Source organism: Elephas maximus, chromosome 3 (assembly GCF_024166365.1).
Source record: "Elephas maximus indicus isolate mEleMax1 chromosome 3, mEleMax1 primary haplotype, whole genome shotgun sequence".
NCBI lineage: Eukaryota > Metazoa > Chordata > Mammalia > Proboscidea > Elephantidae > Elephas > Elephas maximus.
Genome location: NC_064821.1, coordinates 30,010,076 through 30,132,922, shown reverse-complemented (window position 1 = coordinate 30,132,922; position 122,847 = coordinate 30,010,076). Strand labels below are relative to the sequence as shown.

Below are 122,847 nucleotides of genomic sequence, written 5' to 3'. Positions count from 1 at the left end.
GTGTTTTCTGTCCTCCCTCCCTGTTCTGGGACTCCAATCACCCACAGGTTATCCTTCTTGATAGAGTCCCACATGATTCTTAGGGTTTCTTCATTTTTTTTAATTCTTTTATCTGTTTTTTTTTTCCAGCTATGTTGGTGTTAATTCCCTGGTCCTCCAGATTTCCCAGTCTGCATTCTAATTGCTCGAGTCTGCTCCTCTGACTTCCTATTGCGTTGTCTAATTCTGTAATTTTATTGTTAATCTTTTGGATTTCTACATGCTATCTCTCTATGGATTCTTGCAACTTATTAATTTTTCCAGTATGTTCTTGAATAATCTTTTTGAGTTCTTCAACTGTTTTATCAGTGTGTTCCTTGGCTTTTTCTGCAGTTTGCCTTATTTCGTTTGTGATGTCTTGAAGCATTCTGTAAATTAGTTTTTTATATTCTGTATCTGATAATTCCAGAATTGTATCTTCATTTGGGAAAGATTTTGATTCTTTTGTTTGGGGGGTTGTAGAAGCTGTCATGGTCTGCTTCTTTATGTGGTTTGATATCGACTGCTGTCTCTGAGCCATCACTGGGAATCTTGTTTTTCCAGAAATTCCGCTAAAAAAAAATGCAGTCAGATCCCTATCAGAACTGCCTTTGGATTATAACCGCCACCTTGTTCCCTGTAAGGATGAAAGTCTGAGATTTGGATCGTATATGCTTGGCTGTAGCTGGTTCTGTGTTTTTAGTCCAATTAGGGGTGGATTTTTGGTCCCTGGGATTTTTGTGGTTCCTTCTTTCAGGCCGGAAGAGTGGGTTGGGAAAAGACCAAAAGAAAAAAAAAGAGGGGGGAAGCAAAGCCGCTGCGGAACCGAAGCTGTTCTCCCTCTGGCTCAGGAAATTCTAATGTTAATGAAGCCAACTGGGGAGGGTGGGGGAGGGATCAGAGAGATAGGAGAGTAGCACCTCGGAATATAGCCAGAGTTGTTTGTCTTGCTTGGAATGACTATTATATCTGAGATTCCCGAGGGGCGTGTCGCCTATGTGTGTTGGCTGTGTGGAGATTGCCCCCGGGGGTCTGGCCTGCTGAAGTCGCGGTCAGATCCTCCATTGCCAGTCCAAATCCTAGCGTCAAGGTTCCCCCGCTGGGATGCTTTACACCCAGCTCCAAAGTCAGCTGCTGCCTCCCAGGGATTTCTCTTCCTGCCAGCCGCGTCGCTACGCCGCCTCCGCGGACCAGCTGGGCCCCCTGCTGGGGTTAGTTCAGGGGAGTAGGGCTGTGCCCCGTGCTTGCGCCGTGACAGCGCCCAGTCAAATACCCGGCGCCAGGGTTCCCCGGCCGGGACGCAGCACTCCCGGCTCCAAAACCAGTCACTGCCTCCCGGGGAGTTCTCCCACCTGCCGCGTCGCCACGTCGCCTGCGCAGACCGTCTGGGCCCCCTCCCGGGTTCAGATCAGGGGGGTAGGGCTGTGCCCCTTGTTTGCGCCATCACAAGATTTATGAGTTCAGCTCCCCTGGGCCCAGATGCCCGGCGCCAAGGTTACCTGACTGGGACGCTGGCTTCAGGCTCCAAAAACAGTCGCTGCTTCCCTGTATTTGTTCGTTTTCCGTCTCTAAATGTGTGTTTGTTGTTCAGGGTTCGTAGATTGTTATGTATGTGATCAAGTCACTTGTTTTTCCGAGTCTTTGTTGCAAGAGGGATCCGGGGTAGCGTCTACCTAGTCCGCCATCTTGGCCCCGCCTCCTGAATTCATTCTTTTATCATTATGTAGTGTCCTTCATTATCTCTGGTAATCTTCATTCCAGTCTTACTCCCTTGCTAATTATAGTGTCTATTTCTGAGGGTGAGAAGCCTAGCTCCCATTATCTATAAATTCTCCATGTATTTGTTCACTCCTGGTCTTAATAATTATTCAATCTCTATGCTGAGAAAATAATCCAAGAAGCTGGAGTATACGAAGAAGAACTCTGCCTCAAGATTGAAGGAAGACTTATTAACAACCTGTGATATGCAGATGATAGAACCTTGCTTGCTGAATGCAAAGAGGCCTTGAAGCACTTATTGAGGAAAATCAAAGACTTAGCCCTCACTAGGGATTATACTTCACCATAAAGAAAATAAAAATCTTCACAACTGGACCAATAAGCAGCATCATGATCAATGGAGAAAAGACTGAAGTTGTTGAGGGTTTCATTTTACTTGTATTCACAAATCAAAGCCCATGGAAACAGCAGTCAAGAAAGCAGACATATTGCGTTGGACAAATCTGCTGCCAAAGGCCTCTTAAAAGTATTAAAAAGCAAAAATGTTACTTTGAGGACTAAGGCGTGCCTGACCTAAGCAATGGTAGTTCCAGTCACCTCCTATGCATGTGAAAGCTGGACAATGAATAAGGAAGACTGAAGAAGAATTGATGCCTTCGAATTATGGTGTTGGCAAAGAACATTGAATATACCACGGACTGCCAAAAGAATAAACAAATCTGTCTTGGAAAAAGTACAGCCAGAATCTCCTTAGAAGCAAGGATGGTGAGACTTTGGACATGTTATCAGGAGACATCATCATGGAGAAGGACATCATGCTTGGTAAAGTAGAGGGTGAGCAAAAAAGAGGAAGACTCTCAATGAGATGAAGAACACAGTAGCTGCAACAATAGGCTCAAACAGCAGCAATTGTGAAGATGGCGCAAGACTGGGCAGTGTTCTGTTGTACATAGGGTCATTATGAGTAGGAACTGACTCAATGGCACATAACAACAATGTTAATAACTGAATTGTACCTGTCAAAAATGTATGTAGTAAATCCTAACCACTGTACCTTTGGAGAAAACCCTGGTGGCATAGTGGTTAAGAGCTAAGGCTCCTAACCAAGAGGTATGCAGTTCAAATCCACCAGGCACTCCTTGGAAACTCTCAATGGGCAGTTCTACTCTGTCCTATAGGGTCGCTATGAGTCGGAATTGACTCAACAGCAGTGAGTTTATGCCTGTGGATGTAATTCCATTAGAGAATATTGTTTTTTCATCATTATGTTAATGAGCTACCTCCATGTAGGATGTGTTTTAAGCCAATCACTTTTGAGATATAAAAGGAGCAGATTAGGCACAGAAGCAAGGAAGTCCAAATGGAGAAAGACTGATGTCACCTGTAGTTCACCATGGACCCAAAGAAGAGAAGCTGAAAGAGACAAGGATTTTCCCCAAGAGCAGACAGAGATTTCTCCTAGAGCTGGCACTCTGAATTCTGACTTCTATTCTGCTAAACTGTGAGAAAATAATTTCCTGTTCGTTAAAGCCACCCACTATGGTATTTCTGCTATACCAGCATTAGATAACTAAGAAACCCTTCATTTTCCGTGGTTTCCTTTCAGTTTAGGGGCAGCCCATGTAGAGCCAGGACTAGAGTACATCTAGTGAGAACCCCACAGCCAAAATTTAAGGACTGAGCTCTTCCCTGTGCCCTGCGTCCTCACCCTAGTCCAGGCAGTGGTCCCATCCAGATTCAGCTCCCAACAAGCCCTCCTCCAGTGCTGAATCTGGGCCTCACACAACTCCCACGTCCTCTACTATCTTCCATGTGGCAAGCCTTATTCTGTTCCTGCAGGTCACTGGCATTTCTGGAGATAGAGCGTATGCCCTTTCCTCCTGGTTTCTCATGGTCTCCTCTTGGTTCCCTATTGGGTCAATGGCACAGTGGCCTCTGGTGCTTCCTTCCTCCAGTTCAGATGTGCGTAGTGTCCCCTTGGGTTTCGTTTGCTTCCTCTTGGCTCAGTGGTGCTAGAGCACCTCCCATGCCCTCATCACCTACCCCTATGTGCCGTGTACTTTTTATTTGGTTAGTTTTCCTGGGGCCTTGCAGCTCTTCACTTCTTTGTGCCCCAGTCCTCCACTCCCATGGCCTCAACTTATCATTTGCTTATATTGAAGATATTCTAGAGTCTTAACTGATCTCAAAGTAATATGCTATGGGATGGCTGCTTAAAAACTTAGCGGTTATAGGGCTTATAGTAGCCCAAGACTTTGTTGCAGACAAATTATATTCTGCTCTTAATAAACCATGTTTGAAGCATGTATTTCAGTCTCTAGTATAGCAATTTAAGAACAACAGTTTCAAGCTCAAGGCAATTTAAACCCAAAACCAAACCTGTTGCCATCGAGTTGATTCCGATTCATAGCAACCCTATAGTGACAGAGTAGAACTGCCCCATAGAGTTTCCAAGGAGCACCTGGTGGGTTTGAACTGCTGACCTTTTGGTTAGCAGGCATAGCACTTAACCACTATGCCACCAGGGTTTCCCAAGGTAATTTAGGCCTGGCAGATCTACAGTGCAATTGAAAATGAGGCAGGCAAGGAGGTGTAGTTTCCTGAGGAGGAAGGGACATTAACATTTTCCATAAGGATAAATGTTTTGTTAGGAGCTGAGGAGTAGTTTACTATAATGCAATAAGATGGATTCCAGGATGAGTTTACAAGTTTTTAATTCTTGATTCTGTGCAAATCAAGATTTTAAATATTGAGGTGCCAGTAGGTCTAATTGGGGAGATTTCAGAACCAAAATTAAGCACTCTACTCAGAAATTAAACCAAGGATTTTACTTCTACACTCCTGGTAACTACTAGTCTTCTTTAAAGTTGCCGTTTGAAAAACAAAGCTCAGTCTTGTGCTCGTTATTTTGAGAGTGCCCCCAGAGCTGGCCTTAGAGAAAGCTTCATTGAGTTGCTAAAGTAAATTAGAGCCTATAGATAAACATGTTTTAACTACCTTAAAGAAGTTCCCCAGCAAGTGCCTAGGCATTATCTTTTTTCTCCCAGCTCAATAAGCAGAGCTTATTCACACTTTCCTAATGGTCAGTGCTGTATCCAAAGATTCCAATTAAGTTGGCCCAGCTGCCAATACATCATTAACTTCCATATCACTAAACTTTCATGTCAAAATTGTTTATACTTTTCATTTAAAAAATACTGCCTTAGTTAAAAATATATCAAGTAAGAGAGATTTGTGTGAAACTATAAGCTGATGTAAAGAAAGTTTCACAATTAATCGCCATCCTTGTAAATCTCTCCTCCTTTCCTGCCATTGCTTTGTTGTGAAGCTGTTATCTGTACTCACTCTACTCACTTAACTATGTCTTTGCTTTGCCACAAGGCAGAGCAAACCCTTAAAGCCACACTGAACCCATGCTTTCCTGAGGTTCATTCCTTCAATAAACTTTGTTTAAATATCAAATTAGAGTGTTGGCCCAGTGACTTCATGAGGGCAATTCTAAAGAGAAAATCCACACCCTGCATTAATACTCTATGGTGGAAGCAATATTCTCACCAGAAGCCCTTTGCATTGTATCACTTTGGGGAGTTAGGGAGTTCCCTCACCATGAGAACTAACCTCTCTCTAACTCTACCCAGACCCCAGTGCCATCAAGTTGATTCCGACTCATAGCGACCCTATGGGACAGAGTAAAACTGTCCCATAGAGTTTCCAAGGAGCAGGCTAGGTTAAGTCAGCGCAGTTATTTAAACTTGTTCTGGGGAGTGTACTTCTTTTGTCTGAAGACCACTCTTGCCCGCCCTGTCCCAGCATTACAGAGAGAAGGTCCCTGACACAGGGAGTGCACCTGTGTACCTGCGGGGAGCAGTGAGTGAGGGAGGCAGAGGGGTAGAAAGTGGAGATGACTGTGTTGTCTTCATCTCTCATTCAAAGTATCTGAGGAACCCCCCTAAAAAACCGCTGCGTTTCTAGGAATTAAACATCCTTTAACTCTTTATTTGGAAACCCTGGTGGCACAGTGGTTAAGTGCTACAGGTGCTGACCAAAAGACCAGCAGTTCAAATCCACCAGATGCTCCTTGGAAACTCTAGGGGGCAGTTCTAATCTGCCCTGTAGGGTCTCTATGAGTTGGAATCGACTCAACAGCAACGGGTTTTAACTCTTTATTTAGTAGAGGTAATCTTGAAAAGATAAGTTGACATGAATTATAGACAAAGGATTTTTGAGAATTCCATGTTAATATTTGATATGTTGGGGGTTTCCCATTGTATTAGTTTTCTTCTAATGCATAGAAAGTGAGCCCAAAACTTAGCAACTTAAAACTATAATCAACATTTGTTATCCCACATAGTTCCTGTGGGTCAGGAATTTGGAGTGGCTTAGCTGGGTGGCTCTGGTTCAAGATCTCTCCTGAATTTGCTGTCAGAATGCTGGCCTATCCTGCAGTCATCAGAAAGCTTTACTGGGGCTGGAGGGTCTGCTTCTGGTTATTGGTAGGAGGCGTCCGTTCCTTTTATATGGGCCTCTCCGTAGGACATACCATGTGGCCTCATGACATGGCAGCTAGCTTCCCTTCAGAGTGACCAGTGCAAGAGACAGAAGGGGGGATGCTGTAATATCTTTTGTGAACTCTCCTTGGAAGAAACACTGTGACATTTCTGTAATATTTTATTGTTGTCTCAAGTCACCCTTATTCACAGTGAAAGGGTTCTCCACTGGAGCATGAATACCAGGAGGTAAGGATCTTTGGAACCCATCTTGGAGGCTGGCTATGGTGCAGCAGATCTAGTTATGGGAATGACTTCTGTAAAAATGGAAATATATCAAGAACGATTTGAACAACAGGGTGGACCAGAAAGTCCACTAAAATATTTGGGCAGCAATTGATTAAACTATAAATAAGGGAATTGTTTTCAAAACATCCTGTGCACTGAGGATCTGGAGCAGATTTTTCCTGAGCTATCAGAAGTCTGGGACTTCTGGGTTTCAGCTCACTCCACACAACAATTGTAATGGTAACAACAGGAAAAGGGAAGTCATTGGACCATCGCCTGAACTGACTACTATGGGCCCTGTGAACCCTCAGTGGGCCCCCCAACTGGCAGCCTGGGCTGGTGGACCTTTGCTCTGTCCTCTTGACCTGGTCTGGACCCTGTGGTCCTTTCCTGCTGATTCAGCCCCACTTTAGCCCCTTCATATATCTCAGAACATTCCTTACATTGAATCTTCCATCTGTCCATAGCAGACATGTGGTGGCATCACCTTACCTCTCACCCCAGGGGCCTGTTTCCAATCTGTGTACTCTCAGCTCTAACTTCTGAATCCCTCATTGGGCCTCCAGAAACCCAGTGATTCTTCTATGGGACCCATGTTCCAAAGGACTGAGATTGAAGCCCAGTATCCTCTTGGGTTCTTCAGCCTGCACAGAACTTCCATTTTAATCCAGGACAAACTCTGTGACCATATTCCCCAAGATTCCCAAAACAGAACAGGGACATCAGCTCCCTTTTCTTTCGTCACAGCCTTCTGTTCTCTTCCTCTTTTGAAGACACCCTCCTTACACTAATGGTTCTCAACTGGGGGTGATTTTATACTCCAGGGGACATTTGACAATATTTTGGAGACATTTTTAATTGTCACAGCCTGGTTAGGGGGAGGCGTGTGCTACTGACATCTAGTGTTCAGAGGCCAGGGATGCATATAAGTACCATACAATGCACAGGACAGTCCTCCACTGCAAAAGCTGATCTGGCTCGAAATGTTAATGGTCATGAGATTGAGAAATTGTACCCTACATCATACTGTCTTCCTGGGGGTACTGAGCTCATGACTTAACTCTAAAGGAAGGCAAGGCACAAAGAGAGAAACTGGCTTAAAAATATATCCCTCTTACACAACAGGAGCCAACATCTACTTGGTACTTACTTGCCTTGTGATATTCCCTGTGCTGGTGCTTTACCATATTAGCCCATCTGATTCTCACATAAACCTTATGAGACAATGTTGCTGTAGGTTCTATTTCACAGATGAGAAAACTGAGGTGAAGGCAGGATGACCATTTATATGAAGGTAATTATCTATTAAGGGTAGTATAAAATTTTGAGCCCAGGCAGGGAAACCTTTGAGTTCTCACTAGTAACTGCCCCATTCCATCACCCTCAAACACACTTGTCTGGGCACAGGGCATTGGTGCTGTCACTGAGAGGAAGACTCACTGTAGAGTTGCTTCCTCGAGGCTCTTTTCATGTCCCTGTTCCTCAGGCTGTAGATGAAGGAGTTCATCATGGAAGTAATCATAGTGTACGGGACTGAGGCAAATGTCCCTACCCGAGAGGCATGTGTGGATGTGGAACTGAGGTAGATGCTCAGGCAAGTTCTGTAGAACAAGAAGATAGCTGAAAGGTGAGACCCACAAGTGGAAAATACTTTATACTTTCCTCCTTCTGTTGAGATCTTTAGTACAGAAGAAACAATTTGAGAATAAGAGAAAAGGATCCCAACCGGAGGGAAAAATCCCACGACACCTGTCACAATATAACACAATGTTATTAATGAAGTTGTCAGAGCAGACGAGCTTGAGGACAGGAATTCACAGAAATAGCATGGGATTTCAATAGTGGCACAAAAAAAAAAGCCTTAACATGGTCAAACTCTCAGGAAGGGCCTCCAGCATGCTGACGAGCCAGGTCAGGAGAAGTAACCGGGCACAGAGGCAGGGGTTCATGATGACCTTGTAGTGCAGGGGGTAATGGACGGCCATGAAGCAGCCATAGGCCACTGCACTCAGGAGCAAATAGTCCGAAAACTGTTAAAAAGTACATCTGCATAATGCAGCCTACATAGATAATGACTTTGTTCTGCATCTGGATGTTCAGCAGCATCTTTGGGAGGGTGGTGGAGGTGAAATAAATCTCAGAAAAGGACGAGTTGGAGAGTAAGAAGTGTATGGGTGTGTGGAGGTGGAGGTCAGAGCTGGTGGCCAGGATGATGAACAGGTTCCCGGCGAAGGTGAGCAGATACAAGCACAGAAGCAGGAGAATGGACTTGATCTGTGGCTTCTCAGAAAGTTCCAGGAGGAGAAACACTGGAAGCCCTTTTTGGTTTCCTGGTTCCATGTAAAGGAAGTATCTGCCAGGAGAGAGGCAAAAATAACACTAAATTAATAACCAGTAGCTACCTTAGAAATGTGGTTGCTTTTAACTTGAACCTGATGTATTCAAGAGATAACACATGCACTAAATAGCCTGTTCTCTTCTGTCAGTTTGGGGTTTTCAAATACTGCCATCTTCTCCTGTGCTGCCACTACTAGCTGGAAAACCTAGATTCAAAATCTAATTTTGCACACAAAGCAGATACCATCTTTTCAACTTCCTTGTCATCTGGTCAACCAGTCTTCATCATCTTAAGTATATTTGCATTATTTAAAAATTTTCTTTTAAATAGCTATATACTAATAAGAAGGAATGAATCTGTATATAATTTCCATAAAAAAGTCCAAAGTATGTGAGACATAGTTTGGACATGTTATTAGGAGGGAACAGTCCCTGGAGAAGGCTATCATGCTTGGTAAAGTAGAGGGTCAGTGAAAAAGAGGAAGCCCCTCAACGAAATGGATTGACACAGTGGCTGCAACCATGGGCTCAAGCATAACAACGATTATGAGGATGGCTTAGGACTGGGCAGTGTTTCATTCTGTTGTACACAGCGTTGCACACTATGAGTCGGAACTGACTTGACAGCACCTAACAACAATGAGGATGTCAAAAATATTTCCACACACTTGATTAATTAAAATGTATAATTGAACAATCACCATCTTTAACCAAATTTATGTCTCACAGAGAACTTGGTGCCAAATTAGTGATTCCGAAATCTCACAAAACCTATTTGCTTTATTTAAAAACAATTTGAGGTGGAGCCAAGATGGCAGAATAGATAGACGCTTCCATCGAGCCCTCTTTACAACAGACCCAAAAAACAAGTGAAACGAGTATATTCGTGACAAGCTGGGAGCCCTGAGCGTCAAAGGCTAGCTTAGACAACGAACCAAGGGGCAGGGGGAGGAAGAGACCGTTCAGAAGTGGAGAGGAGTTATCGGACCTGAATCGCAGGGAGCCCTCGGGCACCATTCCTGGAGTGGCAGCAGTGGGCTGGTCCTAGCGTTTGGCCGCAGTTTCCTCAGAGAGAAGCAGCAGCCGCACAGCCCACTCAGACCTCTGGAACCCGAGGAGAACAGCGTGCTCTCGGCAAAAGCTAAGTACTTGCATATATTTTACCGTGCCCCCTCCACCCCCAAGCCGGCTTCAGCAGATGAATCCCTGGGCCTGACATAGACCCTGGTGAGCACCTAGAGACATCCTCCTGGCCTTGGGGAAGGAAAAAATTTGCAGTTGGGGGGAAAAGATAATTTGCTAGCTCCATTAACTGGGGGAGCTCAGGACAGAAGCGGCTCCTGTCCAGGCATAAACCTTCCATGGACCTTGAGCACCTATTCCTTCTGCATGGACCTGTGTGGGCCTATTTCAGCAGAATAGGCCCTTGTTGGCAAACTCCAACCATTTCAGCTGTGCGGTGGAGAGGTGGGTATTTGATGTTTGACATTGCTTTGGCTATTAAACAAGGTCCTCACCTACCCACGTCAGGGAACTAAGGACTGGTAGCTCCACTCAGGTCATCCAGCTACCTGTGACAGGGGTCCAAAGTAACTGGTACCTCCCATGGTGCCCATGGTCCCTCTGCGGAACCCACCCACCAGCATGCTCTAGGGAACAGAGACGTGTTTTCCTCAGAGAAACTTGGGGGTCAGTCTCAGCCCCCTGCCTTGTTCAGAGCGTGACCCCCTGCTGCAATCAGATACCGGTATATACACCAATCATCCCTGCCCCTCTAAGACTGTAGGACAGAGCCTATACCACACACTCGATATCAGCTACCTGGACACCTGAGCTGAATTCATACAAGAAAACTGAATGGACTCCTAGACTCATATACCTCATAACAGCTCTAGCCAGCTGGGGACAGGACACCAGAGCTCCAAAGGTGAAAATAATCAAGCTAGCTCACTCAAGCAACCCATAGGGGTATACCAAAACAAAACAAAGCAAGCAGCTATGACACAGTAAGCAAGCATAAACTAATACAATAACTTATAGATGGTTTGGAGACAACAGTCAATATCAAGTCACCTAAAGAAACACATCATGATCACCTCAACAGGCTCTCGAAACAAAGAATCCAGGGATCTTTCAGATGAAAGTGCATTCCCAGAATTACCAGATGCAGAATACAAAAGTTTAATATACAGAACCCTTCAAGACATCAGGAAGGAGGCAATACACAGAACAAGCCAAGGAACACACAGATAAAGCACCTAAAGAAATTAGAAAGATTATTCAGGAACATGATGAAAAGTTTAATAAGCTGGAAAAATCCGTAGACAGACAGCAATCAGAAATTCAGAAGATTAACAATAAAATTACAGAATTAGATAATAGAAAGAGGAGCAGAACTGAGCAAGTAGAAGCTAGAATTTCTGAACTCAAAGATAAATCACTTAGCACTAATATATTCGAAGAAAAATCAGATAAAAGAATTAAAAAAAATGAAGAAACCTTAAGAACCATGTGGGACTCTATCAAGAGAAATAACCTACAAGTGATTGGGGTACCAGAACAGGGAGGGATAACAGAAAATATAGAGAAAATTGTTGAGGATTTGTTGGCAGAAAACTTCCCTGATATTGTGAAAGATGAGAAGATATCTATCCAAGATGCTCATCGAACTCCACATATGGTAGATGTTAAAAGAAAGTCACCAAGACATATTATACTCTAGCTTGTCAAAACCAAAGATAAAGAGAGAATCATAAGAGCAGCGAGGGATAAACAAAAAGTCACCTACAAAGGAGAGCCAATAAGAATAAGCTCGGACTACTCGGCAGTAACCATGCAGGCAAGAAGGCAATGGGATGACATATTTAAAAAATTGAAGGAAAAAAATTGCCTGCCAAGAATCATATCCATCAAAACTGTCTCTTAAATATGAAGGTGAAATTAAGACATTTCCGGATAAACACAAGTTGAGGGAATTCGTAAAAACCAAACCAAAACTACAAGACATACTAAAGGGATTTCTTTGGTTAGAAAATCAATAATATCAGGTATCAACCCAAGACTAGAACACTGAGCAGAGCAACCGAAGTCAACCCAGACAGGGAAATCCAAAAAAACAAAGCAAGATTAAAAACAAACAAACAAAAAAGCCCAACACACGGTAACAGTGATGTTATTATATAAAAGAAAACAACATTGAAATAATAAAGAGGGACTAAGAAATGTGATCATACACCTTCCATATGAAGATATGGTGATACAAAGAAATAAAAGTTAGTTTTCAATTTAGAAAAATAGGGGTAAATAATAAGGTAACCACAAAGAACACAAACTATCCTATACATCAAGATAAAATGAAAGAAAATACAGACTCATCAGAAACAAAATCAACAACAATGAATATGAGGAAAGGACAGTATATAATCTACTCAGCACATAAAATCAAGTGGGAAGAAAACTGTTCAACAACACACAAAAAAAGACATCAAAATGATAGCACTAAAATCACACCTATCCATGATTACCCTGAATGTAAATGGACTAAATGCACCAATAAAGAGACAGAGAGTGGCAGAATGGATTAAAAAACAAGATCCGTCTATATGCTGCCTACAAGAGACACACCTTAGACATAGAGACACAAACAAACTAAAACTCAAAGGATGGAAAAAAATATATCAAGCAAACGACAATCAAAAAAGAGCAGGAGTGGCAATATTAATTTCTGACAAAATAGACTTTAAAGTTAAATACATCAGAAAGGATAAGGAAGGACACTATATGATGATTAAAGGGACAACACACCAAGAAGATAAAACCGTATTAAATATTTATGCACCCAATGACAGGACTGCAAGATACATAAAACAAACTATATCAGCATTGAAAAGTGAGATAGACAGCTCCACAATAATAGTAGGAGACTTCAACGCACCACTTTCGGTGAAGGACAGGACATCCAGAAAGAAGCTCAATAAAGACACGGAAGATCTAAATGCCACAATCATTCAACTTGACCTCGTAGACATATACAGAACACTCCACCCAATAGCAAGCAAATATACTTTCTTTTCCAGTGCACATGGAACATTCTCTAAAATAGACCACATATTAGGTCATAAAGCAAGCCTTAGCAGAATCCAAAACATTGAAATATTACAAAGCATCTTCTCTGACCATAAGGCCATAAAAGTGGAAATCAACAACAGGAAAAGCAGGGTAAAGAAATCAAACACTTGGAAACTGAACAATACCCTGCTGAAAACAATTCGAAGGCACATGAAAAGAAGACATGTCCCAAAGAATGTTCCAAAAGCATTTAAATCCTGATATCAAAAAGCTTCTGTAAAAGACAACAGAGTGCCACAAATACAACAAAACAGAAACCAGTGATTAATGTCATTAATCAGCATATATAGAGAAGGCTAAGACAAACTAGAGAAAAAATATATTCATAAACTTATCAAGCAAAGTGAGTAACACAACCAGGTACCCTTCCATCCAAGAAAGCATTGAACCTTTTATATTGGTAATTCATGTGGTCTAGTAAAGCACATGAGTAGAAAAAAATCACATAAAAATTATAGGATCATCTTAATAGCTGAAAAATGTACTGTATGAAAATAGTTCTTAGGAAAGTGTGACTAGGACACTTCTTAAATATGGACTAAAAAAAAGCCTCTTTGATCATCAGCCAATATCAGGCCTAACATGAAAACATTTGAGGAATACCCATGAATATCTTACAAAAGATACAATTTCACACCAATGCAACCAAAGAAGAATAAAGCAATCATAACTTTGTGTATTAGGTAAAACTAAATTGATCATATGTTCAGAGAATAAAATTGGCTACCTCAAATCAATTGGAAATCTCTTACAACTAAGAAGTTATTTGAGAAGGCCAGATTAAAAAACAAACGTGTCATTATCATCGCTATTTCCAGCAATAAACAGAAACATAATAGGAAAATTATCCTGTTCACAATAGTACAAAAATGTAAAGTACATAGACCAGAGTGTGCCTCATTACGGAGCTTAGTAAATGATATTTACATAGTAGCTCATATTTATTAACAATTACTTTGTGCAGGAACTGTGCTAATCTCTTCTCGTGGGTTGTCTCATTTCCTCTTCCTAGAAACAAGGCACAGAACGCCATCTTTCTGCTCATCGCAGAGACAGCCCACAGTGGCTGTGAATGCTTGCCGAATGCCAGAGTCAATGAGGAGGGAGGTCCCTACGCTGGGCATGTGCCAGTAATGAGAGCAGAAGAAGGCTCAGGCACTGGGTGATACATTAGGGAACCCAAAGTCCACCAGGAAAAAACTAGAAGAGAGACAGATCCTGATGGGGAATGTGAGGGCTGAGGAAATGATATTAGAATGAGTTTGGGCAAGGTACTGAGAAAACAAACAACCCGTTTGAACTGCCCCATAGGGTTTCCAAGGAGCAGCTGGTGGATTCAAACTGCCGACTTTTTGATTAGCAGCCGTAGTTCTTAACCACTGCACCAGCAGGGCTCCATTGAGAAAAATAAAAAAACCCATTGCCATCGAGTCAGACTCATATAGACCCTATAATTCAGAGAAGAACTGCCACATAGAGTTTCCAAGAAGTGCCTGGTGGATTCGAACTGCCGACCTTTTAATTAGCAGCTGTACATCTTAACCACTATACCACCAGGGTTTCCTACTGAGAAAAGAGGCTGCTGTAAATTCTGAAGCTTCCTTCTTTGTTAGACTTTCTGAACTACTTTGAATTCTTTTTTGAAGTGATAGGCTTCCCTTAATCCCTTACCATTGGCCATGCCCTTAGAGTAACTGCTTCTCCTCCCTTCTATTTGATTTCCCCAGAACTTACTGTGTTATTCTTTCTCACTCAGATGGCTTCATAATGTTGTTAGGTGCCCTCAAGCACTCATAGCAATCCTGTGTACAACAGAACGAAAAACTGCCCAGTCCCATGCTTTCCTCACAAGTTATTATACTTAAGCCCATTGTTGCAGCCACTGTCAGTCCATCTCGTTGAGGATCTTCCTCTTCTTTGCTGACCCTCTGTTTTACCAAGCATGTTGTCCTTCTCCGGGAACTGATCCCTCCTGACAATATGTCCAAAGTATGTCAGACGTAATCTTGCCATCTTTGCTTCTAAGGAGCATTCTGGTTGTACTTCTTCCAAGACAGATTCGTTCATTCTTTTGGCAGTCCATGGTATATTCAATATTCTTTGCCAACACCACAATTCAAAGGTGTCAATTCTTCTTCGGTCTTCTTTACTCATCGTTCAGTTTTCACATGCATAGGAGGCAACTGAAAATACCGTGGCTTGAGTCAGGCTCACCTTAGTCTTCAAGGCGACATCTTTGCTTTTCAACACTTTAAAGAGGTCTTTTGCAGCCGATTTGCCCGATGCCATGCGGCTTTTGATTTCCTGACTGCTGCTTCCATGGGTATTGATTTTGGATCCAAGTAAGATGAAATCCTTGACAACTTCATTCTTTTCCCCATTTATCGTGATGTTACTTATTGATCCAGTTGTGAGAATTCTTTGTTTTCTTCATGTTGAGGTGTAATCCATATAGAAAGCTGTAGTGTTTGATCTTCATCAGTAACTGCTTCAAGCCCTCTTCACTTTTAGCAAGCAAGGTTGTGTCATCTGCATAATGCTGGTTGTTAATGAGTCTTCATCTAATCCTGATGCCCCGTTCTTCTTCATATAGTCCAGTTTCTCGGATTATTTGCTTAGCATACAGATTGAATACGTATGTGAAAGAATACAACCCTGAGACACACCTTTCCTGATTTTAAATCATGCAGCATCCCCTTGTTCTGTTCAAACGACTGCCTCTTGATCTGTGTTTAGGCTCCTTATGAGCACAATTAAGTGTTCTGGGATTCCCATTCTTCACAATGTTACCCAAAATTTCTTATCATCCATACAGTCGGATGCCCTTGCATAGTCAATAAAACACAGATAAACATCTTTCTGGTATTCTCTGCTTTCAGCCAGGATCCATCTGACATCAGCAATGATACCCTGGTTCCACATTCTCTTCTGAATCCAGGTTGAACTTCTGGCAGTTCCCTGTCAATATACTGCTGTAGGTGCTTTTGAATGACTTTCAGCAAGATTTTACTTTTGTGTGATATTAATGATATTGTTCGATAATTTCATTCCATTAGATTACCTTTCTTGGGAATAGGCATAAATAAGGATCTCTTCCAGTTGGCTGGCCATGTTGCTCTCTTAGAAATCTCTTGGCATAGACAAGTAAACACTTCCAGTGCTGCATCCGTTTGTTGAAACATCTCAATTGGTATTCTGTCAACCCCTGGAGCCTTGTTTTTTGAAAATGTCTTCAGTGCAACTTGGACCTCTTCCTTCAGTACCATCGGTTCCTGATTATATGCCACCTCCTGAAACGGTTGCATGTCCACCAATTCTTTTTGGTATAGTGACTTTGTATATTCCTTCCATCTGCTGGGTTTTTTTTTTTTTTTTTTCAGGTAGAATTTGTTTATGTAAGTAAACAAATTATGTGAGGGGCAGCTTCTCTACATTGTCTAACTCTCCAAAGGTTCAGAAAGTATGTCACTGGATTCTGAGTTAGTTCCACAGCCAGGAAGCAGCAGTAGGCGGCCCCTTAAGAGACAGAGGCTGGTGGTTAGTACAGCTGGCTCACACTAAGTCCAGTGTTGGCATAACCAAGCACAGAGCTTTGAGGCAACAGAGGGAGAGTGAAGACCAGCTGGCGCTCAGCACTTTGGTCAGAGAAGTACAGTTCAGGAAAGCCAGCAGCAACTCCCCCAGTTGGATGCTAGGAAGGACTGCCCCAGGGTGGCAGAAATATCATCTCAGAGCTGAACCAAGTGCTGGACTCCAGCCCCAGGAGGGTAAGGGAGGAGGTCCAGGGGCCTGGCTCCCACAGCCTGGCTCAGTCGCTCTACCTGGTACACCTTTCTCCCTTGGAGATAATTCTCGCAAAAAAGAAAGGACCCATGTTGTTGTTAGGTGCCGTTGAGTTGGTTCTGACCCATAGCGACCTATGTACAACAGAACGAAGCCTGGCTGGTCCTGCGCCATCCTCACAATCGTTACTGTGTTTGAGCCCATTGTTGTAGCCACTGTGTCAATCCATCTTGTCATGGTTCTTTCTCTTTTTCACTGACCCTCTAGTTTACCGGGAGCCTTAGTGGTGAAGTGGTTAAGAGTGCAGGCTGCTAACCAAAAGGTCAGCAGTTTGAATCCACTAGCCGCTCCTTAGAAACCTTATGGAGCAATTCTACTCTGTTCTATAGCATCACTGTAAATCAGAATTGACTCGATGGCAATGAGTTTAAGTTTTATCTTACCAGGCATGACATCCTTCTCCAGGGACTTGACCCTCCTGATGACATGTCTAAAGTACGTGAGACAAAGTTTCACTATCCTTGTTTCCAAGGAGCATCCTGGCTGAACTTCTTCCAAGACAGACTTTTCGTTCTTCTGGCAGTCCATGGTGCATTCAATGTTCTTCCCCAACACCATAACTCAAATGCATCACTTATTCTTCTTTATGTATTGTCCAGCTTTTGCATGCAGAGCATGCTTGTAGAGAGGAAGCTACACAGACTCAAAATGCTGGTGTCAGCATTTTGACAAAGTATCTGGGGTGCTACAGCATCTGCAGCAAGGTGCTCTCAAGAGGTACCCGGCACATTTCCTCACCCTCAAAGTAACCAGCTGCCATTGAGTAGATTCTGACTCAATGGTGACACTGTGTGTTTTGGAGTAGAACTGTGCTCCGCTTTTGATGCTTCCCTGTCGTTTCATATTTTTCCTGTAGAATCCTTCTATATGGCAATTCAAGGTTTGAATTTTTTCTTCAGTCCTTTCAGCTTGAGAAATGCCAAGTGTACTCTTCCCTTTTGGTTTTCTGACTCCAGGTCTTTGCAAATGTCATTATAATACTTTACTGTATCTTCCCAAGCCACCCTTTGAAATCTTCTGTTTATGACAACAACAGATTTTGGAAGGAGTGCATGGACTCCTGTCTCAAGGAGTTCCAGAAAGGCAATTTCACCTCCTCATCCTTTCACCCACTTGTGTGCATATGGCCTTGAGTCCCCAGCAGAGGACTCAAGTCAAGTACATTAGACTTTCTCAAAGATCCTTATCCTGATTAGATTGTGGACCATTGGCCTGACAGTTGTAGGTCAGATTTCTCATTCTCATTTTTGTCTTGCAGTTTTCTCAATTCCTCCAAATCAGGGTCAACAAAGAAGACATATCTAGGGTCCCTTAATATTGAGTGACTAGCAGTGTCTCCCATCAGTCCACCCAAGTTCTGAGAGTATACCTTCAATTTTTTTTTATCCCATCAATATTTGTTTTAGTCTCCCATTTCTGAAGTACGTTTTGAAGTTTTCTGCCTTGCTGAATAGAATCCTTGACTCTTCCCTTTCTCTTTCCCCTCCGTTGTTCCAATTCTAAACTTCTTTGCTACCTGTTGCTTCAGCCTAAGTTTTCCTTTTGGAAGCAGCTCTGATGCTAGTGGCTGTAGCTTTGTTGCCCAGAATCCAAGCTTGACCCAGTGTCAGGATCCTTTCTGAAACTTTCTTTTACTCTCATTTTAAATTTCCTCTTTAATACGGGTTATGAGGACAGAGGCGGTAGCTAAGACCAGACAGAATCCAAGATTGGCCCAATGTCAGGAACTGCCCCAAAACTTTCTTTCCTTTTTTTATTTTTTGATTAGAAATGTATCCTTTTTTACTGTTGTAAATAATATGCAGAAACGATGCCAGAGATCGGGTGATAGAATTTTGCAAGACCAATGACTTCTTTATTGCAGGTACGTTTTTTTCAACAACATAAATGACAACTATACATGTGGACCTGGCCAGATGGAATATACAGGAATCCAGTCGACTACATCTGTGGAAAGAGATGAAGGAAAAGCTCAATATCATTAGTCAGAACAAGGCTAGCGGCTGACTGCGGAATAGACCATCAATTGCTCATGTGCAAGTTCAAGTTGAAACTAAAGAAAATTAGAACAAGTCCGTGAGAGCCAATGTGCAACCTTGAGTATATCCCACCTGAATTTGAGACCTTCTCAAGAATAGATTTGACAGATTGAACACTAATGACAGAAGACCAGACGAATTCTGGAATGATATCAAGGACATCATACATGAAAAAAGCAAGAGGTTATTTAAAAAAAAAACAAAACAAGGAAGAAATAAAAGATCAAAATGGATGTCAGAAGAGACGCTGAAACTTGCTCTTGAGCATTGAGTAGCTAAAGCAAAAGGAAAAAAAATGATCAAGTCAAAGAGCTGAACAGAAGATTTCAAAGGGCAGCCCGGGAAGACAAAGTAAATTATTATAATGACTTGTGCAAAGACCTGAAGTTAGAACACCAAAAGAGGAGAACACATTTGGCATTTCTCAAACTGAAAGAACTGAAGAAAAAATTCAAACCTCGAGTTACAATACTGAAGAACTCTATAGGGAAAATATTAAATGATTCAGGAATCATCAAAAGTGGATGGAAGGAATACACAAAGTCACTAAACCAGAAAGAGTTGGTGGACGTTCAACCATTTCAGGAGGTAACACGATCAGGAACCAATGGTACTGAAGGAAGAAGTCCAAGTTGCACAGAAGACATTGGCGAAAAACAAGACTCCAGGAATTGACAGAATACCAACTGAGATGTTTCAAAAAATGAATGCAGTGCTGGAAGTGCTCACTTTTCTATGCCATAAAATTTGGAAGACAGCTACCTGCCTAACTGACTGGAAGAGATCCATATTTATGCCTACTCCCAAGAAAGGTAACCCATTGGAATGCAGAAATTACCAACAATGTCATTAACATCACACAAAAGTAAAATTTTGCTGAAGATCATTCAAAAGCAGCCATAGAGGTATATTGACAGAGAACTGCCAGAAGAGAATGTGGAAGCAGGGGTATCATTGCTGATGTCAGATGGATCCTGGCTGAAAGCAGAGACTACCAGAAAGATGTTTACCTGTGTTTTATTGACTATGCAAAGGCGTCCGACTGTATGGATGATAACAAATTACGGATAACATTGTGAAGAATGGGAATCCCAGAACACTAAATTGTGCTCATGAGGAACCTGTACACAGATCAAGAGGCAGTCGTTTGAACAGAACGAGGGGATGCTGCATGATTTAACATCAGGAAAGGTGTGCGTCAGGGTTGTATTCTTTCACACACCTATTCAATCTGTATGTTGAGCAAATAATCTGAGAAACCGGACTATATGTAGAACGGGGCATCAGGATTGGAGGAAGACTCCTTAATAACCTGCACTATGCAGATGACATAACCTTGCTTGCTGAAGGTGAAGAAGACTTGATGAAGATCACAGACCACAGCCTTCAGTATGGACTACACCTCAACGTAAAGAAAACAAAAATTCTCACAACTGGACCAATAAGCAACATCATGGTAAATGGAGTAAAGATTAAAGTTGTCAAGGATTTCATTTTACTTGGATCCACAACCAACACCCATGGAAACAGCAGTCAAGAAATCAAAAGACGAATTGCATTGGGCAAATCTTCTGCAAAAGACCTCTTTAAAGTTTTGAAAATCAAGGATGTCACGGTGAAGACTAAGGTGAGCCTGACCCAAGCCATGGTGTTTTCAGTCATCTCATATGCATGTGAAAGCTGGACAATGAATAAGGAAGATCAAAGAAGAATTGATGCCTTTGAATTATGGTGTTGGCAAAGAATATTGAATATACCATGGACTGCCAAAAGAAGGAACTTATCTGTCTTGGAAGAAATACAGCCAGAATTCTCCTTAGAAGCAAAGATAGTGAGACTACGTCTCACCTACTTTGGACATGTTATCGGTAGTGGTCAGTCCCTGGAAAAGCACATAATGCTTGGTAAACTAGAGGGTCAGTGGAGAAGAGGAAGACCCTCGATGAGATGGATTAACTCAGTGGCTGCAACAACGGACTCAAGCATAACAGCAGTCATGAAGTTGGTGCAGGACTGGGCAGCGTTTCCTTATGTTGTACATAGGTTCACTGTGAGTGGGAGCCGTCATGACCAACCATCTGTTAAAGACACTCTTGTCTCCCCATTGAATGATTTGACACCCTTACTGAAAATGAATTGACCATATAGAAGTAGGTTTATTTGTAGACTTTCAATTTCATTCCACTGGTCTATATGTCAATTCATATGCCAATGCCACATGATTTTAATGACTGCAGCTTTGCAGTGGTATTGAAATTAGGAAATGTGAGTCATCTGACTTTGATCCCTGTGTTTGAAGATTATTTTGGCTATTAAGGGCCCCTAGCAATTCAATGTGAACTTGAGGTTTGGCTTTTCCATTTCTGTAAAAATGGCCTTTGGAATTTTTGTTGAGATTACATCGAATCTGTAGATCAATTTGGTAGAATTGCCATTATGACAATATCAGGACTTCCATTTCATGAACACGGAACGTCTTTCCATTTGCTTAGGTCTTCTTGAATTTCTTTCAGCAATATTTTGTACTGTTCACTGTATATGTTTTTTGCTTCCTAAGATAAATTTATTCCAAAGTATTTTCATCTTTCAGATGCTATTGAAAAAAGAATGGTGTTCTAGATTTCTCTTTCAAATTGATTGTTGTATGTGGCTGAGTTTATTTTCCTTGAGATTTGATTAGCTTCATAGATTTGTAGATTCACATCTTTCATCAAATTTTGAATCTTTTCTGTCATTATTTCTTCAAGTATGGTTTTTGTTTCTTTCTCTCCCTCTTCTCATTCTGGGACTACCATGTTGGTGAGCTTGATTATGTCTAGCAGGTCTCATAGGCTTTGCTTACTTTTCAACTTTTTTGGTTTTTTTTTTTTTTTTTTTTTTTTTGCTCTTGAGACTCAGTCATTTCAATTGCCCTTTTTTCCTTCTTTTCAGCTTTGCAGATTCTTCTGACTGCTGGAATCTTTAACTGAATCCTCTAGTGAGTTATTATTTCAGTGATTGTACTTTTGAGCTCCTAAATTTTTTTTGTTTCTTTTTATACTTTTTATCACTTTATTAATATTCTCATTTTCTTTCATGCATTCTTTTCCTGATTTCCTTTAGTTATTTCTCCATGTTTTCCAATGGCTCCTTAAGCATATCTAAGAGGTTTTTTTTTTTGTTAATCATTGTCTAGTAAATCTGATGTGTGGAGTTCCTTTGGACCATTTTCTGTCAATTTACTTTGTTTCTTTGAATGGAACAAATTTCATTTTTCTTGTATGTGTTGTGATTTTTTCTGTCATTGTTGAAAATTTAACATTTTAATATTATGAAGTGGTAACTCTGGAATTCAGATTATGCCCCTTTCTCTGTTTTTTTTTTTATTATTATTCTTGAAAGCTATAGTAGTGCATTTGTTTAGTGATTTTTCTTATTTTTGCAAAGAATGTATTCTTGTTTTCAGGCAGTCACTGAAATCTCTGTTACTTAGCTTGTGTTTAGCTAGAGGTTTATTTCCACACTCCAGATATATCAGTCCACTCTTCTTGCTTGCATGGTTTCTAAGGAGTTCTGATTAATTCTAATCTTTGTTCCTTTACAGGTGTAGTGTTTTTGGTTCTTAAACTTTTTTTCCCACTTGTTTTATTTGACTATTTTGTTTGTGTAAGTAACTGCAGTTTCAATATGATATGTCTAGGTTTAGATATTTTGGTATTTATCCTGCTTGGTGTACTCTGGGTTCCTAGATCTGTGATTTGCTGTCAGGCAACAATTTTGAAAAATACTAAAACTTCCAATATTTCTCTTGTTTCTTTCCCTCTTTTCCTTCTGGTATTTCCACTATGTGTATGTTAAAACTTTTGCAATTGTCCTACTTTCCTAGATATTCTGTTCCACTCTTTTCCATTTGGCAAGCTTCCGTTGACAAACCTTCAAGCTTACTAATTCTTTTCTTGAACATGTGCAATCTACTAAGGAGCCTGTGAATGCCATTTTTCATTTCTGTTACAGCGTTTTCGATTTCTCACATTTCCTTTTGAGTATTTCTTAGAGCTTCAACCTCTTCATTTTGATTATCCTTCTATTCTTGCATGTCCTCCACTTTTTACATACAGCCCTTATCATATTATCATAGTTATTTTAAATTTCTGGTCTGATAATCTAACATGTGTGCCATATCTGATTCTGATTCTGATATTTACCCAGTCTCTGTAGTGTGTGTGTGTTTCTCTTATTGGTAAGCTATGCTTAATAAGGGCAGGTGTTTGGCAATTCTTCTTCCCTATGTGAAAGGGAACCCTGGAGGCACAGGAGTTAAGAGCTATGGCTGCTAACCAAAAATGTCACTAATTCGAATCCACCAGCTACTCCTCAGAAGCCCTATGGGACAGTTCTGCTCTGTCTTATAGGGTCACTATGAGTCAGAATCAACTTGACCACAACAGTTTTTTTCCCCCCTTTGGTACGTGAAAGGTTAGACAGTGTTTGGTATTTTGCCTCCCTCAAGTCTGTTTCCCCATACATCTGTCATTTTGTCGTACTATGGGGACTTGCGTGTTGCTGTGATGCTGGAAGTTTTGCCACCAGTATTTCAAATACCAGCATGGTCACCCATGGTGGACAAGTTTCAGCTGAGCTTCCAGACTAAGAAAGACTAGGAAGAAGGACTTCGAAGTCTACTTCTGAAAAAAATTAGCTAGTGAAAACCTTATGAATAGGAGTGGAACATTGTCTGACATAGTGCAGGAAGACGAGCCTCTCAGGTTGGAAGGCACTCAGATTATGAGTGAAGAAGAGCTCTACCTTCAAAGTAAAGTCAACCTCAATAATGTGGATGGAGTCAAGCTTTCGAGACCTTCATTTGCCGATGTGGCATGACTCAAAATGAGAAGAAACAGCTGCAAACATCCATTAATAATCAGAAGGTGGAATGTACTAAGTATGAACCCAGGAAAATTGGAAATTGTCAAAAAAGAAATGGAAGGCATAAACATTGATATCCTAGGCATTAGTGAACTGAAATATACTGGTATTGATCATTCATAATTAGAAAATCATAAGGTCTATGATACCGGGAATGACAAATTGAAGAGGAATGACATTGCATTAATATTCAAAAAGGATATTTCAAGATACATTCTGAAGTACGATGCTGTCAGTGATAGGATAATGCCCATACACCTACAAGAAAAGCAGTTAATATGATTATTATTCAAATTTATGCAACAACCAATAAGGCCAAAGATGAAGAAATTGAAGATTTTTACCAACTTCTGCAGCCTGAAATTGATCAAACATGCAGTCAAGATGCATTGATAATTACTGGTGATCAAAATGCAAAAGTTGGAAACAAGGAGGAGGGAACACTGTTTAGAAAGTATGGCCTTCCTGATAGAAACAACGCCTGAGATCCTTCAGCCATTTCAGGAGGAAATGATCAAGATTTGATGGTACTGAAGGAAGAAGTTCAAGCTGCACTGAAGGCATTGGCAAAAAACAAGACTCCAGAAATTGATGGAATATCAATTGAAATGTTTCAACAAACAGATGCAACACTGGAAGTGCTCACTCCCCTATGCCAATAAATTTGGAAGATAGCTAGCTACCTGGCCAACTGACTGTAATACATACATATTTATGCCCATTCCAAAGAAAGGTGATCCAACAGAGTGTGGAAATTATGGAACAATGTCATTAACATCACATGAAAGTAAAATTTTGCTGAAGATCATTCAAAAGTGGTTGCAGCAATACATCAACATGGAACTACCAGAAATTCAACGGACATGGAACAAGGGATATCATTGCTTACGTCAGATGGATCCTGGCTGAAAGCAGATAATATCAGAAGGATGTTTACCTGTGTTTTATCAACTATGCAAAGGCATTCAACTGTGTGGATCACGACAAATTATGGATAACATTGTGAAGAATGGAATCCCAGAACACTTAATTGAGCTCATAAGGAATCTGTACATAGATCAAGAGGCAGACGTTCGAACAGAACAACGGGATTCAGCGTGGCTTAAAATCAGGAAACGAGTGCGTCAGGGTTGTATCCTTTCACCATACCTATTCAATCTGTATGCTGAGCAAATAATCCTAGAAGCTGGACTACATGAAGAACAGGGCATCAGGACTGGAGGAAGACTCATTAACAACCTGCATTATGGAGATGACATGACCTTGCTTGTTGACAGTGAAGAGAACTTGAAGCACTTACTGATGAAGATCAAATACTACAGCCTTTAGTATGGATTATACCTCAACATGAAGAAAACAAAAATCCTCACAACTGGACCAATAAGCAACATTGTGATAAATGGTAAAAAGATTGAAGTTGTCAAGGATTTCATTTTCCTTGGATCCACAATCAACGCCTATGGAAACAGCACTCAAGAAATCAAATGCATTGGGGAAATCTGCAAAATACCTCTTTAAAGTGTTAAAAAGCAAAGATGTCACTTTAAGGATTAAGGTGTGCCTGCCCCAAGCCATGGTGTTTTCAGTTGGGCTCATACGCATGGGAAAGCTGAACAATGAATAAGGAACACCAAAGAGGAATCGATGCCTTTAAATTGTGGTGTTGGCGAAGAATGTTGAATATATCATGGACTGCCAGAAGAACAAGCAAATCTGTCTTGGAAGAAGTACAGCCAGAATGCTGTCCTCAATGAGATGGATTGATACAGTGGCTCCAACAATGGACTCAAGCATAACAACAATTGTGAGAATGGTGCAGGACTGGGCAATATTTTATGCTGTTGTACATAAGATCGCTATGAGTCAGAACTGACTAAATGGCACCTAACAACAACAAGTCTCTTAAGCTCTAAAAACCATAAATTGGTTAGGTTGGTTAGGAGGTTAGTAGAGCCGTTTCCCTTTTGGGCAGACTGTTGTCAAGAACACAGTACTATTTCAAATTGCTTACTTTTTTCTTCCCTGCTGGAAGCATGAGGGATTTTACTTCCAGCTTGACAGTGAAAACCAAGTGGGTTTCTTGGAGGAGAAACTCACCAAAGTATGAAGGTACTGTTCCACAGTCGGCCCCTGGCCTTGTTCTGACTGATGATATTGAGCTTTTCCATCATCTCTTTCCACAGATGTAGTCAATTTGACTTCTGTGTGTTCTATCATCAATTGCTCATATGCAAGTTCAAGCTGAAACTGAAGAAAATCAGAGCAAGTCCATGAGAGCCAAAATATGACCTTGAGCATATCCCACCTGAATTTAGAGACCACCTCAAGAATAGATTTGATGCATTGTACACTAGTGACTAAAGACCAGATGAGTTGTGGAATGAAATCAAGGACATCATCCATGAAGAAAGCAAAAGGTCACTGAAAAGACAGGAAAGAAAGAAAAGACCAAGATGGGTATCAGAGGAGACTCTGAATCTTGCTCTTGAGCATTGAGCAGCTAAAGCAAAAGGAAGAATTGATGAAGTAAAAGAACTGAACAGAAGATTTCAAAGGGCCTCTCAAGAAGACAAAGTAAAGTACTATAATGACATGCGCAAAGAGCTGGAGATGGAAAACCAAAAGGGAAGAACATGCTTGGCGTTTCTCAAGCTGAAAGAACTGAAGAAAAAAATTTAAGCCTCTAGTTGCAATAGTGAAGGATTCCATGGGGAAAATATTAAACGACACAGGAAGCATCAAAAGAAGATGGAAGGAATACACAGAGTCATTTTACTAAAAAGAATTAGTCAATATTCAACCATTTCAAGAGGTGGCATATGATCAGGAACCGATGGTACTGAAGCAAGAAGTCCAAGCTGCTCTGAAGGCCTTGGTGAAAAACAGGGCTCCAGGAATTGATGGAATATCAACCAAGATGTTTCAACAAACAGATGCAGCGCTGGAGGTGATCACTCGTCTATGCCAAGAAATATGGAAGAGAGCTTCCTGGCCAACTGACTGGAAGAGATCCATATTTATGCTTATTCCCAAGAAAAGTGATCCAACCGAATGTGGAAATTGTGGAACAATATCATTAATATCACACGCAAGCAAAATTTTGCTGAAGATCATTCAAAAGCGGCTGCAGCAGTATATCAACAGGGAACTGCCAGAAATTCAGGCTGGATTCAGAAGAGGACGTGGAACCAGGGATGTCATTGCTGATGTCCGATGGATCCTGGCTGAAAGCAGAGAATACCAGAAGGATGCTTACCTGTGTTTAATTGACTATGCAAAGGCAATCGACTGTGTGGATCATAACAAACTATGGATAACACTGTGAAGAATGAGAATTCCAGAACACTTAATTGTGCTCACGAGGAACCTTTACATAGATCAAGAGGCAGTTGTTCGGACAGAACAAGGGGATACTGATAGGCTTAAAGTCAGGAAAGGTGTGCGTCAGGGTTGTATTCTTTCACCATACCTATTTAATCTGTGTGCTGAACAAATAATACGAGAAGCTGGACATATGAAGAAGAACGGGACATCAGGATTGGAGGAAGACTCATTAACAACCTGCGTTACGCAGATGACACAACCTTGCTTGCTGAAAGTGAAGAGGACTCAAAGCACTTCCCAATGAAGATCAAAGACCACAGCCTTCAGTATGGATTACATCTCAACATAAAGAAAACAAAAATCCTCACAACTGGACCAATGAGCAACATCATAATAAACGGAGAAAAGATTGAAGTTGTCAAGGATTTCATTTTACCTGGATGCACAATCAACAGCCATGGAAGCAGGAGTCAAGAAATCAAAAGATGCATTGCATTGGGTAAATCTGCTGCAAAGGACCTCTTCAAAGTGTTGAAGAGCAAAGATGTCACCCTGAAGACTAAGGTGCACCTGACCCAAGCCATGGTATTTTCAATCACATCATATGCGTGTGAAAGCTGGACAATGAATGACAGAGATCGAAGAAGAGTTGACGCCTTTGAATTGTGGTGTTGGCGAAGAATATTGAATATACCATGGACTGCCAAAAGAACGAACAAATCTGTCTTGGAGGAAGTGCAGCCAGAATGCTCCGTAGGGGCAAGGATGGCGAGACTGCGTCTTACATACTTTGGACATGTTGTCAGGAGGGATCAGTCCCTGGAGAAGGACATCATCCTTGGCAAAGTACAGGGTCAGCGGAAAAGAGGAAGACCCTCAACGAAGTGGATTGACACTGTTGCTGCAACAATGAGCTCAAGCATAACAACAATTGTAAGGATGGCTCAGGAGTGGGCAGTGTTTCGTTCTGTTGTGAATAGGGTCACTATGAGTCGGAACCGACTCGACGGCACCTAACAACAACAACAACATGAAGATACTGCAAGGCTGGGCCTCCTGAAGTTTGTATCTCTCAGTTTAGTCCATACTTGGTCTCCAGCCATTAGTCAATTACAGTCACGTGCCCATTAAACATCTGTTAGTGCAACATCCAACCACATAAATGTCCATGGTCCCATGAGGTTATAATAGAGTTCAGAAATCCTGATCAGAGAACTATTACCATGAAGTGCATTATGGCTCCCAAACACAGCAAAACCAGTGCCAGTGATAGCAGCTTCAAGTGGCAAAGGAGAAGTATTGATTTGGAATGAAACGAAAGGTTATTAAACGACATGAAGGCGCAAAATCAGTGAATGCCCTTGCTTGTGATTTAGGCATGTGGCATCCGACAATCACTACGATCCTTGAAAACAAAGAAAAAATTCTCCAAGCTGTTTAAGGATCGGCTCCACTGAAAGCTACAAGGTTATCAAAAATGCGAGAGGGGCCTATATCAGATATGGAGAAATTCCTAATGACATGGATTGAGGACCAAACACAAAAGCGAGTCCCTCTCGGCACAAGACACAAAGCTTGTTCAGATGCTTAAAGAAAAAACAGGATGACTACCATATGGAGTTTAGTTCTAGCTCTGGATGGTTCAAGTGCTTCAAACAACATTTTTCACTGCAGAATAACCAAGTGAGTGCTGATGCGAAGACAGCAGAATAATTTGTTGAAACCTTAGATAAACTAATTGTAGAGGGAGGTTATTTGCCCCAGAAAATTTTTGATATGAACAAAACCTTTTTCTAGAAGTGAATGCCTGAAAGGACATTTACCCATGTAATATGGTGTTCCCACATCATCCAAAGCACATAACGTATTTCTATTTCACAGAATGTGTCATGAATGTTAAGGGACCCCTGACTCTACCTTTAAAGGAAGGAGCGCTGGTGTTGCAATAGTTAAGTGCTTAGCTGCTAACTGGAAAAAGACCTGGGGGTATGCCTTTGTACTGATTACAGCCTAGGAAACTGTATGGGGCAGTTCTACTTTGTCACACAGGGTCTCTGTGGTCAGCACATAACAACATACTGTTAGGTAAGGAGATGATACTAGAGAATGGCAGCAGTATTCTCTGTCTGCAGTAAGTGGTGATTCTTTTTAGTAGTCCATCTGTGCCTCCAGCTTCTGGGGCAGTAGTTTGCTCTGTGACATCAGTTCTCTGATGGATCTACAAAAGGTTGTTGATTTTCAGCTTTTTTCTTGTTGTGAGGGTGGGAGGGATGATATCCAAGCTCCTGCTATAGTAGAATAGAAATATGGAAACAGGAAATTCCCAACTAGTGCTTTTACGGCGATTTTATTAAATGCCAGGAGCTAAAAAAATAGTTACATATGAAAAAAATAAATCAAAACACACAGACACCTCTCCCAGTCTGTGCAGATTGGCTCTGGGCTGGGGCACTCCTTAAGCATTTAAAGAGTGAGGTGAAAGTATAGGTCTTTCTCACGTAGTCTCTGAACCTAACTTTTGCTCTAGGTATGTATGTGTAGCCTGCTAAATTCTCCCAAGCATGTAGTAGCTTTTGAATGTCCTTATTTTCCAAAGAAATGCTTCGCAGTTTTGGCCGTCAGGCCTTAAGTAATCTGTTGTATGTTTTGACCATAATGTTTAGCCCCAGCTGTCTGTGGGTGGTTTCCTCTTGCTGTCTTTTCTTTAACACCTGCTACCCTACCAGCCTGAGTTGTGAGTTAAGTAAGATAGACACAAGCTGCTTCAATCAGTCCTTCAGGTATCCTCCAGAAAGGTTAGAAGAGATCCACAATAATTTGCGAATAAGGTCTGCTCTGATCCAGCTGGAGCCAGGAACCAATGTCATACCCTGGGATCACAGGCAACTTCTGCTGCCATAAGACCACTGCTAAGCCAGAGAATGCGGGGGACAAGGACAAGAAAAGACACCACAAAGATTCCTTACTGTTTTGAAGTCACCTTCTTCTTGATTGAGCATTTGCTGTGCTGATGTAAGCATTTGACCCTTTTCCCAGATTCTGACCATGTTGGTAGTGACAGTTTTTAGGTGTTTTTTGATGTTTTGTTGTAGGTCAAGAGCTTGAAATAGCCTATCTCACCATCTTGCTGAAGTTTCCCATTTGATTCATTTTAACTTTGCTCTTCGATAGGGCTCTGAGTTAGAGGCTAGAACTCAGCAGACCAGAATCCAAAGGTGGCTCACCTTCACAGCCAGGATCATTAACACGACCCAGCAGAGCTCATCCAACCTACACAAACTATACCCCCAAATTTTTTGTTACTTTTTCATTTTATTTTTCTTCACTCTTTTTTCTTGTTTATTTTTCTCCTTTTTCATTTGTACTTGCTTGTTGCTAGTTGCTGTCAAGTAAACTACGACTTGTGGAAACTCCAAGTGTGCAGAGTAGAACTGTTTCTTAGGATTTGCACGGTTGTGAGCTTTCAGAAGCAGTTACTAGGCCTTATTTCTGAGATGCAGCTGGTTGGGTTTGAACTACTAACCTTCTGGCTAGTAGTACAGGGCTTAACGATTTGTGCCACCCAGGGACCCAGTTTTAGTCATCAGGTTTTACCACTTTGAATCCTATCTTGGGACCCATTGGCCTGAAGCTCAGCAAGACGTGACTCCAGGTCCAAGGTTATGCAGGGCCTCTCAAACCATCTTTGCTGAGAAGGACACCCATGTGGGAGACTACCAGATCCTCTAAACCCTCAGCAAGGGTAGCTTCACCAAGGTGATGTTGGCTTGGTACATCCTCACCAGGAAAAATACAGTGGCGAAGATCATTAGGAAGACCCAGCAAACATCTCTGGCATCCACAGACTATCCCGAGAAGTAAAAATTATGAAGGCTGTCACTCATCCAAACATTGTAAAGCTGTTTGAAGTCATTGAGAATGAGAATACCCTCTACATAGTGATGGAGTATGAGAGAGAAGGGAGGTATTTTATCACCTAGAGGCTCATGGCAGCATGAAGAAAAATGAGGCCCAAGCCACCAAATTCTGCTAGACAATGTCAGCAGAGCAGTACTGTCATAATAAGGGTATGGTTCAGAGGGATCTGAAAACAGAAAACTACTATTGGACAAAGAAATGAATTCACAACAGGCAACAAGCTGGATACCTTCTGTGGCAGTCTCCCTTATTCTGCCCCAGAACTCTTCCAGGGAGAAAAGTATGATGGACCCCTGGAGGTTGTATAGAGCCTGGGAGTCATCTTGTATTTAGCTGCTGGAGCAGGTACTGAAGAGACCATTCCTTTCCATATGTCTATACAACGTGAACACCTGCTGAACAAAATTTTTATTCATGACTCCAGCAAGAGAGGCACATTAAAGAAAATCCTGGAACATCCATATATGAAGGGGGGACCATGAAAATGAAGAACAAAAGCCATATGTAGAGCCACTCCCAGATTGCTCTGATGCCTGGTGGATTGAGATGATGGTAAGCATGGGTTACATACAGGAAGAGATTCAGGACTCACCCTTAATCCCAAAGTAGAATGCTATGATGGCCACCTATCTGCTCCTGCATCACAAAACATCTGTGACAGAGGACATACCAGCACCCTGGGACCCCAGCTTTCAGTTGGTTGAACCAATAGCAACACCCCTTCATAATCCCATGAGGTACATCTTACTCTCTGTGCTAAACCAAGCAGCAGAGTTACAGTGAGCCGCCACTCCCACCTATGAGTCCTCCTGCAAGTAAGCCAAAAATAAGTGGTCTGAGGAGGACCAGGAGTCAGAGTAAGAGACCAGTAGTACAGCAACATACCTGTTAGCTCTTTACCCATCTTGGAGAAGATCACCCCTGTGCCCTCTGTGAACAGCAACCTCTTCATCAGCAAAAATGAAAGTGGGAATTCCTCACTTTTGATGAAGGCCAGCCTTGGCCACAGCAACATCCATGGTGCTTTCAACAGTCTACCTGATCCAGGGTCTGAGGCTTCGTGACATCTGCTTCTATCTCAGTCTCCCCAGTTCTGTCCCACATGCACCATGAATTGAGGACAACCTCATGTAGCACAACTAGGCCTCTGGAGTTTGCTCCAAGGTGAGTAACAGTGACACGCTGCAGTTTGGAACATCTCCCCAGTGCGTCTCTGTGGCTTCCTCCTCAGCTGACATCATCAGCAGCAGTGGCAGAGCCCGGAGGGATCCAGTTTCCCAAAGAGAGTGATAGAATTAAGTTCCTTCCATGCTGAGCAGCTGCAAGAGATGCTGACCAGCCGAGTTTGCCCCTGACTGTTAGCCCAGCCCCTCCCTCTGGCAGGAGCTAGTGTCTACTAGGGGCCACTGTACGTAGACCAAGAGGCAGTCATTCGAATCAAGCAAGAGGATTCTGCATGGTTTAAAATCAGGCATGTGTCATGGTTGTATCCTTTCACCATATTTATTTAATCCGTATGCTGAGCAAATAATCTGAGAAGCTAGACTATATGAAGAAGAATGTGGCATCAGGATTGGTGGAAGACTGTGATATGCAGATGACACAATCTTTCTTGTTGAAAGCGAAGAGGACTTGAAGCACTTACTGATGAAGATCAAATACTACAGCCTTCAGTATGGATTACATCTCAACGTAAAGAAAACAAAAATCCTCACAACTGGACCAATAAGCAACATCATGATAAACGGTGAAAAGACCGAAGTTGTCGAGGATTTCATTTTACTTGGAACCACGATCAACATCCACAGAAGCAGCAGTCAAGAAATCAGACAATGTATTGCATTGGGCAAGTCTGCATCAAAAGACCTCTTTAAAGTGTTGAAAAGCAAAGATGTCCCTTTGAGGGCTAAGGTGTGCCTGACTGAAGCCATGGTGCTTTCAATCACCTCATATGTGTGGGCAAGCTGGACAATGAATAAAGAAGACTGAAGAAGAATTGATGCTTTGAATTATGACGTTGGCAAAGAATATTGAATATGCCATGGGCTTCCAGAAGAATGAACAAATCTGTCTTGTAAGAAGTAGAACCAGAATGCTCCTGAAAAGTGAGGGTGGTAAGACTTCATCTCACGTACTCTGGATATGTTATTAGGAGGGCCCAGTCCCTGGAGAAGGACATCATGCAGGGTAATGTACAGGGTCAGTGAAAAAGAAGACCCTCAACAAGATGGATTGACACAGTGGCTGCAACAAGGGGCTGAAACATGGCAATGATTGTGAGGATGGCGCAGGACCGGGCAGTGTTCCGTTCTGTTGTACATAGGTTCGCTATAAGTCAGAACCAACTCGGTGGCATCTAAAAACAATGCAAAATGCAGGGAGGTTTGGAGAAGGATAGTGCATTATTTCTACTTCATTAAGGTGTTCCTCTAACTCAGCTGTGGTTTTCACTGTTGGAGCAAATCAGCACGTTCCCTGGCACCTGGAGGGTAGCTTTTTATTTGGTAAAAGATTTTGTCCTCTTGTAGGTAGTAAAGACCAACAGAAGTTGTTTGCTTTCAGCTGGCAGGACCAGAAATACACCTTCCCTGTCTTAACTGAGACGTATAAACTCTCCAGGACTCTCACTATTTCCTCTGCACAAGCATTTTCCCATTTCACAGGACATCAGGCTGCTCCACTGTGATACTGATGGCATCATGCTGATTTGAACAGAGTAATCAAGAAGTAGGAACAATTTTAGACACCTTGGTAAGACACAGTGGGTGGGAAATAAACCCCATAGAAATTTATGGGCCTGCCACCTTAGTGAAATCTCTAGGAGTCCAGGGTCTGGAGCATGGTGAAATGTTGCATCTGTTCCCTCCTACCACTAAGAAAAAGGCACTAAGCCTAGTGGGCCTGTTTGGGTTTTGGAGACCACATGCATGTCATGTGGGCCTGAAACACTGACCCATTTTCTGAGTAACCCTAACGACCAGCTTTGAGTGGAGCCCAAAAAAAAGGGAAGGTTCAGCAACAGATCTCAGTTGCAGACAATCTGCTCCACAACTTGTGCCATAGGATCCAGCAGATATGATGGTGCTTGATGTGTCTGTGACACATAGGGGTACTTGATGGAGCCTTTGGCAGGTGTCTCACACAACAGACCTTTAGGATCAAGGAGCAAGGCTAGCCATCCTCTTCAGATAACTGACTATTCTCCTTTTGAGAAACAGTGCCTGGCTTGCTCTGGGACCTTAGCAGAGACTTAATGCTTGATCATGGTCCACCAAGTTATATAACCTTAGCTACCCATCAAGAATTGGGTGTTCTCTGACCCATCAAACATTAAAGTTTGGTGTGCACAGCAGAAGTGGTCTATTTGAAATTGGGCTCAAGTAGGTCCTGAAGGCACAAGTCAAAATGCCAAGATTCTTACTTCTACTACATTGCCTCTTCTCTCTCAATCTGCAACTGTGTCCTCATGGAGAGTTCCATAGGATTAGTTTTCCTTTTGCATTTATCACAGGATATGGGAACACTAAGAAGCACTCCGCTAGACCTCCAGCAGTCCATGCATACTTTGCCTTACCCCTATTGTGTAGAAGCAAACAAATATCTCCTTGACAACCAGTATCAATCACTTCCACCAGTACAATAATCACCTTTGCTACTTGGTTCACTGGCATGAGGAACCCCAAGTGGCCTAGTAGCAGGAAGAGGACATTTGGGCCAATTTATAGATGCAGCACTACAGCTCCATTAGAATGGTTCTGAAGGACAGTGGTAAGAGAAACTCTCCCAGGGTGGACTTTGAACTGTTCACCTGGATGTTCCTTTGTCCTGGAAGGAGAGGTATCCAGAGTTATACTTCTACATTGATTTGTAGCTTCATTAACTTGGAAGGTGAAACTTTCACCTGGCCACTTACTACTCTCTTATAATCTTTTTTTCCCTATATCTGTAATGTCAGTAGCAATGTCACCACAAATATTTCTGATATTACTTATTTATGTCTTTGCAGCTACAGGCTGGCCAGTCTTCCCTGAGAAGGGCAGAGAGAAGTGCCCGAGGGGAATTCATCAATCCAGTATCAGCACTTTCATCCAGGTGGGGATGGGGCCTGTCTGCAGCCAGGGCCAGCTGACCCAACCTCCTGTCTCCCAGGCATCTCCTAGCAGCTTTTTCAATTTTAAGGTCCTTGGTAATTTTAAAAAATATATATGAATTAATATTTCAATTCAAGAAGAAAAGAAAGCACTCGAAATAGAAGAAATCACAATCATTAACATAGTTAAACGCTCTGCCGTTGAGTCGATTCCGACTCATAGTGACCCTATAGGACAGAGTAGAACTGCCTCGTAGAGTTTCCAAGGAGCGCCTGGAGGATTTGAACTGCCGACCTCTTGATTTGCAGCCATAGCACTTAACCACTACGCCACCAGGGTTTCCCCCCTTATCTAACTTAACATAGTTAGAACTACAAAAATAAACAAATGACAAAACACAGAATTGACCAACAAATTCAAAATTTCTTTTTTGGCAAGAATAACAAAACAGAGAAAATTCTGTCAAGTATCATTTTGTTATTTTTTTAATACTAGTTTTTGTTGTACTTTAAGTGAAAATTTACGAATCAAGTCAGTCTCTCACTTATAAACTTATATACACCTTATTTTACATACTCCCAGTTACTCTCCCCCTAATGAGACAGCCCACTCCCTCCTTCCAGTCTCTCTTTTTGTGACCATTTTTCTAGCTTCTAACCCCCTCTACCCTCCCATCTACCCTCCAGACAGGAGATGCCAACATAGTCTCAAGTGTCCACCTGATGCAAGTAGCTCACTCCTCATCAGCATCTCTCTCCAACCCATTGTCCAGTCCGATCCATGTCTGACGAGTTCGCTTCAGGAATGGTTCCTATCCTGGGCCTACAGAAGATTTGAGGACTATGACCGCTGGGGTCCCCTTGGTAATTTTTGACACAATGTTTTTGAAGGCCACAGAGGTGCTAGATATTCTCTTTAGGCTCAATCTTATTGAGAGACCACCAAGGCAGTTTGCACACCTCCATTCTCCATTGTACAAGTCCTCCTGGCCCGATGTTCCATGTGTGCATGCTAACATGTATTTCTGGGTGTTATTGGCATCTACATCATTTCATCAGGCTCCATGTTGCTGATGATCTTCATTCTCTGTGCAAACTTTAGTGAGCATGGCTTGGCCTCTGGAGGCTTGAGCTTCTCCATGCCACCTTTGACTTCAGGTTCCTTTGGGTTTCTTCTGTCACATGTGAATGAAAGATTTCTTCCTGTAAACTGGAAGAACCTCTCAGTGGCCGACCGTTGGCCCTTGTTGTTGACAGACGGAGTCTGGGATCACATTGCGGGGCAAGTTTTCTTAGTCAGGCAGCTGTTGCATCTGCTCAGCATGGAAGGAGATTACTCTTGGTGCTCCCTGGGGGAAAATGGCTCCCTTTAGGACTCCACCACTGCTGCTGGTGGTGTGGGCTGAAGAGGAAGCCACAGAGGCATGTTAGGGGGTGGCTGTGCTGGGCTGTGGCAGCTCACAGTTACTATGGGACGCAATCCAGAAACCAAGGTCATCTTGGATTCTTGGTGCAGGTGTGACAGGGCTGGGGAGACTGAGGGAGAAGAAGATTCGATCAAGGCCCCAGGACCTGGATTGGATAGCCTGTCTACACTATTCTAGATGTTGACCTGGCTAAGACACCCTCTCCAAAAGTGGGGAATTCCTGCTTTCATTTGTGATGATGAAGAAAGAGGTCACTTTTCAAGGAGGGCACAGGAGTGCTCTTCTTCCTCTCCAGGACGGGTAGGGTGCTAGCATTTATGGTGGCTGCTGGCTTCTACCCTGACTCCTGGTCCACTTATTTTTTTAGTTTCTTAAAGTAGGAATGAAAAATGGGAGTGGTAAATTCTCTGTAACTCGACCCTTGGGTAGAGCAGAGACACTATGTTGTACCTTGTAGAATGGGGAAGGAGTGCTGCTATCAGTCTGATCAGTGGAAAGCTAGGATTTCAGGGTGCTGATTTGTCTCTCTAATTCAGATCTCTTGGTTCCAGGAGAAGCTAGGTGACCACCACATCATTGTACCTCTGGCCCATCAGTGAGTCCTTGATCTCCTGTGTGTAAGCCATGGATACCTTCAACTCAATCCACTGGGGGTTGTTATTGTCGGGGGTGACTCCATGTATGGCTTTAATTCTTCATGTTCATGGCCCGCACTCATTCATGAATGTCTCAGGATTTCCTCTCAAGGGCCTCTCTTGCTGGAGTCAAGAATGAGAATTTTCTTCAGCAGGTTTGCACACCCCACAAACATGTTGGAGAGAATACTGTACTCGCCTTTCAGTATTTGCTCCCAAAGCTCCGTGAAGTTCTTTCCAACAAAAGGCAGGAATGTGCTCACCAGTGTATATAGAATGATTACCAGGCTCTACACATCCAAAGTTGGTCCACTGTACTTTTCTCCCCAGAAGAGTTCCAGGGAAGTATAAAGGGGACTGGCACGGAAGATATCCAGCTTGTTGCTGATACTAAATTCATTGCTGAAGCCAAATTGTGCAAGTTTTGTGTTCATATCCATATCCAAGAGCAAGTTTCCTGCCTTTAGGTCTCTATGAACAATACCTTGTGGTAACAGTACTGCTCAGCAGACACTATCTGTAGGAATATTGCTTGGGCCTCTTTTTTCTCCATACTTCCTTGGGCTACTAGCTGATGAAGCACCTGTGCTTCAGTAGCATACTCCACGACTATGTAGAGTGTGTTCTCTTTTCAGTCACTTCATACAACTTCACAATGTTGGGGTTATTGAGAGCCTTCATGATTTTTACCTCCCAGCATAGTCCGTGGAGGCTGGAGGAGGTCTGCCAATGAGGATGTGCCATTCCAACCTTGGTGAAGGTCCGTTGCCTCTTGCCAAGAGTTCTGAGGAGGCAATAGTCTGCCACCATGAGTCTCCTCAGCACATAGGGCTGAGAGGCCTGTAACATGTTGGACTTGATGTTAAGTCCTGCTGGGCCTGGGATTGAGGGGTCCCAAGAAAAGATGAGAAATGGAAAAAGCTGGTGACTAAATACCTAATAAAAACAACATGAAGATAAAAAGTATAAAAATTAAAAAAAATCGAAATAACATGAGAAAAAATATAAATAAAATATGAAAATAAATACAATGGAATAAGTAAAAGTGGAAAAAAATGAGGAAAAGAACGAAAAAATAAGAACAAGAATAAAATGAGAAAAAGAAAGTACAGAAAGAAGTTAAAATAAAAAAATTAAAATGTGAATAAAAGTAAGTTAAGTGAGGCAGGGAAAATGGGGGAAGAAAAAAGAATAAAACAAAAATTAATAAAAAAGATACATTGAAAAATAAAAATTAAAGTGAGAAAATGTAAAAAAGTAAATAAAGGAATGAAGGCAGAAAAAAAGAGAAAAGAAGATAATTAAGAAAGTAGTTGAAGAACCCAAACTGCCAATAGAAAAGAAACTAAGTTCAGTCACAGTCTCTCAGGTAACTGAAAACCAGCTTCCTGAGTTAGAAGGACCACCAAACCTAGGTAGCAAGGGACTTATACAATGGCTTGGAGCAATGAAACAATGTCAGGTAGCAAGGGACTTATACGATGGCTTGGAATGATGAAACAATGTCCACTTATGAGATCACGGCAGAGATGGGCCAATCAAGACTGGAGATAATTCACAGTGGTTTTCTCATTTTTTGGTCTCAAGAGCCTTTTACTCATTAAATAAAAATTATTGAAGACCCCAAAGAGCTTTTTATCTACGTGTGTTATAGCTCTTGATATTTATCCTACTACAAATTGGAACCTATAGGAAGCTTCAGTGGCCTTTTCATTTCCAGTTTGAGAAGTTGTGATAATGTTAGGCTGTTAAGGGGCTCATAATGGGTACACTTAAAATACTCAATTCCTTTTTCTTTAACCTATGAATGATTGGTCTCAAAATGATACCACAATGTAACTGGCATCATGATATTATACAAAAGTGTTCAGTTGCATAAAAATTGCATATAAAGCTGAGCAAAAGATAGCTCTCATCCTATTTTCACTTTGTACTGACATTTTGGTCCAGTTCTTTTTGGACAGATTCCTTCTTTCTAGGAAGCAGAGAACTCTCTATGTCTGTTTCAGTATCTTTCAACGTAGTTTGCAGCTGTGAGTTCAGAAAGCGAGTCTTTTACTCTTTCACTCTTTCTTGAGGTAACAGTCCATCATGGTTCCTGTCCTCCTTATTGATCATGGGGGGACCAGGAGGACAAGACACAGGAACCTCAGGAGAGGGAACTGAGATGCCCCTTGTTTTGGACTGAATTGTGTGCCCCATGGGAAGGGGCTAAGAGACATGGGGAGAAAGGCTAGGGCCATGATGTGGTATCCCAGGGATATGGGATTGGTCCCAGAAGTTTGAGGAGGAAGCAAAGGGACATGGGTAGGAAGATCAGGGACATGGGGAGGGAACCCAGGGACATGGGGAGGGGGCATGGGGACATGGGAAGAGTCCATGGTGAGGGGGCCCATGGAAATGGGGAGGGGCCACCAGGATTAGGGGAGGGATCCCAGGGAAATGAGATTGGCCTTAGGAAGATGGGGAAGGAGCATGGGGACATGGTGATGGTGTCCAGGGACATGGGGAGGAAGCATGGGGACAAGGGGATGGGACTCATAGACAAGGTAAGGAGACACAGGGATATGTAATGGGGTCTCAGGGACATGAGGATGGGGACAAGGAACACGTGGAGGGCTTTCAAGGATATGAGCAGGAGCCCCAGGGATATGGGGAAGGGATCCAGAAATGTGGGGAGGGGGCTTAGGATTATGGGTAAAGGACATAGGGATATGGAGAGGGGACAACGGGCGTGGGGAGGGCTTCCAGGGACATGGGCTAGGGACCCAGAGATATGCGGAGGGGACCAAGGGACAAGGGAGTGGGGCCTAGGTCCATTGGGAGAGTGATCAGGAACATGGGGATGGTGTTGAGGGATGTGGAGATGAGCCAAGGAACGTGATGTGGAAGCCCAGGAACATGGTGAGTGGTCCCAGGTACATGGAGAAGGGACCCAAGGACATGAGGAGGGGGCCCAGGTACATAGGAAGGGTCCCCTGGGATATGGGGAGGGGCCCAAGAAAATGGGGGTGGTGATGGGTCTGTGGAGAGGAGGCCTGGGGACATGAAGATGGGGTTCAGAAACTGGGAAAGATGTTCTAGGGACCTGGGATTAGGCCCAGGAAGATAGGGAAGGGGATTGGAGACATGGAGAGTGGACCCAGGGACATGGAGAGGAATCCTAGGGACATGGAGAGGGGGCCCAGGGACATGGGAAGGAAGCCTAGTGATAATGGGTAGGTGTCTCTGGGACATGAGATTGCTCCTATGTACATGATGAGGGGTCCTAGGGACATGGGCAGTGGATCCAGAGACATGGAGAAGGAGCCCAGGGACATGGAGAGTGGACCCAGAGACATGGGGAGGGGATCCAGGTAAATGTGGAGATGGTATGCAGATATGGGGAATGAACCCAGGGACACAGGGAGTGGGCCCAGTGACGTGGGAGGGTCCTCTGGGAACTGTGGAGGTGGCCCAGGTAAATGGTGAGGAGTCCCAGGGATGTGGGCAGGGGATCCAGGAAAATAGGGTGGGGGCCTGGAGACATGGAAAGTGGCCCCAGGGACATGTGGAGGCTGCCCTGGGGACATAAGAAGGAGCCCCAGGGATGTGGAATGGGGACCTAGGGATATGGGGAAGGGGCCCTGGCTCATGTGGAAGAATCCTAGGGATATAGGTTTACTTCCAGGGACATGGACAGTGGGCCCAGAGATATGTGGAGGGGACTCATGCATATGGGGGGGGGGCCCATGGTTATGTAGAGGGGCCCCAGGGACATGGGGAGGTGGCCTGGGGATATGGTGAGGGGGCTCTGGGAGATGAGAGGGCATTGGGATACAGGGATGGGACCCAGGGACATTGGGAGAGGGCATGGGGACATGGGCAGTGGGCTCATATACATGGGAGGGGACCCAGGGTCGTGGGGGGAGGCCAAGGGACTTGGGGAGGAAACCCATGGACACAGTAGGGGTCCCAGGGACATGGGAATAGGTGATGGGGACATGGGGTAGGGGCCCTTGGGAGGCAGGTCTGCACCCCTCCACTATCCCCTTCTGGAACTTTCACATTCGCCTGGACCTGGTTTCTCTTCAGTAAGTTAGAGAGCTCTTTTTGGGAGTCTATTGAATTTACCTTGTGTGCATTGCAGGGACTTGTAGCTGCTTGGCCTTGGGCATATCACTGAACCCCTCTGATCCTCTGTTTCCTCATCTATAAAAGGGGAGAGTAACTGTGAGCACAACTACACTATCCTTGGGGTTTCCTAACAGATTCAAAAAAATCAAGGCTGCATGACCCATGGCAGGGAAGCAGTCAATGCCGGAATTCATTATCATCATTCATTAATTACACTACTCATTCAACAGATGTTTATTGAGCTTGTTGTACCCTTTAAAGCATTGGAACAAACTAGAATACTTAGAAATTGATACGTTAATATAAATTAAAACTGAATTCCAGGAAGCGACTGAATTTTCCCAGCTCACTGCCATTAACACCACCACCAGGAAGTCTGCCAGGCCTTTGCAGATGGGGCTGGGTGCCACTCACCTGTGCTTGTCTAGGACACCTGCAGGCCCTGAGCCTGGGAAGGTGAGGACCTGGTTTGTCCTGCTCCATCCCTAGGCCTGGCTGGAGTGAATACTCAGCTCTTTTGCTGAGAGAAGGAATGAGGCCAGAGGCAGCAGGTCTGGAGTGAGGAGTCACTGTGGTGGGGATCTTAGACCCTGGCAGCGGACCAGGGCCTCCTGAGGCTGGGGACCTGGTGTGTTGCTGCTGCTGCTGCTGCTACCACACTCTTGGCCAAGAGGGGGGATCCACAGGGTGCTGGGTTGCCCCAGACCATACTGGTCCCCTTAATCCAAAGGTCCCACAAGGGAGTGTGTCTGTGTTTTCTGTCCCAGTCTGGTGTTGAGGACTCCTTTCCTTCCAGGAGTCCCTGAACTGGTAATTCTCATTGTTTGGCCTCCTGGCACTTTGGGATGTCAGCTCACCTGCTGCCTTTACTAAGGGACAGGATGGAGCACACGTGGAGGGGTCCTTGCCAAGGGCTGGGGTCTTGGCTGAGGGAGATCTTCTGTTCCATGGGGGCTGCAGTGCAGTCAATGTGATTGGAGCCCTCTGTGCCTGCTTTACCCCTTGGGCTGCCTGCAGTCTTTCCCCACCCCAGTGTGCACAGGAAGTACCTGGACAACACTCAAGAGAACACCATGAGGAGGTACCTGTGTCTTTGTGGCTGGGAGCCAGATTCTTACCCTCAGAAAAAGACATGATTAGCAGGGGAGGAAGGCTATAATAAAGATTACCAGAGATAATGAGGGACACTACATAAGGATAGAAGGGGAATTCATCAAGACATAACAATTCAAAATGTGTATACACCTAAACAGTGCTTCAACATATATGACAGAAAAACTGATAGAGCTGAAAGATGAAATAGAAAAAAAAAAAAACCACAAGGATATGGAAGTCAGGAAACATACCGAAGACCTGAACAACATCAACCAACTTGACCTAATTGATGTTCACTGACATTCCATCCAATGAGCAGCAGAAGACATATTATTTTAAAGTGGTCTTTAAGTATTCATAAATATGTATATAAACCTAAATTGTAATACAAACCTTAATAACAGGTGATTATTCTTTAAAATATTGTGACATATTCATACTATATGATACTATATAGCAGCAAACCAGGAGCAAATTACTGTTACCTGTAACAACATCGATAAAATCTCACAGGCTTTATGTTGAGTAGATCAAGTCAGACGCAACAGAGTCCATACAATATGATTCCAATTAACTGAAGACCAAGGACATGCGAAACCTCTCTCTGGAGATAAGAGAACACTGATTACTCCCAGGGACAATATCAGTTGGGGAAGGGAGTAAGTATCAGTTGGGGAAGGGAGTAAGTATCAGTTGAGAATCTCAGAGGCGGTTTTGTGAGTGTATATACACATGCAAAAATTCATCACATTAGTTCACATTGTGCAATGTACTGTGTGTTAAGCTTGATGAAAAAGTAAAAGCTGTTTATAATTGTCCTTTTCAAAAGTAACGTCAGTCTCTACATAGTGTTCCTCATAAGAACTGCTGTCTCCTGCCTCTCACCTGGAGAACTACTCTGTCCATGTTCCTCAGCTCTTGGAGAGATCGGGTTGGGTTTGTTCCTGGGAGGCAAGAGGTAATAAACCACAGAATACAAGCTAACACTTCAGACTTCCAGGATTCTAAAGATGGACAAATATCTATGAGGAGGAAACAAATTGTTTCTCTACATAACGTGGTAAATTTTTTTCAAATGGCCAAATACGCAAATACCAATTTTTTCCGCTCCCCAAAGACATTAGAAATCTTTGACTACAGAAATCTGCGTTTACGTTTATATACGCATTTAAGAAAACTTAGGCTTTTCTCTACTGATGAACTAAAGACAGCAGCGGGCAGACCCCAATGCCCTGCAAAAGCCACTAAACGCCAATGCCACTGGATGGAGCCCTTTGGGCTCACTCCGGAACCCCTCCACTTCGGCACCAAGAGGCCCACAAACCGGAAGCGGAAGTGTGCTTACATAGGCCGGCGGCCATGTTTGGTCGCGCTCGGGATCTGGTGTGAGATAGGTTTTGCGTCTGTCAGGGTCGGTCCTGGTTCAGTAGCGTGAGCAGCCCTCGGGGCTATGGGCGCTACTCTAGATCTCCTACCGCTCCAGGCCTCTCCGCCCTCCCTGGGCTGTACCAGCCGCGCGACTTTCTGTAGCAGCGTTGTGCTGTGGGCCTCCCGCCGCCGCCGCCACCGCTTTGCTATAGCCGCCGCCGCGTCCTCCGAGAGCCCGGCCCACCCTCCGGGTTGCACCTGGTCCGGGGCCGGTTTCCGCCACCCGGGGTCGGGAGGGCTGGGTAGGTGAACTGGACCTGGGTTTCGGAGCAATAACAGGTAAAACCGTGTAAATTCTTGCTAAGCAAAAGCGTGGTTTCCACACCAGCAGCGTCAGCTTTACCTGGGAGTTTGTGAGAAATGCAGAGTCGGACCCTCATCAAAACTCGAGGTAGTTAGCCTGAGTCTAAGTGACTTGCTCCCACCTACTCCAGACTGCCTCTGACCATACTCTTCTTGGTTTTCAGTGGTTCATCAAGGCAGAACTTTTGTTGAGTATTGCTGGTCATACGTACAGTAGGATTGTGGTGAGGATGTATCCCCCCACTCCCTACATGAATGGTTAGAAGTCTTTAAGACAGATGAAGAATTAAAAACTATGAGTTGGAACTAGTACGTGCATTTAGGGCCATATTTATCCCAATTTTGGGAGGAAAATAGTAAGAGGCACATCTCAAGGAATTTTTTTTTTTTTTTTGGCTGTAAGGCAGAAATTCTCGTCATGATTGTGTGAGAAACAGTATAGCCAACCCTAGTTGGTGCGATGTAAAATGTGTTGTGGCTGAACACATTTAATGTAGACCAGGAGTGATTTGTAGAGATCACACACCGAGTGTTTTGCTAAGATTTTAAGGCTTGGCGGAAACAGGATCTGTGCAGGATTGGATGGTGGTGATTCAAGCACAAGTTTTCTTACCAAAGAGCACATTTCTTAATAGGTGTAAGGCTTCTGGGAGCAAATGTCCTGCATATTCCCAATGTCAGAGCAGTGAATGTTAGGAATGAGAGTAAAATATGAGGCATGTGTAATGAAACTAATCAAAATCCTTAAACAGATTCCAGAGGGTCCGCCACACTACACTGTTTCAGAAAGTACCTCATCCTTTGTAGTAATTATTTTTTGAAGTACTCTTGCTTAAATAAACATGAAACATGCAGCTGTTAGAAAGTAATGATTTACAGTAAGTGATGTTGAATGTGGAGTAAGGCTTAAATTGATGAGTAAATAACATTTTCGACATTTGTAAAATAATGAGAAAAAAAACTTTTTTAAAGATAGCTAGATTTCCTTTGCCATTTTTTCCTTTGCACCAGATTATTTTCTCTGATAAGAGCTTTTTACCACAGGAATCCCGTAATCCTCATTTCACATGTCACCTCACAGAGTGACAGTCTAGCATGGAAGATAAGTTTAAATAAATAATGAAAAACCAGGGACATTTGACAGCCTGGAGTACAAGAACCTAACTTGAGACTCAGGTTAGATGGTAGATGGGGAAAATTATTTAAGTGGTATTTAGCTACATACATGGTTGAGCAGGGTTTATTGCAGGTGAGATGGGTGAGGGTGGAGAGGATATTTCAATTGGGAAAAATGAGTGTGTAAATCCCTGAGGTAGCAGAGAAGTCATCCTTACCTTAATGAAAGTTAGCGGAGGTTGAAGCAGAAAAAACAAAGTGGGTGGGTGGGGGGCAGAGATGTGAGTTGGACCGCAGGAGGCAACGGCAGCGTGTTGTTTAGAACCATGCTGATTGGTCTGGGCTTTTTTGTAGGCTAGTGGACAGCCACTGACAAGCATTACACAGGGATGCATGTGAGTATATTTGTGATTTACAGCAGAACACTCTAGTTCCTGTCCTGCAAATAGATTTTGGAAATGACAACCATGAATGACGTTAAGTAGGAGCTTGTTGTGAACAGTTCAAGATGACTGAGGTGCTTAGACATTGAGGGTGGTTGTGTATTGCAAGACAGTCGAATGATACGCTGTAGATGTAGATAGTTCAAAGGGCATCAGTTGATAGAATGTTCATTCCTTTAGTTACAGGCTCTAGAGCAGTGACTGCTGCTCAAACTTGAATGTAGATGCGGATAACCTGGGGATCTTGTTAAAGTGTGGATTTTGACATATCAGGTCTGAAGTGGGGCTTTAGAGTCTACATATTGACAAGCTTCCAGTTTATGCAGAAAACAGAAAGTATAGAAATAAGGATGTGAATTAAAATTAGAGAGTGCTATTACAGAAAATCATAAAAGCAAGGACAATGCCCAAAGGGAGACACTGGCATAAAGATTACGTGAGAGAGAGAGAACATTTATACTGAGTCCAAGAAATAAAAGAGTAGGAGTCAGCTGAGTGGAAAGGCAGGGTGAAAAGTAGGAGAACAGAGACAGGAGACTACTCCTTAAAGAAAACTTAATTGTTTTCTGATTTATTGGTTGATTGATTTGTTATAATATTGAAAAAGGAAGTGTCAGGAATACTCCCAGATATCTGGAAAGCTTGGGGACTAGTGGAGTCGTGGCCAGAGAGCCAATGGGAAAAAAATGGGGCAGGGGAAGAAATATTACTTGCAAAATCAACAAGAAAAGTACTGATCACATATTACAATGCTAGAAATGAAATGAAAATTAAAAAGAAAATGCAGAGCACAGCAGAAGTGTTTTAACTGCACATAATAGAAAAAAAAAAAGCATGATGAGGTCCTTGGCCAAACTTGAAAAACATGTTCTTGAAAAGCACCCATGTTGATATCAAAGTGTGCACTTTGATCTACAAGGGGCTAAGTTATGTAGGTGAACCCACAACCTCAACTTTGGACCCTTGAATCCCTGGAGGACATCGAGTTCAGATTTTCTAGCCTGGCCAAGCCTTGGTGCCTCTGATGCTCTGGTGTGAGTAAATTCCTCCACCTGTGATCTCGTTGCCAGCAGGAAGAGTCCTGTGAAGCTGCATGAAGAATGCAGGTATATGCTCTGGAAGGCAGAAGTCTGTTCCGCCTTAAATGCAAATGCCTCCTGGGTGGCTAGGAGGAATCCCTGCCCAGGGAAAGAGCTGAAAGTCAAGAACCTGTTACTCAGTACTGTTTCCTCCCCATCGTTCTCTCATTTCAGATCCCAGATGTGGCAAAGGGAGAACTAGTCCAATCTAAGCAGCTGGAGACCTTGGGCGACCATCTTGCACATCCTATGCAATCACAAATAAGGATTTCAACTGCTCTGATTGGTATGTGGACCAAACATTATTCATCTGCCTCCAGAGTGCCTAGTGGCCCTGCTTCCAGCTCCATCCCTCTTACTTAGAATTCCTCTAAGTGGCTTCTTGGGCTTAGAACGAACATTCACGTAGACTTCCAGAAGCTGGAGCAAGGAAATGGTGAGTACTACAGAGAACTGGGTTATTCTTACCATAAGGCATTAAGGCTAGGTATGAATTGTTTGGGGAACAGCTTTGCCCACCTGGTCCTGCAGTTGTTCAGTGAGGTAAAAAGTTGGCAGATGACCCCAAGGGACTGAGCCCTAGGAGGCATCCTGAGGCCCTGCTCCACTGTCACTGGGCCCTTCCCCTACACATAATGTGGGTTTTCAAGCCTTAGATGACTGGGGTCACTTTTCATATGTGACTCTCAGAGCTGGTACATGGGATGTTAACATTCCTACCCTGGGCCTTGGTGCTATGTGTTGAATAACAGAGTTTCCTGACCACAGCCTGAAGGTGGAGCAGCTCTGGCTGCAGAGGTTGACCCCCAGGCCCTTCAGGGCAATCCTTGTCCCATCACTGCAAACACTTTTCTTGGCACCTTCCAGGCACTGGAGCCACTTCTGTGCAGTTCTAAAATTATAACTCCATTTCTCACACTGTGTGATGGGATAAAGAAGTGGGGAGAGAGTTAGTAGGTGAAGGCTCTGACTCTGTTTATGGAATCCTGGGTGGTATTTTTGCTCTCCTGATGTCACTAAAGGAATGAGGTAGGGGAGAATGAGTCCAGGTGGGTCATGTGTGGGGTCTCCAGACCCATCTTTTTTTCCAGTGGGGAATGCTTTTGCCTTGAGGCTTTCAAGTGTGTGAGAAGCATGATTCACCAATCGAGGTCCTTGTCCTCTCAACTATCTGTGTGTATCCCATTACCATGGAGTTAGTTCCCACTCATAGCGTATCCTATAGGACAGAGTAGAACTGCCTCCAAAGGGTTTCCAAGGAGTGGCTGGTGTATTTGAACTGCCAACCTTTTGGTTAGCAGCTGCACTCTTAACCACTGAGCCTACAGCTTCTACTAAATCCCTACAATTTTGGGCTACTCTCTTCAGTCTTGAATTAGAATCTAAAACTAAAGTGTTCTTTTTTGCTGGAGAAGCTCATTATGTGAGATGAATGTATCTAAGTTCTTGGATTTACAGTTCCCACAGCAAGAAAATTTCTACATGAATTTGGGTGTCTCTACTGAGAATTTCTTAATTTAATGGAGATAAAACTAGTGAAAAACAGAGAAATGTCTATTTTAACTAATGTAAAAGTTAACCCTAAAGTTTACCTAAATCTTGAAAAGGATCTTAAAACACTCTTATTATATTTAACAAATGCCAAAACCTCTAATGTGTTAAATATTTTAGCCATTTCAGAAACATTCTCCTGGCTGAGATAAAATGGCATTTGTTGTTGTTATTGTTACGTGCCATCGAGTCAGTTTTTGACTCACGGTGACCCCATGTGACAGAGTAGAAGTGCCCTCATAGGGTTTTCTGGGCTGTAATCTTTGCGGAAGCAGATCGCCAGGTCTTCCTCCTACAGAATCGCTGGGTGGGTTTGAACCACCATTCTTTCCGTTAGCAGTTGAGTGCTTAAGAACACTTAACAGTTGCTCTACCAAGCGCCTTAATTTCGTTACTACATCCTTAATTTTTTTTTTCTGATGGCATGTGTTTTCACTATTGGAGTACATGCTTACTAATTGAGTGTGTTTAAATTTTTGGTTGGTAATACAGATTTTGAGAAATATGATCTGGTTATACAAGGCACCAATGAGGTGAGTGGCACTGTGGTGCCACCATCTGTGGTGTGAAAGTACACCAATGAATACTAGATGTATAATTTATCGCAGATGCCTTTCCATTAGGTTATATAGGGAACCTCTGGTTTTCCAGATCTGACACACAAAAACCAAAACCTACCCAGCAGGGCTCCCTAACTATCCCGCAGAAAAGCCATAATTATGCATACAAGCCTTATCTCACAGAAATAAAGGGAAAAAAGGCAAAAGTTTATAAAACTAACACATCCAGGAAGCCTCACCTCATAGAATGCCCAACCTACACAACAGTGAGGCTCCAGCTCCTGTCTGCTGAGCTTCATGCATTTCAAAAGGGACCCACCTTGACACTAAATGCATTAAAACTGGAGTAACACACTACCTATGAGGTCCAGAGGCATAAAAAGTGGCTGGTATACTGTTAATCCAATGGTAACTAAAGAGTTAAAATGGAAGTACAGACTCTAGTATCCCTGGTCAGTGGGTTTAGAAAGTGAGCTCTAATTTACATTTTTATGATTTACAAAAATGTGTTAGACCGTGTAATAACCATTAGGCCCTGTTGTTAGGTGCCATCGAGTTGATTCTGACTCAGTAGCAACCCTGTGTACAACAGAACAAAACACTGCCCAGTCCTGTGCCATCCCAACACTCCTTGCTCTGCTTGAGCCCATTGTTGCATCACTGTGTCAATCCCTCTCATTGAGGGTCTTCCTCTTTTTCACTGACCCTCTACTTTACCAAGCATGATATCTTTCTCCAGGGACTGATTCCTCCTGATAACGTGTCCAAAGTATATGAAATGTAGGTAGTCTCACCATCCTTGCTTCTAAGGATCATTCTGGCCGTACTTCTTCCAAAACAGATTTGTTTGTTCTTTTGGCACTCCGTGGAATGTTCAGTATTCTTTGCCAATATCATATTTCAAAGGTGTCAGTTCTTTAGTCTTCTTTATTCATTGTCCAGCTTTTGCATGAACATGAGGTGATTGAAAACACCATACTTATTCGATCAGTATCCTGAGCAGATAATTCAAGAAGCTAGGCTACTTGACGAAGAAAGGGGCATCAGGATTGAAGGAAGACTCATCAATAGCCTGTGATACGCAGATGACACAACCGTGCTTGCTGAAAATGAAGAGGACTTGAAGCACTTATTGATGAAGATCATAGACCACAGCCTTCATTATGGATTACACCCCAACATAAAGCAAAAATCCTCACAACCAGACTGATAAGCAACATCCTGATAAACAGAAAAGATTGAAGTTGTCAGGGATTTCATTTTGCTTGCATCCACAATCAATGCCCATGGAAGCAGCAGTCAAGAAATCAGACTACTGGAAGGGCTGTCTCATTAGGGGGAGAGCAAGTGGGAGTACGGAGTAAGATGTATGTAACCTTATATGTGACAGACTGACTGGATTTGTAAACGTTCACTTGAAGCTCAATAAAAGTTAATAATAAAAAAAAAAAAAAGAAATCAGACTATGCATTGCTTTGGGCAAATCTGCTACAAGAGACCCCTTTAAAGTGTTAAAAACCAAAGATGTTACTCTAAGGACTCAGGTGCACCTGACCCAAGCCATGGTGTATTCAGTTTCCTTATATGCCTGTGAAAGCTGGACAATGAATAAGGAAGACCAAAGAAGAATTGATGCCTTTGAATAATGGTGTTGGTGAAGAATATTGCATATACCATGGACTGCCTAAGAACAAACAAATCTATCTTGGAAGAAGTACAACCAGAATGCTCCTTGGAAACAAGAATGGCAAGACTTCATCTCACATACTTTGGACATGTTATCAGGACTCCTGGAGAAGGACATCATGCTTGGTAAAACAGAGGGTCAGGGAAAAAGAGGAAAACCCTCCACAAGATGGATTGACACAGTGGCTGTAACAGTGGACTCTAGCATAGCATTGTTAGGATGGTGCAGGACTGGGCAGTGTTTTGTTCTGTTGGACATAAGGTTGCTGTGAGTCTGGATCGACTCCACGGCACCTAACGTCAACAACACCAACATGGTGATACTGTACTGTCTAGAATAAAATCAAAGAACCAAACCTGTTGCTATTAAGTGGGTTCTTACTTATAGTGACCCAGTAGGACAGAGTAGAACTGCCCCGTAGGGTTTTCAAGGCTGTAATCTTTACAGAAGCAGACTGCTACATCTTTCTTCCAGAGAATGTCTGGTGGATTCAAACCACCGACCTTTCGGTTAGCAGCCAAGCACTTACAGCTTTATTTACAAAATAAATATATAAAAATACGAGGTTATATATGATAAGAATTGGCTGATGTTCAACATTTCAGGAGGTCGCATATGATCAGGAACCAATAGTACTGAAGGAAGAAATCCACAATTCACTGAAGGCAGTGGCAAAAAACAAGGCTTCCGGAATTGATGGAATAACAGCTGAGATGTTTTAAAAAATAAATGCAGTGCTGGAAGTACTCACTCATCTGTGCTAAGAAATTTGGAAGACAGTTACCTGGCCAACCAACTGGGAAAGATCCATATTTGTGCCCATTCCAAAGAAAAGTGATCCAACAGAATGTGGAAATTATCAAACAATACCGGTATCACAGGCAAGTAAAATTTTACTGAAGATAATTAAAAAATGGTTGCAGCAGTACGTCGACAGGGAACTGCCAGAAGTTCAAGCCAGATTCAAGAGAGGACGTGAAACAAGCAGCATCATTGCAGATAATGAGATGGACCTTGGCTGAAAGCAGAGAATACTGGAAAGATGTTTACCTGTGTTTTAATGACTATGCAAAGGCATTCGACCATGTGGATCTTAACAGATCATGGATAACAATGCAGTGCATGGGAATTCCAGAACAATTAATTGTACTTATGAGGAACCTGTACGTAGGCTAAGAGGTAGTCATTGGAACAGATCAAGGGGATAACGTGTGGTTTAAAATCAGGAAAGGTGTGTGTCAGGGTTGTATCCTTTCACCATATTTATTTAATCTGTGTGCTCGGCAGGTAATCCAAGAAGCTGGATTATGTGAAGAACTTGGTATCAGGATTGGAGAAAGAGTCATTAACCTGTGATATATAGATAAGACAGCCTTGTTGAAAGCAAAGAGGACTTGAAGCACTTACTGATGAAAATCAAAGACCACAGCCTTCAGTATGGATTACACCTCAACATAAAGAAAACAAGAATCCTCACAACTGGACCAGTGAGCAACATCCTGATAAATGGAGAGAAGTTGTGAAGGATTTCATTTTACCTGGATCTACGATAAGTGCCCATGGAAACAGCAGTGAAGAAATCAGGGTTTTCCCTTGGCTAAATCTGCTACGAAAGACCTCTTCAAAGTGTTGAAAAGCAAAGACGTCACTTTGAGGACTAAGGTGCGCCTGACCCCAAACCATGGTATTTTCCGTCATGTCATGTGCATCTGAATGCTGCACAATGAATAAGGAAGACCAAAGAACATTCATGTATTTGAAATGTGGTGTTGGTGAAGAGTATTCAGTATTCCATAGACTGCCAGCAGAATGTACAAATCTGTCTTCGAAGAAGCACAGAATGCTCATTAGAAGCAAGGATTGCAAGACTTCATCTCACGTACTGTGGACGTGTTATCAGGAGGGACCAGTCCCTGGAGAACAACATCGTGCTTCGTAAAGCAGAGGAGTTGGCAGAAAACTGGAAGACCCTCAACAGGGTGGATTGACACAGTGGCTGCAGCAGTGGGCTCAAACATAGCATTGATTATGGGGATGGTGCAGGACTGGGCAGTGTTATACATGGGGTCATTCTGTTATACATAGGATCGTTATGATTTGGAACTTACTCGTGGTCACCTAACAACCACCACAACGTATATGATATTTTTGACTAAGCCCGCATGCCTTATTCCTTTGACAGCCTTGGCTCTTTGGGGACATTTGGGGTGGTGTTTTCTTTTTGTTGTTGTTATTGATTTACCTGTTTAAAATTTTTATATTTTTACCTTTTTTCTTTTTTTTTGCTTCTCTTTTTTGGTATGTACAGGCTACAGCATCTAGGATAACATTGAATAGGAATGGAGTAAATGGGTGGTCTTGTTTTTTACCTGCTTTTACTGGGAAACTGTTGAACTTTTCAGTATGTATGTTCTTTGATATACATTTTTTTGTATACACTCATTTTCAGATTTGTACGTGTTTTCATTTCTAAATTTGATAACTGTTTTGACATACTTGCAGGAAAATTTATAATAGATGTATAGTTGAGTGAAATATAAAATGAATATCCATCTAATGGAAATACCCTCCCTCTTGACTCACCCCCTCATGAGTTGATGTTCAGTCATAATCACCACTCTGTGCTCTTGATGTAATCAGTATGTCATTTATGATTATTTCTTTGTTTTTAAATATTTTTATCACCTGTGTATGCATCCCTGAGTCAATATATTTTTTTATTTTTTTTTTTTGTAAAAATAGAATAATAATGTATTACTTTTTATGTAAATCCCTTTAGTTTAAATTTACATTAAGAAGACTCTTCCATGGGTCATTCATTCACTTTATTTGTTCAAGTAGTGGTCTCTTGTAAGAATATACTGTCATAACAAGTCTATTTCTTGAAGATATTTGGGAAGCTTCTATTTTGGGGGCATTACAATACTTTTAAGGTTTTACCTCTTATATTTAGGCCGTTGATCCGTTTTGAAGTAATTTTTGTATATGGTGTGAAGAAGAGATCCCACTTCTTTCTTTTGCCTGTGGAAATCAGTTGCCACAGCACCATCTGTTGAAGAGACTCTTCTTTCCCCTTATAAACAAACTTTTAAAGGACTTTCTTTTTTATATACCTTACCCTCTTTTACTTAACGGTTTTCATGTAATGTTCTCCCGTGTCTTTTTGAGACTCGATAGCTCATTTCTTTTTATTGGTGAATAATATTCCAGTGTATGAATTCACCACTGTCATCCAGTGGTAGAATTCTTGCCTTCTATGTCAGACCCAGGTTTGATTTCCTGGCCAGTGCACCTCAAGCACAGCCACCATCTGTCAGTGGAGGCTTGAGTGTTGCTATGATGATGAAGAACAGATTTCAGTGGAAAGTCCATACTAAGACAGAGTACAAAGGCCTGGTGATCCACTTACAAAAAAACAGCCTATGAATCACAGCAGTCCAATCCCCTTGCATGTGGGGTTGCCATGAGTTGGTGACCAATTGGTGACCAACTCTATGGCAACTAGTAACATGAACAACATGGACGTACCACAGTTTGCTTATCCATTCACCTATTGAAGGGCGTCTTGGCTGCTTCCAATTTTTGACAGTTATGAACAGAGCTGCTATAAACGTTTGTGTGCAGGTTTCTATGCGGTAGTGATGTTTTCAGCTCATTTGGATAGATACCAAGGAGTGCAACTGCTGGGTCATATGCTAAGAGTATGTTTAATTTTGTAAGGAATTGCCAAACTGTTTTCCAAAGTGGCTGTTCCATTTTGCATTCTCACCAGCAGTAAATCAGAGTTCCTGTTGCTGTACATCCCCTTGGTGGTGTCAGTGGTTTGGATTTTAGCCATTTTAATACATGGGTGATGATATCTTATTGTTTTAATTCGCAGTTCGCTCATGACACATGATGTTGAACATCTTTTCAAATTATTTTCAACCTGTATGTCTTTGGTGAGGTGTCTGCTTTGCCCATGTTGTAATTGGGGTTTTGTTTTCTTATTTTTGAGTTTTAAGAAAGAGTTCTTTGTATACTTTCAATACCAGTTATCAGATATGTTTTGCAAAGATTTTCTCCCAGATTGTGGTCTGTCTTTTCATTTCTTGACAATGTCTTTGCAAAACAGATTTTTTTTTTTTATCTTAATGAAGCCCAGTTAATTAAAAAAAATTGGGGCAGTGTCATTGATCATACTTTTATTGTTGTATCTAAAAACTTATCACCAAAATCAGGATCACCTAGGTTTTCTCCTCTGATACCTTCTTGGAGTTTTATGGTTGTCATTGAGATTTAGGTTTTTGAACCATTTTGAGTTAATGTTCATGAAAAGTGTGTAAGGTCTGTGTCTAGATTTTTTTTTTTGAGAACAGTTGTTTTAGCACCATTTATTGAAAAGGCTGTCCTTTCTCCATTGAATTGCTTTGGCCCTCCTTTCTTAAAGATCAGATAATTATGTTTGTTGTGTTTCTGTTTCTGAGCTCTTTCTTCTGTGCTGTTTATCTGTTTATTATTTTGGAAATACCACACTGTCTTGATTAGTGTAGCTTCAGATTAAGTCTCGAAGTGGTGTAGTGTCAGTCTTCCAACTTTGTTCTTCTCAATATCATGTTGGTTCTTCTGAGACTTTCGTCTTTTCATGTAAGTGTTAGAAAAAGTTTGTACATATCCACGAAATAACTTGGTGGGGCTTTGACTGGAATTGCATTAAATCTGTAGATTAAAATGGGAAGAACTGACTTCTTAACAATATTGGGTTTTCCTGTCTATGAACATGAAATATCTCTTCATTCATTTAGATCTTCTTTGATTTATTTCATCAGCATTTTACAGTTTTTCTCATAGGTCTTTTACATAGTTTCTTAGCTTTATACTATTTCTTATTTTTGTTGTTGCTGATGGTGTAAATGCCATTGTGTTTTTAATTTCAAATTGCAATTGTTTTTTTTACTATTTTATAGGAAAGTAATTGACTTTTGTGTATTAACCTTTATCCTGCAATTTTGTTATGTTGGATTATTGGTTTCAGGAGTTTTTTGCTGATTGTTTGGAATTTTCTACATAGATAATCATTTCATCTGCAAACAGAGACAGTTTTATAGCCTCCTTACCAGTCTGTATATTTTCTTTCCTTTTCTTGTCTTATTCCATTACCTAGGACTTCTAGTAAATAGGAGTGGTTAGCAAGGACATCTTTGTGTTGTTACTGATCTTAGTAGGAAAGCGTCTAGTTCCTTGCCAATAATTATAATGTTTGTTGTAGGTTTTTAGTAGATGTTCTTTAGCAAGCTCAGGACATTTCTTTCTTCTCCTAGTTTGCTGAGAATTTTTATCCTGAATGGGCGTTGGATTTTGTCATATACTTTTTTTTTACATTTGTTGATAGGTTCATGTGATTTTTCTTCTATAATCTGTTGATGTGAATGACTATATTAATTGATTTTCTAATGTTGAACCAGCCTTTTATGCCTGAAATAAATTCCATTTGGTCATGGTGTGTAATTGTTATGTGTTGGTAGATTTAATTTCCTAGTATTTTCTTGAGTTTTGGATCCATGTTCATGAGAGACACTGGTCTGTATTTTTCTCTTTTAGTGTCTTTGGTTTTGGTCATAAAATTAGTTTGGAAGAATTTCCTCTGCTTCTGTTTCGTAGAAGAGGTAGCAGAGAATTGGTATACTTTTTTCATGAAATGGTTCCTAGAATTCATTAGTGAACCCACGTGAGCCGGGTGCTTTCCCTTATGTGGTCTTTTGCCTTTGGCTTTTAGGAAATCAACCTTAGGGAATTTCCCAAGTAATTGACTATGCTCCAGGAGTTGGTACCTTTGCCCGTCATTTCTGGAAAAGCAATTTATGGGATTTCTTGTGTACCCCTGGGGCACTGGTCTGGCTAGAGTGCCCCGCCTTGTAACATGGACTAGTTTATAAAAGCCCTGGAGCAGGAAGGTTTGGGGGCTTCATGGTTGACGAGAGCCAGGAGAGATTATGCATCCTTTGGAATATGGAAGTCTTGTACTGAAAACCCCCTGCAAAAACCTGGTTGAGAATAATACTGGCTGTGAAGCAGCACCTGGAAAGAGAAGCTATACCTACCAAGAGAAGTGGCAGTGACTGAGAGAAGCAACACCAGTTGATCACTAGCCAAGAGAAGCAGCACCAGCCGATCACAGCTGAAAGCAGTAGCGCTAGACAAGAGTGATCCGAGACCTGTTTCAACCAGGAAGCTATCTTCTCTGAGAACTGTCTAGAGCTTTTTCAGCAGGGAGCATGTCTGTTCCAAGAGCTGTCTGAGACCTGTTCCAGTGTGGAGCTTGTCAGCTCTGAGAACTGTTCCACTGGGGAGTTTAACTGTTACAGGATCTGCCTGGAGTTTTTCCGGCGGGGTGCTTGTCTGCTCTGAGAGCTTTTTGCTCCGATAGCTGCCTTGGTTCATTAGGAAAGGGTTATACTCTCCACTTTGGAGACCCATCTAGACTCTCTCCATGTACCACTTCCTGACATTGATCCTGAGTTGTATCCTATTATTTCTGGGTTGTTTCCTGTTACTCCTGAGTTGTATCCATTTACCCTAATACACCATACAACCGTATGTATAGTCTGTGTGTTCTGTGAGATATTGCAGCAAGTTATCAAACCCAGAAGAGAAAGAGAATGCCGTAAGGATAGCAGCTGGTGTCAGAAATGATAGAGAAGTTGGAAAGGGAGGGAGGGTTATACTTGAACTCCACCTCGTAGGAACCAACTTTATCCTGATCCCTATGTTCTAAGTAACCAGTTTAGCACCTCTTTAGAAAGGTGTTTTCTTCACCTTAGGCTTCTTTTAGTATTTTCTCTTTAATTTTCTGTAGTTTGAATATGATATACCTAGGTGTAGATTTTTTGGTATTTATCCTGCTTGGTGTTCTCTGAACTTCCTGAATCTGTGGTTTGGTGTCTGTCATTAATTTTGTAAAATTCTCATCTATTATTACCTCAAATATTTCATTTTTTTGTTTCTACTTTCTTTCCTGTCTGGTATTGTTACAAGGCAGGCCTTTCCAGCTTGGAACTAAGCCCTGCTTCTTCCATCAAGAATGACCAAGAGAGACTCAGAGGTTCCACATGAGTAAAGATTTATTAGGGACAGAGTAAAACGCTCGCGAGGGAGAGAGGGAGAGGGGTTTCCACCTATGCTAGCCTCCAGTCTCTGACTGGACAAAGGATTCCCTAGGGCTTGTAAAAGTTTTTAGGAGGGAAAAAGGTATTCTTTATTTATTAGATGGGTGGAGATTTCCAGGAGAAGGGGAGGGATTATGAAATTCTAACTGCACACGCAGTTAGAATTCAAGACGGACTTCCTCGAAGAGATTGCTGGAACCAAGATGGAGTCCGTCACAGAGGCTGCCGGGATGTTGAACAGGACTTACTCTTGGATGTCATGCGTGCGTGATGCCTCTGGATCTTGGTTCAAGCCCCGGCAAGAGGTCCCTGCTCATGTTTGTCTCATGTGGAAGGTCATTCATAGTCCACATTGATCTTTAGTGTGCATGCTCTGCACCTGGTGAGGCCTTGAAAAACAACTCAGAAGGCTTATCAGTAATTTAAGTAATTTATCAAGTAATTTATCAAGCACACAGAGCTTTGAAATGTAGCCCCTTACCTTGTCTAAGCACCTAGTTTGTTAATCACAAGTAGTTCTCGGGTGCCAGCAGTAAAAGTTATATGGTGGTCTGCACTTAGGTTTAGATTTAATTATAGCTGGTCGAGCACACAGGGCCTTGAAATGTAGCCCTTATTTAGTTCAGCCAACCCGGTCTCTTCCCTGTCTCAGTAATCCCAATACATGTATGGTCTACCTTTTCTAATTTTCCCACAGTTTTTGGATATTCTTTTCCATCTTTTTCTCTTTTCATTTCAGTTTTGGAAATTTCTATTGACATACCTTCAGGCTCACTAGTTCTTTCCTTGGCTTTGTCTAGGCATTTGATGAACTTGTTAAAAGCATTCTTCATTTCTGTTGCAGTATTTTTGATTTCTAGCATTTCCTCTGAATTCTTTGTTCTACTTCCCATTCATGTGGTTACATTAACCATCTGTTATTACATGTTATGTATTTTATTTGTAAAACTTTTATGTATAGCCCCTAGTATGTTAATCATAGTTACATTGAATTTCCAGTCTAGTAATTCCAAAACCTCTGCTCTATCAGTGCTATATGCTTTTTCTTTGTCTCTTCAAGCTATGTTTTTGGTTTTTTAGTGTACCTTGTAATTTATTTTGAAAGCCAGAGATGAGGTACTAAGCTAAAGGAACTGGGGTCAATAGGCCTTTAATGTGAGGCTTTTTCTTTATCTGGCTAGAAGTTAGGCTGTTTACTGTTTGTTGTAGGTGCTAGAGGCCAAAATGTTCTCTGATTTTCTTGTTTTTGTCTTTCATGTTGTGCATGGGTTTCCTGGAGACTTCTTAAATAAGGCCTGAGACTTGGGTTCTTTCAGTTTTAATCTCCTGTTATTCTATACGAGCTGTACTGATGTGTTGAGGTGTGGGGGCAGGGAAGCATTCTATAGTCCAATTATTAGGTCTCAGTCTTTTAGTGAGCCTATGCTCCTGGGCAGTGCCCTCACAAGTGGTTCCCTGCTTCTCCTCTACCCCATTTTGGTGAGACAGAAAACCTGGATGGGGCTGCTGTTGGATATTTCCTTACTCCCTGTAAGTTCCGAAAAAGTAAGACTCTGGTAAAATAGTTTGCCTTGAAGCCAGGCCTTATTAAAGGGGAACAGAATAATTTGGGTGAGTTTCAAAATGATAACATTTCCTCTTCCCCCGTTTATTTTCATATTATTTTATACTGTTTACTTATGGTGCTTTATTTTTCCAGTGTCCTGAGTTCATATGTTTAGGCTATTGCTAATGACCTTGTCTTTTCTGGGAATAAGCAACGAGTCTTCCCTTTCCTGGGTATTGATTTAGGAGATAAAATTGAAGCCATTATTCCCTGACCTTGAGCATAAAAAATGTGACTTAGCTGGAGCGGGACTCAGAAGGACACATCAACTGGGCCCTGAAGTATAAAGACAGTAGCAAAGACAGTCTTGGCAAACATCTTTTAGGGAACCTTTCACATAAAGAAATCATAAACAGCACTAAAGACCCACATATTTTCCACTCTTATCTTTTTCTGTTAGCATTAAGTAAATTTGTTGGACCAATGAAGACCCTCCTGACTGTCATTACTGAAACCTTTACCAGTGATTATTAAGAAATTCAAAATGTAGAATTACAGTGATTTGGCAGTTTTTAGCCCATCTGTGAAAGGTAAAACTTTCAATGACTTTACCCAGCTGTAATGTTAATATATACTGATGGTTCTGTAACATTCTTTGGACTCGGATAGACATGGCTCTGGCAGCATGCTTGTCTGTTTCCTACTTTTGCCTCTTTGAACATATGTCAAATAAAACGTTTCTTTTTGCTTTATTATAACTTTGTGATGATTTTACACTAGAACAGTATAAAAGTCAGTGGAGTCCTTTGGCTTCTATGTCTCTTAGGTGGGACTTGTTGAAGTTGACAAGCATGCGAAATCTGTCAGAGTTTGCAAAATCATCAGTCTGCTTCCAAGTTTTTAGAATTGAAAATGTGATGTCTTTTTCCTTATCAAGCCAGGTTTCTGAATCTGTGATTTGGTGTCTCATTAATTTTGTAAAATTCTCAGCCATTGTTACCTCAAATATTTCATCTGTTTCTACTTTCTTTCCTTTCTGGTATTCCCAATACACGTATGGTCCACCTTTTGTAATTGTCCCACAGTTCTTAGAAATAGCTACTGTTTTCTAAAATAATTATTTTGCATGTCCCTGCACAGACTCACTAAAGATAAATATGCTCGTGTTACTCGCTGCTTATCCCCTTAGTGTGTTGCATTTTCCATAGAACTTATCACCGCTTGACGTTATGTTTTATTTGGTTATTTACGGTCTGCTTCCAAAGAATTTATGATCCATGTGCATCTGGATATTTGTTTTGTTCACTGCTTTGCCCACATGAAATAGGCTCTTTGTCAGTATTAAGTCAGTTTTAATAAATGAAGGAGCTAGAGGTAAGGGTCTGAAGGGAAGTAGCCTTGCCTGAGACACAGGGATTTGCTGGGAGAAGGAGCGTCATGTTGTTTGAATTGAGTAGGATGTTTCTTTTGTGTCCTTTCCTTGGTACCTTGCAGGGCCCTAGGTCATCCATGGTGGTGTTGGAGAACAACAAGCAGAATAACAACAAAACTGTGCACATATGAACAGAAATGTACTTGTCAGGAATTTAGGCTTCAAAGTCAAATTGACCTGCATTCTGAACCTGGCTCAGTAATATTCACCTGTGCAACATTTAGCAGGTGATTGATTGATTATAACTTTCCTCAGCTGTAACTGTTTGAAATAATATGTTGATGAGAGTCATAAGCTGTTGTGTCAAGAGCTTTTTGCAAAAACTTTCATGTTTCATAGATGCTCAACAAATGGAACATGTTGTCTCTAATATATTGTAGTAATGAATGCTAGGGTGTTTGATGGCTTAAATATATGTTATCTGGCCCACTGCAGTGGTGGTGACTTTTGAATTTTGGTTCTTGATCTAGACAGCTCACTTCACTCCCTGCCCTGACAAGAGGAGTCTTCTTATTCTACAGCTGGTCTGCTACTCAGTCTAATTTTAGCATCAGAAGTACAGTGTGGCATCCTTTTCTCTCCTCACTACCTGTGGAAGCCAGTGGGTTGAAGCAGTTTTTTAGAGGCCAGTCCCAAGGCCAGGGGATACTAGTAGTGAGAGTAGGGAAGTGTTTCTTGTGTGCTTCCAGAAAAAAATAACCAAACCGATTGCCGTTGAGTCAATTCCAACTCATAGCAACCCTATAGGACAGAGTAGAACTACCCCATAGGGTTTCCAAGGAGCACCTGGTGGATTTGAACTGCCAGCCTTTTGGTTAGCAGCTGAACACTTAACCACTGGCACCATCAGGGCCTTCCAGGGGCTGCAAATGTGAGAAAATTTTGTAGTGGAACCTCTGGAGAGATGGTGAATAAGTCTTTATTTCCTAGGATTCATGGGCAGTTTAACAGCTTAACCCTCTGTACGTCAATTAACTTAAAATAGGAATTTTTGGGTGTGGTGAAAACATACATATATAACAAAGTATTTGCCAATTCAGCAATTTCGACATATATAGTCCAGTGATACTGATACGTTCATCATGTTGTGCGTCCATTAAAAATGAGAATCTTAACCTCTCTTCACAGTCAGTAAATGCAGTGGCATGCATTCTGGTTCTTGCAGAGATAGGGCTTTTTGCCATGACATTAGAGTGTGTTTGCATAGATGTCTGGTTTTACGTTTGTTGAGAGGTGCTGTCACTAATAACTGGTGTATCGTACCATTGGGTCTCAAAATGTGAGAATTCTGGGGCTATCTGGATTCTCATGTTTTCTGTGTCTCATCTCAGCTCTGTTTAACTTTTCAGTACCTTTCCATGACTTCATAAAAGGAACAGAGAGGATGACAGTGTAACTGCTGAGTTGATGCAAAATAGGTGACAGACGTGTAAGAATTTATAATTGTCAAAAAGAATATTTTCTTTTTGGCAGGTAGTCCTGTCACCTCCTGATCACCTGGAGTTCTTCGAGAATATACTGCTACCCGAGGCCCTTGGGTTGCCGGTTTGTCTGGACCCCTGAGCCTACCATGGCTAGTAAGGTGCAAACTGCCAGTCTTGCAGTGTTTCTCAGTTGTTAATATTTCATCCTACTTTCACCCTCATTTTCACATTGTGTTCAGTGTTGTGGTGGGTTTTATCAAAGAAGGTGAAATTGTTTTTTTCACAAGGAAGTGATGGTATGAATGTGAAAGTAAGACTTTTATATGCGTTTCTCTAGTTTCTGCTGTGTACTTTGACTTTTTTTTTTCCTTACTCTGACTGCCCTAGTCCACGAAGATAGAAAAGAATAAGACTGTAATTAGGCAAAGTGTGGAAAGACCAGTTTAGTGTGCAGGGCAGCATTAAACCTAGGAAACAGGATACAGTCCGTCAGGAAGTGAATGCAGACAACGAAGGGAAGAGGCTGATGACTAAACCCTAGAGTCGGTCTTTTGAGAACACAGAACCTTGTGTCCAATCTCTGAATTATCAGTTTTCCAGAACTGTCAGCCTCACCCTTCCTTTTGCACACATTGGATTACATGGTACTTTGCTGATCCAGAATATATGGAATGTTTTAGGACTCAGTGGTCATTGAGGATGTGGCCGTGGACTTTACCCAGGAAGAGTGGGCTTTGTTGGATCTTGCTCAGAGGAAACTCTACAGAGATGTGATGATGGAAACCTTCAGAAACCTGGCATCAGTAGGTAAGGATGGCATCATTTTTTATTTACTCCTTTAGTTAACAAATATATGCATAGACTTTGCTACAGTATTTGGGTTGGAGAATGGGAATACCTGTTAAATAAAATAGGCTTATTCACTCCTTCTATGGAGCTTCCATATTCTGGCTCCCCCATGAACACAGAGCTCTGTGTATTTAACTAATTTCTTATTTATCTTGTGTTTGAACGTATTGAGACTCTTTAAGTGTTACAAGTGTGAGCATTGGCTTCAGGGGTCAATTTGGGGCACAAAGAGAAGATTTATGGTTTGGTACCTTGTGAACAGTTTTACTACGTTTGTTACAAGTTTGATGTGATTATTTTGCTGCAAATAAACTCAGACCTGTCCATCTCCCAAGACTCTTGATACGAAAGTATTGGCTCAGTGACAGGGAAATGTTCATGGCTCATTACTCTCTTCCCTCATTGTTATTGATTGAATTGTGTCCCCCAGTATGTGTATTGTAAATCCTAACCGCTGTACTTTGGAGGAAGGAGCCATGTTGGCACAGTGGTTAAAATGCTAGGCTGCTAACCAAAAGATTGGCATTTTGAACCCACCAGCCATTCCACAGGAGAAAGATGGGGCAGTCTTCTTCCATAAAGATTTATTGCCTTGGAAACTCTATGGGACAATTCTGCTCTGTCCTACAGGGTTGCTATGAATTGGAATCAACTCTACAGCAATGGGATACTTTGGACCTAATCCTATTTGGGAATAGGGTTTTCTGTGGTATGTTAATGAGGTCATGTAAGTGTAGGGTGTGCCTTAAACCAATCACTTTTGAAATACAAAAAGATTAGGTAGGCATAGAAGCAAGGAAGCACAAATGGAGAAAGATTGATGCCACGTAGAGATCACTAAGGAACAGAAGAAGAGAAGCGTAAAGAAACAGGGATTTTCCCTCAGAGAGAGCTGTCCGCTAGAGCTGGCTCCCTGAATTTGGACTTCTAGCCTCCTAAACTGTTAGAAAATGAATTTCTGCTTGTTAAAGCCACCCATTTGTGGTAGTTCTGTTATAGCACCAATAAGAAACTAAGACACTCATCACATGCCTTTCTCCATGGGCCCCATGTCCGCTACACACATTTATTCTCCCAAAGATACAAGAGAAAGATCTAAGGAGTGTGAAGGTAGACCTCATCCAGGGCCATTGTGTCAAGAGCACAAGGAAGGGAAGAATCCTTTGAAGGACCAGACCTGATTAGATTTGAATAAATAAATGGGATTGAGGAGACTGAACTACACAGATACCTGATCTTCCTTTTCTGACTTTCGTCAATCCTGTCACACCTGTGTTCCTGGAGAAATACCTTCCCCTTTTCCTTTTGTAACATTACATGTGCATTGTGTCCAATATCTTCCTACTTCATTCTCTTAGTTACACCCTACTCATGTCACTTTGCGTCTTAATCTTCATGAAAGTATTTCCTAGTAAATTGCTATTAGACTATTTCTTAAGTCCTGAAACAGCCAGATGCCCCAAGGTTTTTCTTTGTTCACAGCTGCCTTTTTCTTCCTGATAATTCCTTTCCTTTTTATTTCATATTGTGAACCTGTACTAAAATCATTTTGGTCAGTGTCTCAAAACCTTAATGATGGAGAAAAGTTATCCAGTGAACAGATAATAGTACAATTAATGAAGAATGGCACCTGGCCCTCTGTGGTAAGAGAAATCTTTGAATTCCATGGCATTGAAGACAAGCATAACAACCAGGAGAGACATATGAGGTGAGTGAGTGTCAGTCACACAATAAACAATAGTGCCTCAGGAGAGAGACTTGACTTGTCATGACATTAAAATATACAGATAAGTACCTCTAAAATTGTGTGTTCACAGAATTTTTAAACTATAGTATTTTCATAATATTGAATCTGATATTGAATATTTGAAATATATTTCACTTGTGCACAATTATTAGTAAGCTCTGTATTTTTGAAACACTGAGAGTAATAATGGAAGTGACTCTGCCAGATGATTTAAAATTTGAAATATGAGACAACTTGGCAAAAACATACATGTTCATTTTGTTTAATAATGATGAAATGGTAAAAAATTTATTTCAAACAGCATATTGTCTATTTTTTAACAGGAGGCATACGTTAGAAAAGCTTCATGAAAGTAAGGAAGGTATTCAGTATGGAAAAACCTTCAGCTGGATTCCAAATATTACTGTGCTTAACAGAACTCTTCCTAAAGTAAATTTTTCTGAACGCTGTAAGTGTGGAAAATTCATGGATCGTTCATCACTTAAGCATCATATCAAATCTCACAATGGATGCAATATATGTCAGTGTAAGGAATGTGGAAATCTCTGCAGTTGTCCCTCTCATCCAAGCGTTCCTATGAGAACTCTTATTGTAGAGAAACCCTGTAAATTTAAGGTGTGTGGGAAAGACTTCATTGGTATCTCAACTGTTAAGAATCATGTGACAACGCTGACTGGAAAGAAACCCTGTGAATGTAACAAATCTGGTAGCTTCTCATTCTTTGGAGCACATATGAGAGGTTATAAGTGTGAATGTAAAAAATGGAAAATCTGTACTCGTACCTCATCCCTCACTTTACATAAAAAAATTCATAGTAGAGTTAAGCCTGCTGAGTGTATGGAATGTGAGAAAGCCTCATTCATCGTTAAACACATAAGAAAACACAATGAAGAGAGGCCTTATGAATGCAAGGAATGTGGGAAGGCTTTTAGTCGTTCCTCATCCCTCATTACGCATGTAAGAATTCACAGTGGAGAGAGGCCTTATGAATGTGAGGAATGTGGCAAAGCTTTTAGCCATTCCTCATCCCTTACTGAGCACATAAGAACTCACAGTGGAGAGAGGCCTTATGAATGTAAGGAATGTGGAAAAACTTTTAGTCGGTCCTCACACCTCATTAACCATGTAAGAACACACAATGGAGAGCGGCCTTATAAATGTAAGGAATGCGGGAAAGCCTTTAGTCATTTCTCAATCCTCACTAGGCATATAAGAATTCACAGTGGAGAGAGGCCTTATGAATGTAAGGAATGTGGAAAAGCCTTTAGTCATTCCTCAACCCTCACTAAACATGTAAGAATTCATAGTGGAGAAAGGCCTTATGTATGTAAGGAATGTGGGAAAGCCTTTAGTTGGGCCTCATCCCTCACTATACATAGAAGAACTCACAGTGGAGAGAAGCCTTATGAATGTAAGGAGTGTAGGAAAGTCTTTAGTAGTTCCTCGTCCCTCACTGAACACATAAGAACTCACAGTGGAGAGAGGCCTTATGAATGTAAAGAATGCGGGAAAGCCTTTAGCCAGTCCTCATCCCTCACTAAACATATAAGAACGCACAGTGGAGGGAGGCCTTATGAATGTAAGGAATGTGGAAAAGTCTTTAGTAATTCCTCATACCTCGCTTTTCACTTAAAAATTCACACAGGACAAAAACCTTTGTAATGTGAGGAATAGGGGAAAGCCTTTAGTCAGTTCTCATGCCTCAGTACACACAGAAGAACTCACAATGGAGAGTGACCTTATGAATGTGGGAAAGCCATTTGTTGTTCCTTATTCTTCAGTAAGCATAAGAGCTCACAGTGGACAGAGGGCTTATGGATGGAGGGACTGTGGAAGAGTCTCTAGTTATTCCTCCTCTCTCTATAAACATACTAACTCAGAGTGGAGAGGTTTGTTTAGAATGTGAGGAATATGGGAATGTCTTCTGATGTCTCTCATCCTTTGGAACACATTTGAGCAGGCATTCTGGAGAAAAACGATATATGTGTAAGTAGTTTTGGCTAGCTGTCATTCCTTATTTTTTCACAAACCTGAAAGAAGATACATGGCAGAGAAGCCATGTAAGTTTAAGGAATGTGGGTAATTTTTTTTCCTCCATTCTTTGAAAAACATTTGAATTCATGCACATGGAAAAGCTTTTCCTGCCTAACCCTGCTGAACATGTGAGGAGTGACCATGGGGAGACATCGTTTAATGTAAGGTACCTGGAAACATCTACGTATCTTTTTCCATTCTTAGACAACATGTGAAACATTACACTGTGCATTGAGCCTGTGAACGTAAAAGATAATGAAAGCTTTCTCAGGATGCTGTGAGGTGATAAATTACCTTGCAGTAAACAATTTGGCCTTTTTCTGTCTTCCTGAGATAAATGGGTATGGGACCGCCAAGCCGGAGGGGAGTAAGACCGCCACAAGGTGAGGCCAATAAAAAAAAAAAAATTTTTTTTTTTTTTTAATGCAGAGGCTCGGTGAGCTTCCTGGTTGATGCAAGACATCCATGCACGTGGGAAGGTAGTACCTCTCTGGGGACTTTCCCAGATCTCACCCTAAACATCTCTTCATTTGTGTCTTTTGCACTGTGTTAAAGCTGTTACTGCAGGCATGGTACTCTCCATGAGGTGTGTCAGTTGTTCTAGCACATAATGAAACCCAAAGGAATTAGTGGGGCCAACCTGTCCGAAGTGGAAGGACAGGTTGGACTCCCGAGCTTGAGGCTGGCTTTGGCCTTTTTGGCAGTCTGAGTGCTGACCTATCCCCAGGTGGCTAGGGTCAGTGAGAAATTGTGTGCCACATAGGCAGCTGGGTTCAGAATTGAACAGGAAAGGGAAGTCTGAGATTTTCCCAGGATGCAATTGGCATGTAGAGTAGGATTTATAGTCCACCACAAGTTGGCATCAGAGGTGAGATATGTCATTCTACCCAGAATGTAAATATGTATGAGAGCTCACGCACTGGAGAGATGCTGCGATTGTAAGCATTGTGAGAATGCGTTCAATCATATCATTTTCCTTTTTGTGCACGAGGAAATCTCAACCAGAAGAATCTTATCAAAGTTACAAATGTAGAGTGTACAGTGCCTTATCCCCGTGTGCGTTCATTTCCACTTTGTATTTTCTGATGTAAACATTAAGATGATAAATATCATTCTAAGTACTCTTGTGATTCTGTGACATGGAATTTGGTAAGTAGTGTTTGTATTTTGCCTCATTTACATAAAAGTTAATTAGAACATCTCATCAACACATGGGTGTGTTGAAGTGTGTTATCTTTTTTCAGGGTGTATACCACTAAGTTCTCATGTTAGAAAATTTGATTTTAATTGAAAACTGTATGGAAAAGCAAATATTACTAAAATCTCACCACTCTTGGTATTTTAGAACTTCATTTCGGCCTTCCTTGTATGCAGAGCAATGTTTTTGACAGAATCAGGGTTGTACTGTATGTTCATTCTTGTAGTGGATATGTTTTGTGTTGGATCTCATTTATTCTTCCCAGCTACTGTCATGATCCCTGATTTACTGATGAGGAAACTGCAAAGAAAGTTTTAAGCCAAAATCATCTCACAGAAGTGTCTCTCTCTCAGATAGGGTTGTGAGAAGCAGGACTTGCATGGAAGAACAGCTCCTTCTTGGGCTAAAGGTGATGGTGGGCCCATATTCAGCCCCAACCTGACCTAGCTGCAGTGGAGCTGTCCTCACAGGCCCAGAGCCTGTGCTCACTGACTGAGCCCTGGTTTTATGATTCTGTCCATCCAAGGGTGTGTCCCAGGCAGGGAGCTACAGCTGCAGTTTCTGGATTCCACTTGGTATGCACACCCACTGCAGGGCCTAGAGAAGATGGGAGCCCAGCGAGGGTTCCTGTATTAGTGGGGACAATGCAGAGGGGCTTTTGAGCCTGCAGTTTATCCAGCGCCACTCTGCCCCATGGTGAATTGGAAGCTGCCTCACTGACTCTTCATGTAAGAGGCCTGGGAAATGGTGGCCACAGTTAGTAGAAGCCTTCAAATTAGACCTTCCTTTGACCTAGCAGTTCACCTTTTAGAATCATCCTATGGAAACTCCTGGACGTGACGGTATGTGTTTATAGTAGTGATAGTGGAAACTCTGAGAGTTAGTGGCCGCCAGGAAGAGAGTTGTAAGATTAACACCTGGCCACACACCAATATACTGAGCTGCCACTAAATGACTTTTTTCAGAAAAGTTTGCATCACAAAAGAGGCAGTTGTAGCATAATGTTGTGTGAAAGGCAGGATATAAAACTGTGTGTACGTGATGATGGCAGTTTGTCAAACATTTACATATAGATGTTGTACATTTTATAAAGGCGGACAGACCAGTCTGTGGAGACGCTCCATCCTAGAGCGTTAACAGGGATTGTCCCCTAAAGGTGAGATGATAAGTGATTCCTCATTTTGCTTCTCTGTAATTTCCGATTTTCTTAGTCATTGTTCATTGCTTGTAAAATCTTTAAATTTTTTTTTTAAATGTAAAAATACTAATTGTCTTTTGGAATGCATAGTTATATGACTTGACAAGCGCATTAAGTGTTACAATCAGCAGCCCAGTGAAAGTACAGAATAGTGCTCCTCTTCCCTCTAAAACCCTCCCTCATGCTGCCCCTTTTTAGTCAGGCTATCTCCAGACTCTGAATCCCTGGCAACTGTCTGTACATTCTGGCACTGTGTGGGCTGTTGATTCTGGCTCCTTTCACTTAGCTTAATTCATTTGGGAGTCATCCATGTTGATGGATGCGGCAGGTGTTCCTCTTTATTCTGGGTCGTATTCTGTGATACAGACATACCACGGTTGGTGTATTCACCATTTGGAGGATGTGGACTTCTGGTTGTTATGAATAAAGCTCATATAAACCGTCCTACAGAGACTTTGGAGCCCTGGTGGCATAGTGGTTAAAAGCTGGGCTGCTAAACAAAAAGGTGGCAGTTCGAATCCACCAGCCTCTCCTTAAAAATCCTATGGGGCAGTTCTGCCCTATCCTTTCGGGTCACTAGGAGTTGGAGTTGACTCGACGGCAGTGGGCTTGGGGGGTACAGGCTTTCTGTGCACAGAGACAGGGACTCTTGTGGCTCTGCATCTCCAGGGCCGGCAGGACTGCTGGCAGTAACATCTGAAGGCAGAACCTGCCATGTCTGGGGAAGAAGTGGAGGGTGCAGTGGGTATGAGAGGTGGCTGGATGGGCCGTGGCCACTGCATGGGAGTTTGCTCCCGGTCTTGTATCTGTCCTGCTCTTGCCTAGGGCCTGCTGGACCATCTTGAGCCCAGGAGTCCCTTCCCTCTGCCCAGAGCTGTTGTTCCATCATTGCATCAGAAGTCAGCCGCTCCAGTCCCTGATGTACTGAGGCCTGGACAGGGGCAGGGTCTGCCAGTCTTGAACCAGGCCTATGCATCATCCTTCCTCTGGGCATTCTGCAAAAAAACTCACTCCTTACTCCCTGCCCTGATGTGGCTCCTGCTCACTTCCCTCTCCTCTTTTGGATTTCAGCTCAGAGGCCAGGCTTGAATGAGCCACAGGCTTCTTCTAGAGTCTTTGCTGTGCCTGCCCTTATGGGCCACTTACCTCAGGGCCTGGAGGGTGAGGCTGTGAGGGACAAAGACCTAGAGTCTGGGCTCTGCAGCGAGGCTGCCTGGTTCGGGTCTGGCTCCTGCACCTACCAGCTTGGGCCTGCCTAACCTGTTTCCCCATATGTTCAGAAGGAGTGATAACAGAACCTTTTACAGACTGCTGATATGAGGATGACGTCAGCCCACACCCACCAGGGACCTAGATCAGGTCAGATCCAGCAGAGATGGGTCAGTGAGGGCTGGGCCAGTGTCCTGTGACTGTCTTCTGGCCCCTGGATGATGTGTTCCGTGATCCCAGTGCCAGGGTGACCCCTTAGGGCACTGACAACTCAGGAAGCTGGCAGGTTGGCACTGCTTCCTTTGCAGTGGTGCCTGGTGCACATAGTCTGGGTTCCCAGTCTGTTATCAGGTCCCATGCCCGGGTGTGGATGATTCTGGCCTTGGCCTTTCCTCCTCCCTGAGTCCTGCTGGGAGAGGGAGAAGGTCCGAGCACAAGTCCAAATCCAGAGCCTGGCATCTGAGGCTCTTTGGCCCCAAAGTTGCTTATTAGGCCCCTTGTCTCCCTCAGCCTTGTCCACAGCCATTCCTTTGCCCATACTATTCCCTCCACCCAAATGCCAATCCTCCTCTTCTCTGGGTTCTTAACGTTTTACCCTCCTTTCAAGGCCCTGCTCCCTCTCACCTCCTCTGAGCAGGAGGCATATTCCCTGTACCCTGCCACAGAGGGGCAGATGGGTGTGTACTGCACAGAACTCTGAGTTCGGTAACTCAGAATGTTTAGAAATAACATTAAGTTAAAATGGAATTCCCTGAAGTAACAGTGAATTTCCTGCTCACTGTAGCCACCACCAGGAAGCCTGCTGGGCTTTAGTGGGCCAGATGGGTCCCATCACCTGTGCTTGACTTTCACTGGCAGACCTTGAGCCTTGGTGGGTGAGGGCCTGGTTTGTCCTGCCCCATCCTGAGGCCTCGCCAGAGGAAGCTCTTAGCTTTTTTGCTAAGAGTAGGAATGAAGCAGGAAGCAGGAGGTTTGGAGTGAGGGGGCCAGAGGAAGGGCCACTATAGTGGGGTTGTTAGACCTTGGCAGTACCACTGAGGCCCCGGAGCCCCGGTGTGTGCCTGCTGCTGCTGCTGCTACTGTGCTCTTGGCCCAGAAGTGGGCTCCCCGAGCACTGGGCCACCCCAAACCACACTGGGCCCCTTAGCCCAAAAGTCCCCCAAAGGGGGATGAGTCTGGTTTCTGCCCTGGCCTCATGTTGAGGACCCCTTTCTTTCCTGGAGCACCTGCGCTAGCTATTCCTCTTCATGGGCTCATCTCCCAGCATGTTGGGACTTCTGTGCTCAGGGACAGACTGGGTGCAATTGGAAAGGTCCTTCACCTAGGGCTAGGGTCATGGCTGAAGGAGACTCTCTTTCCCCGGGGCTGCAGTGTGGGAGATGAGATTGTGCCCTTCGTGCTTGTTGTACCCTTTGCCCGCACTCTGTCCTCACCAAGGGTGTGTGCAGGCAGCACTGGGAGGACCCTTGCAGGGACGCCCTGAGGAGATTGCTGCATGGAGGTCCCTGCGTGTGTGTGGCTGGAACAGAAGGACCTTTAATGCCCGCTCTGCCCCAAGCCTGAGGCGTGGCCCTGTGTCTCATCCACACTGTCACCACGCAGCTCTGGCTCTGGATCGTGGTCTTAGGACTCCAGACTGTCAGAGCTTGACTGAGGCCCTCCTTAAAGGCCCCTCCTCAAAAACTCTGGTGGCAGTTTTTCTCCATCTCTTTCCCTTCCTGACTACCTTTCTTCTTTCTTTTGGACTCCCAGGATCGTGCCTGCCTCCCTTCCTGTTGTCCCTACTAACTGGAGGTCCGAACATGGGAAATTGGCATGACCCTTCATCCTGTGGGGGCTGCTGCCCAGTGCGGCCTTGTTATCCAGACTTGATTTGGAGAGGAACTGGAGCCAGAGGCTGCACTGTGGGTGCACAAAGGGGGCGGCTCAGGCTAACATGGGGGTTAGAAATGTGGGTGACACCGGAGCCGGGCTCCTGCAATGACAGGCTGGAAACAGTGTTTGGAGGGTGGGATGATGACGGTGACCAGAGGGTTCCAGCAAGGTCTGCCCGAGGTGGCTGCAGGATCAGGTCTCTGGCGCGGGCTTTGTGGCTGTTTGCACACTTCTGCACATCGATTTGCCCTTTGGCAGATGGAGGAATTGAGGTTCAGACAAGATGGTCAGGGGCGTGTCCAAGGTAATCCACATGCACACACCAAGAGCTCTTTGAGGACAAGGACTTTATCTTTTTCATCTCTAGGTACCTATCATCTATCTCTGACACTCGCTGATTCCCCCCACCCCCACCCCCCTGATCGTTCCACACACATGCCCATAGAACCCACCAGATTTCCTCCATCCCCCTCTCCATGTCTGCTTCCCAAGCCAGAGAAGACATGGAGACCCTGAAAAGTCCACCCTAATCTTGCAGTCACCCTGTGCCACCTTGCTGCTTTTCACCAGGAAATCACTCAGACTGGCTGAACATGTGTTGACAAGCAGTGAGTGTGCAGATCTGCTTGAATAAACAGACCACGGTGCTTCATTTCCCATCAGTGTGTCTACTGGGGGCTGCTAAAGGCCCCAACTCTACTTGTATAATCTGCTCACACAATTAATTTGCTCAGCAGGTCCTTTCATCACAATGTAAAGGCCCATTTCAGCCTGTCCTTTTCCAGGTTATTGTGAGTCTGGGATGCATGTGTTATCGTCTTCACTTACACGGCCAGAGCATCCCAGAGTTACGAGCAGAAATCAGGGGTCCAATTGGAGCCCTCCAGCCTCACCCCCACACCATCCAGAAGCCCCATTTAAAAGCAGAGCGATGCATCCTCAGAGCATCCTGGTGTGGGGCAGCCTGAATACTGGGGTGTTGTGGGTGTTGCTGGCTGAGGCCAAAGTCATTTTCATCAGTGCCAAAAGGTAACTCTATAACCATTAAGTTACTTTCCATTCCACCCACACTCCATCCTGCCATCAAATCAGCTCCAATTCAATATAACAGAACACTGCCCAGTCAGTCCTTCGCTGTCCTCACAATTGTTGCTGTTTGAGCCACTGTTGCAGCCACTGTGTCAATCCATTTCATTGAGGGTCTTTTTTTGTGTGTGTATCCTCTACCTTACCAAGTATTATGTCCTTTTTCATGGACTGAATCCTCCTGATAACATGTCCTACGTACATGAGAAGTCTTGCCATTCTTGCTTTCAAGGAGTACTTTAGTCCACAAAATGTCGTCTTTGTTTTTGCAACACTTTAAAGAGGTCTTTTGCAGCCGATTTGTCTAATGCATATATCATTTGATTTTCCGACTCTACTCCCATGGGTGTTTATTGTGGATCCACGTAAAATGAAATCCTTGACAACTTCAGTATTTTCTGTGATTATCATGATGGCCCAGTTGTGAGGATTTTTGTTTTATGTTGAGGTGTGATCCATAATGAAGGCTGTAGTCTTTGATTTTCTTCAGTAAGTGCTTCAAGTCCTCTTCTCTTTGTTCAGGCAAGGTTGTGTCATCTCCATATGGCAGGTTGTTAATCTTGATGCCTTGTTTTTCTTCATATACTCCAGCTTCTCAGATTATTTGCTTAGCATACAGATTAAGTATAGTGAAAGGATACAAACCTGATGCATATTCGTGTCCAATGCATCAAATCTATTCTTGAGATGGTCTTCAAATTCAGGTGGGATAGATTCAAGGTGTATTTTGGTTTTCATGGACCACTAATCTGCTTCCTCTATGAATTTGTCTATTTTGCATATTCCAAATAAATGGAATCATACACTACGTGATCATTTATGTCTGACTTCTTCACTTAGCATAAGGATTTTGAGGTTTATCCACGTTGTGCTCCTTTGCCCATTTTTAAATTGCATGGTTGAATTGTTGAGTTGTTAGCCTTTTTTTTTTTCCCCTGTATTTTGGATATTAGATCTTTATCACATATATAATTTGCAAATATTTTCTCCCATTCTGGAGGTTTTCGTCACTTGATAATGTCTGTAATGGTTGTCAACTTGACTGGGCCATGAATCTCAGTGTTTTGGCAGTTATGTAAAGATGTAATCACCTCCATGATGAGATATGATATAATCACTTTCATGATGAGATTTGCTGTGAGCAGCCAATCAGTTGAAAGCTGGTTTCCTTTGATGTGGTCTGCATCCAATATATATGGTCTTTCTGGCAAAGCTCACTGGCTTTTGCTTGTTCTGGATGATGCATCCCACTTGTCAACATCCTACCTTTGATTCTTGGGACTTGAGCCCATGGTTTGCCATATTGCCTGCCAATGATGGGATTTGTTGGCCTCCACAGCCTGTGAGCCAGCAGCCTGCCATGTTACCTGCTGATCTTGGATCTGTCAGCCTCTGAAGCCCATGATCCAGCAGCCTGTTGTCTGACTGCTGATCTTGGGTTCATCAGCCCATGACGCTATGTGAGTCAGGAGAAGCCTCCAGCCTGACACCTGATCCATGGACTTGGGACTTGTCAGCCTTTACCATCGTATTAGTCATTTCCTTGTAATAAATCTCTATCTATGTATACGTACACACACACACACACACACACACACACACACACACATACACATGAGCTTCACTGGTTTTCTTTAGAGAACCCAGCCTAAGACATTTGGTACCTAGCATGGTTCTACAGAAACAAAATTTTAAGGATGAGCTTTCTAAATTGGTTCTCAAGCCTGGTTAGTCTTAAAGATGTTGATTACTCTGCTTCCAGTAGTAAAGAAAAAAAAAAAGAAGGCAATATTAGTCTGTGACATGAGGTGGCAATAGAAATACGCAACATATCACCACCAATAGATCAAGTATTGGTGAGAGGTGAGGCTCTGGGTGATCACATTTGATACTTTTCTACAATCTTGTCAGAATGAGAAAGGTAAGGAAGCTGGTTAGTTGGTCCTTTCAACTAGACAAAATGGTGAGAAAAGAGATGAGCTCAGGGCTTCAGAGTCAAAGCTCAAGCACCACATAAATGACCTCAAAGTTGCCATTTGTGCCCTAAAAGAAAGCCTATTTCTTGTAGTAACAGAGCTGATATTGCCGAAAACCAAACGCAGAGTAGTATCCTGAGAGTGGCTGAATTACACTACTTGAATTCCCACACTCAAATGGTGTCTGAAGTTAAAGCAAGGGCATTGATTGGGAGGAAATGGGATCCTGAAACTTGGGATAGGGACATATGGGCAGATAATCAGGAAACTTGAGACACAGAGCCCATAAATTCCATTGAATTGCTCCTGCCAACAAAACCATTAGCCCCTCCACCCCCATCTGATGACATTTACCCAGCTGTGTCTGAAAAGCCTTTGAGATAGCACCTGGAGCAGTGTCTGAGTCATTGCCTGGTGCATCATCTGAGGCAAGTGTCTTACAAGACATTGATGAATGTTTTCAGTACTTATCCCCGCCAGTCATTTTTGCTTCTAGACCTATAACTACAATTAAGTTCCAGTGAGCCCCACAAGGTGAAATACAAAGTGACTCAGGAGGAGGTACTTTACACTCCAAAAGAACTGCTTCACTGACAGCGTTGTACTTCAGTATAGATCTTGAAATGTGCCTTTTGATGATGATGAATATAACACCATTCCTCTTCAAGTTATCGTTCCTGGCATAGTAGACCGTATGATTGTTCCATTAGAAATAGCCAATACCAGTCCATTTCAGCTCACTAATGCTGATACTAATGCTAACACTAGTCCATTTCATCTTTGACAATTTCCAGTTTTCCTAGAGTCTTATTTTGTATATTCCACGTTCTGATTATTTATGAATCTTTGTAGCTGTTTCTTCTCATTTTGAGTTGTGCCACATCACCAAATGAAGGTCCCGAAAACTTGACTCCATACACGTCATTAAGGTTGATTCTACTTTGAGGAGACAGCTCTTCTCCAGTCGTGTTTGAGTGCCTTGCAAGTGGGGGGCTCATCTTCTGGCACTGTATCAATGTTCTGCTGCTATTTATAAGGTTTTCACTGGTAATTCTTTTCAGAAGTAGATCACCGGGTCCCTCTTCCTAGTCTTTGTTAATCTGGAAGCTCAGGTGAGGACTGTCTGCCATGGGTGACCCTGCTAATATTTCAATAACGGTGGCATAGCTTCCAGCATCACAGCAACACACAAGCCCCCACAGTATGACAAACTGAGAGACGTGTTGGGGCTTCAACAGTGCTGGGAAAATTGGATTTCCACATGCAGAAAAATGAAACAGAATCCATTCCTCACACCAAACACAAAAAACAATTTAAAATCAGTCAAGGACCCAAACGCTAAATCTAAAATTATAAAATTCTCAGAAGAAAATATGGGAACAAAGCTATGGGACCTAGATTTGTTTTTTTTTAATAACAATATATATAACAAAAGCATGAGCAGCAGATGGCAAAATATATCATTGGGACCTCATGAAAATTAAAATACTTTTCATCAAATAGTAGAAAACAATCTACTGGCTGGTAAAAAGTTTCAGGAACCACATACCCAATAAGGGTCTAATATACAAAATTTATGTATAAAACATATACAACTTAAGATGACGAAAAATAATGGAATCGAAGAATGGATAAAGGACTTGAATAGAAACTTCACCAAAGAGGTTATTCAAGCACCCAACAAGCACAGTAAAAGATGCTCATTATCATTAGCCTTATATAGATGTAAATCAAGACTACAGTGAGATACCACCACACCCCTACTAGAATGGCAATGATTAAAAAAAAAACAAAAATGTTGGAGAGGATGTGGTGACATCAGAACCATTATCCATCTCTGGTGGGAATGTAAAATGGTACAACTGTTGTGAAAATCAGTATGATGATTCCAAAAAAAAAAAAAAATAGAACTACCATGTGGGTCAGCAATTGCAGTCCCAGGTATATACTTAAGAAAAAAAAAAAAACCCATTGCCATTGAGTTGGTTCCGACTCATAGCAACCCGATAAGACAAAATAGAACAGCCCGATAGAGTTTCCAAGGAGTGCCTGGTGGATTCAAACTGCCAACCTTTTGGTTAGCAGCCATAGCACTTAACCACCACACCACCTAGGGACCTAAAAGTAGTGATATGCACAGACATATGTATACCTATGTTCACTGCAGCACTATTCGCAATAGCAAAAAGTTGTCGTTACATGTCGTTGGGCCGGTTCTGACTCATAGCGACCCTCTGTACAACAAAATGAAATACTTCCAGTTCTGCTCCATGCTCACAATCGTTGGTATGCTTAAGTGCACTGTTTCAGCCACTGTGTCAATATATCTTATTGAAGGTCTTCCTCTTTTTCGCTGACCCTCTACCAAGCATGATGTCCTCTAGGGACTGGTCCCTCCTGATAACATGTCCAAAATACATGAGTTTTCTTGGTGGTATGGGGTCCCCATGTCTCTCTGCTCACTTCTCTTATATCTCAAAAGAGATTGACTTAAGACACAACCTAATCTTGTAGAATTAGTCCTGCCTCATTAACACCATAGAGGTAGGATTTACAACACATAGGAAAATCACATCAGATGACAAAAATGGTGGATAACCACACAATATTGGGAATCATGGCCTAGCCAAGTTGACACATTTTGGGGGGGACACAATGCAATCCATAACAAGAAGTTTCTAATAAAGGTAGACATACACCCACAATATGACACAGCAATTCCACTCATAGATATACACAAGAAAAAGGAAACATGCATATTCACACATACAAAATGTCTATGCTTGAGTGCTTATAGCTGTTTTATTAATGAAAACAAGAAAAAACTCACATCCTTCCACTGGCAAATACACAACTGGGAAATGTGTATACAATGAACTACAAAACAATAAAAATCTTGATACATTTATCAACACAGATGAATTTCTTCATTATGCTAAATAACAGATACCAGAATCTAAAAGCTACATAGTGAATGACATGTATAGGGACAGATGCCAAGGATTCAGATTGAGGGGAAATTTGATTAAAAAGGGGTAGCACTAGGAATATTTATAGAGAGAAGAATGCTCTTCTGTACTCTCGTGGTACTGGTTATACTACTTGATATATTTGTCACAACTCTTTACTACTGTATATTGGAAAAGTGAATTACTATTTTTAAGTTAATATATATACATACACAAACAGTAGACTGAAGAAAAACTGCAAATCAGGAAGAAGCAAAGTGACTACAGAAATCAATTTCACCTGTGCAAGAGATTCCCTGTTAATGTTCTAGGCTGTTCTACAGTTTGGTTTTTCTGCATATGTATTTTATAAAACTGCCATCATCATGTATAATGCTGTTTTATACCCTGCTTTTCAAATAAGAATAAGCTATGACTGCCTCTCCTATTGTGGACTAAACTTTTTCTTAAGAAATTCATTTACTGATAGCACAATACTGTGACATTCAGCCAGGGTTTTACTGAAAACTCCACTGCTGTTGTACACTGAGAGTTTCTAGACTTTCAGTATTTCCACTATCACTAGGATCAATGGAAGGAGGCCTGGTGGCACAGTGGATAGGCATTTGGCTGCTAACTGAATAGTCGGCAGTTTGAACCCACCAGCTGAATCCATGGTGTAATATTTCACATATTTTCTAGGAATTCCAGAAGATTTGTAGATGTTTCCATGTTCCTTACATGGACATAGTTTTTCAGAAGTATCACTTCTCATGTATTTAATAGAGGTTATTAGTAAAGGCTTTCCCATATGCATGAAACTTCACATCTTTGAAAGTACAGGGAGAAAAGCAAAAACTTTCCCATGTGACATTCCTTACACTACAACATGGTTTCTCTCCCATGTGTTTTCTTTCAGGTTTTTAAAAGACGAAGGATTACCAAAAGCCTTCCAACATTACTTACGCATGTGTTGTTTCTTTCCAGTGTACCTTCTCACATCTTCAAAAGGCTGAGAGAACTGAAGTTTCCTTCATTCCTTACATATATAAGGCCCCTTCCACTGTGAGTTCTTATGTTTATTACAGAATAATAACTAAAGGCTCTCCCACATCCTTACATTCCTAAGCCTTCTCTCCACTGGGAATTCCTTTATGGTTACTGAGGTACGGGCTTTCTGACATTTATTATGCTCAAGACCTCTCTACACTGTAAACTGTTCTATGGTTAGTGAGGGATAAGGACCAACTAAAGGCTATCCCACATTCCTTACCATTCATAAAGCTTCTGTAAATATGGTATGGTGTCAGAAGCCATCTTCTGACTTCAGCGGGGGCAGAGAGAATTACCGTCATCATTAGCCCAAAGACCAAACCTGGTTCCTATGAGGTGGAACTCAAACATACCTCCACCCTCGAATTTTTTTTTTTACCAATTCTGACACTAGCCTGCATCCCACAGCACTCTTTACTTCTCTGCTAGGTTTGATAATTTCCTGCAATAGCCACAGAGAACTCAGACCATATTCACAATTAATGAGGTTTATTAGATTAACAAGTTACAATTTACGATCACAATCAATATGGAAGTAACAGAAACAAGTCAAGATACAGTTCTTCAATCAGGACAGTTTCTTACCCTCTGCCACTGGGCCCTGGTCAGGTCCTTGCTGTTGGTGAGCCTTGTTCGGACCTGGCCTCTACTGCCAGCCTCTGCCCTGTTCAGGCAAGTGTTACAGCTTCTTACCCATGCTGGTAAGTGCCTGGAGGAAATCTACTCTGCCAGGAAACCTCTTGTCCAAAGGGATTCAGCTCTCTTACTCTGTGGGTAAGCCCACTGTACCTCCCTTGCTCTGTGGGCTGGGAAGCACACTGCACGATCTTGCACTGGTCTCCTGGTTCTATTGCCACCCATCCCTCAGCTATGCTTGCAACCACTTCTGTTTGTGTTGCTCCTCTTATAGCATTAAGCTCTGTCTCCTGGGTTAAGGAGTGTCTAAGCGCAGGGACCTTGGTCCAGTCTTCCTGATGGTAGTGGTGTCCTCCATTCCTCTCTGGGATTGGCTTTTTTTTAAACCTTTAAGATAGCAAAACTGACCAATCCCCTACAAGGGTTCCATGCACCTATTTGCATAGTCCCACCCAATCATTGTGTGGGAGTTAGAAGACCACAGCTAGGAGGCCCATTTGATACCAATTCACTGCACTGCCGTTTCTCTCCATTCTATTATATGGTCAGTGACGTGTGAGAACTGACTAAAGACTTTCTCACATTCCTATCATGAGGCCTAACTCCATGGAAGGTTCTAACATGTTTACGGAAAGATGAGAAACAACTAAAGGCTTTCACGCATTCCTTACATTCATAAGGCTTCTCTCCAGTGTGAGATCTTACGTGGTTAGTGAGGTGTGAGGACTGAAAAAAGGCTTTCCCACATTCTTTACATTTATATGGCCTTTCTCCACTGTGCGTTCTTATATGTTCAGTTAGGTGTGAGGACCGAATGAAGGCTTTCCCACATTCTTTACATTGATAAGGCCTGTATCCATTGTGAGCTCTTATATGGCCAGTGAGGTATGAAAACTGACTAAAGGATTTTCCACATTCCTTACATTCAAAAGGCTTCTCTCCACTGTGAACTCTAACATGTCTAGTGAGTCGTGAAAACTGACTAAAGGCTTTCCCACATTCCTTACATTCATAAGGCTTCTCTCCACTGTGAACTCTTACATGTTTAGTGAGTTCAGAAAAATGCTTAAAGGCTTTTCCACATTCTTTACATTCATAAGGTCTCTCTTCACTGTGTGTTCTTATATGGGTAGTGAGGTGTGAGGACCGCGTAAAGGCTTTCCCACATTCCTCACATTCATAAGGCCTCTCTCCACTGTGAGATCTTATATGTATAGTGAGAGATGAGGAACAACTAAAGGCTTTCCCACATTCCTTACATTCATAAGGATTTTCTTCACTGTGAACTCTAACATGTCTAGTGAGTTCTGCAAAATGCTTAAAAGCTTTTCCACATTCTTTACATTCATAAGGCCTCTCTTCACTGTGTGTTCTTATATGGGTAGTGAGGTGTGACGACCGAGTAAAGGCTTTCCCACATTCCTGACATTCGTAAGGCCTCTCTCCACTGTGAGATCTTACATGTATAGTGAGAGATGAGGAACAAATAAAGGCTTTCCCACATTCCTTACATTCATAAGGCCTCTCTCCACTATGAGTTCTTACATGTCTAGTGAGATCTGAGAAATAACGAAAGGCTTTCCCACATTCCTTACATTCATAAGGCTTCTCTTCACTGTGAGTTTTTATATGTTTAGCCAGGGATGAGGAACGACTAAAGGCTTTCCCACATTCCTTACATTCAAATAGCCTCTCTCCACTGTGAGTTCTTATATGTCTAGTGAGGCTTGAGAGATAAATAAAGGCTTTCCCACATTCTTTACATTCATAAGGCCTCTCTCCACTGTGTGTTTTTATATGTTTAGTGAGATCTGAGAAATAACGGAAGGTTTTTCCACATTCTTTACATTCATAGGGCCTCTCCACACTGTGAGTTCTTATATGCACAGCAAGGGATGAGGAACAACTGAAGGTTTTCTCACATTTCTTACATTCAAAAAGCCTCTCTCCACTGTGAGTTCTTATGTGTCTAGTGAGGCTTGAGAGATAACTGAAGGCTTTCCCACACTCCTTACACCCATAAGGCCTCTCTCCAATGTGAACTCTTATACGCTTAGTGAGAGGTAAGAAACAATTACAAGGTTTCCCATAATCCTTACATTTACAAAGTTTCTCTCTCACACGAGGTTTCAGGTAAGAAGGACAACTGCAGTCTTCTCCACATTCCTTACAATAAGGTTTGTATCCAGTGTGAGATCTGATGTGATACTTAAATGATAAATGACTGATGAAGGTTTTTCCACATTCAAAGCACTGAAAAGGATTTACTCCAGGAGACATCCTTTTGAGACTAGTAAGATTTCCAATCCAGCTGAAATTTTTTCCACACTGATTACCTTCTTCACCTGTATTTACTTTACCATCTTTACTTTCGTAGAGGCTCTCTACTGTAGACATTCTGTTAAAAACAGGAAGCAGGCTGTTAGAATTTGTTACCATTTCACAATTACCATACAAAATGAATATGTATACTTTCTGCCCTGAGTTGTCTCGTACTGCGTAACTTGAATCATCTAGCAGTGGGCACTACCGTTACTGTCACCCAAAACCAAACCCACTGCTGTCGAGTAGGTTCTGACTCATAGCGACCCTGTAGGACAGAGAACTGCCGCAGAGTTTCCAAGAAGCAGGTGATGGATTTGAACTGCCAACCTTTCTGTTAGCAGCCAAGTTCTTAACCACTGTGACAACAGTTTTTCGAAAAAATGAGCCTTTCTGATAACTGGATACAAATTAAATGTTTTAAATAATATCTGATACACATTTGTGGAAATACTGAGTTGAGAAAATTATGAACTCACCATTTAGTAGTTAAACACACATTTTAGAGCCAGTTATACACACATACACACACACAAATGTCATGACACTTTAAGACTATCCCGAAGGATTGCTTATTGTCATGCAAAAGATACTAACCTCATGTGCCTCCCCTGGTTGTTGTACTGATGTTCACGGCCATAGTATTCACAGATTTCTCCTAACGTGGATAACCAGGAGTCACTCTTCATGGACAATGCTTGTTCATTATTATCCTGTTTAAAAACTGACCCAATAATTTTAAGGGGAGTTTTACAAGATAAAACAGGAAATTTTATGAGGAACAAGGCACATGTGAAGACAGACAGACTTTGAGGTATTTGGCTGTTACAGGACTTTGGCAATGGTCAAAAGGGTAAGAAATTTACTAAGAAATAATTCCATAACAATTGAGAGTGATGGTGTTATAAATAGGATATATTTAAGGAAGTAAAATAAAAAGATACTGCAAACAATGTATGTGTGTTAATGTTAAAAGAGAAAATGGTGTTTAAGTCTTTTCCCGCAAACACAGAAGGCACTAGAGGATTAATGAAAACTAAAAAAACTCAGCTCAGGTATGTCTGTAAGTCCTACCTCCTCAAAGCCAAAGACTATTTTGAGTTGTTTCTTCAAATGTAATTCCATCCTTTCAGGGCTGGTCCCTGAAAGGATTCTTGCCTTCCTACTTCCTGATACTGCACCACTGGGTAAGTCTCATCTCCACTCTCCTAAGATCTTTCCCTTAGAGAGGAAAATTAGGGTAGTTGACATGGTACTAATGGAGAGAGGCAAATAATAGGAGATAGAGGAGCACATTTCCCTGACGCTCAACTAATAGTCAATTAATACATAAATTTTTGCTTTCATGGGGAAGCCAATGAGTCTAAGCCCCATGAAGGCAGTGACAGTGCCTGTTATGTTTGCCAATGTATTCCAATTCGTCAACCCAAATCCTATAAGGTTGATGAAAAATCCTGTTGTCGTTGAGTCGATTCTGACTGTATAGGACAGAGGAGAACTACTCCATAGGGTTTCCAAGGAGCAGCGGGTGGATTTGAACTGCTGGCCTTTTGGTTAGCTGCTGTAGCTCTTTAACCACTGTGCCGTAAATACATTTATTCAACAAATAAGTAAATAAGAAACATGAAGCTATGCTTACCTGAGTCCAGGTTACTGAAGGTTTCCATCATCACATCTCTGTAGAGTTTTCTCTGAGAAAAATCCAACAAAGCCCACTCTTCCTGGGTAAATTCCACAGCCACATCCTCAAACACCACTGAGTCCTAAAACATCACACATATTTTGGATCAGCAACGTACCTTTTTCCCCAATATATGCAAAAGGATGGGTGAGGCTGACAGTCCTGATGAACTGAGAATTCATTGTTCTTGTTGTCACATGCCATCAAGTTGGTTCCAAAAGATTATTAATAACTTAGAAAGACTGAGGAACTGACAATTTTTCCTATTGATTAAACAAAGCAAGCATCAGAACTAGACTCAGATATGGCAGAGATTTTGGGATTAACAGACTGGGAATTTAATAAAACTATGTCCTATGGGGCAATTCTGCTCTGTCCAATAGGGTTGCTATGAGTCAGAATCTACTCGATGTCAACAGGTGTGGTGGTGATGATTCATATAAAAAGTCCTCCAAATGAAAAAGTAGATCACATGCAAAAAAAGATGAGTAATGTGAACAGAGAGATGGAAACTCTAAGAAAAATCAATAGGAAATCCTAGAAATCAAGAAACACTGTAATAGAAATAAAGAATGCCTTTAATGGAATCAGCAATAGACTGGACACAGCCAAGGAAAAACCAATGAGTTTGAAAATAGGTCAATACCAATAGGCCACTGAGTTGATTCTGATGTAACATGCAAAACTGAAATACAAAGAAAAAGGAACAAAAAAGGGGGACAGAATATCCAAGACCTGTGAGCCAAAAGGTGTAACATATGCTTAATGAGAATAACAGAAGAAAAGAAATTAAATATTTGAAGAATGACTGAAATTTTTACAAAATTAATGATAGAACCCAAACCACAGATCTGGAAGTTCAGAGAACACCAAAAAAGATGTTGTTGTTGTTGTTAGGTGCCATCGAGTCTGTTCTGACTCATAATGACTCCACATACAACAGAACAAAACACTGCCAGGTCCTGCACCATCCTCACAATGGTTATGCTTAAGCCATTGCTGCAGCCACTGTAAATCCATCTCATTGAGGGGCTTCCTCTTTTTCGCCGACTCCCTACTTTACCAAGCATGATGTCCTTCTCCAGGAACTGATGCCTCCTGACAACATGTCCAAAGTATGTAAGGCACAGTCTTGCCATCCTTGCTTCTAAGGAGCATTCTGATTATACTACTTCCAAGGCAGATTTGTTTGTTCTTTTGGCAGTCCCTGGTATATTCAGTATTCTCAATTACCACAATTCAAAGGCATCAACTCTTCTTTGGTCTTCTTCATTCATCATCCAGCTTTCACAATTCATAGAAGGTGACTGAAAACACCATGGCTTGGGTCAGGTGCACCTTAGTCTTCAAGGTGACATCTTTGCTTTTCAACACTTTAAAGAGGTCTTTTGCACCAGATCTGCACAATGCAACGCATCTTTTGATTTCCTGACTGTTGTTTCCATGGTTGTTGATTGTGAATCCAAATAAAATGAAATCCTTGACAACTTCAGTCTTTTCTCCGTCTATCCTGATGTTGCTCACTAGTCCGGTTGTGAGGATTTTTTATTTATACTGAGCTGTAACCCATACTGAAGGCTGTGTGGTCTTTGATCTTCATCAGTAAGTGCTTCGAGTCCTCTTCACTTTCAGCAAGCTTGGTTGTGTCATCTGCATAATACAGGTTGTTAATGAGTCTTCTTCTAATCCTGATGCCCTGTTTTTCTTCATGTAGTCCAGCCTCTTGGATTATGTGCTCAGCATACAGAATGAGTAAGTATGGTGAGAGGAAACAACTCTGACACACCGTTCCTGACTTTAAAACACAGTATCCCCTTGTTCTGCTTGAATGACTGCCCCTTAATCCATGTACAGGTTCCTCATGAGCACAATTAGGTGTTCTGGAATTCCCATTCTTTCCAATGTTATCTGTAATTTGTTAGGAGCCACACAGTCGAATGCCTTTTCATAGTCAATAAAACACAGGCAAACATGTCTCTGGTATACTCTGCTTTCAGCCATGATCCATCTGACATGAGCAATGATATCCCTGGTTCCATGTCCTCTTACGAATCCAGCCTGAATTTCTGGCAGTTCCTGTCTATATACTGCAGCAGCCACTTTTGAATGATCTTTAGCAAAATTTTACCTGCATGTGATATTAATGATTATGTGATATTAATGATATTGTTCAGTAACTTCTGCATTTGGTGGGATCATCTTTCTTGGGAATAGGCATAAATATAGGTCTCTTCCAGTTGGTTGGCCAGGTAGCTTCTTCCAAATTTCTTGGCATAGATGAAACTGCATCTGTTTGTTGAAACATCTCAGTTGGTATTCTGCTGATTCCTACAGCCTTGTTTTTCACCAATGCCTTCAGTACAGCTTAGACTTCTCCCTTCAGTACCATTGGTTCCTGCTCATCTGGTATGTCCTGTTGACTGATTCTTTTTGGTATAGTGACTCTGTGTATTCCTTCCATCTTCTTTTGATGCTTCCCTCGTTGTTTAATATTCTACCCATAGAATCCTTCAATATTGCAACTCAAGGCTTGAATTTTTTTCTTCAGTTCTCTCAGCTTGAGAAACGCAGAACATATTCTTCCCTTCTGGTTTTCCATCTCCAGGTCTTTGCACATGTCTATAATACTTTGTCTTCTCTAGCTGCCCACTGAAGTTTTTCGTGCAAATTTTTTGAAATCTTTTACTTCATCATTTCTTCCTTTCACTTTAGCTATTCAACATTCAAAAGCAACGTTCAGAGTCTCTTCTGATGTCCATTTGGACTTTTCTCTTTCCTGTCTTTTTAATGACCTTTTGCTTTCTTCAGGTACGATGCCCTTGATGTCATTCCACAACTTGTCTGGTCTTTGGTCATCAGTGTTCAATGTGTCAAATCTATTCTTGAGATGGTCTCTAAATTCAGGTGGGATATACTTAAGGTTGTATTTCGGCTCTCATTGACTTGTTCTGATTTTCTTCAATGTCAACTTAACTTGCATATGAGCTACTGATGATCTGTTCTGTAGTCAGCCCCTGGCCTTGTTCTGACTGCTGATATTAAGCCTTTTCATTGTCTTTTCCCACAGGTGTAGTCGATTTAATTCCTGCGTATGCCATCTGGTGAGGTCCACGTGTATACTTGCTGTTTATATACAATATATGAGATATATACAATAAAAGTTAAACCTAGGTATATCATACTTCAACTGCAGAAAAATTGAACAGAAAGAAAATAAAAAAGAAGCCATGGGAAAAAACACATCTATAGAAAAGTAAGTATAGCTTACTTGTATTCAGAAGCCATGCAAGCAAGAAAACAGTAGAATATTAAAGGACTGAAAGATGAAAACTACCAACCTAAAATTTTGCATCTAGTAAATTATCTTTTAAAAATGAAGGAGAAATATATGCATTCTCAGACAAATATAGAGGGAGTCTGTTGCCAGTATACCTGTCTTGCAAGGAGTGTTAAAGGAAGGTCTTCATAGAAGAGAAGGAAAATGATATAGGTCAGAAACTCGAATGTGTAAAAAAGGATAGGAGAGCATTAGAAAAAAGAAATGAAGGTAAAATATTTTACCTTTCTTATTCTTAATTCGTTTAACAGACAACAGTTTGTTAAATATAACAGCCACAGTAGATTCCAGAACAATTACCTGTACTCATGCAGAACCTGCACACAGACCAAGAGGCAGTTGTTTGAACAGAGTAAGAGGATACTAAAAAAGACCCCCAGTGCCTGCACGTTTCAAAATCAAGAAAGGTGTGCATCAGGGCTGTATCCTTTCACCATATTTATTTGCTGTGTATGCTAAGCAAATAATCAGAGAAACTGGACTATATGAAGAAGAACACGACATCAGGACTGGAGCAAGACTCATTAACAACCTGCATTATGTAGATGACACAATCTTGCTGAAAGTGAAGAGGACTTGAAGCACATACTGATGAAGACCAAACACCACAGCCTTCGATATGGGTTACGCCTCAACATTAAGAAAACAAAAATCCTCACAACTGGACCAATAAGTAATGTCATGACAAATGGAGAAAACACCGAAGTTGTCAAGGATTTCATTTTACTTAGATTCACATTCTACACCCAGGGAAGCAGCAGTCAAGAAATCAAATGCATTGGGCAAATATGGAAAAGACCTTTTTAAAGTGTCAAGAAGCAAAGACGTCACTTTAAGGACTAAGGTGTGCCTGACTCGAGCAGCTTTCAACTGCCTCATATGCATGCAAAAGATGGACAGTGGAAGGGAAGACGGGAGAACTGATGCCTTTGAATTACGGTATTGGAGAAGAATACTGAATATATCATGGACTGCGAGAAGAACAAATCTGTCTTAGCAGAAGTACAACCAGAATGCTCCTTAGAAGCAAGGATGGTGACACTTTGTCTCACATACTTTGGACATGTTATCAGGAGGGACAAGTCCCTGGAGAAGGACATCATGCTTGGTAAAGTAGAGGGTCAGTGAAAAAGAGGAAGCTCCTCAATAAGATGCATTGACACAATAGTTGCAATGATGGGCTCAAGCATAACGACTGTGAGGACGGTGCAGGACCAGGCAGTGTGTTGTTCTGTTGTACAGAGGGCTGGTAGAAATTGGAACTGACTCGAGGGCACCTAAGAACAACACAATAGATTCGGTGATTATAACTTATTGACTCGTGAAACGAAGAATAGCAATTTATAAGGGACAGGAAGAAGAAACTGGGAAAACTGTTTTAGGATACTTATACTACTAATGAAGAGGTATTATGTAATTTTAAAGTGTAATCGATTACTTATATAATGCAAACTCTAGAGTAATCACTGAAAAAGTAAAAAAAAAAAAATTTACATGCTAAGTCTGAAGAGAAAAATGGAACCATAAAATGCTAAAATAAAACACAAGAGAGAAAAGGTGGACAAAAAAAGGAAACAAAGGGCAAGAAACAGAAAATGGTAGCAAATGAGGTAGATGTTTATAAATCCAGAATGCTTATAAAGACACAAATATAAAAAAGTAAAGGGATGGAGAGAGATGGGACACAGGGCAGCAAGAAGGTAACATAAGTAATTCCATGCTCTGTCCACCAGGAAACACAGAAACACACAAAACAAGCAGAAAATGTTCAACTTTGTAAGAACTTCAGAACCAGTCAAAGGTTTACAGAACTAAGCAATCACAGAACCAAGAAAAAGGTGATTTCAAAATAGTAGGAAAGCTTTGTGGAATTTTCTGCTTGCTCAAGCCTCAACTGCTCCCTGGTTAGGTGGCAGTCTTATAGTGGTGGCAGCCTGCAGTCCCAGAGTGGGGTGGAGTGAAAGAGCTATGGGAAAACGTGGACAAAAAACTAAATGAAAACAATATACTAACAAAATAAGAGGAGTCCCTGGGTGGTGCAAAAGGTTAAGTGCTCAATAGTAGCTGGAAGTTTGGTGGTTTGAACCCATCCAGAGGCTCCTCAGAAGACAGGCCTGGCAATCTTCTTCCAAAAGGTCACAGCCTTGAAAACCCTATGGAGAAATTTTACCACACTCAGGGGGTTGGCAACTAACAATAATAAAAACAGTAAGAATATCAATAAGGAGATGTGAATTATACAAAGGAACCAAACAAATTTTGAAACTGAAGAGTACAACAACCAAAATGAAAAATTCACTAGAGAAGCTGAACCGCGTATCTCACTGGGCAGAAGAAAGAATCAGTGAAATTGGTATAGGACAACTGAAATTATTGTCTGACAAAAAGAAACATAAAAGAATGAAGAAAGGTAAACAGAGCCAGATATGTTTGCAGAACATCATCAAGTAGGCCAACACATGCATACTCAAAAAAGAAGAAAGGGGCAAAAAGAATATTTGTAGAAACAATGGCTGAAATTGTCCCAAATTTTATGAAACACATGAATCTGCATACCCAAAAAGCTCAATGAACTTTAAGAAATAACTCAGAGATCTACACTTAGAGAAATTATAATTAAACTGTCGAAAGTGAAAGCAAAGAGAGAATATTGAAAAAAGCAAAAGAAGTAGCATATGAGGGATCCTCAAAAGAAGTAGCATATGAGGGATCCTCAAAAGAAGTAGCATATGAGGGATCCTCAAAAAATTAAGAGATATCAGGGAAACAAGAATGTAGTGGGATGACATACAGGCAGTTCCTGAGTTACTAACGTCCAACTTATGGATAACTCATACTTGCCTTTTAATGTTATGTAAATTTGCCCTCACTTTGAAATGACTGAACCAACCCGACTCAACCAAACCCTACGTGTAATAAATTCTTCATCACAATCTTCTTCACTTGCTTAATGCAGCTTCTAAGTCAATGAAAAGCTTTAAAACTTTTCCTGCACTAAAGTAAGGCTTAATAAGAATTGTATGCACCTGCTCTAACTTATCTGCAAATTTGACTTAAAGACAGAGTTAGGAACAGATCTCTTTGGTAACCTGGGGACTACCTGTACTTACAAGGCTGAAAGGAAAAAAAAAAAAAACCACCTGTAAACCAAGACTTCTATACCTGCCAAAACAGTCCTTTAGAAATGAGGGTGAAATTAAAATATGCCCAGACAAACAACAGCTTAGGGAGCTGGTTTCCACTAGACTTTTTTTACAAGAATTGCTAAAGAGAATCCTTCAGGCTGAAAAGAAAAAAACCCACTAGATAGTAATGGGAAGCTATATAAACAAAGAGCTCTAGTAAAAACATTTATATATGAAAATATAAAAGCCAGTATTATTGTATTTTAGGTTTGTACCTCTATTTTTTTTTTTTTAATGTCATAACCCACTGTCATTGAGGTGAATCCAACTCATAGTGACCCTGTAGGACAGAGTAAAACTGCCCCATAGGGTTTCCAAGGCTGTAAATCTTTATGGAAGAAGACTGCCACATCTTTCTCCTGTAAAGCAGCTGCTGGGTTTAAATGCTGACCTTTCAGTCAGCAGCTGAGTGCTTAACCACTGTACCACCAGGGCTCCTCTCTTATGTCATACGTGATTAAAATAACAAATGTATAAAAAAATACTTATAAATTTGTTACTTGGGACAAAATGGATAAAGATGTAATTTGTGAGAACAAAACGTAAGGCGGGGAAATGGAGCTATGTAGAACCAAAGCTTTTGTATACTATTAAAGTTAAGACACTGATAATTTAATTTCCACTGTTATAAATCTAAGATGGTAAATGTAATCTCCATGGTAACCACAAAGAAAACATCTAAAAACCACATCCAAAAGAAAATGAGAAGGTGAACAAAACAAACAATAACCAAACTGAATGGAGAAATAAGATAGTTCTACATTCAGAGCGGCAGTCTTCAATATACCACTTTCTATAATGGACAGACTAGACAAAATATCAATAAGAAAATAACAGGATCTGAGTTAACAGTATAAAACAACTAGACTTCAAAGACATATACAACACTCCACCCAAAAGCAGCATACACATTTTTCACCAGTGCAAATGGATCATCTTCCAAAATAGACCATGTGTTAGGTCAAAAAACAAGTCTCAATACAATTCAAAAAGATTGAAATCATAAACTGTACCTTCTCTGACCATAATGCAGTGAAACTAAAAACCAGGAACAGAAGAAATATCACAAATATGTGGAAACTAAACAACAAATTATTAAATAAACAAACAGTAAGGGATTAAAAAATCACAAGGGAAATTAGAAAATACTTAGACACAGATAAAAATAAAAGCAAAATTTCCACAACTTCGAGGATGGAGGGAAGACAGTGCTCAGAGCAAAATTTATAACACTAAATGCCAACATTACAAAAGAGATCTCTCAAATCAATAATATTATACTTTGAAGAAACAGAAAAAGAGAAGTAAAATAAGCCCAAAGATACTAGAAAAACAGAAACAATGAAGACTACAGTGTGGATAAATGAAATGCAGAATAGAGAAACTGACAATCAACAAAACAAGAACTTGGATTTTTGAAAAAGATCAATAAAATTGACAAACATTTAGCTAGACTGACCAAAGACAGAAGAGGCAAATAACCAAAATCTGAAATGAATATGAAGACATTACTATTGATCGGACAGAAATAAAAAAGATTACAAGAGAACACAATGAAGGGCAAATTCCTAGAAACACAAATTACCTAAATTGACTCAAAAAGAAATAGAAAAATTCAACAAAACTATAACAAGTAGAGAGACTGAATCAGTAAACAACATTATCCCAACAGTGGAAGGACCAGGCCCAGATAGCTTCACTGCTGAATGCTACCAAACATTTAAAGAAGAATTTACATCAATCTTTCTTAAAAATGCCTCCAAAAATAGAAGAGGGAACACTTCCTAACACACTATGAGGTGAGCATTACTCAGATACCAAAGCCAGATACAGGCTGACCAGAAAAGGAAATAAAAAAAAGACAGACCCATTTCCCTCATGAATATAGATGTAAAAATACTCAACAAAATACTAGAAACCAAACCAAACAGCATATTAGAATCATTATGCATCATGACCAAGAGGAGTTTATCCCAGAATGCAAGGATAGCTAAACATTACAAAATTAATGTAACACGACATCAATAATAAAAAAAATACGAAGGAAAAAAACCACATGATCATTTCAACTGATAAGAGAAAGTATCTCACAAAATCTAACATCCCTTGATGATAAAAATACTCAATTAACTAGCAATCAAAGGGAAATTCCTTAATATGATAATAAGCATTCATGAAAAACCCACAATTAGCACCACGGAGCCCTGGAAGTGCAGTGGTAAAGGGCTTGGCTGATAACCAAAAGGTCAGTGGTTTGAGCCCGCCAGTTGCTCCGTGGGAAAAAGATGTGGCAGTCTGCTTCCATAAAGATTTACAGCCTTGGAAACTCCTACAGGGTCGCTGAGTCGGAATCGATTCGATTGCAGCTGGTGGCATAATATTCCGGTATGAAAGAATTAAAACTTCACCCCTAAGATCAAGAACAGGACAAGAATGCCTGCTTTCACACCAATATTCAACATTGTTCTAAGGAGACAGAATGCTCCTTAAAAGTGAGGATGGCAAGACTTTGCCTCACTTAATTTGGACATGTTATCGGGAAGGACCAATCCCTGGAGAAGGACATCATGGTTGGTAGAGGGTCAGCAAAAGAGAGGAAGATCCTCAACAAGATGGACTGACACAGTGGCTCCAACAATGGCTCAAGCACAGAAACAACTGTGATGATGGTGCAGGCTGGGCAGTGTTTTGTTCTGTTATACATGGGGTCACTATAAGTCAGAACTGACTTGACAGCACCTAACAACTTTCAACATGGTAAAGGATGTCATAGCCAGAGAAGTTAGGAAGATAAAGGGATCCAATTCTGATAGGAAATAGAAGTATCTCTATTTAAATATGACACAATCACATAGAAAAATTGCTAAAAATCCACAAGAAAGCTACTAGACCTAAAAAAAGATTTCAATGAATTTGCAGATTACAATGTTGACAGTAAACATCAGTTGTGTTTCTGTACACCATTAATCAACAAGCTGAAAAGAAAATTATGGAAACAATTCTATTTACAATAACATCTAAAAGAATAAGGTACCCACGAATAAATTCAGTCGAGAAAGTAAAAGACTTGTACACTGAACACTAGAAAACATTGTAAAAAAAAAAAATAAAATAAAGACCTAAATAAATTAAAAGACATTCCATCTTCATAGATTGGAAAACTTGTTAAGATGTCAGTACTACTCAAAGTGGTATACAGATTCAACACAATCACTATCAAAATGCCAATAGCCCTTTTTGCAGTAAATGGTCTAGAAAATCCTCAAGGTTCTATTGGATTGCAAAGAATCCTGAACAGACAAAACAGTCCTGAAAAAGAAGAACAAAATAGGAGGGCTCACATTTTCTGAACTCAAAACTTAGAAAGCTATACTAATCAAGACAGTGTCACACTGGTATAAGCCTACACACACAAACCAATGCAACAGAACTGTCAGTTCCTAAATAAATCCAATCTAGAGTCAATTAGGAACCAGGGCTATCATTGCGGATGTCAGATGGATCCTGGCTGAAAGCAGAGAATACCAGAAAGATGTTTACCTGTGTTTGACTATGCAAATGCATTTGACTGTGTGTATCATAACAAATTATGGATAACATTGCGAAGAATGGGAATGCCAAAACACTTAATTGTGATCATGAGGAATCTGTACATGGATCAAGAGGCCGTCATTCGAACAGAACAGGAGGATACTGCATGGTTTAAAGTCAGGGAAGGTGTGCATCAGGGTTGTATTCTTTCACCATACCTAGTCAATCTGTACACTAAGAAAATAATCCAAGAAGCTGGACTATATGAAGAAGAATGGGGCATGAGGATTGGAGGAAGGCTCATCAAGGACCTGCGTTATGCAGATGACACAACCTTGCTTGCTGAAGGTGAAGAGGACTTAAAACACTTACTGATGAAGATCAAAGACTACGCCCATACATATGGATTACGCCTCAACATAAAGAAAACAAAAATCCTCACAACTGGACCAATAAGCAACATCATGATAAACGGAGATCAGCTTGAGGTTGTCAAGGATTTCATTTTACTTGGATCCACAATTGACACCCACAGAAGCAACAGTCAAGAAATCAAAAGATGTACTGCATTGGGCAAACTGGCTGCAAAAGATCTCATTAACATGTTGAAAAGCAAAGATGTCACCTTGAAGACTAAGGTGTGCCTGACGCAAGCCATGGTGTTTTCAATCGCCTCATATACATGCAAAAGATGGACAATGAATAAGGAAGCCTGAAGAAGAACTGACGCCTTTGAATTGTGCTGTTCGAGAAGAATATTGAATATACCATGAACTGCCAAAAGAACGAACAAATCTGTCCTGGAAGAAGTACAACCAGAATGCTCCTTAGAAGCAAGGATGGCGAGACTATGTCTCACATACTTTGGACATGTTATCAGGAGGGATCAGTCCTAGGAGAAGGACATCACTGGTAAAGTAGAGGGTCAGCTAAAAAGAGGAAGGCCCTCAACAAGATGGACTGACACAGTGGCTGCAATAACGGACTTAAGCATAGCAACAATTGTGAGGCTGGTGCAGGACCAGGCACTGTTTCATTCTGTTGTGCATAGGGTCGCTATGAGTCAGAACTGACTCAACAGCACCTAACAACAACACAGTCAATTAATTTTCATTAAGGGTAATAACATCATTCAATAGGGAAAGAATGGTCTCCTCAACAAAAGTGCTGAGACAACTGGATTTCCACATGCAAAAGAATGAAGCTGGACCCTACCTAACACCATATGAAAAGAAACCAAAAACCAAAGCCACTGCTGTCGAGTGGATTCCGACTCATGGTGACCCTAATGGACAGAGTAGAACTGCCCCCATAGAGTTTCCAAGGAGTGCCTGGTGGAATTGAACTGCAGACCCTTTGATTAGCAGCCATAGCACTTAACCACTACGCCACCAGGGTTTCCATGAAAAGAAAACAAAAAACCACCAGTTGCACTCAAGCTGATTCCAAATCATGGTGACTACATGTGTGTCAGAGTAGAACTGTGCCCCACAGGGTTTTCAGTGGCTGGATCTTTTGGAAGCAGACTGACAGGTTCTTCTTCTGAGGTGCTCCTGGGTGGATTCAAACCACCACCATTTTGATTAGTAGCTGGGCAGTTAACAAGCTGTGCCACCCAAGGACTCCACCATATACAAAAACTACCTCAAGATGGATTATTCATCTAAACGTAAGAATTAAAACCATAAAACTCAGAAGGAAACTTGTGGGTAAAGCTTCATGATCTTGAATTTGGCAATGGATTGTTAGATATGACATCAAAAGGACAAGCAACCAAATAAAAAATGAATAAACTGTACTTCACCAAAATTAAATATTTTGCACACCAACAGACATTATCAAGACAGTGAAAAGAAAACCTCCAGAATGGAATATTTGCAAATTGTATCTGAAGAGGGTTAACTATCCAGAGATATAAAGAACTCCTACAACTTAACAACAAAAAAATAAACATTCCATTTTAATAATGGGCAAATAGACATCCTCCCAGAGAACTATAGAAAAAGCATGAGAAAAGATGCTCGACCACATTAGTCATTAGGAAAACAGAAGTCAAAACCACAATGAGATACCACTTCATATCCACTAACCCAAAAGCCATTGCCGTCGAATTGATTCCAACTCATAGGACCCTAAAGGACGGAGTAGAACTGCCCATAGGGTTTCCAAGGAGTGCCTGGTGGATCCGAACTGCCAACCTTTTGGTTAGCAGCTGTGACTCTTAACCACTATGCCACCAGGGTTTCCTCACATCCACTAAGATGGCTATAATTAAAAAACGAAAAACAGAAAATTAGAACTACTGCTGAGAATGTGGAGGAAATAAAAGCCTCATCCATTGCTAGTGGGAATGTAAAATGCTGCACCCACTGGGGAAAGCAATTTGGTGGTTCCTCAAAAAGTTAAGTACTGACCTAGAGACGTGAAGGCGAATGCCTGGGTGGCGCAAACTATTAAGTGCTCAGAGACTGATCAAAAGGTTGGCAGTTTGAATCCATCTAGAGGAGCTTTGGAAAAAGGACTGGCAATCTACTCCCAGAAGGTAACTGCCATTGAAAAACCTCATGGAGTGTAGTTCTCTCTGAACCCACATGGGGTCATCATAAGTTGGAATCAACTCGACAGCAACTGGTTAGAAATGTGAAGGAGTTATCCAAGGGGATATCTGGCAAAAGATTGTTCCAGAAAGAAGAAAAAGGCCAGAGGGGCCTTGTATGTTGTACTTTGAGCCAAATACCACCGTGAATGGAGCAGAGTGAGATGTGGACAAGAAACAGTAGAGGAAGTTGGAAGGTGACCGGGGTAGGTGGACATATTATGTTTGTTCTTGGGCATTTGCTGGCCGCTGTGAAGTCTCTGGCTTTTGAGTGAAAAAAAGAGCAGTTTCAGGCTTTTGAGCAAAGGATAATATTAATCTGACAGCTCTTAAAAGACCTTTGTGTAAGGGCAACTGTAGAAGCTGGCAGATCTGTTAGATGATTATGGCCATAATCATGTAAGAAATGCTGAGACTGGAGTGGTGGCAATACAAATGAGTGTGCAAGGGGTGGTCCCTAGATATCTGAAAGGTAGACCCAACAGAAGTTCCTGGTAGACTGAAGGATGGGGTGTGAGAGAAAGAGGTGGCAAGGATGAGTCCAACATTTTTACCCATGAAGATTGAAAAGATGATGTGCCATCAGCACAGATGTGGAAACCTTCAAGGGGAGCAGATTTTCTGGAAAAGCACGCAGAGGATATTCGGGGCTTATAGAGACTCAAATAAGGATAACACATCCAAGTGGGGAAAATACAGAAAAATGAAGATGTTTTTAAAAAATGGTTTGTAATGAGGAAAGAATACTCTCCATCTACAACATATGGTGCTGGGACACCTGGATTTGCACATCAAAAGAATGAAGTTGATCCCCTATATGTTATATCACGTACAAAAATTAATTCAAAATGCATTGATAACCTAAATATAAGAACTAAAACCATAAAACCAATGTTTATAATAGTACCAAAATGAAACTTCCCAAATATTTTCAGGAAGTTGAATTGTTAAAATATTACAGCATATTCCATCAAAAGAACAATATACTGCATTTAAAATGAACAAACCCACGGTATCCTCCCAATGTAAATGTGAACTAAAGGAAATGGTATTAAAAGTACACTTAGTGTTTTTCTATCTTATTACAACATAAAAACCATCAAAATTCAAATGTATATTAAAAAAACCCATTGCTGTTGAGTCAATTCTGACTCACAGCAACCCTATATAGGACAGAATAGAACTGTCCCAACAGGGTTTCCAAGGCTGTGAACTTTATGGAAGCAGAATGCCACGTCTTTCTCCCAAGAAGCGGCTGGAGAGTTCGAACAACCACTATTTCTGTTAGCAGCCGAGAGTTTATCTACTGCATCATCCGGGCTCCTTTCAAATGTATCTATTTAAGGTTATATACATTAGTGAAAAAATATCAACAAAAGCAAATATATGATCCTTACACATATCAAAATATTTGTTATATCAAGAGGGCAGAAGGGGACTGTGGTTAAAAATCAACTCATGGAGGTAGTCAAGAGCAAGGGTGTACCCATTACATGGATGTTCATTTTATATTTTACTCAACTGTATATTTAGTATAAATTTAGCTGTGTGTATGTAAAAAATTCTAACCAAATCTGGAAAAAGAAAGAAACAAACAAAAACCCAATCCTGTTGCCGTCGAGTTGATTCCAACTGATAGCAACCTTACAGGACAGAGTAGAACTGCCCCCCATAGGGTTTCCAAGGAGTGGCTGGTGGATTTGAACTGTCGACATTTTGGTTAGCAGCCAAGCATGGGCATATATAAAAAAAATGTTCATCAAAGAACATAGATAGTAAAAGTTCACTTTCCAAAAAAAGCAGATGAAAAACAAGGATATCCATTATTCCATTCCTATTAAACATTATCCCAGAGAATTTAAAAAGTATATTCCCCTCAAAAAAAAAAAAAGGGAAAAGGTTAAACATTTTAAAGGGAAAAAAAAACCACAGCCCATTCTATTTTATAGCTATAAAACTATGTATGTACAGCCCCAAAAGATTATACAGATTTTTATAGGACTGAGAGATTAGCCCTGGTGGCACAATAGTTAAGCACTCAGCTGCCAACTGAAAGGTCAGCAGTTTGAACCCACCGGTGACTGCGCTGGAAAAAAGACCAGACGATCTAGTCCCATAAAGGTTATAGCCTAGGAAGCCGTATGGGGCAGTTCAACTCTGTCCTACAGGGTCACTGTGATTTGGAATTGACTTCACAGCACACAACATATACACTAGTACCAAACAGCTGAAAATTTAACTTTAAAAAAGGATAACACATTTTGCTGAAAATAAAAAGGATCAAGGAGTGTAGTTAAGTAAATAAAAAGTCCTAATAAAAAATTATAAAACATTATTAAATGTTATCTAAGCTGATAAAAATAAATAAAAACCTAAAGTATGCTTTTAGAATGCTGTTTTACCAAATAAATCTTGATTAAGATTTATTAAAATCTTATTAGGAACTTCCAAAAACCTCCAACATATATTATTTTTCTTAGAACTTCACCAGAACATACTTCAAAAATTTATGTGGAATTACAAACATCCACAAACAGCCAAGATGTTCTAAAGAATACTGCATGGTGACTTGCCCAAACAAACACACACACACACACACACATACACTTACATATATGCATACATATGTATGTATACACCTACACCCATATATATAACTGTGATGGTGTATATATGTGTATAGCTATAATAAATTAGACAGTACAGTATCAAAATAAGAATACACAAATAGATCAATGGAAAAAAGTAAATAGTCCAGGAACATGCCCAAAACCAATATGGAAAGTTGAGACATGACAGAGAAAGCACTGCACGGCGCTGCCAGAAACTATACACACTTTATTTAATATGTGGTCTCAAGTCAACAAATTATCTAATTGGAATAATTAACGCATTTCTACATAGTCCATATGTAAAAATCAATTCCAAATAAATTTTAAATGTGAAAATGTAAAACTGACAAACTCAACTATATTAAAATTCAGAACTATTAATCAAAAGGCAGCAAAAAGTGAGTGACTGCATAAGCTACTATTAGGGAAAAAAAGTCAACATACATAAATGAAAAATGTATTTCCAAATCCTATAAACAAGCCCTGTGGTGCGATGGATCATATTTGTGAGGCCTTTCTAGCCACGGTCTTGTAACTCCTACCCAAGTCACTGGGCGGGACTGTGCATAGGGTAATTGTGGTCCACCAAAGGGATTGGTCAGTTTTGCCATCCTGCTGGGTTTGAAGTTAGCCACCCCAGAAGTGGGAGAGAGGGGATCCCACCACCACCAAGGAAGAACCGCCAGGATCCTTGTGTTGAGAAGCTGGAACCAGAAGTGAGAAAGAGAGAGCTATAACGCTGAAGATGGTGAGAAACAGTGGAAGGAGAGACTGGCAGGAGATGGCGCAGTGGGCTTCCCAGCCCATGGAGCAAGAAACCTGGGGCCTTTGGGCAGAGGCAGAGGGCCAGGGAGAGGCGTGTCTATGAGTACAGATCGGAAGAGACTGTCCTGATGGAAGAACTGTATCCCAAGGATTCTTGAAGCTGAATAGTAACCTCTTACTTCCCTAATAAACCCCATAATCATATTGTCTGTGCGTTCTGTGTGGCCACTGCAGTGAATTATCCAACCCAGCAGAGAAGTAGCGAGTGCCATGGGAGGGATGAAAAACTCATAGCCATGGGTGGTGTCAAAATTGGTAAAGATGACAGAGACTGGGGCATGTCTGACTCTGATTCATGGGAATGGGCCTTGGACTGTTGATTTTGATTCTCCTTCCCCCTTGTAAAGTTAGAGGTGGTCAGACACTGCCCCCAAGCCATTTTTACAAACTCTAAAAAGTCAGAGAAAGATGAATAGTGGGAAAATATGCACAGCCTTTCAATACTGGCATAATAACTGCAGAATAAAATTAAAGTAAGATATCATTTCATACCCCTCTACAAAGCAAAATTTATTCGACAATCCCCATGTTGCCAAGCAAATGAAACAAATAAAATACATATGCATACTATATGGGAGGGAAAACTGGTAAACTACATCAGCATTTCCTAATAAATTTAAACCTGGCTATGATCTGCAGCCCAGACTGCCCTCATTAGAGTTATGGGGCAAGAGCACTTGGACTCTAGAAAGAGAATGAACTAGGAAAAACTAAACTTGAAACAAATTTTGTAAGCTGTACAATGATGGGTAAATTGTGACCCACTGAAAAAATGGAATACATACACACATAGGAACATGGGTAGAGCTACAGACATCAACATGTATGAAACTCAAAAATACCATGAGGGAAATAATTCACTAAAGAACCCAAAAGAGTAATTGCATTTATAGAAAGTTCAAAAAAATGAATCCAAAGCTCAACGACACCTAGAATACATAGTTTAAAAATTAAGACTTGGTGGTAAAGCTATAATAATGGCAATAACAATAATAACAATTTCTAAAATACAGATAGCAGTTACAATGTTGGTGAAGAACACTGAATATACCATGGACTGCCAGAAGAACAAATCCATCTTGGAAGTACAGCCAGAATGCTCCTTAGAAGCAAGGATGGCCAGACTTCGACTCACATACTTTGGACATGTTATCAGGAGGGACCAGTCCATGGAGAAGGACATCACGCTTGGTAAAGTGAAGGATCATCAAAACGGAGGAAGACCCTCAGTGACATGGACTGACATAGTGGCTGCAACAATGGGGTCAAACGTAACAATGATTGTGAGGATGACATAGAACCAGTGTTTCATTCTGTTGTACACAGGGTGGCTGTGAGTTGGAACTAACTCGACGGCACCTAACAACAGTGGTTACCTCCAGGTTAATGAGATTAGGACAGGACAGAATAAGAGGCTCTAGGAACTCCTCAAGACCTATTTATAATCAGGTGTTTAGAATTGTGTTATTAAAACTTTACATGACAATAACAATAGCAAAAAGATGGAAGCAACCAAGGTGCCCATCAACGGATGAATGGATAAATTATGGTATATTCACACAATGGAATACTACGCATCAATAAAGAACAGTGATGAATCTGTGAAACATTTCATAACATGGAGGAACCTGGAAGGCATTATGCTGAGTAAAATTAGTTGCAAAAGGACAAATACTGTATAAGACCACTATTATAAGATCTTGAGAAATAGTTTAAACTGAGAAGAAAACATTCCTTTGTGGTTACGAGAGGGGGGAGGGAGGGAGGGTGGGAGAGGGGTATTCACTAATTAGATAGTAGATAAGAACTACTTTAGGTGAAGGCAAAGACAACACACAATACAGGGGAGGTCAGCACAAGTGGACTAAACCAAAAGCAAAGAAGTCTTCCGAATAAACTAAATGCTTCGAAGGCCAGCGTAGCAGGGGCAGGGGTTTGGGAACCATGGTTTCAGGGGACATCTAAGTCAACTGGCATAATAAAATCCATTAAGAAAATATTCTGCATCCCACTTTGGAGAGTGGCGTCCAGGGTCTTAAATGCTAGCAAGCACCCATCTAAGATACATCAATGAGTCTCAACCCACCTGGATCAAAGGAGAGTGAAGAACACCAAGGACACAAAGTAATTACGAGCCCAAGAGACGGAAACTGCCACATGAACCACAGACTACATCATCTTGAGACCAGAAGAACTAGATGGTACCCGGCTACAACCAATGACTGCCCTGACAAGGAACACAGCAGAGAACCCCTGAGGGAGCAGGAGAGCAGTGGGATGCAGACCCCAAATTCTCATAAAAAGACCAGACTTAATGGTCTGACTGAGACTGGAAGGACCCTGGTGGTCATGGCCCCCAGACCTTCTGTTGGCCCAGGATGAGAACTTCCTGAAGCCAACTCTTCAGACATGGATTAGAGTGGACAATGGGTTGGAGAGGGATGCTGGTGAGGAGTTAGCTTCTTGGATCAGGTGGACACTTGAGACTATGTTGGTATCTCCTGCCTGGAGGGGAGATGAGAGGGTAGAGGGGGTTAGAAGCTGGCATAAATGGATAGGAAAAGAGAGACTGGAAGGAGGGAGCAGGCTGTCCCATTAGGGGGAGAGTAATTGGGAGTATGTAGCAAGGCGTATATAAGTTTTTGTGTGAGAGACTGACTAGATTTGTAAACTTTCACTTAAAGCACAATAAAAATTATAAAGAAAAAACTTCACTTGAAAACTTCCATGCATTCTTTTATACTTATTTTACAGTAAAAAGTTTAAAATGTAATTTAAAACGAGAAAAGAAAACTAATTTTCATGTATTAATTTCCCCAAGTAATCTGACAGCCCCTTCATTTTGGTTTAACTAGTCTTAGGTCAAGAGGGCTTTTAGCTTTTATGCCCCAACTTTTTATACCTGGATCTTATAAATTTACATTTATGTTCACTAGAGTAAACTTTGTAAAAGGAAAATGCTGGAAACATTCCGAGTGTCCATTCAAAGTGGTGAGGTAAAAAAACAGAAAATACTAAGAGAGATTCATCAAATTCTATACTAAGAAATTTTGTACAACTTCACACTCAAGTTGTCTATATATTGTTATGAAAAGATCTCCAGGGTAATGTATTAACTGAAAAAGGCAAGTATAAATGCCAAGCTATCTTTTGTATAACAAAGTAGAGAAGATAAAAATTTCTATTTGCTTGCACTTATATAAAGAAATACTGGCAATATGCTTAAGAAATCTTATAATAAAGCTGCTTATCTAAAGGAAGCTGGAGGAAGAAGTATGGGGTTGATGAGGACAAAGTTAGAGACAATTCTTCATAATGACTGCTTGTTAAGTTGATATTGATACTTGAGCTTTAAAGGTTATTATCTATTGGGAAAACACAATAATTTTACTTTTAAACATAATATAAATCAAACAGTATTTGATGTGTTTCCTAGGAATTTCATGCATAAGTATAAAAGCACTCAAGATTTAATCACTTAAGGACTAAGCGTTAAAAAATAGTCTAATATATTTGTGCAAATCAAAAACTTCAGTCAGAGCTCTGTATTTAAACCCAGCAACCAGGGATAGGTCTATATGTTTATTTCCATCAGAACGTTTCTAAAATGGCTAGAAGAGTTAAAACATTAGTCGTTCTGGCTAAATACGGTAAATGTAACGGGAGTCCTTCAGATCCTTCTCGAGATTTAGTCAGTTTTAGAGTAACTTTTACCTCAGTTAAAATAGGCATTTCCCTGTGTTTCAGAAGATTGGTATCGACTTAATTAAAAAATTATCAGTAGAAACACAACAAACTAATCCTGAAATTTGCTTCCAGTGGAAACTGTGACCCTGAGAATTCAAGCACACCCACCTGTGGGGTTCTAGACATATCCAATAAGGATCTTCCCTACAAACGACAGTGAGATTGAGGAAGACTGACTGACAGGACAGTAACCTCATCCATAGTTAGACAAGGACATTAACCAGACTCCTCTCTCTTTCTCCCTCTAGGAAGGTATTCGGTATCCCCTAAGAGAATCAAAGTATAATTTTGCTGAAGATCATTCAAATGCGGCTACAGCAGTACATTGACAGGGAACTGCCAGAAATTCAAGCTGGATTCAGAAGAGGGCATGGAATGAGGGATATCATTGCTAATGTCAGATGAACACTGGCTGAAAGCAGAGGATACCAGAAAGATATTTCCCTGTGTTTTATTGATTGCAAAGGCATTTAACTTTGTGCATCATAACAAATTATGGAAAACACTGTGAAGAATGGAAATTCCAGAACACTTAATTGTGCTCATAAGGAACCCGTACATAGGTCAAGAGACAGTCATTTGAACAGAACAAGGGGATACTGATTGGTTTAAAGTCAGGAAAGGTGTGCATCAGGGTTGTATCCTTTCACCATACTTATTTAATCTGTACGCTGAGCAAATAATCCGAGAAGCTGGACTACATGAAGAAGAACATGGCATAAGGAACAGAGAAAGACTCATTAACGACCTGCGTTATGTAGATGAAACAATCTTGTTTGCTGAAAGTGAAGAGCTCTTAAGTGCTTATCGATGAAGATCAAAGACCACAGCCTTCAGTATGGATTACAACTCAACATAAAGTAAACAAAAATCCTTACCACTGGACCAATAAGCAACATAATGTAAATGGAGAAAAGACTGAAGTTCTCAAGAATTTCAGTTTTACTTGGATCCACAATCAACATTCATGGAAGCAGCAGTCAAAAAAATAAAACAAGAGGTGGGGCCAAGATGGTCTAGTAGTCAGATACTTCCTGTGGTCGTTCTTACAACAACCCAAAAACCCACTACCTACAACAAAGACCTGAAAAAACAAGTGAATCGATTATACATGACAAGCTAGGAGCCCTGAACATCAAAGGGGGAGTTGAGGAATCAGACTCAACGAGTTGCCAGACCTCACCTGGAGGAAACCGGAACCCCGCAGGCCAATTCCTCTGCCACAAGCACAGTGAGGCAAGCAGAGGCATTTGGTACATGTTTTCCACATCAGGAGAGGCCAAACAGCGGCAAGTCTGCTCAACCCTCCAGAACAAACAAGAAGTGGACCTCAATCAGCAAATAAGTACCTGCATCTAACCTACCGCGATCCAAAAATATCTCTTAGGGAAAAACCTCTCTCCCACTTACCTGCTCCCTTCCCGCTCTGCGCTGGGTCCCAGTCGGCTGTACCCACTGGGCCAGAAGAAGGACCCTGTGCTTGCCCTAAGTCATTCTCCCAGCCTTGGAAAGGGAACAAATTAACAACCAGGGAAAAAATAATCTGCCGGCTCCCCTAAACTGGGAATTCAGGGCAGAAACAGCTCCTTTGCCTAGGCACAGGCATAAGGGGGCTACAGACTCTGAATACCTTTCACTCCTGCATAGATCTGTGTGGGCCCATTTCAGCAGCATAGGCCCTCATTAGCATAGTACAGCAGGGTATATACATGAAGTCCAACTGTTTCAACTACATGGTGAAGTCTCAGGTTCCTGTCATTTGACAACACTCTGCCTATTAAGTAGGCTCCTCACCTACCCACATCAGGGGCCTGAAGACTGATGGCTCCACCCATAACACCTAGCCACCCACAACAGGGGTCCAAGAATAAGCAGTGCCTCCCAGTCCTTACAGCCAACAGCACTGGGTGCCCATAGTCTGGATGTAAAACCCATCCACCTACGTACTCTAGGGAACAGGGACACGCTTTCCTCACAGACACTTGGGTGGTTGTCAGTCCCCTGCCTTGCTCAGCATATGACCCCCTACTGCAGCCAGATACCTGTGCCTACACCAATCACCCCTGCTCATCTAGGACTGTAAGTGAGACCTTCCTCAAACACTTGGTGACTATGTGGATACCTGAGCTGAATCCATACAAGAAAAGTGAATGGACTCCTGGGCTCACATACCTAGTAAGAGCTCTAACCACCTGGTGACAGGACATTAGAGCTTCAAACATGCTGAAAATCAAACTAAGCTCGCTCGAGCACCCTATTTGGGGATATCAAAACAAAACAGGAAGCTTGGGCACTGTAAGCAAAATTAAATAAATACAATTTAACTTACTGATGGCTCGGAGACAACAGTCAATGCCACATCAAATAAAGAGGCAGATCATGATGGCTTTAGCCAGCTCCAGAATTACCAGAGGCAGAATACAAAAGGTTCATATACAGAACTCTTCAAGAGGTCAGGAAGGAGATCAGGGAAAATGCAGAACATGCCAAACAGCACAAAGACAATGCATTAGAGGAACTTAAGCATATTTGACAAGAGCATAATGACAAATTTAATAAGCTGTAGGAATCCACAGAAAGACAGCAAACAGAAACTGAGAAGATTAACAATGAAATTTCAGAGACAATTCAATAGAGAGCAGAATTGAAGTAATGGAAGTCAGAATTAGTGAGACTGAAGACAAAGCCCTTGACACCAACATATTTGGGGAAAAATAAAAAAAAAAAAAAAAAGAATTAAAAAAAATGAAGAAAACCTAAGAATTATGTGGGACTCTATCAAGAGGAATAATTTACGTAAGATTGGATACCAGAAAGGGGCGGGGGATAACAGAAAACAGAGAGAGAACTGTTGAAGATTTGTTGGCAGAAAACTTCCCTGATATGATGAAAGATGAGAAGATATCTATCAAAGATGCTAATCGAACCCCACACAAGGGAGATCCCAAAAGAAATTCACCAAGACATATTATAATCAAACTTGCCAAAACCAAAGATAAAGAGAGAATTTTAAGAGTGGCTAGGGATAAATGAAAAGTCACCTGCAAAGGAGAGTCAAAGACTAAGCTCGGACTACTCAGCAGATACCACATAGCCAAGAAAGCAATGGGATGACATATATAGAGCCTTGAAGGAAAAAAAATTGGCAGCCAAGAATTATACATCCAGCAGAACTGTCTCTCATATGTGATGGTGAAATTAGGACATTTCCAGACAAACATTTAGTTTCGGGAATCTGCAAAAACCAAACCAAATTACAAGAAATACTGAAGGGAGTCCTCTGGTTAGAAAGTCAGTAACATCAGGTAATAATCCAAAACTAGAATACAAAAGAGAGCAACCAGGTATCAACCCAGATAGCAAAATCACAAACATAAATCAAAGCTAAAATGCTCAGAACAGGGTAATAGATGTCATTATGTAAAAGATGACAACATAAAAATAAAAAGGCACTAAAAAATGTAGTCATAGATCTTTCATATGCAGAGGAAGTCAAGGTGATATAAGGAAATAAGAGATTGGTTTAAACTTAGAATAGTGGTAATATTAAGGTAGCCATGAAGGAAACTAACGATCCTACATATCCAACTAAAAAAAAGGAAAAACGTAAAGACTCAGCAAATACAAAATCAACAACAGTGAAAAAGAGGAAAAGAAAATACATAAAAATGACTCAGCTCAGAAAATTAAGTGGAACAAAGAAACCCAACAACACACAAAAAAAGACATAAAAATGACAGCGTTAAACTCATACCCATCAATAATTACACTGAATATAAATGGACTAAATGGGCAAATAAAGAGAGTGGCAGAATGGATTAAAAAAAAAACACGATTCATATATATGGTGCCTACAAGAGACACATCTTAGACTTAAAGACACACAACAAACTGAAACTCAAAGGACAGAAAAAAATATTTCAAGCAAACAACAATCAAAAAAGAGCAGGAGTGGCCATATTAATTTCCACAAAATAGACTTTAAAGTAAAATCCACCTCAAAGGATAAGGCAGGATGCTGTATAATGATTAAAGGGTCAATACACCAGGAGGACAGAACCACAATAAATATTGACACACCCAAGACCAGGGCTCCAAAATACATAAAACTCTAACAGCACTGAAAAGAGAGATAGACAGCTCCATGATAATAGTACAAGACTTCAACACACCACTTTTGGTGGACAGAACATCCAAAAAGAAGATCAATAAAGACATGAGAGATCTAAATGCCACAATCAACCAACTTGACCTCATAGACATATAAAGAACACTCCACCGAAGAGCAGCCAAGTATACTTTCTTTTCCAACGCACATGGAACATTCTCCAGAATACACCACATATTAGGCCATAAAGCAAGCCTTAACAGGATCCAAAACATCAAAATATCACAAAGCATCTTTTCTGACCATAAAGCCGTTGTTGTTAGGTTCCGTTGAGTCAGTTCCGACTCATAGCGACCCTATATACCACAGAATGAAATACAGCCCAGTCCTGCGCCATCCTTACAATTCTTGTTATGCTTGAGCCCATTGTTGCAACCACTGTGTCAATCCATCTCATTGAGGGTCTTCCTCTTTTTTGATGACCCTCTACTTTGCCAAGCATGATGTCCTTCTCCAGGGACTGATCCCTCCTGACAACATGTCCAAAGTATGTAAGATGCAGTCTCACCATCCTTGCTTCTAAGGAGCATTTTCGTTATACTTCTTCCAAGACAGGTTTCTTTGTTCTTTTGGCAGTCCATGGTATATTCAATATTCTTCGCCAACACCACAATTCAGAGCTGTCAGTTCTTCTTCCGTCTTCCTTATTCACTGTCCAGCTTTCACGTGCATATGATAAAACCCACTGCAGCGACTGAAAATACCATGGGTTCGGTCATGTGCACCTTAGTCTTCAAGGTGACATCTTTGCTTTTCGACACTTTAAAGAGGTCCTTTGCAGCAGATTTACCCAATGTAATGTGTCTTTTGATTTCTTGATTGCTGCTTCCATGGGGGTTGATTGTAGATCCAAGTAAAATGAAATCCTTGACAACTTCAATCTTTTCCCCATTTGTCATGATGTGGCTTATTGGTCCAGTGGTGAGGATTTTTGTTTTATGTTGACGCGTAATCCCTACTGAAGGCTGTGGTCTTTGATCTTCATTATTAAGTGCTCATGTCCTCTTCACTTTCAGCAAGCAAGGTTGTGTCATCTGCGTAATACAGGCTGTTAATGAGTCTTCCGCCAATCCTGATGCCCCATTCCTCTTCATATAGTCCAGCTTTTTGGATTATTTGCTCAGCATACAGACTGAACATGTATGGTGAAAGGATACAACCCAACACACACCTTTCCTAACTTTAAACCACTCAGTATCCCCTTGTTCTGTCCGAACAACTGCCTTTTGATCTGTGTACAGGTTTCTCACGAGCACAATTAAGTGTTCTGGAATTCCCATTCTTCACATAATGATCCATAATTTCTTATGATTCACACAGTCAAATGCCTTTGCATAGTGAATAAATCAAAGGTAAACGTCCTTCTGATATTCTCTGTTTTCAGCCAGGATCCATCTGACATCAGCAATGATATCCCTGGTTCCATGTCCTCTTCTGAAACCAGCCTAAATTTCTGGCAGTTCCCTGTTAATATACTGCTGCAGTTGCTTTTGAATGATCTTCAGCAAAGTTTTGCTTGCATGTGATATTGATATTGCTTGATAATGTCCACATTCGGTTTGATCACCTTTCTTGGGAATAGGCATAAATATGGATCTCTTCCAGTCGGTTGGCCAGGTAGCTGTCTTCCAAATTTCTTGGCATAGACGAGTGAGCACATCCAATTCTGCATCCATTTGTTGAAACATCTCAGTTGATATTTCATCAATTCTTAGAGTCTTGTTTTTTTTTTTTTTACCAATGACTTCAGTGCAGCTTGGACTTCTTTCAGTACCATTGGTTCTGGATCATATGATACCTCTTGAAATGGTAAAAAGCCAAAAGAGACCCACGTAAGTGGAAAAACATACCTTACTCATGTATAGGAAGATTCAACGTTGTGAAAATGTCTATTCCACCCCAAGCGGTCTATCAAAAAAAAACAAACCCACTGCCGACGAGTCGATTCCGACTCATGGTGACCCTATAGGACAGAGTAGAACTGCCCCATAGAGTTTCCGAGGAGCGCCTGGCGGATCGGAACTGCCGACCTCTAGGTTGGCAGCTGTAGCACTTAACCACTACCCCACCAGGGTTTCCTAAAGCAATCTACAGATACAACGTAATCCTGACCCAAATTCCAATGGCATTTTTTAATCAGATGCGGAACAAATCACCAACTTCATACGACAAGGGAAGAGGCTCTGGATAAGTAAAGCGTTACTGAAAAAAGAAGAACAAATTGGGAGGTCTCACACCACCTGATTTTAGAGCCTATTATACTACCACAGTAGACAAAACAGCCTGGTACTGGTACAACAACAGACAAATAGACTGGTGGAACACAATTGAGAATCCAAACATAAATTCATCCACTGCTCATAGGCAGCTGATATTTGACAGAGGCCCAAAGTCCATTAAATGGGGAAAAGACAGTCTCTTTAACCAATGGTGCTGGCATAACTGGATATCCATCAGCAAAACAATGAAACAAGACCCGTACCTCACACTGTGCACAAAAACTAAAAATGGATCAAAGACCTAAATATGAAATCTAAAATGATAAAGATCATGGAAGAAAAAACAGGGACAATGCTAGGAGCCCTAATACATGGCATAAACAGTATATAAAACATTACTAACAATGCACAAACACCAGAAGAGAAACTAAACTGGGAACTCCTAAAAATCACACACTTACGCTCATCCAAAGATTTCACCAAAAGAGTAAAAAGACAACCTACAAACTGGGAAAAAATTTTTGGCTACAATATATCTGATCAGGGTCTAATCTCTAAAATCTACAAGAAAATCTAATACCTCTACAACAAAAAGACAACCCAACTAACAAATGGGCAAAGGATATGAACGGGCACTTCACCAAAAAAGACATTCAGGCAGCTAACAGATACATGAAGAAATGCTCACAGTCATTAGCCATGAGAGAAATGCAAATCAAAACTACAATGAGATACCATCTCACCTCAAAAAAAGCTGGCAATAATCCAAAAAACACAAAATAATAAATGTTGGAGAGGTTGTGGACAGACTAGAACACTTACACACTGCTGATGGGAATGTCAAATGGTACAAACACTTCGGAAATCGATTTGTCACTTCCTTAAAAAGCTAGAAATAGAACTATCATATGACCCAGCAATTCCACTTCTTGGAATACATCCTAGACAAATAAGAGCCTTCCCATGAACAGATAGATACATGCACACACATGTTCACTACAGCACTGTTCACAATAGCAAAAATATGGAAACAACCAAGGTGCCCATCAATGGATGAATGTATGAACAAATTATGGTATATTCACACAATGGAATACTAAGCAACCATAAAGAACAACGATAAATCTGTGAAACTTCACAAAACATGGAGGAATCTGGAACGCATTATGCTGAAATTAATCAATTGCAAAAGGACAAATGTTGTATGAGACCACTATTATAAAAACTCAAGAAAAGGTTTAAACACAGAACAAAACATTCTTTGATGGTTATGAGGGTAGGGAGGGAGGGAGAGGGGTATTCACCAATTAGATAGAAGACAAGAATTATTTTAGATGAAAGGGAAGGACAACACACAATACAGGGTAACTCAGTACAACTGGACTGACCCAAAAGCTAAGAAGTTTCCTGAATACAACCAAAGACTTTGAGGGACAGAGTAGCAGGGGCAGGCGTCCGGGGACCATGGTTTCAGGGGACATCTAGGTCAAATGGCATAATAAAATCTATTAAGAAAACATTCTGCATCCCACTTTGGTAAGTGGCATCTGGGGTCTTAGAAGCTAGCAAGTGGCCATCTAAGATGCTTCTATTGGTCACAACCGAACTGGAGCAAAGGAGAATGAAGAACAGCAAAGACACAAGGAAAATATGAGCCCAAGAGAAAGAAAGGGCCACATAAACCAGAGACTCCATCAGCCTGAGACCGGAAGAACTAGATGGTCCCCAGTTATCACTAATGACTGCTCTGACAGTGAACATAACAGAGAATCCTTGATGGAGCAGGAGAAAAGTAGGATGCAAACCTGAAATTCAAGTAAAAAGACCAGACTTAATGGTCTCACTGAGACTAGAAGGACCCCAGAGGTCACTGCCCCTGGAATCTCTGTTAGCCTAAAACTAAAACCATTCTCAAAGCTAACTCTTCAAAGATTAGACTGGAGTATAAGACATAAAATGATACTGGTGAGGAGTGTGCTTTTTCACGCAAGTAGACACATAAGCCTATGTGGGCAGCCCCTATCTGAGATGGGGACAGGAGCTGGCTGAATGGCCACAAGAAATACAGCATGGAGAGAAATGTGCCATCACCTTGTAGGGAGAGCAACTAGGGTTACATAAAAATGTGTGTGTAAGTTTTTGTATGAGAAACTGACTTGAATTATAAACTTTCACTTAAAGCACAATAAAAAAAAAAGCAAATGACACACTTCATTGGGCAAATCTGCTAAAAAAAAAAAAACACCTCTTTAAAGTGTTAAAAAGCAAAGATGTCACCTTGAATACTAAGGCAGGCCTGACCCAAGCCATGCCATGGTGTTTTCTATTGGTTCATATGCATGCTTGCGCATACATATGTACATGTGTATGTATATACATACCACGTCACCAATATGTTATAATCAAAATTAAGATGCTACAAAAGTTCATCACCACTCCGCTAAATGACACTGAACACAGGCTTGCTGCTCTCAATGAAGAAATGCTGTCTTCAGAAAGGTGTACTCCAGAACAGAATAGCTTTGAACATGATAATGACAGCCCAAGAAGACACCTGTACGTTATTAACAATTGAATGCTGTGTATATATTCTGATAATGCAGCCCTGTAAGCCACTCGCTTGTTCACTTACAAACCCAACTTGATTGCACAGAACATACGGGGGATGACACCTGGAGGATGGAGATCAAGGGGTGGTTGCTGGGTGGGAAACATGGTGAAACAAATTACTATTCAAACTTCTTCCATCATAATAGGTAGAATTATTTTTTGAACTTCCTTATATTGCTGGTGTGGCGTATGTTTGCAATGCTTTAACAAAGTAGAGACGGGAGCCCTACACTCATTTCCCCCACGTCCCTGCAGGCTCAGGGAAGTTCAAGGGGAGAGCTATGCACGTGAAATTGTAAGACCCAGGCAGGAAAGGGGTGGATTGTGGGGTGTTAGACATATTCCATATGGATCCTGCCCATGATGGACTCAGACTGAACGAGAGCGGCTGACCGGACAGTAACCCTGTCAGTAGTTACACAAGGACGTTAACCAAACTCTTCCCCTCAGGGCCACTCCCTTCACCCCACACCTGGTTTTCAGGCTTTACTTCCCTTCCCTTTCTCCTGTGGTGGTCCTCCTGTAGTGCTGGTGTCACATTCCTTTTCCCCACTCTAATTCACCCACTCTTTGAGTATGTAACTAGTAGACCAAAGGCCCCAGATGCAGGCCAGTATCATGCCCTAAGTTAAAGACCAGCACTCTCCGGCTTCACTCATGGGAATGTGCGCAGCCCTTCTGTATCTAAGTTTGACCTAATTAAAAACCTTTAGTCCAATCAACCTGGCTTCTGCTGCCTATTTTTTTGGAATTCAAACCAAGCCTTTTCAAGAGACTTTAGGAGCTATTTTACCCCCGTGACTCCGGATTACACCTGTGATGCTGGCCCTGACTGCCGGCCAGGCAGGACGGTATCACCATTTCATATCCTGAGCTGCTTTAGCAAAAAAAGAACACTTTAACTTTAGATTTTAATCCAAGACTGTGCTGAGGAGTCAAAATTTTTAGAAATGTGATACTAGCTATAGGCACAGACAGCCTGGGAGGACGGGGACCTGGATTGGGTATCATGCTTCTCATACACCTGAAAGGCTCAAGCAAAACCATTCCCACTGGAAAAATGATGGTCTTGGAGACTCCAGACATGATCCAGCTGGACTCATTCTCCTGCCTCATTTCTTTGGTGAGGTCACAAGAGTGCCAAGCCCCACACAGGACCCACAAAGAGTCAACATTCTTCCTTGAATAACTCTCTCTCCCTTTCTTTACCCCATGTAAGAGGTGGAGCTATAGCTTCAGAACTGCAATGAAAAGCCTTCAGTGCCTGGGGGAAGCCAAGAACACTGTTTGCAGTGATGGCACAAGGATGGCTCTGGAAGGCCTAGGGCTCAGTCTCCTCAGCCAGAGCTGCACCATCTTCAGGCTCTGCTCATGAGATTCTGTTATCCAACACAGAGCACTGAGGCCCAGGGTGGGGACATTAAGGCCCCATGGTGCCAGCTCTGAGAGTTACATGTGGAAGGTAACCGCAGGCATCCAAGGCTTGAAAAACCACATATATATACAGGAAGGGCCCAGTGGAGGTGGAGCAGGACCTTAGGTTGCCACTTAGGATTGAGTCTCTTGGCCTCCTCTGCGACCTTTTACCTCACGGAAGAAACACAGAGTGCAGAGCACATAGCAGGTCCCCCACCAAATCATATTTAGCCTCACCCCCTTATACTAAGAATTACCCAGTATTCTGTGGTACTTACCATTTCCTGGCACAACTTCTGGAAGTTAAGTAAATGTTCTCTGTGAGCCCAAGAAGCCACGTAGGTAAGAGCGGTGGGAGTGGAAGCAGCCAGTCAGAGCAGTAGATACCCTTACTTGTGATAGCAAGGATATAGAAGATGGTCGTTGTAGGTACCCAACTGCCTAAACTGGTCTAGTTCTGTGTCACACCTGTGACCTGAAATGGAAGAAGATGGGGAGGAGACAGTGTTGAGTAAGGAGAGAGTGACAGGGTCTTGACCTTCCACTCTTTCCTTGGCAGGACTTCCTCCTAGTCTCAAGGCAGTGCTCTACCCTAGGTCCATTTGCATTTAAGGCAGAACAGGCTCCAGCCTTCCAGGGGACACACCTACATTATTCACGCAGCTACAGAGCCTCTTCCTTTTGGCAACAAGATCACAGGTGGAGGGATTAACTCATATATATGCGTATACAGGCTTAGAGCATGAGAACCATCCATGGCAAGGCTGGAAAACTTGAACCTGATTTTCTCCAGGGACTCAGGAGACCAAGCATGAGTTAGTGTGTTTGCCTACATAATTCGGCCCCTTGTGGATCAACACACACACTGTTATTTGAGATCAACATGGGAGCATGTTTTATTGATTTTTAATTATTTGCAGCTAAACCAGTTCCCACTTCCCCCCATCCCCATGCAGCTGACTCTTACTCCTTTATTTCTTGATCTTAATATAAATGTTCTCTCTCTTGCATGACCATTATACCAGGGTCTTCCCTTTCAGTATGATCTTTCTTTTTACTGTTTTCTCTAAAAGCACTAATTTTAATTCACACCTTTATTTGTACACTATTTTCAGCATAAACTGGGAGCTTGTTAGAGATATGTAGACTCTCAAACTACATGAATAACCAAAATGTAGTATATCCACACAATAGAACATCATCCAGTAATAAAAACAATGAAGTTCTGATAAATGCTACGACCTGGGTAAGCTTTGAAAACACTATGCTAAGTGAAATAAACCAGATACAAAAAGACAAATATTGTACAATCCCACTTAAATGTCTAGAATAGGCAAATATATAGACCAAATGGTTGGTTACCAGCAGCAGTTTAGAGGGAAGAGTGGAGTTAATGCTTAAGAAGCACCAAGTTTCTGCTAAGAGTGATGGAAAAACCTAGATACTGATAGTGGTGATGGTCACACACATGGTCAAAGAAATTAATGTTACTGAATCTTACTTGTAAAAATGGTTGAAATAGCAAGTTTTGTTGTATATTTTTTACCACACACACAAAACAGATAGCATGAAATGACACCATTAAAACAAACAAAAAAAGAAACAGTCTCTTGGTCTAAGTGTGTACGTAAAAGGAGAGAAATGTAGTTACTATGGGGAGATAGGGAGGTACGTGGGTATCTCCAAATTTAATGCCAACCTGTTGTTGTCATCATTGTGTTCTGTGGAGTCGATTCCGACTCACCGTGAACCTTAGGCCTAGACAAATAAAATTGCATTTGAGCAACTACAATGTGGAAAGAATGGACTTTTCAAGGTAATTGGATCCGGATCACTATGTTATTAACATACAAAAAAGAAAAGGGCGATTGCATAACAAAAATTCTGGTAAATTATAATTCTATATAGTAAAAATAATGAGATTTGCTAATGACACTGAAGGAAGTAATGATTTTTCAAACAGGACACTTTAAAATTTAGACGCTTTAAATTTTTGAGATATTTGCAGCTGCTGCTTGACTCTAGCATCTATACATTTTCACCTCTTTTGTCGTATATAAAATTATACTCTTTTATTCCTCTTACATGCGTTAGGTTTGATATACACATACTATTATCTTCATTCTACATTATTACGTTTGGCTTAAAAAGAAACATTCTCCAGTCATGTTATGGATGCCACACGTTACTCATCAATTTAAGCTTTACCTTATGTTCAAAATTACTTACTATAAATCATGACTTTCTAACAGTTGCACGTTCACATTAATCTAAACAAGAATACCTCCTAACATAATTATTACACAAAGGATGAAGTACATTTTGCAACACTGTAGCCTGGCTGACTCTCTAGGATCTGTTTAAGGCTTAGATTAGTTTCATTATACATGCCTCCATTTTGCCCTCATTCCTAATATTTGAAGTTCTAACATTGGGAATATTGGGAATATACATTACTTTTACTCCAAGAAGCTTTCAACCTATTAAGAAGGGTGGCTCTTTGGCAGCAAAAATTGTGGCTGGCTCACCAGCATCCAATGCTGCACAGATGTTCTTTCAGCCAGGCATTAAGATCTTGGAGAAAGACTGGGTGTGTGACCTGTATAAATTGGTCACGGCCTATATTAAGCTTTTTCAGCCACATTACATTTTACAGCAGACCGACTAGGGTTGGCCATACTGTTTCCCACACAATCATGACGAAAATGTCCTACAGCCAAAGAAATTCCTCGACATGCGCCTATTAAATATTTTCCTCCTGAAATAGGGATAAATATACTCCTTAAAAAAAATTTTTTTAAATGCACGTACTTGTTCCAGCTCATGATTCTTAATTCCTTATCTACTTTAAATACCTATAACCATTAAAGTAGCGGGAGGATATATGCCTCATCATAAACTTAACTTTTTGTCTGCTCCGCAATACTTAACAAAAGTCCGGCTTTATGAAACACAGAAAACAAACGGAAGCAAGGTGAGCATCGGACTGGAGCGGGGAGCAGGGCATGCAGACTCAGACCAACTACCCTGGGCCTCTATCAGGCTCATGACTCTGTATTTCTCACAAACGCCCAGTGAAGCTGACACTGCTGGTCTGGGAACCATACTATAGCTTAGCGAGGATTGACACGATTTTACCTGTTAACGCACCGAGAGAAAAGTACAGCCCAGGCCGTGCAGAAAACAGCTGCGGTCCAGGAGGGCGCGGGCAAGGTGGCAGGGTTTTTGACCAGGCGGTGGGCGCAGGAAAGCGGCAGCGGAGGCGGAGACTGCAGGAAAGACGGGGCGGGCGGGGGGAACGGCGGCGGCCGTAGCAGAAAAGAGGCGGCTGCGGGGGGAGGCCCCGGGCACAGCACGGCCACAGGAAGTCGCGCGGCTCTAGAGCAGCCCAGGGAGGGCGGCGAGGCCAGCACTGCGCAGTTCACCTGGACCAGCGCCCGTAGACCCCGAGACAGGAGAGCCGGACCAGGAAAGAGACCGACAGACACACCACCACTCCAAGCCCGAGCAGGACTGCGACCAAACGGGGAGGCCAGCAGAGGACGCACATTTCCGCTTCCGGGTCTGCGCCGCTCGGTGTTGAAGGGGAGGGATTCCGTGCGCCACCCAGAGGGCTCCATCTAGTGACCGTGGGGTTTCGTGGCTTCCCCTCGGACTTGGGAACCGCCCACTGATGTCCTCATTTGCTCTGTAGAGAAAAGCATAGATTTTTCTGAAATGCGTATATAGGCTTCAAGGGGGATTTCAGTAGGCAAAGCTTTCTAATATAATTGGGGATCAGAGAAAGTTGGTATTTGTATATTTGGCCATTTGAAAAAAATTTGCGATGTTCTTTGGAGAAATAATTTGTTTAGTTCTCATAAATACTTGCCCATTTTTATTTAGAATCCTGAAAGTCTGAAGTACTGACTTCCGTTCACAGTTTGTCTTCTCTCGCATATCACACATCTTCACCCTGGAACAGGGCACTGACTGTGCAAACCCAATCTGATCACTCCAAGAGCTGAGGAACATAGAGAGGTGTTCCAGAGGAAAAGGCAGTCCTTGTGAGGAGAGGTATGTAAACGGTGAAGTACTTTCAAGAATGACTATTATAAACAGCTTTTTTTTTTTTTTTAACCAGGCATAACACACATATACTAAATTGCATAAAGTAATCCTAAGTGTACAATGTGATGAATTTTTACTAGTGTTCTGTTATTCCCAGAGACAGGTTTTGCACACTCTTGGCCTTCATATAATTGGAATCAAACTGCATGAACTCTGTAGTGTCTGACTTCATCAACTCAACATAATGTCTGTGAGATTTTATCAGTGTTGTTACATATGACAGTAATTTGCTCCTTGCTTGCTGCTAATATAGTACTGCATTGTATAAACATACCACTATATTTTAAAAATTAATGTTTGTATTGTAATCTATTATATATGTTGTTGTCACGTGCCATCGAGTTCGTTCTGACTCGTAGCGACCCTACATACAACAGAAGGAAACACTGCCTTGTCCTGCACCATCCTCACAATCCTTGTTATGCTTGAGCCCATTGTTGCAGCCACTGTGTCAAACCATCTCATTGAGGGTCTTCCTGTTTTTCGATGACCTTCTACTTTACCAAGCATGATGTCCTTCCCCAGTGACTGATGCTTCCTGATAAAATGTCCAAAGTATGTGAGATGAAGTCTTGCCATCCTTGCTTCAAAGGAGCATTCTGGCTGTACCTCTTCCAAGACAGATTTGTTCGTTCTTTTGGCGTTCCATGGTATAGTCTTCAATATTCCTCACCAACACCATCATTCAAAAGCATCAATTATTCTTTGGTTTTCCTTATCCATGGTACAGCTTTTGCATGTAAATGAGGAGATGAAAAACATCATGGCTTTGGTGAGTCACACATTAGTCCTCAAGGTGACATCTTTGCTTTCTAACATTTTTAAAGAGGTCTTTTGCAGCAGATTTGCTCAGTGCGGTGCATCCTATGATTTCTTGATTGCTGCTTCCACGGTGTTGATTGTAGATATAAGTAAAATGAAATTTTTGGCAACCTCAATCTTTTTTCCGTTTATCATATTGCTTATTGATCCAGTTGTGAAGGTTTTTATTTTCTTTATGTTGAGGTGTAATCCATACTGAAGGCTATGCTCTTTGATCTTTACCAGTAAGTGCTTCAAGTGTTTTCACTTTCAGCAAGCAAGGTAGTGTCATCTGCATAACATTGGTTGTTAATGAGTCTTCCTCCAGTCCTGATGCCCCATTCTTCATATAATCCAGCTTCTCAAATTATTGCACAGGATACAGACTGAATAAGTATGATGAAAGAATACAACCGTGATGCACAACTTTCCTGATCTTAAACCACACAGTATCCCATTGTTCTGTTTGCACGACTGCCTTTTGGTCTATGTACAAGGTCCTCATGAGCATAATTAAGTGTTCCGGAATTCCCATTCTTTGCAATGTTATCCATAATTTGTTACTGCAGGCATTGGTGAAAAACAAGGCTTAAGGAATTGATGGAATACCAATTGAGATGTTTTAACAAAGGGATACAGAGCTGGAGGTGCTCACTCGTCTGCAGCAAGAAATTTGGAAGACAGCTACCTGGACAACTGACCGGAAGACATCCATAGTTGTACCCATTTCAAAGAAAGGTGCTCCAACAGACTGTGGAAAGTACCGAACAATATCATTAATATCACACACAAGTAAAATTTTGCTGAACATCATTCAAAAGTGGTTGCAGCAGTACATCGACAGGGAACTGCCAGAAATTCAAGCAGGATTCAGAAGGTGATGTGGAACTGGGGATATCATTGCTGATGTCAGATGGATCCTGGCTGAAAGCAGAGAACACCAGAAAGATGGTTACCTGTGTTTTATTCACTATGCTAAGGCATTCATCTGTGTGGATCATAACGAATTATGGATAACATTGCAAAGAATAGGAATTCCAGAACACTTAATTGTGCTCATGAGGAACCTGTACATAGGTCAAGAGGCAGTCTTTCGGACAAAACAAGAAGATACTGCATGGTTGAAAACCAGGAAAGGTGTGCCTCAGGGATGTAGCCTTTCACCATACTTATTCAATCTATACGTTGAGCAAATAATCCGAGAAGTTGGACTATAAGAAGAAGAATGTAGCATCAGAATTGGAAGAAGACGCATCAACAATCTGTGTTGTGCAGATGACACAGCATTTCTTGCTGAAAGTGAAGAGAACACAGCATTTACTGGTGAGGATCAAAGACTTTAGTATAGATTACAAAAATTCTCACAATTGGACCAATAAGCAACATCATGATAAAAGGAGAAAAGATTGACCTTGTTGTGGATTTCATTTTACTTGGATCCACAGTCAACACCATGGAAGAAGCAGTCAAGAAATCAAAGGACACATTGCATTGGGCAAATCTGTTGCAAAAGACCTCTTTAAAGTGTTGAAAAGCAAAGATGTCGCTTTAAAAACTAAGGTGCCCCTGACAGGAGTCATGGTGTTTTCAATCGCCTCATATGCATGCGAAAGCTTGGCAATGAATGAGGAGGACCAAAGAAGAATTCATGCTTTTGAGTTCTGGTGTTGGGGGAGAATGTTGAATATACCATAGACTGCCAAAAGACCAAACAAATCTGTCTTGAAAGAAGTACAAGCAGAATGCCCATTAGAAGTGAGGATCACGAGACTTCCTTTCACGTACATTGCACATGTTATCAGGAAGGACCAGTCCCTGGAGAAGGACATCATGCTTGGTAAAGTAGAGGGTCAGCAAAAAAGAGGATGCCTCTCAATGAGAAGAATTGACACAGTGTCTTCAACAATGATTAAAGCATAGCAATGATCATGAGGATGGCGCAACCCTGGGCAGCGTTTGGCTCTGTGTACATAAGGCTGCTATGAGTCAGAACCGACTTGATGGCACCTAACAATATACATACATGTGGTATTTGACTATACATGTATTAGATTATGTTGTAAACCTTAAAACAAGTGATTTTTAAAATATAGTGGTATATTTGTACAATGTAATACTACATAGGAAAAAACAAGCAACGAATTATTGTTATATGTAAGGACATTGATAAAATCTCACAGACATTATGTTGAGTAAATGAAGTCAGACACCACAGAGTTCATGCAATATGATTCCAATTACATGAAGACCAAGAACATGCAAAACCTATCTCTGGGGATAATACAAAACTGGTTACTACCAAGGACAATATCTCTTAGGGAAGCAGCTGTATCAGTAGAGGATCTCAAAGGTAGTTTCATGAGTATATGTACACATATACATGTATATATATGTTGTTGTTGTTAGGTGCCATCGAGTCAGTTCCAACCAATAGCGACCCTATGCACAACAGAACGAAACACTGCCCGGTTCTGAGCCATCCTTACACTTGTTGTTATGCTTGAGCTCATTGTTGTGGCCATTGTGTCAATCCACCTCCTTGAGAGTCTTCCTCTTTTCTGCTGACCCTGTACTCTGCTGAGCATGATGTCCTTCTCCAGGGACTGATCCCTCCTGACAACATGACCAAAGTATGTAAGATGCAGTCTTACCATCCTTGCCTCTAAGGAGCATTCTGGCTGTACTTCTTCCAAGACAGATTTGTTCGTTCTTCTGGCAGTCCATGGTATATTCAATATTCTTCGCCAACACCACAATTCAAAGACATTAACTCTTCTTCGGTCTTCCTTATTCATTGTCCAGCTTTCATGTGCATATGATGCAACTGAAAATACCATGGCTTGGGTCAGGCACACCTTAGTCTTCAAGGTGACATCTTTGCTCTTCAACACTTTGAAGAGGTCCTTTGCAACAGATTTGCCCAATGCAATGCGTCTTTTGATTTCTTGACTGCTGCTTCCATGGCTGTTGATTGTGGATCCAAGTAAAAGGAAATCCTTGACAACTTCAATCTTTTCTCCATTTATCATGATGTTGCTCATTGGTCCAGTTGTGAGGATTTTTGTTTTCTTTATGTTGAGGTGCAATCCATGCTGAAGGCTGTAGTCTTTGATCTTCATTAGTAAGTGCTTCAAGTCCTCTTCATTTTGAGCAAGCAAGGTTGTGTCATTTGCATAACGCAGGTTGTTAATGAGCCTTCTTCCAAACCCAACGCCCTGTTCTTCTTCAAATAGTCCAGCTTCTCGTATTATTTGCTCAGCATACAGATTGAATAGATATGGTGAAAGAATATAACCCTGACACACACCTTTCCTGACTTTAAACCAATCAGCATTCCCTTGTTCTGTCTGAACAACGCCTCTTGATCTATGTAAAGGTTCCTCATGAGCACAATTAAGTGTTCTGGAATTCCCATTCTTCACAATGTTATCCATAGTTTGTTATGATCCACACAGTCGAATGCCTTTGCATAGTCAATAAAACACATGTAAACACCCTTCTGGTATTCTCTGCTTTCAGCCAGGATCCATCAGACATCAGCAATGATATCCCTGGTTCCACGTCCTCTTCTGAATCCAGCCTGAATTTCTGGCAGTTTCCTGTCGATATACTGCTGCAACCGTTTTTGAATGATCTTCAGCAAAATTTTACTTGCGTGTGATATTAATGATATTTTTCTATAATTTCCACATTCGGTTGGATCACCTTTCTTGGGAATAGGCATAAATATGGGTGTCTTCTAGTCAGTTGCCCAGGAAGCTGTCGTCCATATTTCTTGGTGTAGACAAGTGAGCA

General features: G+C 41.5%; 2 protein-coding genes across 5 annotated transcripts; one reads left to right on the top strand and one right to left on the bottom strand.

Moving 5' to 3' along the window:
• Positions 1–43,729: 43,729 nt before the first annotated feature.
• On the top strand, positions 43,730–74,248 carry LOC126072201 (zinc finger protein 699-like). Its single transcript, XM_049877021.1, has 5 exons — positions 43,730–44,076; positions 46,913–47,174; positions 62,764–62,890; positions 64,490–64,640; positions 65,003–74,248. Exons 2-5 carry the CDS (start codon positions 47,172–47,174, stop codon positions 66,339–66,341), a joined length of 1,620 nt encoding a protein of 539 aa, XP_049732978.1. The 5' UTR covers positions 43,730–44,076; positions 46,913–47,171; the 3' UTR covers positions 66,342–74,248.
• A 3,962-nt stretch (positions 74,249–78,210) lies between these two features.
• LOC126072191 (zinc finger protein 791-like) lies at positions 78,211–117,705 on the bottom strand. 4 transcript variants are annotated; one of them, XM_049876992.1, is made up of 5 exons: positions 117,280–117,705; positions 114,420–114,616; positions 83,854–83,977; positions 82,812–82,938; positions 78,211–82,290 (listed from the first exon to the last, which is right to left on the bottom strand). In XM_049876992.1, exons 2-5 carry the CDS (start codon positions 114,420–114,422, stop codon positions 80,430–80,432), a joined length of 2,115 nt encoding a protein of 704 aa, XP_049732949.1. In that variant the 5' UTR covers positions 114,423–114,616; positions 117,280–117,705; the 3' UTR covers positions 78,211–80,429. The 4 variants fall into 4 exon arrangements, with proteins under 4 accessions (XP_049732949.1, XP_049732950.1, XP_049732951.1 ...); XM_049876993.1 differs by having other exon boundaries at positions 117,292–117,705; XM_049876994.1 differs by having other exon boundaries at positions 117,567–117,705.
• Between the last annotated feature and the right edge of the window lie 5,142 nt (positions 117,706–122,847).

Coding starts and splice junctions, on each gene's coding strand:
- LOC126072191 (XM_049876992.1), bottom strand. Junction 82,939..83,853: donor CTTCAGTAACCTGGACTCAG/GTAAGCATAGCT, acceptor TTATTGGGTCAG/TTTTTAAACAGGATAATAAT. Junction 82,291..82,811: donor AACCAGGGGAGGCACATGAG/GTTAGTATCTTT, acceptor TGTTTTTAACAG/AATGTCTACAGTAGAGAGCC.
- LOC126072201 (XM_049877021.1), top strand. Junction 62,891..64,489: donor CAGAAACCTGGCATCAGTAG/GTAAGGATGGCA, acceptor CATTTTGGTCAG/TGTCTCAAAACCTTAATGAT. Junction 64,641..65,002: donor AACCAGGAGAGACATATGAG/GTGAGTGAGTGT, acceptor ATTTTTTAACAG/GAGGCATACGTTAGAAAAGC.